The 144,179-nt window shown below is 40.1% G+C and overlaps 1 pseudogene; it reads left to right on the top strand.

The window, feature by feature from the left end:
• The first annotated feature begins 34,029 nt into the window (after positions 1-34,029).
• Krt18-ps6 (keratin 18, pseudogene 6) lies at positions 34,030-113,064 on the top strand (annotated as a pseudogene).
• Positions 113,065-144,179: the final 31,115 nt, after the last annotated feature.

Below are 144,179 nucleotides of genomic sequence, written 5' to 3'. Positions count from 1 at the left end.
AAACAATTCATCATAATGGCAGAAATGGATGTGTAAAACCACACCTCACTTCTCACTGTGGACCTGAGATTAAATACCTTTTGTAGGGAGGAATGTCTAGGAAGGGAAGCTTATTCACTAAGCCCTCTGAGCCTCTAGGTACCTCATTAGCATGGAGAAGTCTGTGTTGGGCCTAAGTGACCATAGCACACATTTCTTTTTCCGTTGTCTTGGTTCGAGATGTTAGAGATGCCTCATCTACATGTGGAAGGGTTTGAGGAATTGCTCCTACATGACTGATGGCCACAAATCTCTCTATTGGGGGGGGGGGGCACTGCGGCTACATGATAGGGAACTGGTTCTGGGAGCTCCTACCATCCCTTGAGGGTCTCTGGAGCTTCTAGCCTTTAGCTCTACCTTACCAGGCTTCCTCTCACTGTTCATTGCCCTGCATGCTTCCTGCCTCAGGCTCCCTGTGTAGCATGGCATACAACAACTCATTCTCTCTCAAAATGGTCCCTGAACACTGCCCTCCAACAAAATGGGCTTTCTTTCCATTGTTGACCTTTCTGAAAAAGAAATTATCGCCTCGCCAAAACTTGCTAAAGAATTGGGGCTTAGCAACAATCCTTGACACTATTAATGATACTCTGTTATGCTTGCAAACAGGAGTCTAACATGGTTGTCCTCTGAGAGGCTCTACCCAGCAGCTGACTCAGCAGATGCAGACATCTACAGCCAAACAGTAGATGGAGCATGGGAACTATTATGCAAAAATATGAAGAGTTATGGGCCCAAAGACAGGAACTCTACAGGAAGACCAACAAAATCAACTAACCTGGACCCGTGGGCTCTCAGGGACTGAACCCAAAACCAAAGAACATACACAGGCTGGAACTAGGCCTCCCTGAACATATATAGCAGATGTGTAGCTTGGTTTGTGGGTCCCGGGCAGCTAGAGTCAGGAATTTGGGTTCAAAAGACTTTTGCCTATCAGTGGGATATGTTCTTGTAGCTGTGCTGCCTTGTCTGGCCTCAGTGGGAGAGGATGCATCCAGCCTTGCAGAGACTTGAAATGCTAGGGTTGAGAGGGTGGGGATCCCCAGGGCAGCCTCCACCTGCTCAGAGGAGAATAGGAGAGAAGAGGAGGAAGGTTTGTGGAAGGGGGTGAGGGGGTAAGGGAGAGTGAGCAATATGAAGTGAATAAGTGAAATGATAGATAGGTAGATAGATGGATGGAAAGAAAGAAAGAAAGAAGATAGATAAATAGATAATAGATAGATAGATAGATAGATAGATAGATAGATAGATAGATAGATAGATAGATAGATAGATAGATTGATTCATGGCCTTTGGTAGATGTGGGCTTGCCTTGACGTTAGGAGGTTCTCACTAGGAAGCTGCACTCCTGAGGGTGTGTTCCACTTACCAGTCTTCTTTGCCCTTCTTTGGTGGTCTTTTCATTCACTTCAAGAATTTCTAAATCTCTTCCCCTACTTTTTTCTTCAGGATGCACCCAATTGTTTCCCTATTCTGGCTCTTTTAGGAGCTTTCATGGAGGTAGCATCTAGTCTGTCATCTTACTCAGAAGGCAGTGAAATTCATGTATCGAGGTTTGTCGTTTTTCTTTGCTTTTCTTTTCTTTCTTTCTTTCCTTTCTTTCAATCTTTCTTTCTTTCTTTCTTTCTTCCTTTCTTTCTTTCTTTCTTTCTTTCTTTCTTTCTTTCTTTCTTTCTTTCTTTCTTTCTTTCTTTCTTTCTTTCTTTCTTTCTTTCTTTTTTTCAGAGCTGGGGACTGAACCCAGGGCCTTGCGCTTCCTAGGCAAGCACTCTACCACTGAGCTAAATCCCCAACCCAAGGTTTGTCATTTTTCTTTTTTTTTTTCTTTTATTAACTTGAGTATTTCTTATATACATTTCGAGTGGTATTCCCTTTCCCAGTTTCCGGGCAAACATCCCCCTCCCCCCTCCCCTTTCTTATCGGTGTTCCCCTCCCCACCCTCCCCCCATTGTCCCCCTCCCCCCAACAGTCTAGTTCACTGGGGGTTCAGTCTTAGCAGGACCCAGGGCTTCCCCTTCCACTGGTGCTCTTACTAGGATATTCATTGCTACCTATGAGGTCAGAGTCCAGGGTCAGTCCATGTATAGTCTTTAGGTAGTGGCTTAGTCCCTGGCAGCTCTGGTTGCTTGGCATTGTAGTACATATGGGGTCTCGAGCCCCTTCAAGCTCTTCCAGTTCTTTCTCTGATTCCTTCAACGGGGGTCCTATTCTCAGTTCAGTGGTTTGCTGCTGGTATTCGCCTCTGTATTTGCTGTATTCTGGCTGTGTCTCTCAGGAGCGATCTACATCCGGCTCCTGTCGGTCTGCACTTCTTTGCTTCATCCATCTTGTCTAATTGGGTGGCTGTATATGCATGGGCCACATGTGGGGCAGACTCTGAATGGTTGTTCCTTCAGTCTCTGTTTTAATCTTTGCCTCTCTCTTCCCTGCCAAGGGTATTCTTGTTCCCCTTTTAAAGAAGGAGTGAACCATTCACATTTTGATCATCTGTCTTGAGTTTCATTTGTTCTAGGCATTTAGGGTAATTCAAGCATTTGGGCTAATAGCCACTTATCAGTGAGTGCATACCATGTATGTCTTTCTGTGTTTGGGTTAGCTCACTCAGGATGATATTTTCCAGTTCCAGCCATTTGCCTACAAATTTCATAAAGTCGTTGTTTTTGATAGCTGAGTAATATTCCATTGTGTAGATGTACCACATTTTCTGTATCCATTCCTCTGTTGAAGGGCATCTGGGTTCTTTCCAGCTTCTGGCTATTATAAATAAGGCTGCAATGAACATAGTGGAGCACGTGTCTTTTTTATATGTTGGGGCATCTTTTGGGTATATGCCCAAGAGAGGTATAGCTGGATCCTCAGGCAGTTCAATGTCCAATTTTCTGAGGATCCTCCAGACTGATTTCCAGAATGGTTGTACCAGTTTGCAATCCCACCAACAATGGAGGAGTGTTCCTCTTTCTCCACATCCTCGCCAGCATCTGTTGTCCCCTGAGTTTTTGATCTTAGCCATTCTCACTGGTGTGAGGTGAAATCTCAGGGTTGTTTTGATTTGCATTTCCCTTATGACTAAAGATGATGAACATTTCTTTAGGTGTTTCTCCGCCATTCGGCATTCCTCAGCTGTGAATTCTTTGTTTAGCTCTGAGCCCCATTTTTTAATAGGGTTATTTGTTTCCCTGTGGTCTAACTTCTTGAGTTCTTTGTATATTTTGGATATAAGGCCTCTACCTGTTGTAGGATTGGTAAAGATCTTTTCCCAATCTGTTGGTTGCCGTTTTGTCCTAACCACAGTGTCCTTTGCCTTACAGAAGCTTTGCAGTTTTATGAGATCCCATTTGTCAATTCTTGATCTTAGAGCATAAGCCATTGGTGTTTTGTTCAGGAAATTTTTTCCAGTGCCCATGTGTTCCAGATGCTTCCCTAGTTTTTCTTCTATTAGTTTGAGTGTGTCTGCTTTGATGTGGAGGTCCTTGATCCACTTGGACTTAAGCTTTGTACAGGGTGATAAGCATGGATCGATCTGCATTCTTCTACATGTTGACCTCCAGTTGAACCAGCACCATTTGCTGAAAATGCTATCTTTTTTCCATTGGATGGTTTTGGCTCCTTTGTCAAAAATCAAGTGACCATATGTGTGTGGGTTCATTTCTGGGTCTTCCATTCTGTTCCATTGGTCTATCTGTCTGTCTCTGTACCAATACCATGCAGGTTTTATCACTATTGCTCTGTAATACTGCTTGAGTTCAGGGATAGTGATTCCCCCTGAAGTCCTTTCATTGTTGAGGATAGCTTTAGCTATCCTGGGTTTTTTGTTATTCCAGATGAATTTGCAAATTGTTCTGTCTAACTCTTTGAAGAATTGGATTGGTATTTTGATGGGGATTGCATTGAATCTGTAGATTGCTTTTGGTAAAATGGCCATTTTTACTAGATTAATCCTGCCAATCCATGAGCATGGGAGATCTTTCCATCTTCTGAGGTCTTCTTCAATTTCCTTCTTCAGTGTCTTGAAGTTCTTATTGTACAGATCTTTTACTTGCTTTGTTAAAGTCACTCCGAGGTACTTTATATTATTTGGGTCTATTATGAAGGGTGTCCTTTCCCTAATTTCTTTCTCGGCTTGTTTCTCTTTTGTATAGAGGAAGGCAACTGATTTATTTGAGTTAATTTTATACCCAGCCACTTTGCTGAAGTTGTTTATCAGCTTTAGTAGTTCTCTGGTGGAACTTTTGGGATCACTTAAATATACTATCATATCATCTGCAAATAGTGATATTTTGACTTCTTCTTTTCCAATCTGTATCCCCTTGACATCCTTTTTTTGTCTGATTGCTCTGGCTAGAACTTCAAGAACTATATTGAATAAGTAGGGAGAGAGTGGGCAGCCTTGTCTAGTCCCTGATTTTAGTGGGATTGCTTCAAGTTTCTCTCCATTTAGTTTAATGTTAGCAACTGGTTTGCTGTATATGGCTTTTACCATGTTCAGGTATGGGCCTTGAATTCCTATTCTTTCCAGGACTTTTATCATGAAGGGGTGTTGAATTTTGTCAAATGCTTTCTCAGCATCTAATGAGATGATCATGTGGTTTTGTTCTTTCAGTTTGTTTGTATAATGGATCACGTTGATGGCTTTCCGTATATTAAACCATCCCTGCATGCCTGGGATGAAGCCTACTTGATCATGGTGGATGATTGTTTTGATGTGCTCTTGGATTCGGTTTGCCAGAATTTTGTTGAGTATTTTTGCGTCGATATTCATAAGGGAAATTGGTCTGAAGTTCTCTTTCTTTGTTGTGTCTTTGTGTGGTTTAGGTATAAGTGTAATTGTGGCTTCGTAGAAGGTATTCGGTAGTGATCCATCTGTTTCAATTTTGTGGAATAGTTTGGATAATATTGGTATGAGGTCTTCTATGAAGGTTTGATAGAATTCTGCACTAAACCCGTCTGGACCTGGGCTCTTTTTGGTTGGGAGACCTTTAATGACTGCTTCTATTTCCTTAGGAGTTATGGGGTTGTTTAACTGGTTTATCTGTTCCTGATTTAACTTCGGTACCTGGTATCTGTCTAGGAAATTGTCCATTTCCTGAAGATTTTCAAGTTTTGTTGAATATAGGTTTTTGTAGTAAGATCTGATGATTTTTTGAATTTCCTCTGAATCTGTTGTTATGTCTCCCTTTTCATTTCTGATTTTGTTAATTTGGACACACTCTCTGTGTCCTCTCATTAGTCTGGCTAAGGGTTTATCTATCTTTTTGATTTTCTCAAAGAACCAACTTTTGGTTCTGTTGATTCTTTCTATGGTCCTTTTTGTTTCTACTTGGTTGATTTCAGCTCTGAGTTTGATTATTTCCTGCCTTCTACTCCTCCTGGGTGTATTTGCTTCTTTTTGTTCTAGATCTTTTAGGTGTGCTGTCAAGCTGCTGACATATGCTCTTTCCTGTTTCTTTCTGCAGGCACTCAGCGCTGTGAGTTTTCCTCTTAGCACAGCTTTCATTGTGTCCCATAAGTTTGGGTATGTTGTACCTTCATTTTCATTAAATTCTAAAAAGTTTTTAATTTCTTTCTTTATTTCTTCCTTGACCAGGTTATCATTGAGTAGAGCATTGTTCAATTTCCAAGTATATGTGGACATTCTTCCTTGATTGTTATTGAAGACCAGTTTTAGGCTGTGGTGGTCCGATAGCATGCATGGGATTATTTCTATCTTTCTGTACCTGTTGAGGCCCGTTTTTTGACCAATTATATGGTCAATTTTGGAGAAAGTACAATGAGGAGCTGAGAAGAAGGTATATCCTTTTGCTTTAGGATAGAATGTTCTATATTATCCGTTAGGTCCATTTGGCTCATGACTTCTCTTAGTCTGTCTACATCTCTGTTTAATTTCTGTTTCCATGGTCTGTCCATTGATGAGAGTGGGGTGTTGAAATCTCCCACTATTATTGTGTGAGGTCCAATGTGTGTTTTGAGCTTTAGTAAGGTTTCTTTTACATATGTAGGTGCCATTGTATTTGGGGCATAGATATTTAGGATTGAGAGTTCATCTTGGTGGATTTTTCCTTTGATGACACTTCATAGTGTCCTTCCTTATCTTTTTTGATGACTTTTAGTTGGAAATTGATTTTATTTGATATTAGAATGGCTACTCCAGCTTGCTTCTTCTGACCATTTGCTTGGAAAGTTGTTTTCCAGCCTTTCACTCTGAGGTAGTGTCTGTCTTTGTCTCTGAGGTGTGTTTCCTGTAGGCAGCAGAATGCAGGGTCCTCGTTGCGTATCCAGTTTGTTAATCTATTTCTTTTTATTGGGGAGTTGAGGCCATTGATGTTGAGAGATATTAAGGAATAGTGGTTGTTGCTTCCTGTTATATTCATATTTGGATGTGAGGTTATGTTTGTGTGCTTTCATTCTCTTTGTTTTGTTGCCAAGACGATTAGTTTCTTGCTTCTTCTAGGGTATAGCTTGCCTCCTTATGTTGGGCTTTACCATTTATTATCCTTTGTAGTGCTGGATTTGTAGAAAGATATTGTGTAAATTTGGTTTTGTCATGGAATATCTTGGTTTCTCCATCTATGTTAATTGAGAGTTTTGCAGGATACAGTAACCTGGGCTGGCATTTGTGTTCTCTTAGGGTCTGTATGACATCAGTCCAGGATCTTCTGGCCTTCATAGTTTCTGGCGAGAAGTCTGGTGTGATTCTGATAGGTCTGCCTTTATATGTTACTTGACCTTTTTCCCTTACTGCTTTTAATATTCTTTCTTTATTTTGTGCATTTGGTGTTTTGACTATTATGTGACGGGAGGTGTTTCTTTTCTGGTCCAATCTATTTGGAGTTCTGTAGGCATCTTGTATGCCTACGGGTATCTCTGTTTTTAGGTTAGGGAAGTTTTCTTCTATGATTTTGTTGAAGATATTTACTGGTCCTTTGAGCTGGGAGTCTTCACTCTCTTCTATACCTATTATCCTTAGGTTTGATCTTCTCATTGAGTCCTGGATTTCCTGTATGTTTTGGACCAGTAGCTTTTTCTGCTTTACATTATCTTTGACAGTTGAGTCAATGATTTCTATGGAATCTTCTGCTCCTGAGATTCTCTCTTCCATCTCTTGAATTCTGTTGGTGAGGCTTGTATCTACAGCTCCTTGTCTCTTCTTTTGGTTTTCTATATCCAGGGTTGTTTCCATGTGTTCTTTCTTGATTGCTTCTATTTCCATTTTTAATTCCTTCAACTGTTTGATTGTGTTTTCCTGGAATTCTTTCAGGGATTTTTGCGATTCCTCTCTGTAGGCTTCTACTTGTTTATTAATGTTTTCCTGTGTTTCCCTAAGTGTGTTCATGTCTTTCTTGAAGTCCTCCAGCATCATGATCAAATATGATTTTGAAACTAGATCTTGCTTTTCTGGTGTGTTTGGATATTCCATGTTTGTTTTGGTGGGAGAATTGGGCTCCGATGAGGGCATGTAGTCTTGGTTTCTGTTGCTTGGGTTCCTGCGCTTGCCTCTCGCCATCAGATTATCTCTAGTGTTACTTTGTTCTGCTATTTCTGACAGTGGCTAGACTGTCCTATAAGCCTGTGTGTCAGGAGTGCTGTAGACCTGTTTTCCTCTCTTTCAGTCAGTTATGGGGACAGAGTGTTCTGCTTTCGGGCGTGTGGTTTTTCCTCTCTACAGGTCTTCAGCTGTTCCTGTGGGCCTGTGTCTTGAGTTCACCAGGCAGCTTTCTTGCAGCAGACAAGTTGGTCTTACCTGTGGTCCCGAGGCTCAAGTTTGCTCGCGGGGTGCTGCCCAAGGGCTCTCTGAGGCGGCAGCAACCAGGAAGACCTGTGCCGCCCCTTCCGGGAGCTTCAGTGCACCAGGGTTCCAGATGGCCTTTGGTGTTTTCCTCTGGCGTCCGAGATGTATGTACAGAGAGCAGTCTCTTCTGGTTTCCCAGGCTTGTCTGCCTCTCTGAAGGTTCAGCTCTCCCTCCCACGGGATTTGGGTGCAGAGAACTGTTTATCAGGTCTGTTTCCCTCAGGTTCCGGTGGTGTCTCAGGCAGGGGTCCTGCCGCTCCTGGGCCCTCCCCTACGGGAACCCAGAGGCCTTATACAGTTTCCTCTTGGGCCAGGGATGTGGGCAGGGGTGGGCAGTGTTGGTGGTCTCTTCCTCTCTGCAGCCTCAGGAGTGCCCACCTGATCAGGCGGTGCGGTCTCTTTCCCACAGGGTCTGGGAGCAGAGAGCTGCTGCGGGCCCGGGATCCGCGGGCGTGGGACCTCCGGCAAACACAGGACGTGCCCGGTCCTAGATGAACTCTGCCTCTGTGTGTCCTGATCTCACCAGGCAGCTCTCTTGCAGCAGACAAGTTGGTCTTACCTGTGGTCCCGAGGCTCAAGTTTGCTTGCGGGGCAGGTTTGTCATTTTTCAATAGCAAAATTTTAGGTGGCCAGTAAAATACCTGTATAGGTCCTTTCTTGCAATCCTAATATAGGTATACTTGAAGAAATTAGAGCATAGAGAGACAAGTCCTCTGCTCAAGTTCAGTTTGGTTTACAGCTTGAATTCAAGTTCATTTTTCTCTACCTAGAGATTATATCTTAATGTTGAGTTGTAAAAAGTTAAAGAAATGATAAATATTTGAGAACTCTATTTCTAAAAAGAGGTATATTCTTATAGAAAGATAATAAAAAATATATTTTATTGAAAGAGAAAAGAATAAATTACAGAGCAATTACTTATACTTAAGTATTACCAATGTGAAAAATTAAAGTTCCTGAATGTAAATCTGCTTATGTAAAATTACAGGCATAGATTACTGCATTAGAAGTTAAAAAGTCGGGGCTGGGGATTTAGCTCAGTGGTAGAGCCCTTACCTAGGAAGCGCAAGGCCCTGGGTTCGGTCTCCAGCTCCGAAAAAAAGAACCAAAAAAAAAAAAAAGAAGTTAAAAAGTCAGATTTTTAGAGGTAAAAGAAGAATTTTCACATTGTTTCCCTAAATGTTTTAAATGTAAACTTCTTTTTAGGGGTGTGTTAGCCATGCTAAGTAAATATCAATAGTATGTAGGTGGAATTCTAATAAAATTAAACAAAGACTACCACTGTCCACAGCAACTTGTTTAGAGTACATCTGAAGACTCGGGTGGGGGGAGGGTGCAGCTCTCTGTGGCCATTTATAAAACATCTACCTGAGACATAGGGATGCAGACTTAGTGTCAGGCATGTGAGGGAGAAAGTACCTCATTATATTTACTGTGTTCTGTTCACTAGCACTGTTTTGTTTTTCAAATGTAGGTTTGGACTATGTAGAAGTTGAAAACAATTGCTTTGTGTGTGATTCATTTTACCATACGATACAGCAGCAATGCCTTATTCCTTTTTATCCATATGACCAAGCCCAGGTCATGGCTACCGTGATCTTCTGCATAAATACTAGAAAGGCTACAGTGATGATGCAGCAGCAGAACTGGGTACCACTGTCAGAAACTGAAATTTGGGAATTCTGATATCATAGATCTCTGTCTCACTCACACTTACAGTACTTCAAACTTGATATTCAATCATCAAAATTCTATATTTTAATCTAAGTGGAATGATGGAGAAAATATAAATAAGCAAACCAAACAACAGCAAAGTTATTCCAAGATCTATTTGTGATAACTCTGTGGATTTATATCAGTTTTAAAGACTACTGAAGTCAGGTAATAGCTCAGTCGCAGAACTTTAGATTAACATTCTAAGCACTATAAGCATGAAATAGCAAAATACAGAACAAGCAGTACAACTGTGACTCACACACTTAAGATTGGAAGCTTAAGGTCAAGATATAGTAGCTATATCAGTGCCAAAGTTAGTGCAGCCCAGAGAAGGCCATGTCAAGCCCTTCGACAGGGTGGAGTCAGCCCCGACCATCACAGAAAACCACTGATGTAAGAAATTTTTCTACCTGTTCACCACTTCCAATACCTGGCTTTCCCTGTGGCTGCAACTAAATGACAGTCACTGTGCAGAAATAGCACACCTCTCCAAGCCTCCATCCCACACAAATCCATTGAGGAAACAGAGACAAGGTTCTGAATTGATCACATGACGGTGGAATGGGGTTAAAATGGCAGTAGGAAACAGGCTTTAAGAGTACCGAGTCGTGGTGGAGGTATCCATATTTTTAAGTATTACAGAAAATACTAAACTTTGCTTTGTGAACAGGATACCATCATTCCAAAAAGCCATGGAAATATTTAAATGGAGACTGGTTTATGAGTTTCATTGGGAAGAGTTTGGATGGCTATGTCATTAGGCAGCTTAAACAATCCTCTCTCTACAGGCTGTGAACTGGTAAGATAAGTATCAGCATGTCCAGCTTACTTTGTTAATGTGGTGCAGAACATGAGTCTGGGTCACGTTGTTCATGGTAACATCAACAACTGTAACGGCTGTGGGGCAATAGGCAGAGTAGTATCTGTGGGACGAGTCAGTAGGAACAGTCACAACCTATTATTCAGTATTTTATAATATAACTAATACGTGCTATTACCTGGAATTAACAGTCACACGGCAGCCCTTTCCTAGCGTAAAACAAGAGTGTACAACAAACAAATGCTTCAAAACAGTATTTTCAGAACTTCATGGTTAAGGTGGCTCTATGTAAAAGGCTTATTCTTGCTTCTAGAACCAACCTTGGAATCCTTAGGTAGATTCAAAGAGTATCTGTGTATATCGGTTTCTTAAGTATACAAAGATGTTACATTCATGTTTTGGATTTTAGCATCTTATATAAGGCCAAGAAATAATTGCATGAGAGATACAAACAAATCCTGCTGATTTCTAAGATCTTCAGGAATCTCATTTGGGGCTGTTGAAGATAAAACTATCCCCAAGCTTTCACACTACACCCGACAACACAAGGAAACCCTTCTACATTGCGACACTGAGATGGACATCAGCAGAGCAGGTGTGACTACACCAAAAGGGAGTTGTGCTCCCGAGGAGCCGATACATAGTGGAAATTAACAGGATACTGAGATTTAAGAAGTCTGACATTTAAAAGAAATTGGCAAAGAATTCTCCCATGGTCTCTATTGCCATGCCTAAGCCATAAACAAGAAACTTGCCATTTTCCCAGATGCACAAGCCCCTAAGCCAGAAATCCCAAATGTCCTGAGGATTATCACTGTATGGAGGATTTGTTTTGAATCCCCAACAGATCTACAGGAACCAGCAGGAGGAAGGCTGCCAGGAGGTCTCTCTTTCTACTAGGCTGCAACTTTGTCTAACAATTAAGTCTTTCCAAAGTCTCTTTAACAAGGATAGTCACAGCTACTGCGGATTGACCACATTCTGCTTTTTCTCTCTTCTGCTATGTTTTAGTGCCAACCCAAACCACTGTGATTTGTTAGAAAGGTAATTTTAATTACATACCAAATACAGAAGAATGCTTAAGCTAGCATTCATTACCTGCTTAGATTCTGTGAATCTCAGCATAATTTGCTTCACTGCCTGTGATAATCTGATAATCAGTAGTAAAAGATTCCATTTTTACTAGCAAAGAGACTGTACCCACCCTGCAGCTAATGTGTTTCTACCTTAAATCTAATGTGGGGGGGTTAGTTCTTCCCACAGCATTTGTTGCCACGTACACTCATGGACATATCTTGACATAGCAGACATTTGTGCAGTTCACACATACACACACACACACACACACACACACAGAGAGAGAGAGAGAGAGAGAGAGAGAGAGAGAGAGAGAGAGAGACACCAAGATACACTAACCACCTGCCTGCCAGCACTCTGCCTAGCACCTTCTATCCCTATGAGAGCTAGCTAGCATGGATAGAGCTTCTCCATGTCCTGTGACCAATGTGTATAGCAACCAGATTCACTGGGTAAACTGACTAGTGGTTTGATGACTTGAGAGACATGACAGATACTGATACCAGAGATCTTACTTCTGCATGACTAACATTCTCATCAGGCTCAGACCTATTCCGCAAACCTCAAAACAGCATCCATATTGGTATTGATGGGTTAAAGAATTCAGCTGGCTTCCCTCTTCCAAAATGCATGTAAGTCTAAAAGTATTTGAAAAAAAAAAAAGAAGGCTGTTGTTTGTAATAAAACTCTATGACAACTGGAGACAAACCACATTGAAAAAGCAGGCAATGAGTCATCTCCAACAGACATGACTTGAGGACAGTTAAACATTTCCAATTACAACTTAGTTCAGTTAGCCCAAGGCAACTGGTTTTTCATCCACTGACTTCTCTGCTGAGGCCTGAAAGGCTACACTAATCTATGGGTAAACAGATATGAATTGACAGAGCAGTTTGAGACTTTATTTAGCAAAATAATAGCAATAGGTTCCCCCTTTGAGGCCTGTGAGCTTGCCAAGACCAGTGCCAAGTGTAAGATTTATTGGTCCGAGATGTCCCGGAGACACCCCAAAACAATACCGCATTGCTCACCAGAATTGGTGGTAAGATCCAGTTGCTATAAACACCATCACATTGGTCACAGAACATGGAGAAACTTCATCTTTGCTAGTTAGCTCTCAGAGTAATGAAAGCTGCTATGTAGAGTGCTTGGGAGTGGGGTGTCATCAGTCTTACCCAGCCATGGACACTGTGAACTGCAGCAGTCACTGCTTGGTGAAGCTATGTCCTTGAGTGTAATAGTGCCACAGATGCTGTGGAGAGAACCAACGCCTTTCTTATAAGATTATAGGAAGAAACACATGCTTGCTCCTGCAAATCTGATATGATTTTCAAAAAGAAAATCACTACTGCTTCATCCCTCTTTTGCTAGAGCAAGAGAAAATGTTCCATCAATAACAAAAAATCATTGTTCCTTTTTAAAAATGTGGGATTTTTGGGGGAACCTTTAGAATATCGAGGTGTACAGAATCCTACCGTAGGGTGAAGCATAAGGAATTCAATCAATGAAATCCAGCTTTATTACTTCCATAAACCAACTAAGAAAAAAATTTAGTTTGACTTGTACTCAACTGTGAAGCCATGACTATTTTGCTGTGATCATTCTTCCTTTCCTTTTTATTAAGTTGTTAAGTGCACATAATTCCCACTAACTAAAGGCAGAAATTTAAAAAAGAAAAGGGAAGGAATGATGTGGGATAACCATGATCCCACAGACAATCATGATCCAAGCAGTTTTCTTTCTGAAAACCATTAATGAGATCACTAAAGCTTCCAAATTACTTCTGACACAAATTGCCATAAACTAGTAGTTTTTTAAAAGTAGAGATATATTCTACAATAGTCCTGTAGTCTGGAGCTTACATTCAGCACAGCAGCAGGGGCTATGGAAAAATCTTCCTTCCAGCTCTGGGGTATCCCAGGATCGCTGACTTGTATCTGTCTTTCTCCACTTCACATGGCTATCACTGTGTGATTTTCTCTTTTGTCTCTCACAAGGCTACCATCTCTGGATAACATCTCCTCGCTATCTTTACCTTCACTTTATCTACAGAGATCCTTACTTCAAATGACATTACACTCTGATACTATAGATAAAGCGATTCTTCTTTGCTGGGTATCATTCAACCCACCAAGGAGACCTACGAACCCAGGCTACACAATAACTGCAATAGACTTGTTCGAACTTCCTTGAAAGTCAATGCTTTCTCTCTTTTTTTTTTTTTCTGGAGCTGGGGACCGAACCCAGGGCCTTGCGCTTGCTAGGCAAGTGCTCTACCACTGAGCTAAATCCCCAACCCCAATGCTTTCTCTTTCACAGATTTTACAAAAGTACATTTCCACAGCTAACAGTACCACCCAAACCTGAGCCCACCAGGCAGCAGAGTATCCTGCTACATAAGAACACTGAACCTTTGGAATTACTTTTCCAAAGTCCCTGAAACAGAGAAGATCATTGGAACTACTGTGCCCGATTGATTAGCTAAGGAGTCTGTAGTTCCAACCCTTGAGACCTCCCTGAGCACTCAAAAACACACTCCCAGGTTCCATACTGACTTCCAATTCTGAAAGTAAGGGAAAGCTGATCAGAGGTTAGGGTGATGAAAAGCCAACAGAAAATTTAAAAAACACAAGCACTGCACCATACAGGATGAAGGGTTCTTACTTACCTGGTCTGTCCATGTGCTCTTCTGGCCTCTAACTAATCAGCAATGGAGGGCAAACAAAAACTGGATAATAAAATCCAGTGTTGAGGAAAGCACAGCTTATCCTATGACATGGCTATGTCCCCGAAGGAAACCAGGGAGAAGGAAAGGAGGAGGAGTGAAGGAAAAGCAAGCAACAGCAGGAGGAAGAGGTATGGGAAGGAAGGAGGGAGGGAAAGACAGAGAACTTACTACTCGCTTGGAAAGGAGGGAGGGAAAGAACTTACCACTCTTCATGGAAAGGAGGGAGGGAAAGAACTTACTACTCGTATGGGTTTTTGTGCCTTTTCTTTAGGTTTGGCTCAGTATTGTTTTGTCATTTCTGTTGTTTGTTTTAATTTTCAGTTTTTTGTTTTTGAATTTTTTGTTTCTTTTTGAGAGAGAGAAAGAGAGAGGACAAGAGAGGAAATTTGAAGTTGGATGGGTAAGATCTGGGATCAATTGTGGGAGGGGAAATATAATCAAAACATGTTTATAAAACTTTTAATTAAGAAATATAAAATTACACTCCCACTTCAATATCCTCCATGTACACACACACACACACACACACACACACACACACACACACACACACACTATACTATTGTTTTTAGCTGAATGGGCAGGAGAAACCCCTTCCCCCTAACAGACTTTTAAATGAAAGAGAGCTTCTGCATACTGAAGTTACTGTGTGATCAAGAGGCCCTATCATAAGCTGTCACACTTGGGAGGTGATGGCAGGGGACCAAGGGTTCAAGGTCATCTTCAGCTGTATGCAAGTCCCACTTGCTCTATGTGGGAGCCTGTCTCAACAGCTTACCAACAGCAAGATCACTAAGCTTCTATCCCTAACAACAGGAATTTGGTCTATATTTGCCAAAAAAAAAATTGAGTACAGCTAAATGATCATTCTAAGTGTGAGTAGGGTAGGGGATTATGAGAGTCTTAAGAGAACTACACTTCCCAGTTCGTATGCTCTAAAAACCCTCATCTGAAGCAGAATATAAGTTACTTGGCAGTATGCTTCATCAAATGCCCAGCACATGATTCAGGGAAAGTGATAGGCTGTCCTCATACAAGTTCAGCACTGTGAAGAGTAATAAAGGACTCACTGGGAAATATAGAGCTCCGATTGAAAAGAAGAAATGTGTGTAAACATTGACTAATACAGAGGTTAAAAACACAGAAACAGAGAGAAGAAGCACAATTCCCCTAGTATGGTGGGGGTGGATGCAGGATTAGATGTTAGGGTAAGAGTTTCTTCTCCTTGCCTAATAACTGAACAAGAATTAATACTCATAGCCTTTCATTAATTGCACCAAGAAAGTGAAAGCATAATCTAAGTCATAACCTTTGGAAAATGATTATATTAAATTGGATTAGATTATGATGGGGTTTCCAGGACTGACTTGTGCTGGATTTATTTGGAAGAAAGAGACCGCACAGATAAAGCAAAATACATGCTCTGCATGGTGTGATGCAGCCTGTTCCATGAAGTTTAGGTTTCTGGTTTCAAATTCAGTCTAAATAAAGCCGTTTTCTTACAAACAGACCATTTTATAAAGCAGTCTGCCTCGGGCATTTTGCTATAGTAACAAATGAACTAGCATAGTTGATAATAGCAAGTAGTCTGGGCTGGATCAAGATGAGTACAGAGCAAGGGTTATAGTCTTTTTGACTTAAGTACCAGATACGAGCTATTTTAAGCTTTCCAGAGCCAGACCTTCTCTACTGCAACTAATAAACTTGGAGGATGAAAGACTCATAGACAATAAATTAATGGATGCAGTTGTATTCCCATAAAATTGTATTCACATAAACAGGATATGCATCATTAATATTCCTTTAGAGGATAAGGGAGAACATTCTCCCCAGAGTTAGAAATCAGTAATTAGCAATTCTATGTTTTAACCATTGTAACAACTTTTTAATCCCTGTGTTCACAGAGAAGCAAGCCCCTCAGTGGAGCATCTCTCCCTGGGTAGTGAACTGAGAAAATAGTTTAAATATTGCCCAAGAATTTCAGTTTCACGGCACTGAAACAACCCAGGAAATAGTCTGTTTGGATTTCAGGCAGCATTAAACAATCATGGACACACAACAAAATTTCCAAAAAGTCTATCTCTGTCTCAGTTGACCATTTGATACAGGAGAATGTTTTCTGGAAATGTCACATTACAGCTTATTGCACAGTTCTGAAATGCAGTCTTAGACCTGCCCTCTAGAATTACATAGAAAGCTGCTGCCTTGGTGTAGTCTTGCAGCCTGTGTTCCAGGGAACATTCTGGGTTCTGCGTCTGGAAACCTGCACTCAAGACAGGACTGAGGAAAGTTAAGAGAATTGTAATAGAACTCCTAGTGATGGCAACATTATCCACAGAACCCAGCCCAAGTCTATTAGTAGCTGGCTCAGTGACACATTTCCTATTTACATATTTGGCTCCCATGAGGTAAACTGAACATCAATGAGTCTTTCTAGTAGATATAGAACCTTGGCTGAAGGCAGAACTCCAGCAAGATCTACTGGATTCTTACAGAGCCTCAAAAAGGATACACCAGTGGTAAAGTGCTGGCTCCTGCTGGCTCAGCATTAGTATTTGTTTTGGTTGAATTTCAGAAAGAAAAGATCATTTAGAATACTGCATGGGGACAGACACCTGTGCAGAAGCTAGTGTGTAGCCAAATGTTCTCTTGAAAATAATGCAGATTAAAAACAATGACTTCATGAAATTCTCCAACAAATAGATAGAACTAAAAAATATCATACTGAGTGAGGTAACCCAGTCACAAAAGAACAGACATAGTATGTACTCACTGATAAGTCGATATTAGAAAAAAAGCTCAGAATACCCATGATACAGCTTATAGACTATACAAAACCCAAGAAGAAGGAAGACCAAAGTGTCAATGCTTCAGTCTTGCTCAGAAGGGGGAGCAAAATAATTATGGGAGCTACAGGGAGAGAGGAATCTGGGAGGGAGAGAGTATGGGGAAGGAAGAAAAGGGCAGGATCAAGTGTGGGAGGAGACGGGAGAAGTACAGAGGATCAGGAAATTGAATGAACATGTGTAGTAGTGGGGAATGGGGAATTGGGGCTAGCCACTAGAAACACCCAGATGCCAGGAAAGTAAGAGGCTCCCAGGACCCAAAGGAGATGACATTAGCTGAAATATCTAACAAAGGGGAGAGAGAACCTGTAAAGACCATATTGAGAGGTTAAGCACAGCTCTCATTGAGGAATGGGGGACACCCACCCATCTCAAAAATATTAACCCAGAATTGGTCCTGTCTGAAGGAAATGAAGGAACAAAGAGTGGAGCAGAGACTGAAGGAGAGGTCACCCAGAGGTCATCCCATCTAGGAATCCATCCCATCTGCAGACACCAAACCCAGACACTATTGCAGATACCAAGAAGTGCTTGCCGACAGGGGCCTGTATAGCTCTCCCCTGAGAGGCTTTGCCAGAGCCTGACCAATACAGATGCAGATTCTCTCAGCCAACCATCTGATTGAGCATGGGGAACCCAATGGAGGTGTTAGGGGAAGAACTGAAGGAGCTGAAGGGGTGGTAACCACATAGAAAAAAAAATCAGCTAACCAGATCCCTGAAGCTCCCAGGGACTAAACTATCAATAAAGAGGTACACATGGAGGGACCAATGGCTCCAGACACATATGTAGCAGAGGATTGCCTAATATGGCACCAATGGGAAGAGAAATCCTTGGTCTTGTGGAGGCTTGATGCTCCAGCATAAGGGAATGCTAGTGTAAGGAAGCAGGAGTGGTTGAGTGGGTGAGGGAGCACTTGCACAGAAGCAGGGGGAGAAGGGTGGGATAGGAGGATTTGTGGAGGGGAAATTGGGAGGGAGGATAACATTTGAAATGTAAATAAATAAAATAAGTAATAAAAAACTTGAAGAAATAACTTAGAAGTGACCATTAACAAATGATAGGTAAAGAAAATGTGATAACAAGACACAGTAGAGTCTTCTTCAGCCATAGAGAAGAATAAAATTATTCCCTTTGACTGAAATTTAATATTAAACAGACTTAGTTATATCAAGAAAACAAACTGCATATTTTCACATGTGTAAATAGGAGGACTATTTGAGAAGCAAAAGGTGACTAATAAATGAGAATAATGGGGAGAATATAGGGCTACATCTGGTCAAAGTATGAGACACTTGAGTAAGAACATCACCAACTGTCACTTTGTACAACGAACATGGGTTGATCTTCATTTTTAAAACAGGGAGACCAGGCAGAACAGACAATGGAGAAGATTGAAATGTTTACCTCCAGGAGCCAAATGAGAATGTTTGTAGAATTCTCATTGTTTTGAGCACATCTCTAACATTTAATAATTCAAACAACAAACTTCAGGTGTCACAGCTTGATCCAGCTAGATTGGTTAATTAAGTCTATTTGGATGGTTACTTGATGGCTTACTCAGTTGGGATTGGAACTCCTGCATGACTCAACACTTGAAAGTTCCTGCCAGAATGAGGCACAGGAGCCCTGCTAAAGTAACCAAATCTGTAGAGGTGATTGTGTTTGTCTCTGTCGTCAGTCCAACTTATGGAGGTCAAGGTTCTTCATGTAGTAGCAGAGAAGTTACATACAATGATAAGGCATTTTCCAAGCCCTTTGACTTCCATCACTGATGTCCTGTCAATCAAAAGTACAAGGCAAAAGTCAAGATTCTATAACTCATCAATAGCCTAGGAGCCTTTTCTGCCATGTAGTGTCCGGTCAAATCTATGAATATGCACTGTGGCTGTTTTGGGCATAGCTGAGGAGACTGGCCATACTATTCAGTCACTACAATGAATGACAGGGAAATAAGTGTAGACTGGCCACACAACTCGATCATTGCCTTCTTAATTATTTTTAACACTTTTTGGGTAAGTCGTACACACTAAAGCACACCTGACATGGTCAGAGGAAAACCTTGTTCTCCTTCCACCATATGGGTCCCAAATTCTGGTCATCAGGCCTTGCAGTAAGGGCCTTTACCCACTGAGCCAGATTACTGCTCCTCTGAAACACTTTCCTATGCTTGGGAACCAGATCATTTCTGAGAGTGAAATGATACATTTTTCTGGAAACAAAATTTAAACTTCTTTCAATGTATGTAAGCTGCATTTTCAAAAAGGTCAAAATCCAACTTAGTTTTTCATGACTTCAGTATACAAACCATTTTCATGAAGTTTTATTTTTTCATTTACTTTATATCAAAAATGAAATCTGTTTCTCTATATTGAATGGTGCCTATAAACGTACCAATTCATATACTGAAGTTTACATTAGTTATTTTTTTCTTTGCCATGACCAAAACCCTTATAAGAAGGAACCCAGGAGGCATCAAAGAGCTCTGCTTAGGAGGGGTGTGTGTGTGTGTGTGTGTGTGTGTGTGTGTGTGTGTGTGTGTGTGTGTGTGTGAAGTTTCTAAGACACATTTTGAAACTGTTCCTGTGAGGGTCTTCCCTCTTCCACTTTTCTCTCCTCTATGAAGTCTGGAACTCTTAGAGGAACTCATTCCCTTTGGAATTTGTGTTCTTCTGAGGTTCAAACACCAAGCTTTGTCAGAACTCCTAAGGCTACCCAGCCCTTCCTGTTTCTTTTATGACAGTAGCCTTTTTTCGTACACACCTTCAGATCTCCCCAGGATTATTTTTACTGCTTTGTTAGTTATTTCAAATGTTTCCCTTAAAAACATCGGCCCTTCAGATGACCAATTAATCTTGGTTTCCCCAGGAGTTTTTGACTCTTGGAAAGCTCTAAATCTGCCTTATTGTGCACTCTTCAAAACGTGACTCTGATATAATTAAGTTGGGTAGTCTTGGTTGTCCACATTACTACATCTGGAATCAACTAAAACCAAACAGCTGGGCATGCCTGTAGGAGACATTCTTGATTGGTTCATTTGAGGTGGGAAGACCATCCTGTTTTGGGGCCACACCTTCTGGTAGCACCTCACACGAAGGGACATTGAAGAAGGAAGCTTGGCTTTTGGCCTGCTTCCTCTCTCTCACACTAGCAAGTTCATTGTTCCTGTTCCTAAGATGTCCCTTCACTGGTGTCAGAATTTACTCCCTTGGTGTACTGGGACTCCAATATAGACTGAAGACTAGCTGAGACATCCAGCCTCATGGGCTGAACAACTGCCTGATTCTTGGTTTTTACATCCGGAGACAACCATTATTGTTAGACTACTTGGACCACAGCCTATATAAATTCTAATAAATCCCACATAAACGTATATATTCATTCCATCAACTTTGTTCCTTTAGAGACCAAAGCTGACTAGCATATGAACTCTTATATAATTAGCACTCCATAATGTAATACTCTGAACAAAATCTCATCTTTCATCTGTTAAACAGTCTACATTTCAATACACAAGTCTTAATATTGCATCCAAATCCATATCAGACTTAATCATGGTGGTGGCAATGCTGAAAGGGAGGCTGCTTAGCAGCCATGGTGAGACTTCTGAAAACAAGATTCTACCAAGCCCTGACACCTCAATAGTGACACATGGCAGTCTCCACCCAGTGCAGGCTATACCATAACCATAAGAAATCTACATTGTAGATATGTGCAGGACTGATCCTCATAGCTATGCTGCCAATAGATTCAGTTTCCACAGATACACTCCTGAGAAGGAGCAAAGTACAGTTATAGCACTCATGTGGTAGTACTCATCAGCTAAGCTGTAGGATCTTTCCTGGGTGGGATCACAGCAAAGCTCAGCTAATTGAAATTAACCTGGCTGAGTTTCGTTCACACCAAGGGACACATTGTACAGGCCTGTTATCTGCCATTCTACATTTGCATCTTCAGGGAGCACGCTCTTGGATATTCTAGGCAGGAGTCAAAAATTATTTCTATAACTAACCTCATAATAGCTCATTTTTGCCTTTTTGAACTATATGGGATCTGTGGGTGGTAAAATTCAGTATTACCGATCTTCAGACTGCTAAATTTTTCAAAATTTTGAACTTTATCTTATTATTAAACTATGTGGGACAGCTCAGATATTTCACAATCACATGATGTCCTTAGTGTCTTGGGAGAAAGGACAGCCTTCCTCTGTATTCATTGCTACTATTTATCTCTCTAAGCCTACACATTCCATTGTTAAATATTTTGTGAAGGTGAGCATACCATTAAAATATTCCTCTGAGCACTTCTAAAACCTCTCATTTAACTTCAGCAGAATGAATACATGATTGGTCTACTTTTTGTCATAGCTCTCCAATGAAGAGGAACAAAATTTCCCAAGCCTTTAGAGAATTTTTCCTGAGTTACACTTTGGAGCCATCACAGTTCCTTGTGAGGGTGATTATCTGTAGTAAGGTATAAAATGCCCACAGACACTTAAAACTTACCCATTTAAGTCAGTGTCCTGTTAAATCGATGTTGACTAGGTCATTGCAAAGTGATCTCATTACACAATCTTTGAAAAATTCATAAAGATTTTGAAGCATTTACTGATCAAATTCCTATCTCTTTCCCCAAATTTTCCTCCAAAGAAAAGTGACCCCCATTTTGACTGCAAGTGGCCATTCTAAAACTGTAATTCCCTGTCAAAATATCTATGCTAAATCATTTTAGATAAAATTGTCAAAGAATTTATCTATTTCACCTTTTCAAAATATAAGAGGAAAGTACCTATTTGTAACATCAGTCCTGCAGACAGGCCTAAGCAAGCCTGAAACACATGTGCATTGGACAGGTGGCTCCTTGGGGACATACTCATCTACGCAGATCTACGTTGATGATCTGGCAGCATAGTCCTACAGCATCTATCAAAGCATCAAACTGGAGCAGGGAATTGTTCCAAATGCCTGTTTGCATGTAAATAGCCTAGAGTTGCTATCAGGAAATCAACTGCTTTCCTGGAAAGACACAACATCTGCATTTGCTGTCTATATCACACAGCAGAGTATGAATTTTGAGCTTGCCTTCTCTTCAGTTGGCACTAAGTTTGAAAAAGCTTCTCTGACTCCTGGCTTATGTGAATTATAAACCATCACCAGAAAATATTTATAAATAGCCAGTCACAAAAATCCTTTGACATCCATCTTACAAATTGCTTAGCCAATGCTGGGGGAGATGGTAACCGAGAGGTGGTAGAGGCTAATGACTCAGTCACACTGGATTGTACATCTATACCTCCATTTGCTTGGTCCAGCAGTGAAACCTTAATACAGAAAAAAAAGAGTAATTCCTATAAAATACATTGTTATGCCAACACTCAATACACAAAGCTCACTTTAACTAGGATTTCCCATTGTTTACTGGTACATAGCTGTCTGAATATACAGCATAATATAGCTTTGTTGATGATATCAATGACCCAGATAATCATTTTGGTTTTATATGACTTTGAATTCATACCTTTTGGATAACACTGGGTCTCTGTGAGTTAAAGGTTGAGTCCCGACATAAGGCACCATTAAAATATGGCAGAACCCTCAGGAAAGTAGATTATCAACGGCATGAAGTGAAAGTACACACTGGAAATCCAACCATGCCTCTTCTTTCTACTCTTTGGTCCTTGCATTCCAAGAGGTGAGTACACACACTTCTTCAAACCCCCACTGCCATTTTGTGCCTCACAGGTCCAAAAACAATGGAACCAGGGGCTGAAATCCATGTCTATAAAGGTATTACTTCTGGTATTTTGTTGCTGTTAAAGAAATCTGACTAACTTGGAGGCCAATCTCTCAGCTTGTGTCCATCTTTCTTTCTGCAGTAAGTGCTGTGTACTCTATGTGGAAAAGGTATTTATTCTTATCAACAAAAGACAAGTCTTGAATAAGAAACATGTATTTGCTTTAATACCCATATGCTTTCTCTCTTATATATGTAAAAATATATGCTGCATGTGGCTGTGCATACTATTCATATACTATTATGTATCGTGTTTATGTTTTTCTAAGCTTTGAAATGATCCTTGAAGATACTGAAGGGGACCAGGAGGGGGCAACATTTGGGATGTAAATAAATAATTAATTTTAAAAAGGATACTGGTTCTACTTGATAAGTGAGGGATTTTTATTGAGGCTTCAGGATTTTTTTTATTTAAGTTTAACTGATTAGGGAAATGTATGCTACAGATTACCAACTAATTACAGAAATACACGTTGGCTTTTATGAATTCTTGTCTATTTTTAATGACTTGTTCCAACTAGACTGAACCTCTATTGTTTCGAGATAACATCCTATTCCTCTTTGTAACAGGTGAGGTCCCACTTTAACTGGATGTACTTTAAAAAAACTATTTTTATAAAATTTCTATCATTTAGCCTGAGATAACACCAGGTAATAGCCTGCATATCCCATAATTGGTAAGAACAACCCTCCTCTGTGCTCCAAAGACACAAGCAAGCAGCATGTCTCCAGTTTGTTCTTTTCTCTTTCTAAATGCTTCACTGGGACCCTACAAATGACATAGACATTTGATAGAGTCACGAGAAGTGGGAATAGAATGTAGTGTCAGGAGCAACAGTCTTGTAACAAACAGCTGAGGCTGCTCCAGTGCCGGAATTAGCTGATCATGATTAGCATGTGTGCTTCTGTAAAGCAACCAATACCATAGTTTTGCTTGAATTCAAAAGGATAAAAGAGACTGTATGTACAAACCTGTAAGTATCTATAATGACATAAAAGGGCTAATGGAATTTAGCTTTAAATGTCTGCCAATATTGAGCTGATAGGCCTAGTTTGAAATTTTGTAAAAGAGTAAAATTAAATCTGTCTGTTGAATGAGATGGCCACACAAGCCTGCCAAGCTGAGTTCAATCCCTGGATCCCACAAAGGAGTGGGAAAGCTGACTCCGGAAGGTTAGTCTCAGACCTCCACACATCCCATGGTAAGTATGCCCACATCCATACATGCACATCATACTACTACTGCTACTACTGCTACTACTGCTACTACTGCTACTACTACTACTACTACTACTACTACTACTACTACTAATAATAATAATAATAATTCAGAGTGAAAATATTTTGCAAGAAACATGCTCAAGCTTAAACTTGGATAGGAGCAGAGTGGCTCAGATTGCCACATGCTAAATAAAGTATAACCCAGAATACCATTAGCCATGTCCCTCTCTATGTCCTATATACAGTAACAATCTGACTCCAACCCTGTAATTTGGTGTACTGTTGGGTGATAGGAGCAAAATAGAACTGGCATTATACCACGGAGACCATGAAGCTCAGCAAGAAATGATGGGAACCCACTGAACCTTTGTGCACAGTGCCAACCGTATTTAGCCTACAGTTGTAATATTGTTATCATTATACAGATGACATGCCTCTATGGCATTCCTTCAGAATTTTCTGGGGAAAATGGATTTCACAGTAGACTGAAGCCATGTTCCATGAAATAAAGGAAAGAACCAGAACAATCTAAAAATTAATACCATGATTTCATTCTTGCTTCCATTTATCAGGGCAGGGTCTTCTGACTCTGGCTTTAGTTTAGTCATTTTTTGGCATTTCTAATATGAAGTATGTTAATGGATAATATCACAGCTTTCTTGATAAAGTAGCTCTGAGTCTAACTGTCCTTCTAGATATCTAGAGTTGTCACTTGCTAGTTTTGTTTCTGCTCTGAATTAACCTACTTAACTTTTGTATTCACTAAAGTTTCTACTGAATAATACAAATGGCCCTTTGTAGTGACAGTTTCTGCACCAGATGTGGAGTCTCTCAAATGCAAACTGATAAGACCCGTTTAAAATGACACGAGCAATCTTCTTGTTTCATTGTTCTCTAAACAATATAGTCTAATATTATTTACATGTTATTGACATTGTATTAGGCATTACAACGGATTTAAATTTTGCAGTAGGATGTGGAAAGGTCAAATGCAAATGCTATTATATGTCATATGAGGGCGTTGAGCACCCACTTATTTTGGAATCCACAGGGCGATAGAAACAATCACAACTGTACCCTCCTCAAGGAGTCACCTCATTAAACAGGATAATAAATGCAAACTGCACTGGCTCAGCCAACTGTATGCATTAAATTAGTATTTAGTGCATTTTTGTTATGTGTATCATCATAATTATTATGTATTTATTCTCTACTTGGGACATTATACAAACACAGCCTGCTCCAGTTTCTCATTTTCGCAGCAGTGTTATTTAGCAGTGTGGCCTTAGAAAGTTTTATAAAATAGTTGTGTGTGTGTGGAAGCAGAACTCTAGCTGTGAATTCTGATCCTTTTTGGAGGCACAGATACTCATTGTCAGATCAGTGTGCATACTATAGAGAAAAACCAGGGAAGCAAATGAGGAGAGTGGCAAGTGATGTTTTTAAGCAGAACTCCTTGCAGATAATAGAGTCTGGGGCTTTCAAGCTCAGGCACAGCAGAGTTATTATCCATGCTCTTCATAGTAATAAAAGAATAGTAAATCATTTAGAAGCTTAACAGGGAACCAAGGATCAAATTCTGTAAGAAGAGCCCTACAGGAGTAAACCACAAGCCAAGCCATGCGGCTTTGCTTTAATTGAACCAGACTCTGAGCAATGGCATCCTAAGCTAGTATAAACTGATAACCAGCTATATATTAGTGGAGTGATATTAGCCTATATCTTAATGTAGCATTCAGAGAAAAGCAAACATGGTTCCAGTTACCTACAAAGCTTTGTGATAATGCTTAGTAAAGGAGGGGAGGGGTGTCAGGGAAACTGTTCTATACTTTCAAGGATTAAACTCAGGCTATAAATGATGCAAAAAATATGTGCTCTGTTGAACTCATACACTTAAGTCATTAAATAAACATGCAAGCAGATACGCATACAGCAAACACTCCCAGGAGAGTTTCAGAGAAGGTGTCACTTTCTCAAATGCATCATCAAGGCGTCTATTTTTTTATAAAAATGATATCAATAAGACAATCAAAGTATACAGGAAAGTGATGTCTATAAACAAGAAAAGGAGCAGCAAACAAAAATCATTTCAGGAGCCTCTAGGCATTGTAAATGGCTGTCAATACACAGGTCCCCCACCTGTATAGAAGACTAGAGTCTGTGATTGGGCAATGAAAAGGGAAGGCAGGGCTGAGAGTTTCAGAGACAGAGGGCAGGAAACAGAGAGGAGAAGGACAGAGAAGATGGATCAAGAAGAGGATGAACCCAATCCACATGGCTTTAAATATCCACAGGTAGCTATGAATATTATAGAAGAGTGTAGAATAATATGGGGCAGCTTGTATCAATATATATTGGCTCTGAGTTCATTGTGCAGGCATTTTGTGGGTTGATAATTTATTGATACAATTCTAACTGAAAAATTACAAGCCTCTAGACTTTTGATTTACTGGGTTATGGGGATTTACGACAGCTAGCCACAGGTGGCAGATGACTGGGAAGGTGAGCTGGGGACCATGGGGCAGGGAGACTCATTACTAGAGTGTAGCCAGTGATAGCCTGGATTGGTTTTTAATATTTCACACGATGTGAAAAAACTTCAAAATAACTATTAAAGTAACAAAGGTTGAAAATGAGGCTTGTTTGCAAAGTAAAGGGAAGCATGATGACAGCCCCTCACCAAGTCAAACTCTCCTGAGATAAAAAGATGAATGGCCTAAACCCAAGTTCTGAATTTAAAGGTAGAAGAGCTAAAATTCATTTACTGTACAGGTTCAAAAAAAACTACAAAGCCCGAGATACATCAGTAGAGATTGTAGAATCTGGAGAATAAAGAAGGAGAAATAAAAATGACACTGACCTCAATAACCACACCGAAAGCACTCAGCATCCTACTACAAACACTCAACAAGCAGAAGATTATCCTTTTTACAGACAATAGCTGACGTCATACTTAATGCTGTGAAGCTGAGCACTTCCTCCCAAGATCAGAAACAAGATTAAAAAATGGTAGCTTTTTCAACATCTCTTCCAATCATTGTACCAGAGAGTCTAGACACACACAGCTAGATCATAAAGCATGAGATAAAAATTGTGAAAAAAATCTATGAGATAATTTTCTGAACTGGGTGTAGTGGCATACTCCTTTAATCAGAAAACTTCGTGATTTCAAGGCCAGCTTTGTCTATAGAGAGTTTCAGGGTTACACAACGACATCCTCTCAAATGAAGAAAAAGCAGCCTTGCATTCAAAGAACATGATTTTGTGTACATGAAATCCCTCTTTAATGACCTAAGCTATATTGCAGAATGCAAGATGAACCTACAAAATTTCATGGTGTTTTCACACAGCTGAAATGAGTACTACAATGATGAAAATGAGAAAATCTTGAATACAAAAACTTACCAAGAATAAAATATGAGTAAATTTTGAAGAAGAAATGCACAACATAGACTGTGGCAGCTTTTGTAGTATAAAATAACAAAACTGTAAAACCATGAAATAGAATTAAAAGCAGTTAGAAAGGTCTAAAACAAAGAAAGTTTTTCCACATAAACCATCAGTTAGGCATTTTTCTTAAATATATAAAAATTATAAAAATATAAGGAAACTCATAGAATGGACATTGTCAAAATTTTAAATATGTTTCAAAAGATGTCATCAAAAAAGTGAAAATAACTGATCGAATGGGAAAAGATCATGCATCTTATAATTGCCTAGCTTCCAAAATGCTCAAACTTCTATTACAACTCTATAATAAGGAATCCAATTTAAACAGGGTAAAGAGATTAGGTAAATTTTCTCCAAAGAAAATATAGATTCCCAAAATCATACCAAAATATTTGTGTTGCTAATAAGAAAATTTACCAAATCCACAGTGAGTTATTGCTTCATACTAGATTTCTTGTACTCAAAAAGAAAGAAGGATGGGTGGAGGGGGGTGGAAGGAAGGGAATAGAGAGGAGGAGAGAAAAAGGAGGAAGAGAACAGGGATAGGAAGATAAGCACTTATGATGTTCTGGTTGTAGACGTATATCAGAAAGAAAAAATGAGGAAGCACGGTGTCTTGGTTAAAGGTTACTATTGCTGTGCTGAAACACCATGACCAAAGCAACTTGAGGAGAAAAGGGTTTATTTGGATTACACTTCCACGTCATACTCCATCACTAATGAAACTCGGGGCAGGAATTCTAGCAGAGCAGGAACCTGAAGACACAAACTGGTGCAGAGGCCGTGGAGGAAAACTGCTTACTGGCTTGCTCCCTGTGGCTTGAACAGCCTACTTTCTTTCTTTCTTTTTTTCCCCATCTTTATTAACTTGAGTATTTCTTATTTACATTTTGATTGTTATTTCCCTTCCTGGTTTCCTGGCCAACATCCCCCTAATCCCTTCCCCTCCCCTTCTATATGGGTGTTCCCCTCCCCTTCCCCCCCCATTATCGCCCTCCTCCCAACAATCACATTCACTGAGGGTTCAATCTTGGCAGGACCAAGGGCTTCCCCTTCCACTGGTGTTCTTACTAGGCTATTCATTGCTACCTATGAGGTTGGAGCCCAGGGTCAGTCCTTGTATATATCTTTGGGTAGTGGCTTAGTCCCTGGAATCTCTGGTTGGTTGGCATTGTTGTTCATATGGGGTCTCAAGGCCCTTCAAGCTCTTTCAGTCCTTTCTCTGATTCCTTCAATGGGGTTCCGTTCTCAGTTCAGTGGTTTACAGCCTACTTTCTTATAGGACCACCAACCCAGGGATAACCTCACACACAATGGGCTGGGCCTCCCACAACAATTAAAAAAATGCTGTATAGGTTTGCCTGCAGCCCAATCAATTGAGGTATTTCCTCAGTTGAGGCTCCCTCTTCTTAGATGATTCTAGACTGTGTCAAGTGTACATAAAATTAGCCAGCACACATGGGCACTAAAAATTACGGATGTGTAGATGTGCATGGTATCATTATTCATAGCAACTCACCCCAATATCATCAATTGCAACTGAAGTAAACAAAGCATGGACTGTTCAGGCAGCAGAGTATTACGTACCTATAAAAAGGAATGTAATGCTGAAACACATGTCAACATGAACAAGTCATTGAATGTTAAACACATAAAGACACATATTTTGATTGATTCCATGTATGTGAAATGTCTCCACTAGATAAAGCTGGAGAATGCCAGTTGTTAGAAGGAGAGAGTAATTAGGATTAAGAGCTAACAAACACGAGGCTTCTTTTTGGAATGACAAAAAAAATTCTAGAAATAGTAATGATAAATGCACCACATTATGAAAATGCCAAGACATACGTACACAATTTAAAAGGAGAACTGCATTCAAAGTCATGCATTTGCAGAAGCTCAGTAGGTTTCCATATGATTTTATAAATGTATTCAGTATTAAGTATCTCTCCCTGTATTCTCACTGTGACGTTGTCCTCCCAACATTCACCAAACTCTTCCTGTAGCGTTGTTCCTCTTTAACCTTTCCATTCCATCTCCCACTTGATTTCCCACCCTTGGTCCCTGACTAATTTCATAAATGTTATGGTTAATTCAAATGAAACAAAAATATCTAAGATTCAAAGCTAATATTTTCAAATGAGAGAAAACATGTGTTTATCCTTTTGGGTCTGAGTTACCTCAGAATAATTGTTTCCAGTTCAATCTATTTACCTGAGAACTTCATGATCTCATATTTTCTAACAGACCAATGATACTGTATCATGTAAAAATGTACCACTTATCTAGGCTGTTTCCATTTCCACAGAACACAAAATGACTGCATGGAGAAAGGAAGATGGCATAAAGAAGAAACTGACTGTGGATAGCTACTAGAGATAGAGGGTCAGTTTTCCCTGTGGGTGTGATCCTCTGTACAAAGTTGGGTGGTTGAAAAGGGGGTACAGATTAGGGAGGACTGGAGGAAGTGGGAAACACTGTCAAAATTCAGTGCATGAAATTCTCAAAGAATAATTTTTAAGTGACAAATTTTGGAGTGCTAAGCTCTAAATAAAATGCCTTTATCAGGCGTCTCTCTTCAAGATTCAGGAATCTATACAGAAGAGCAGGTTAAAAAAAACTTCCGCCAAGTAGCTGAGTATAAAATTCACTCAAACAAATCAGTAGCCTTCCTTTATACCAATAATAAGCAGCTGAGAAAGAAAATAGGGAAACAATGCCCTTCACAATAGCCACTCATAATATAAAACATCTTGGTGTCAAGTAAAAGAACTATATGACAAGAACTTTAAGTCTCTCAAGAAAGAAATTGAAAAAACTCAGAAGATGAAAAGATCTTCCATTCTCATAGATTGGTAAGATTAAAATAGTAAAAGTGGCCATCCTACCAAAACCAATCTATAGATTCAAAGCAATCCCCACCAAAATTTAAGCACAACTTTTCACAGACATGAAAAGAATAATTCTCAACTTCATAAAAACAAAGAAACAAACAAAAAAGGAGGACAGTGAAAACAGTTCTCAATGATAAAAGAACTTCTGGGGGAATCAACATTCCTGACCTCACGGTGTACCACCAAGCAATAGTGATTTAAAAACAAAACAAAACAACAACAAAAAAAACTTCATGTTATTGGTACAGAGATAAACAAGTTGATCAATGAAATAGGATTGAAGACCCAACCACCTATGAACAGTAGATCTTCGACAATGAAGCCAAAGAAATACAGTGGGGAAAAAAAGCATCTTCAACAAACGGTTCTGGTCTAACTGGTGGTCTGAATGTAGAAGAATTCAAATTGATCAATTCTTATTTCCTAGTACTAAGCTCATGTCCAAGTGGATCAAGGACCTCCACATAAAACCTGACACACTGAATCTAGTAGAAGAGAAAGTGGGAAAGAGCCTCAAAAGAAATTTGGCACAGAGAAAAATTTTATGAATAAAACACCAATGGTTCAGACTCCAAGATCAATTGACAAATGGTACCTCATGAAACTGAAAATCTTCTGTAAGGCAAAAGACATTGTCAATAGGACAAAATGGCAACATACAGATTGGGAAAAGATCTTCATTAACCCTACATCTGATAGAAGGCTAATATCCAATATATAAAAATAACTCAAGTAGTTAGATTCTAAAACCAAATTCCAAATTTAAAAATGGGATACAGAGTTAAACAGAAAATTCTCAACAGAGGAATCTTCAAGGGCTTAGAATCACTTAGAGAAACATTCCACATTCTTAACCATCAGGGAAATGCAAATCAAAACAATCTTGAGATTCCACCTTATACCAATCAGAATGGTGAAGCTCAAACACTCAGGTGACAGTAGATGCTAGAGAGGATGTGAAGAAAGAGAAACACTCCTCCATTACCAACTGGTACAACCACTCTGGAAATCAATCTGGTGGCTCTTCAGAGAATTGGAAATGGCTCTACCTAAAGATCCAGCTATACCACTCCTGGGCATATACCCAAAAGATGCTCCATCATACCAATAGGACACATACTTCCCTGTGTTAGCCTTATTTGTATGAAGGTATGAACAACCCAGATGTCCCTCAACAGAAGAACGGATGCAGAAAGTGTAGTTCATTTACACAATGCAGAACTATTCAGCTTTTAAAAATGAGCATATCATGAACTTTGCAGGCAAATGCATGTAAGTAGAAAATATCATCCTGAGTGAGGTAACCCAGACCCAAACAGATAGACATGGTATGTACTCAGTGATAGATGGATATTAGCCAAAATTTCAGATTATCCTTGTTACAACTCACAGATTATAGGAAGCTTAACAAGAAGTAAGGTCCAAGTGTGGATACCTCAAACCCACTTAGAAGAGGAACAAAATAATAACGGGAGGCAGAGGGAGGAAGGGAACTGGGTGGGAGAGGGGAAGGGGGAAGAGAAAAGGAGAGACAGGATCAGGTATGAGGAGAGAAAGGAAGGATGCCCAGAGGGCCAGGAAAATGGATCAAAATATGTAGCAGTGGGGTTAGTAGGCAAAGGGAAACCTCTAGAAATTCCCAGGGACCTGGGATGTGAGATGCTACCTGGACTCAATGGGGATGACATTAACTGAAATGTGCAACAATGTGGAATGGAACTGGAAGAGAGCACCTCCAGTAGATAACCCCCAGTTGAGGCAGAGGGGCACCCGCTCATCTTAAAAAATTTTAACCCAGATTTGTTCCTGTCTAAACAAAAACATAGGGGCAAAAATGGAGCAGGGACTGAAAAAAAAGACCCCAGTGACTGGTCCGACTTGGAATCCATCCCATGAGCGAACACCAAACCTTGACACTATTATCAACACCATATTGTGAGTACAGACAGGAGCTTGGCCTGGCTGTTTTCAAAGAGGCTCTACCAGCAACTAACTTAGACAAATGCAGATACTTAGAGCCAACCATTGCATTGAGGTTGGGGATCAATAGGAAAGAGTTAGAGGAAGGACTAAAGGAGCTGAAGGGGATGGCAACCCCATAGGAAGAACAACAGTGTCAACTAACCCCGAACTTTCAGAGCTCCCAGAGACTAAGCTAAAATCCAAGGAACATATATGAGGTGGTTCATGGTCCCAGGCACACATGTGCAGAGGACTGCTTTGTATGGCCTCAGTGGGACAGGATGTCCCCAGGGAAGCTGGTAGGCGTGAGGTCGGGGTGGGTAGAAAAGCATTCTCTCACAGGTGGGAGAGGAGTAGGGAAGGGGTGAAGAACTAGGGGAGAAGGGACCTAGAAGGGGGATAACTTTCGGAATGTAAATAAATAATATAACTTAATAAAGATTTTTTTTAAGTTTGTGAGAGCCAGAAGTGGTGGATGACTCTCAGGAAGCAGTTTCCCCCAGACACAACAGATCCTGGCACAGCATGTGCAAGACCTGCACAAGTTCACCAAGATAAAACTGCACAAGTTCACCAAGATAAAACTCCCAGCACCCAAAAGGGGAAGTGGGCACAAGGAGCTAACCAAGAAGCTATTTGCAACTGCTACATGCTAGAAGAGGATAAATCTCCCACTCAAGAGTATCTGGATACCCAACTGTGTGTGTGTGTGTGTGTGTGTGTGTGTGTGTGTGTGTGTGTGTGTGTGCGCGCGCGCGTGCGTGCGTGCTTGTCTGCTTTCCTTTGGTTTGGTTTGCTTTCATTTGGTTTGAGCTTGGGATTTTTGTGTGTTGGTTTCTTTTTCTTTTGAGAAAAAGAATGAGAGAAAGAACATGAAATGGTGGGTAAAAAGGGAGGTGAATCTGGATGGAGGAAGAATATTATCAAGCTATATTGTATCAAAATTTTTTAAATAAATAAATAAAATAATTTAAAGTGGCGAATATAATGTTATATGAGCTTTAATTATTTCTCAGTGAAAACTTTAAATTTTTTATATGTGTGTACTGTGTTTACATCATTTCCTCTGTCCCTCCCTCCTTCTCTCCCTCCCTCCTTCTCTCCCTCCCTCCTTTCTTCCTTCCCTCTAAATCAGCAGTTCTCAGCCTGTAGGTTGCAACCATCAGAAAACACATATTTCTAGTGGTCTTAGGAACTGCAACACTGCTCAAAATGGTTTGCTAGACTAACAGTAAAAAATAGTATTCAAAATTACAGTTATGAATTAACAACAAAGTAACTTTATAGCTGGGGGTTACCACAACATGAGCAACTGTATTAATGGGTCATTGCATTATAAAGATTGAGATCTAGTGATCTAAACCCATATAAATAAAAAATATATATCTTAGTATTTTTAAATTTATAGGTCTTTATATCAATACAACCTGCTAAATTTACTTTGTATAATGATACTTCTTAACCTAAACTTTTTAATCATTTCAAATCTTAGTTCAGGACAGTGTTTCCTAGCCATAATGTCAACTGCATGAAAAAATTAGAATGTATTTGAAGGACAATAAAAGTTAATCTATAATTCAATTGTACTGATAGTTGTATGCCTGTCACTACACAAAAAAGCTATTGAGTGGTTTAATGTACACATAACATTTAAACTAAGCTCACAAACAAAGAACACAGAGACTAAAGCGTACACGATGGCTATAGCAGGTAAGAAAGGAAGAGGAAAGCCGGTCACACTCAACTTCATTCAGCGAAGGAAGGGATGCCAGGAGACTGGGTGCAGAGCAGTAAGTGGATGGATGTGACTAGATTTAAGAGATTTCTAATATGTAAAAATCTCCAAAATTTGGAAGCAAACGTGGGGATAAATAACAGCAGTCTGTAAATGAACATGGTATTGGAATAATTTACTCTAATTAGCTCTTCAGAGAATAACTGCCAGATAAGTCTAAATAAATAATGAGAAAGGGCTGCTTTGACTAAGACACAAAGCTATTCTGCAAATGTTCTCTATAAAATGCTACATCTTTCTTGATTGCTCTTGGCAACTGCTCAGAAAATCTCATTTAATTGTTTTATTGTGAGACAAGATGTTTTGCCGTACCTTCTAAAACTTGTGTTCTAAAGTAGAGTTTTTGTCAGGATTTTAGGGTAAAAAAAAAACAACAAAAAACAAACAACGTGGGTGTTCATGATGCTCCATGAAAAACAGAACAACACTTTTATTTCAAAGCCAATGTTAATAAACAGAGGCCTGTATTTCAAGTAATCCTTTGCAAAGAAGAGAGACTGTCATTACTTATCTATAAGCAAGCCTGTCACCTTCAGTCCCATCAGCAAACTCATCATTTTGTGAGTTTCTCACCACAATCTACTGTACAATTTCTGTACACAATCTACCGTGCCTAGTCTTTGTAGCTGAGAGCACTCATTAATCTAATCTGGTTTAGTGTATTTTCAGAATTAGATAGCTAAAAGACAAAATGGTTTGCTAAGCTAACAGTAAAAAATAGTATTCCGAAAGTAACATTCTGGACTTAAAAGTACAGTTGATAAGGATTCTTAACCATTTTACTAGACTGAGGACATCCCTGACTTTGACATCACGGAAGTGAAATCCAGTCTTCTGCTGCTATCACTAGCTGGCATTTTCCTTTGCTTCATACCCAGAAATAGTTACTAATAAGAAAACGAATGTATTTTTCTAACTAATAGTAGTGCGTTAGCAGTAATAGAATATAAGAATTTCTAATGTACTAAGTTCTGCGAAGTGTGTCTAGAACTTTCCGAGTCTGAAAAGGAGGGATCGTCAAAACAGAAAGCTATTGCTGCAACAAACTTAATGTATCTTTCAGAAATACATAAACGGTGGCTAAGAAAATCATGTGTGAGGGAAAACTCAAGGTAAAGTTCATAATATAGTTTTAAAAGGCAAACATTAGGTTTTTACAAATACACTCTGTGGTCTCTGCTCCCAGACCCCGTGGGAGAGAGACCTCACCGCCTGGTCAGGTGGGTACTCCTGAGGCTGCAGAGCAGAAGAGACCACCAACACTGTCCACCCCTGCCCACATCCCTGGCCCAAGAGGAAACTGTATACAGCCTCTGGGTTCCCGTGGGGGAGGGCCCAGGAGCGGCAGGATCCCTGCGCCTGAGACACCACCGGAACCTGAAGGAAAAGACCGGATAAACAGTTCTCTGCACCCAAATCCCATGGGAGGGAGAGCTAAACCTACAGAGAGGCAGACACGCCTGGGAAACCAGAAGAGACTGCACTCTGCACACATCTCTGACCCCAGAGGAAAACACCAAACGCCATCTGGAACCCTGGTGCACGGAGGCTCCAGGAAAGGGTGGCGCAGATCTTCCTGGTTGCTGCCGCCGCGGAGAGCTCGTAGGCAGCACCCCATGAGTAAACTTGAGCCTCGGGACCACAGGTAAGACCAACTTTTCTGCTGCAAGTGACCTGCCTAGTGAACACCAGACACAGGCCCACAGGAACAGCTGAAGACCTGTAGATGGGAAAAACTACATGCCTGAAAGCAGAACACTCTGTCCCCATAACTGGCTGAAGAAAACAGGAAAACAGGTCTACAGCACTCCTGACACACAGGCTTATAGGACAGTCTAGCCACTGTCAGAAATAGCAGAACAAAGTAACACTAGAGATAATCTGATGGCGAGACGCAAGCACAGGAACCCAAGCAACAGAAACCAAGACTACATGGCATTATCAGAGCCCAATTCTCCCACCAAAGCAAACACGGAATATCCAAACACACCAGAAAAGCAAGATCTAGTTTGAAAATCATATTTGATCATGATGCTGGAGGACTTCAAGAAAGACGTGAAGAACTCCCTTAGAGAACAAGTAGAAGCCTACAGAGAGGAATCGCAAAAATCCCTGAAAGAATTCCAGGAAATCATAAATAAACAAGTAGAAGCCCATAGAGAGGAGTCACAAAAATCCCTGAAAGAATTCCAGGAAATCATAGATAAACAAGTAGAAGCCCATAGAGAGGAGTCACAAAAATCCCTGAAAGAATTTCAGGAAAACACAATCAAACAGTTGAAGGAATTAAAAATGGAAATAGAAGCAATCAAGAAAGAACACATGGAAACAACCCTTGATATAGAAAACCAAAAGAAGAGACAAGGAGCTGTAGATACGAGCTTCACCAACAGAATACAAGAGACGGAAGAGAGAATCTCGGGAGCAGAAGATTCCATAGAAATCATTGACTCAACTGTCAAAGATAATGTAAAGCAGAAAAAGCTACTGGTCCAAAACATACAGGAAATCCAGGACTCAATGAGAAGATCAAACCTAAGGATAATAGGTATAGAAGAGAGTGAAGACTCCCAGCTCAAAGGACCAGTAAATATCTTCAACAAAATCATAGAAGAAAACACCCTAACCTAAAAAAAGAGATACCCATAGGCATACAAGAAGCCTACAGAACTCCAAATAGATTGGACCAGAAAAGAAACACCTCCTGTCACATAATAGTCAAAACACCAAACGCACAAAATAAAGAAAGAATATTAAATGCAGTAAGGGAAAAAGGTCAAGTAACATATAAAGGCAGACCTATCAGAATCACACCAGACTTTTTGCCAGAAGCTATGAAAGCCAGAAGATCCTGGACAGATCTCATGCAGACCCTAAGAGAACACAAATGCCAGCCCACGTTACTGTATCCTGCAAAACTCTCAATTAACATAGATGGAGAAACCAAGATATTCCATGACAAAACCAAATTTGCACAATATCTTTCTACAAATCCAGCACTACAAAGGATAATAAATGGTAAAGCCCAACAAAAGGAGGCAAGCTATACCCTAGAAGAAGCAAGAAACTAATCGTCTTGGCAACAAAACAAAGAGAAGAAAAGCACACGAAGATAACCTCACATCCAAATATGAATAAAACAGGAAGCAATAATCACTATTCCTTAATATCTCTCAACATCAATGGCCTCAACTCCCCAATAAAAAGACATAGATTAACAAACTGAATACACAACGAGGACCCTGCATTCTGCTGCCTACAGGAAACACACCTCAGAGACAAAGACAGACACTACCTCAGTGTGAAAGGCTGGAAAACAACTTTCCAAGCAAATGGTCTGAAGAAGCAAGCTGGAGTAGCCATTCTAATACAAATAAAATCAATTTCCAACTAAAAGTCATCAAAAAAGATAAGGAAGGACACTTCATATTCATCAAAGGAAAAATCCACCAAGATGAACTCTCAATCCTAAATATCTATGCCCCAAATACAAGGGCACCTACATATGTAAAAGAAACCTTACTAAACTCAAAACACACATTGCACCTCATACAATAATAGTGGGAGATTTCAACACCCCACTCTCATCAATGGACAGATCATGGAAACAGAAATTAAACAGAGACATAGACAGATTAAGAGAAGTCATGAGACAAATGGACTTAACAGATATTTATAGAACATTCTATCCTAAAGCAAAAGATTATACCTTCTTCTCAGCTCGTCATGGTACTTTCTCCAAAATTGACCATATAATTGGTCAAACAACAGGCCTCAACAGGTACAGAAAGATAGAAGTAATCCCATGCATGCTTTCGGACCACCACGGCCTAAAACTGGTCTTCAATAAAAATAAGGGAAGAATGCTCACATATACGTGGAAATTGAACTATGCTCTACTCAATGATAACCTGGTCAAGGAAGAAAAAAAGAAAGAAATTAAAAACTTTTTAGAATTTAATGAAAATGAAGGTACAACATAACCAAACTTATGGGACACAATGAAAGCTGTGCTAAGAGGAAAACTCATAGCGCTGAGTGCCTGCAGAAAGAAACAGGAAAGAGCATATGTCAGCAGCTTGACAGCACACCTAAAAGCTCTAGAACAAAAAGAAGCAAATACACCCAGGAGGAGTAGAAGGCAGGAAATAATCAAACTCAGAGCTGAAATCAACCAAGTAGAAACAAAAAGGACATAGAAAGAATCAACAGAACCAAAAGTGGGTTCTTTGAGAAAATCAACAAGATAGAGAAACCCTTAGCCAGACTAACGAGAGGACACAGAGAGTGTGTCCAAATTAACAAAATCAGAAAGGAAAAGGGAGACATAACTACAGATTCAGAGAAAATTAAAAAAAATCATCAGATCTTACTATAAAAGCCTATATTCAACAAAACTTGAAAATCTGCAGGAAATGGACAATTTCCTAGATAGATACCAGGTACCAAAGTTAAATCAGGAACAGATAAACCAGTTAAACAACCCCATAACTCCTAAGGAAATAAAAGCAGTCATTAAAGGTCTCCCAACCAAAAAGAGCCCAGGTCCAGATGGGTTTAGTGCAGAATTCTATCAGACCTTCATAGAAGACCTCATACCAATATTATCCAAACTATTCCACAAAATTGAAACAGATGGAGCACTACCGAATTCCTTCTATGAAGCCACAATTACTCTTATACCTAAACCACACAAAGACACAACAAAGAAAGAGAACTTCAGACCAATTTCCCTTATGAATATCGACGCAAAAATACTCAAAAAAATTCTGGGAAACCAAATCCAAGAGCACATCAAAACTATTATCCACCATGATCAAGTAGGCTTCATCCCAGGCATGCAGGGATGGTTTAATATACGGAAAACCATCAACGTGATCCATTATATAAACAAACTGAAAGAACAAAACCACATGATCATTTCATTAGATGCTGAGAAAGCATTTAACAAAATTCAACACCCCTTCATGATAAAAGTCCTGGAAAGAATAGGAATTCAAGGCCCATACCTAAACATAGTAAAAGCCATATACAGCAAACCAGTTGCTAACATTAAACTAAATGGAGAGAAACTTGAAGCAATCCCACTAAAATCAGGGACTAGACAAGGCTGCCCACTCTCTCCCTACTTATTCAATATAGTTCTTGAAGTTCTAGCCAGAGCAATCAGACAACAAAAGGAGGTCAAGGGGATACAGATCAGAAAAGAAGAAGTCAAAATATCACTATTTGCAGATGATATGATAGTATATTTAAGCGATCCCAAAAGTTCCACCAGAGAACTACTAAAGCTGATAAACAACTTCAGCAAAGTGGCTGGGTATAAAATTAACTCAAATAAATCAGTTGCCTTCCTCTATACAAAAGAGAAACAAGCTGAGAAAGAAATTAGGGAAACGACACCCTTCATAATAGACCCAAATAATATAAAGTACCTCGGTGTGACTTTAACAAAGCAAGTAAAAGATCTGTACAATAAGAACTTCAAGACTCTGAAGAAAGAAATTGAAGAAGACCTCAGAAGATGCAAAGATCTCCCATGCCCATGGATTGGCAGGATTAATATAGTAAAAATGGCCATTTTACCAAAAGCGATCTACAGATTCAATGTAATCCCCATCAAAATACCAATCCAATTCTTCAAAGAGTTAGACAGAACAATTTGCAAATTCATCTGGAATAACAAAAAAACCCAGGATAGCTAAAACTATCCTCAACAATAAAAGGACTTCAGGGGGAATCACTATCCCTGAACTCAAGCAGTATTACTGAGCAATAGTGATAAAAACTCCATGGTATTGGTACAGAGACAGACAGATAGACCAATGGAACAGAATGGAAGACCCAGAAATGAACCCACACACCTATGGTCACTTGATTTTTGACAAAGGATCCAAACCATCAAATGGAAAAAGGATAGCATTTTTAGCAAAAGGTGCTGGCTCAACTGGAGGTCAAGATTTAGAAGAATGCAGATCGATCCATACTTATCACCCTGTACAAAACTTAAGTCCAAGTGTATCAAGGACCTCCACGTCAAACCAGATACACTCAAACTAATAGAAGAAAAAGTGGGGAAGCATCTTGAACACATGGGCACTGGAAAAAATTTCCTGAACAAAACACCAATGGCTTATGCTCTAAGATCAAGAATCGACAAATGGGATCTCATAAAACTGCAAAGCTTCTGTAAGGCAAAGGACACTGTGGTTAGGACAAAACGGCAACCAACAGATTGGGAAAAGATCTTTACCAATCCCACAACAGATAGAGGCCTTATATCCAAAATATACAAAGAACTCAAGAAGTTAGACCGCAGGGAGACAAATAACCCAATTAAAAAATGGGGTTCAGAGCTAAACAAAGAATTCACAGCTGAGGAATGCCGAATGGCTGAGAAATACCTAAAGAAATGTTCAACATCTTTAGTCATAAGGGAAATGCAAATCAAAACAACCCTGAGATTTCACCTCAAAAACTCAGGTGACAGCAGATGCTGGCAAGGATGCGGAGAAAGAGGAACACTCCTCCATTGATGGTGGGATTGCAGACTGGTACAACCATTCTGGAAATCAGTCTGGAGGTTCCTCAGAAAATTGGACATTGAACTGCCTGAGGATCCAGCTATACCTCTCTTGGGCATATACCCAAAAGATGCCCCAACCTATAAAAAAGACATGTGCTCCACTCTGTTCATCGCAGCCTTATTTATAATAGCCAGAAGCTGGAAAGAACCCAGATGCCCTTCAACAGAGGAATGAATACAGAAAATGTGGTACATCTACACAATGGAATATTACTCAGCTATCAAAAACAATGACTTTATGAAATTCGTAGGCAAATGGTCGGAACTGGAAAATATCATCCTGAGTGAGGTAACCCAATCACAGAAAAACACACATGGTATGCACTCATTGATAAGTGGCTATTAGCCAAAATGCTTGAATTACCCTAGATGCCTAGAACAAATGAAACTCAAGACGTATGATCAAAATGTGAATGCTTCACTCCTTCTTTAAAAGGGGAACAAGAATACCCTTGGCAGGGAATAGAGAGGCAAAGATTAAAACAGAGACAGAAGGAACACCCATTCCGGGCCTGCCCCACATGTGGCCCATACATATACAGCCATCCAATTAGACAAGATGGATGAAGCAAAGAAGTGCAGGCCGACAGGAGCCGGATGTAGATCTCTCCCGAGAGACACAGACAGAATACAGCAAACACAGAGGCGTATGCCAGCAGCAAACCACTGAATTGAGAATAGGACCCCCAGTGAAGGAATCAGAGAAAGAACTGGAAGAGCTTGAAGGGGCTCAAGAGCCCATATGTACAACAATGCCAAGCAACCAGAGCTTCCAGGGACTAAGCCACTACCTAAAGACTATACGTGGACTGATCCTGGACTCTGACCTCATAGGTAGCAATGAATATCCTGAAATAAAAAGCTCCAAGATATGTAGCAAAGACTTAGTGAATGAAAGATACTGAGGCAAAGTATATATGATTGCTCCCAGGTATGCCACAGCGAGCGCTTCCTTGTGCAGTACAGACATGCGTCCTCCATGCCCTGCTCCAGCTGCATTTCAAGCAGGACAGGGACATTTTTTGCTGCAGGTTGTCATTTTAATATCCTTCCTGAGAAAGAGCTGATACCTGAAGGCAGAGGGTCAATATTTCCAGCGATTTGGTGGAAGAGAAGCACAAAGCATGAACTACACTGTAGGATAAACACAGTGTTGGATGAGTATTCTTGAGCGTACACTGTTTCTGCATCAAACATTCTGTCTGGTACTTTGTATAGTTTACTCCTCACAGCAGAACTATGTTCTCATGTTTTCAATGCCAAAGAACAATGTTTGTTATAACCTCTAGGGCAGATGAGTGCAGAGGCGGAATTTTAGCCTGAGCTTATCTGCCTCTAAATTGGAGGTTTTTTAAACATTATTACATCATGCCTCATCATGAAAAATGGTTTATTTCTTTAAAATGAAAGATGAGATTATTCAGTAGCCACTGAATTATACAATGTACATTTATCTTATGTTATCAAATGTATAGGAAATCTTACTACATATAAATGTGTTTACTCTTGGAATTCATGTTATCTTTCAGATACACAATCTCATTTGAGCTAAATGTTATTTATCTAAGACCCAAAAAGCTTGTAGATTCGTTTGGTAGATGCCACATCTTTGGGGTCCTTACAAACCTTACAAATTCAGTGTTTGGAGAATCATCTTTATAGTTAAGATTTATCAGCTACAGAGAGACTAAGAAGACCAGAAACAAAGACCTTCTTGTGTATTTTTATATTCATGTGTTGTTTTGTTCAAGCTTTACCTGTTTATTTCTTTGCCATATATTTGCTTCTTTCCTAAGTACCTTTTCTGCTTTATTTCTTTCACTTATTACTTTTTGAGAATTCTGAACACGTGCACCTTATAGACATCATTTCTACCCCTGCCACTGTCCCCTGGTTTCTGCTACCTCAATCTCCCTGTCAAATTCATGACTTAAGTTTTTTTAATTATTACTGTTACATGCACATAGACACACATGAATACTATGCTACATTTAATAGATATATTGTATAGATTTTCTGGTTATATATTTTATGTTTATTTTAAATTTCTCAAAAATTTTGAAATTCTTACTAAAATTTTCAATAGCTGTAAAAAAAAGAATTCTAGAATGCACGTGGAAGAAAAACAATGTCTTCTATAAAACAAAACTTCAGTGGGCTGAACTGTGACCAAGTACAGAGTGTGCACTACACAAGTGTGCAGCGGGGAGGTCAGATCCTCGGCCCCTACAATACAGCATCAGCACGGCAGCTCCCCTCTAAACCTACCACTAGATAGTCAAAGACACAGGACCTCCAGGGCAAGTGGGTAGACTAACCAAACTGCTGAATGCTAGACAAGTGAAAGACTCAGCCTCAGCATGCAGGGGGAGAAAAATCAATGAAGACCTTGGACACCAACTTCTGCCTATACCATACATGTGCCACACACACATTTTCTAGTAGAGGAAATTGGATTACAGCAATGAATTGACTTGTTCAGTCTTCTCACACAGTCAGTGATAAAGCCAAAATGATGGCTCCTGACTTGTAGTCATCTTATTTCTTGGAAGTGCTCCTGACAGCGAGAGGCTAGAATGAACCCTAGTCATTTAATTGCCAGTCAAGGTTACATGACCTTATCCAAAGCTGCTTCCTAGTGGCCACCAGGGAGACAACCACTTTGTAGAAACACTGCCTCTCTTCCTACAAAAGGCTATGATGGTGTCACAGGTGGAGCCATTTCCTCTAGGGATTTTTGTTTGTTTACTTATGCTAAAAATGAAATTTTAATAAAAGATGCCTTTGAGGGATAATATGCTGCTTATAAAAAACTTTTTTCCTGTTTATAACCTAAAGAACTCTCCAAAGACATGGAAACCTACCAAAACTGCGCCAAAAAGATTCAAATGCAGTGTGTGCTATACACTCCTGTGAGAGTCTGGGGAAAAGTCGGAGAGGTTTGAAAAAGCAGGATCTGAATAAAATTCAGCTCCTTGATCAAAACACCTACACACAGGATAAATAACACGAGGACAAAGGCTGGCTGCTCCATCCAGCCTGGGCAAACAAGAACACTCCTGACCATAGCATGGTTAAAGAGAGCTGTCATAGTGGAGAGGATAGGACCAATCCCCTGACCTGAGCTCTACCAAACCAAACAAAATGGCAGATGAAACAGCTAAGGACACTTACATAATCATTATTTCTGTGTGGTTTAGTAAAAATAGCACAAGCACTGACCCAGATCATTGGAATGGCTACAAAGTACTTAAAAGTCTTCCCGATGGATTTAAAGAAAACATATATGTGAACATGATGCATGCAAATATAAAACAAAACACACGTGTGCGCACACACACACACACATATATATACACATATATATACATACACACATGCACACCCACATATATACATATATATACATATATATATATATATATGAAATATACACAACAGTACTATAGTTTGAATCTTGAATGTTCCCCCAGAGGCCCAGGAGCTAAAAGTTTATTTTATTTCGCCTGTGGTGCTATTGGGTGTTAGTAGAACCTTTAAGAGGTGGCACACAACCTATGAAAGTTATGCTGTTGGAGTTACCCTTGAGGGGATATTGGGACCCTGACTCTTTCTGCTTTTTGCTGCCACTAAGTAAACAGGTTTCCTATCCCATGAATTTCCACCGTGACACACTGTGACATCAGAGAGCTGAAGCAACAGGGTTCTGTGAAAGCAGACTGAAGCTGTAAGTCAAAGTGAATCTGTCTTCCTCTCAAGTTGTGTGAGGCACTTTTCACAGTGGAACAACTGACTTTAAAAATGTATCCATCTCCAGAGAAGAAACAAGTAGAAAACATGGGCAATAAAAAGGGACAAATGGAAAAAACGTGAAGGGAGACTTCAATAGGGAGGGGAGAAGGAGGGAGGAGGGTTAAATAACACTAAGGATGTTTGGGAAAGCCATAAGAAATTATAATTTAATGTTCACTTAAAATTACATAAATAATGAATGCATCTATACATACAACATACTTACATATATATACAAATATATTCATGCAGCTTAAACGAAGTTATACCATTTGAGGTGACAATGCTCCCCACCAAAGCTATAGAATTTAACAAAACCTCCAATGCCAAGAAAGGGAAACCTCCTTCAAAGTCATTGGTCAGAATAGCACAAGCATCTCCCCAAAAATACAGGATATAGCCATCTCCTCTGGTCACCTCCCAGAAACTGCAGGTATAAGGACAGCACACATGTCAGACAGAGGACTTGGATGAATAGAGCTGGAGCTGACCTGGAAGCCTTCTCCCGGAGAACTAGCTCTCAAAGTACTGGGAGGAGCTATGCAAGCTGCCCAAGGAGAAAAACAACCCATAGTAATAGCAACACACCTGTAATACCTACAAGCAACAGCAATATCCAGAATGACAAGCTATCCTGAAAGGTTCCGAAGAGCCATTATACCCCAGGGGTATGCAGCAGCTGTCTGCTCAACAGGAAGAAATGTAGGATTCACAGAGTAAACCCAGTCCAATAGCCATGGCTAGTGAGGCCAGAGGCCCTAGATAGGTTCTATTAGTGCCACTGCCCTAAACCAGTGTAATTCCTAAGTTCACTCTAAATGTTCCTTCTTATACCTGCAGGCAAGTGTAACTCTGTCCTGTCATCAAGAAGCTTCTTTTTGAAGCACATAGAGAACATCGCAGAAAACCACAACTTGTCAAAATCCAGGGACCAGCTGACCATAGAGTACCTGGTATCAGTTAATGTATTACAACCCCTATCCCTAAGGCTCACGGACATCTTGGAAGAAGGGGTAGAAAAATTGTAAGAGCAAGAGAACCGGGATGTCTTCTGTGAGATTGGGCCTATTATGCAAGACAGGAAAGCAGCACCCTAGGAATTTCAGCAAAGAGGTTGCCTAATCAAAACCTGATTAGCAATAATAGGAACTGACCCACAGACATGAATGAGGCAAATCTCACAAACGCCCACCTCTAGATGAAGAACAACAAACAACTAATGGCTACTAAAAGGCAGAATCAGCCTTCTCCAATGTTAAGCCCTAGGAGAGGTTAATCCCAAGTGGTCAACTCTAAACATATATACATATGCACATATGTACTAAATAAACTCTACAGGATGTATGTATGAATTTGTATTTATGTGCACATATATAACAGGAATTACAGAATAAGAAATCATGAATTTGAGGAGTAAGGGGCGGTGGAAAGTGTTAGAGAGGAGAAAGGGAGGGGAGAAATAATACAAATTTAATATTCATATATGAAAATCTCAAAAGAAACCACATATAGTATACTAACATAATAGTGTTTCTGATTATATAAAGCACTCAGTACATTATTTATGTACGCATTCACTTGGTGCCTAATAAAGGCTGGCTGATTAAGGTTTTTATGCTCTCTTCTCTGCTTCCTTATCTCAACTTGATCTTCCCTCAAATACTCTGAATCCCTTTTGCTATTTTGTGTTTAAAGCACATCTCCATGGGTTAAAGAAGCCATATTCCACCTGCTACTTCAATGCCCCTATTAGCTCTTCACCCTTCCACTGAAGAAGGTAAGCACTGGAGTCAGGAGCTTCTGAGGTTCATTACCTCACCTTGTGAGGCCAACAGCACTGCCATGGGTGTGCTTGGCTGTCCGGCAGTTCCATCGTCTCCTGCAGCCTTATTATCTGAGCAGCCTGCAGCACTTCCTTGTCCCGGGGGTATGTTGTTGCCCAATATTTGGGCCAGATTCCTTCCCCAAAAGATAAGCCGCGATTTGCTCTGACAATGTGTGAAGCTGTGTGTCACTGAACCAAGTCCAACCCTCCTTTGCCTAGGAGTTCACACTGCTGCTTTCTCACCTTCAAAGCTCTTGAATAAGTGCTACAACCCTCTATATCCAATCCTGAAATACCAACAGGGTGATAGTAAAGACTAAATTAGTAAAGCAAGAAGTCTGTGGGCAGAGACTACACTGGAAAGCACTTCGTCAAGAGTTATGTCTGAAAAACACAAACCGAACAAAGTTTCATCCACCTACCCATGCCTGGAAATCCCAGAAAATGCTCGCCCAATGGAGTTAAATATCTCCAATAGCTCTCAGACATTGCACGGCTCTACCCTCTCAGTAAAGCTGATCAGCCTTCTGATCTCAGCCACAGCTTGGGATCACTGGGTTCCCTGGTCATACAGTTCCCCCAAAAGAAATGTGCTATTATTTTAAAGCATGTTGTAGGTTGCACTTGTGTGTGTGTGTGTGTGTGTGTGTGTGTGTGTGTATTTACTTGACAAATAGCCATCTTTCTCATAGTCCATCATTTTAGGCTGCTCAAACAGTATGTGATTTCTCCAATATGTCGCCTCACTTTTAATGCTGTGACTGACACATAATACATGCACATGCATTTGTTGAATAGTACAATTTTAGTAATGACCCAGAAAATGAATCATTTAGATAAATATTTCTAACCTCAACTAGGATAACGCTGAGAATGTGCCAGCACAACAGGTCTCCACTGGGGCAGTGTGTAAGATAGCCAGGGTCTTAGAAAAAGCCAAAATTGTTAGATTGGATCCTAGTCAATTCATGTCTATTAAAGCCCATTTTGCATTCTATACCTATACTAACATGCCTCCAAAGCCCAGGAAAACAGATTGTTCTCTTTGTGCCATGACTACAGTCTTCTTTTCTTCTTTTAGACAATTGGCACACAGCTAGAAAGCATGTCAGTATCTAGCTGCTCTCCAATGTTCCAGGCATCTCATATGTGCCACTTTCAGAAAGGAAAAGGCCCTGTATCTACTTTTGCATATCCCGTAAATCATCTGTCAGTCTAGAACATGTAGCAAGCAGTTCTGTGACCAGTTATCAGCACTTGTCAAATTTTTGCATGCATGCCAGATATATGGGCAACTGCAGAATTTATAGGATGTATGTTGTATTTATGTGATTCTGAAAGAAAACAGTAACTAAAGTCAAATCCTGAACATTGAAAAACAGAATTCTTAGTGCTGCACTAGAAAGTGATGAGACCAAAGTTTGTTTGTTTTGTTTTTGGGGGGAGGGTGGCTCAGTGGGTCAAATGCTTGCCAAGCAAGAATTACAACCCTAGTTTGAATTCCTCAGAGACATGAGCCCTGTGTGGTAGCAAAAATCTGTACTACTACTGCTTTCTGTGAGATGGAAGGTAGAAACAGAACAACCTTCTGTACTCGGGCCAGCTACCCTGGCATACAGAACAGGGATCAATAAGGAGACCCTGTCTCAAACAAGGTGGAAGCTGATGAGCAGCACCCAAGGTTGTGTCATGACCTCCACAGGTATACACATGAACACAGAATGCATTCACAAGCAACTTACACAGGGACACACATTCATGAATATAATTAGTCACTGAAACGTGTTTGCTAACTCTGCAAAAGTAAACTGCCTAGTCTCCAATAGGTCAAGATAAAGGGGAATTTCTTACAGGGAGTCCTCAAAACACACTATGGGGAATCTCTTCAGCTTAAGCATATGAAGCCTCCTAGTGTGTGTGTGTGTGTGTGTGTGTGTGTGTGTGTGTGTGTCTGTGTGTGAGTGTGTCTGTGTGTGTGAGTGTGTGTGTGTCTGTGTGTGAGTGTGTCTGTGTGTGTGTCTGTGTGTGAGTGTGTCTGTGTGTGTGAGTGTGTGTGTGTGTCTGTGTGTGTGTGTCTGTGTGTGTGAGTGTGTGTGTGTCTGTGTGTGAGTGTGTCTGTGTGTGTGTCTGTGTGTGAGTGTGTCTGTGTGTGTGTGAGTGTGTGTGTGTGTCTGTGTGTGAGTGTGTCTGTGTGTGTATGTGTGTGTCTGTTCACAATGGAAGTATAAGAATACAAAGAATGGTACAAGGGACTGCAAGCATCCATTGTTTAAGCTTCAATAATTCTAAGCGAAGCATATCTTGTTTCATTTTTATCTCCATCATTCCTACCAAAAATACATTTTTGAAAAATGTATTGCAGCACTTTATTAATAAATGTGTCAGTCATAAATATAAAACTTTTTAAAAATAAATTTCTTATTTTCACACCTAAAACCATGGTTTCTCGTTATCTTTCAAATTTTTTATTAAAAATAGATTCTTTTCTCTTACAATACATCCTAACCACAGTTTTCCCTCCTTCCACTCCCCCAACCTCCCCCTACTTCCCCATATCCACTTCTCCTCCATTTCCTCTACAGAAAAGAACAATATCTTAGTATTCTTCATAATATTGGCATCTTGATATATCCATTTAGAATTCAGATTTTCCTGTAAAACCTGGGATGGCCTTGTTCTTAAAAGCTGAGTAGTATTTCATTGTGTAAAAGAATCATATTTTCTGTATCCATTCTTCCATTTTGGGACATCTGGGTTGTTTCAAGCTTCTAGGTATCACAAATAAGACTGCTATGAACATAGTGGAACACATGCCCTGTGACATGGAGGGGCATCTTTTGGGTATATGCCCAAGAATGTTATAGCCGAGGTATATCTATTTCCAATTTTCTGAGGAGTATACATATGGATTTCCAGAGTAGTTGTACCACTTTGCAATTCCACCAGCAATGGAGGAGTGTTCCTCTTTCTCCACTTCCTTCCCAACATGTGCTGTCACCTGAGTTTTTGATCCTAGCCATTCTGATTGGTATAAAGTGGAATCTCCTGGTCATTTTGATTTGCATTTTCCTGATAACTAAGGACTATGAACATTTCTTTAAGTGCTTCTCAGCCATTCAAGATTCCTTTGTTGTGAATTCTCTGCTTAGTTTTATATCCCATTTTTTGATTGGGTTGTTTAGTTTCTTGGTGGTGAGCTTCCTGAATATTTTGAATATTAGACCTTTATCAGATATGGGGTTAGTGAAGGGTTGTTGTTTTTTTTTCCCAATCTGTAGGTTGCCAATTTGTCCTATTGACTGTGTCCTTTGCATTACAAAAGCTTTACAGTTTAATGAGGTTTTATTTATCAATTCTTGATCTTAGAGCCGGAGCCATTGGAGTTCTGTTTAGAAAATATTCCCTCCATGCCAATGAATTCAAAGCTCTTTCCTAATTTCTCTTCTATTAGATTCATGTATCTGGTTGTATGTAGAGGTCCTTGATCCACTTAGACTTGAGTTTGTGCAAGGTGACAAATATGGATTTATTTTAATTTTTCTATGTACAGACTGATAGACTAGAAACATTTATTGAAGATGCTTTCTTTTTACATTGTATATTTTTGGCTTCTTTGTCAAAGATCAAATGTCTGTCAGTGTGTGATTTTCTTTCTGGGTCTTCAATTCTATTTCACTGATCAACATGTCTGTCTCTATACCAATACCATGCAGTTTTTATCACTATTGCTCTGTAGTATGGCTTGAGGTCAGGAATAGTGATCTCCCCAGAAGTTCTTTTATTGTTAAAAATTGTTTTTGCTATCCTGTTTTTTTTCCAGATGAATTTGAGAATTTTGAAGAATTGTGTTGGGATTTAGATGGAAATTGTGTTGAATCTGTAGATTGCCTTTGGTAATATGACCATTTTTGCTATTAATTCCGCCAGTCCAGGAACATGGGCGATCTCTCCATTTTCTGAGATATTCTTTGATTTCTTTCTTGAAATACTTGAAGTTATTGTCATACAGATCATTCACTTGTTTGGTTAGAGTTGCCCCAAGATATTTTATATTATTTGTAGCTATTGTGAAGAGTGTCCTTTCCCTAATTTCTTGCTGAGTCTCTTTATCATTTAAATAAAGGAAGGACACTAATTTATTTGAGTTAATTATTTATCTGGCTACTTTACCAGTTGTCTGTCAGTTTAAAAAGTTCTCTGGTAGAATTTCGGGGGTTGCTTATGTATACCATCATATCATATCATATCATATCATATCATATCATATCATATCATATCATATCATCTACAAATAGTGATACCTTGACTTCTTCTCTTCCGATTTGTATCCCCTAGACCTCTTTTTGTTTTCTTATTGCTTTAGCTAGGGCTTCGAGTACTAAATTGAATAGATATGGGGAGAGTGGAAAGCCTTGTCTTGCCCCCCGATTTTAGTGCAATTGCTTCAAGTGTCTCTCCATTTAATTTGATATTGGCTGTTGGTTTGCTGTAAATCGCTTTTATTATGTTTAGATAAAGGCCTTGAATTCCTGATCTCTCCAATACTTTTAACATGAAGGCGTGTTATATTTTGCCAAATGCTTTTCAGCATCTAAGAAGATGATCGTATGATATTTTTCTTTGATTTTGTTTATATAGTGGATTACATTAATGGATTTTCATATATTGAACCAGACTTGCACACCTGGGATGAAGCTTACTTGATTGTGGTAAATGACGGTTTTGATATGTTCTTGGATTCAGCTTGCAAGAATTTTATTGAGTATTTTTCCTTAATATCCATAAGTTCTATTTTTTGTTGGGTCCTTGTGTGGCTTCATAGAATGAATTAGATAGTACTCTTTCTGTTTCTATTTTATGGAATAGTTTGAGGAATATTGTTATTAGGTGTTCTTTGAAGGTCTGGTAGAATTCTGCACTACAGCCATCTGGCCCTGAACTTTCTTTGCTTGGGAGATTTTTAATCAATTCTTCTATTTCCTTAGGAGATATGAATCTGGAAAATCATCCATTTCATCTAGATTTTTTTCAGTTTTGTTGAGTATAGGCTTTTGTAGTAGGATCTGGTTGGTTTTTTGTTTTTTGTTTTTTGTTTTTTGTTTTTTTAATTTCCTCAGTTTCTGTTCTTATGTCTTGCTTTGGATATTCTCTCTAGGTCCTTCAGTTAGTTTGGCTAGGGGTTTAATCTATCTTGTTGATTCTCTCAAAGAACTAGCTTTAGGTTTTGTTGATTCTTTGCATAGTTCTCTTTGTTTCTATTTGGTTGATTTCAGCCCTGAGCTTGATTATTTCCTGCATTCTACTCCTCTTGGGTGTATTTGCTTCTTTTTGTTCTAAAGCTCTCAGTGCTGTTAAGTTGCTAGTGTAGGATCTCTACAATTTCATTACCAGGATACTTAGTGCTATGAATTTTCCTCTTGGAACTGCTTTCATTCTATTCTATAAGTTTGGGTCTGCTGTGTCCTTATTTTAATTGAATTCCAGGAAGACTTTAATTTCTTTCTTTATTTCATCTCTGACCAAGTTGTCATTGACTAGAGAGTTGTTCCATTTCCATAGGTATGTGGGCTTTCTGTTGTTTTGTTGTTATTGAAGATCAGCCTTAGGCCATGGTGATCTGATAAGATGCATGCTATTATTTCAATCTTCTTGTATCAGTTGAGGCCTGTTTTGTGACAGATTATATGGTCAATTTTAGAGAAGGTGCCATGAAGTGCTGAGAAGTGTATTCTTCTGTTTTAGGGTAAAATGTTCTGTAGATATCTGTTAAATCCATTTGGTTCATAACTTCTATTAGTTTCACTGAGTCTCTGTTCATTTTCTGTTTCAATGACCTGTCTGCTAGTGAGAGTGGAATGCTGAAGTCTCCCACTATTACTGGGTAAGGTTCAATATGTGTTTTGGGCTTTAGTAAAGTTTTTTTTCTGAATGTGGATGCCCTTGCAATTGGGGCATAGATGTTCAGAATTAAGAGTTCATCTTCGTAGATTTTTCCTTTGATGACTATGAAGTATCCTTACCTATCTAGCTTGATAACCTTTGGTTGAAAGACTATTTTATTGGATATTAGGATGACAACTCCAGTTTGTTTCTTGGGACCATTGGCTTAGAATACTTTTTTTCCAGCCCTTTACTCTGAGGTAGTGTCTGTCTTTGTTATTGAAGTATGTTTCTTATATGCAGCAAAATGCTGCATCCTGTTTATATATGCAGTCTGTTAGCTTATGTCTTTTTGTAGGTGAGTTGAATCCATTGATATTCAGAGATATTAAAGCCAGATGATTGTTAGCTACTGTTTTGCTTATTTTTGTAGGTAGCATTATGTTCATGTGATTCTCTCCTTTTGGACTTGTTTTAAGATGATTAATATCTTGTTTTTTTACCTTTGGTGTAGGTATCATTCTTGTATTAGAAGTTTCCTTCTAGAGTCCTCTGTAGGGCTAGGTTGATAGCTAGATATTGTTTGAATTTGGTTGGAATTTTGGAATATTTTGTTTTCTCCATTTATATTGATTGATAATTTTGCCTGGGATGGCATTTGTGTTCACTTAGAGTCTGCATGACTTCTATCCATGCTCTTCTGGCTTTTAGTGTCTCTGTTGAGACGTCTGGTGTAATTCTGATAGGTCTGCCTTCATAAGTTACTTGGCCCTTTTTTTTCTTGCAGCTTTTAACATTCTTTCTTCTGTGCATTTAGTGTTTTGATTACTACATGACAAGAGGATTTTATTTTCTGGTTCAATTTATTTGGCGTTCTATAGGCTTCTTGTATATTTATGGGCATCTCTTTCTTTAGGTTGGAGAAGTTTTCTTCTATGATTTTGTTGAAGACATTTCTGGGTCCTTTGAGTTGGGAATGTTTGCTCCTCTCTATTCCTACTATTCTTAGATTTTGTCTTTCCACTGTGTCATGGATTTCCTGGATGTTTTGGGTTAGAAGTTTTTTATGTTTTGAATTTTCTTTGACAGTTGTACCAACATCTGCTAAGGTATCTTCTACACCTGAGATTCTCTTCTATCTCTTTTATTCTGTTGGTGTTGCTTATATCTGTAATTCCTGACCTCTTTCCTAGGTTTGCCTCCATTTGTGTTCTCTTTATTGTTTCTACTTTCACTTTTAGGTCTTGGATAGCTTTGTTCGATTCCTCCACCTGTTTGTGTTTTCCTATATTTCCTTAAGGGATGTATTTGTTTCCTCTTTAAGAGCTTCTATTCATTTACCTGTGTTTTCCTGTGTTTCTTTCAGTGAGTTATTTATATCCTCCTTAAAGGACTGTATGTCTTCATAAGATAGAATTTTAAATCAGCTTCCTGATTTTCAAGTGTGTTGATGTATCCAGGGCTTGCTGTGGTGGAAGAACTGGGTTCTGATGATGCCAAGGCTTCTGTTACTTATGGTCTTATACTTGCCTCGTAGCTCTGGTTATCCCTGGTGTTTGCTGGTTTGGGTGTCTCTGTGTGGAGCCTGCCTCTTGTGTCCTTGGGATGCTTCAGGTCTCCTGGTAGGCCTGTGGCTCTGGTTGTAGCAGACCTGCTGTTGGGCCTTCAGACTATGGGGTCTTTATAGGAGCATGTATGTGGTGGTGTGTTGCCCTGCCTGCAGTGGCTCTTCTGGGAGGCCTTCAGACTATGGGGTCTTCAGAAGAGCGGTCAAGCTGTTGCCGTGTGTTCTCCAGGGAGGCCTTCAGACTGTGGGGTCTGTTGTCCTGTGTGCAGTCTCCAGGAAGGCTTTCAGAGTGTTAGGTCAGTTGCTCTGCATGCAGTGGAGCCCCTGGGAGGTCTTCAGACTGTGGTGTCAGTTGCCCAGTTGCCCTATGTTCAGAGGAACTCCTGGGATGCCTTCAGCCTCTGGTGTCTTCAGGGAAGCAGTCAAGCTAGTGATCTGCCCCTGCAGAAGGCACCAGCCAGAAAAAGTAAGTCATTGTTTAAAATAATACTTGAATCATTTTTCTCCAACTCTGTCTAGATTTAGGCACACATTCATGCTATTTTACCCTTTTATATATTAATTTTATTATCATTATGTAAAGAATATACATAGATTCAAAGTTAAATCTTCTAAATGAGATGTATACTAAATCATCTGTCTTCCAGCATTATCTTCTTTATTCTATTTCCTTTCACCCTTAGAAAAAAATTCTTACAGATTTTGGGATTTCCCTGACTTATGAATTAAAATAAATGTTTATGCTATTTCCCTCTGTAGGTAAAAGGCCAATTTTCCTACTTGATGCTACAGCTGTGTATGGTTAATTTCTAAAATTTTGGTGTTTTATTTTGGTTTCAGTAATCTGCATTTTTCTATTTTATATGATAAATATGCAATGCCCATAATAACAGAAGCCAGTATAGTGAAACTAATTCAATGGAATTACATCAAAAAGAGCACTGACATCTGAGTGAATTGAGATGAGGAAATGTCATTTACTTTCATGTTTTCTGTATCTCCCTACACCGAGCAGGTAAAACGTCTGTAATCTAAACATGAAGTTATTCCTTTAAAGAGTACACTGAGATATTGTTGCTCTGACAACAAAGTCCAAGCTTTATTAGAAAATTCATAAGCATCCAGATCTTGCTCACATCAAACCAACCCTCTTGTTGTCTCCTTTACTATAGTCCAAATATTGCAGAATATAGAGACAGAATTGTTCTCAGTGATTAGAATGCTTTACTTTTTCTTTAAAAGGGGAACAAGAATACCCTTGGGAGGGAATAGGGAGGCAAAGTGTAGAACAGAGGCAGAAGGAACACCCATTCAGAGGCTGCCCCACATGTGGCCCAAACATATACAGCCACCAAACTAGATAAGATGGATGAAGCAAAGAAGTGCAGGCTCGGGTGTGGTTGGTAGCTCGTGGGAACTCGTGATCCCCACAGAGGAACATAAGCTATTTGTGAATTCTTCAGACTATGAATCTGTTAGCAGCCTGTGCAAATAGAAACTTGTTTTGGTAAATTATGAATTACCAGATAAGTACTTGCAGAATAAACAGAATACACAATTAGAACCCCCCCCCAAAAAAAAAGAAGTGCAGGCTCACAGGAACCACATGTAGATCTCTCCTGAGAGACACAGCCAGAATACAGCAAATACATAGGCAAATGCCAGCAGCAAACCACTGAACTGAGAATGGGACCCCCGTTGAAGGAATCTTAGAAAGGACTGAAAGAGCTTGAAGGGGCTTGAGGCCTCATATGAACAACAATGCCAACCAACCAGAGCTTCCAGGGACTAAGCCACTAACCAAAGACTATACATGGACTGACCCTGGGCTCCAACCTCATAGGTAGCAATGAATAGCCTAGTAAGAGCACCAGTGGAAGGGGAAGCCCTTTGTCCTGCCAAGACTGAACCCCCAGTGAATGTGAATTTGGGGGCAGGGTGATAGTGGGGGGAGGATGGGGAGGGGAACACTCATATAGAAGGGGAGGTGGAGGGGTTAGGGGGATGTTGGCCCAGAAACCGGGAAAGGGAATAACAATTGAAATGTAAATAAGAAATACCCAAGTTAATAAAGATGGAGAAAAAAGAAAATGGCAAAGCTCACTGTCTTCTTAGGAGTCTCCGTAGCTCACAGGCCCCTTCCATATTCCTATTCTTCTATTGAAAATGCCTCCTCTTTCTCAAACAGCTCAGGGCCAGGTACCATGAAAATGGGGCACCATGGCCCTAATTGCAGCCTGATATGTTTTCTCTATATTTATCATTCTCTGTCCATGGACATAATACTCCCGTTCTGCAGTACCCAGCAGTAATAGTTTTAAAAATGTTTCCTCCTAATATAGTAATAAGTAGTCATCAAGAAGACAATGAATGCAAACCTATTTCCCATATGCCTAGAACAACATTCTTAACTTTACCTCATCGACTCTTAAATATTTAATACCCTCCATTCCTATAAAAAAGATCAAGGTCCTATGAGTTTAGGTTCACTCTTTACATCCCAACAGTAAGTCAGAGTATTTGCAGAATGGAAGCATGAACACAGGACTGGATAGCTGCCCACTTGTCAAGCATACCCAAGGCCCAACACACACACACACACACACACACACACACACACACACACACACACACACTCACACTCACACTCACACATATACACACACACGCATGGGTGCAATATGTACAAGCACCCACCGCACAAGTACTACTAAATCTGTTGAGATGATTGTTGATGTAAACGATACACCTTAATGGTCATTTCCCTTAGGAGAAAACTATGTTATGATTCAGCTTAGATGTATGAGTCATTAAAAAAAAGGCACCTTGCTAGAAAAACGGGCATGGGAATGAAAATAGGAATAGTTGAGTCTATATAATGTTGCTTGTATGTTTGATTTCATAGCTGACTGTTTGGCACTAGGCAAGCAATTAGTGTGCTCTTCCCCGCACTTCTCCCACTCCTAGATTTATCCAGTTGCTTTGTGAGGCCTCAGTCAATGGTTTTATTTTAACCAGGAAAACTAATCCAAAATGGTAGCACAAAATTACTTATATTATTTCCTATAGGTCACATATCGAGGCATGCATTGCCTGAAATATCATCTTAATAAGAACCTGCATCTCCTAAAATACATTTTCTAAACCAAGTAAAAATCTATAATTCTTTTAAAAGAATAAAATATTCAGAGAACTGGCAAAAATGTTCAGAAAGGACAAGGGATAATTTGTTGTTTTGCCTTTCCATTTACATTCTAAGTGTTTCGGATGGCTACACCGAGTGATTGGATTCATCTGCACTAGAACCCCCTGAGATATTTTTTTTTAAAGTTGAACTAAACTCAATAATCAGTTGAACTCTTAAGCATGAACAGAAATAAATGTAAAGAATGCCCTCTCTGTTATCTGGCCGATGGAGAATGCATTATTGATGTGTTGTGATAAGAGGTGCTTTCTTCTCTGTTCCAATAGTGATTTGTTTTCCACTTCAGTGCCAGGAAATATTGCCACTGAAGGATGTTTTCAGCACAAGGGAATTGGATTCAATTCCACACCCTGCCTTTCCCTCTACCACAACAGCTCTTGGGCTTTGTCAACTAGGTGCCATTTATGTCCGAGTACCCGCTTTTTCATTCAGCAGGGAATCAATGGAACCAAAGTATTTTTCTTTCCCTAATCATACCTTTTGTTCCATACCTTGAATATTCTTCAAATTCCAAGTGATTTGTGGTTCATTCATGTTGCCACCATGCTTCATCTATAAAAAAAAAATAAGCCTTCAACTGTGTCACCATTGAGAAGATAGTCATACTAAAGAACTAACTAACTTGGTTGCTTTTCAAAGGGTCAGCCTGTACTCTGTGTTTTGCACAGAGGTGCATTCCACAGCCCATTTTTCTAAATATACCTGCAAATTACATCTGCACGTCAGGTACTTGCTGTAACATCTTGACAATCTCAAATTCCAAATGAGCAGATTTTACTTAGAATATGAATCAGATGAGAAAAGCTAATTTGTATTTACTGTGACATTTAGGAATGCATGCTACACAGTTATTAGTAATTTTGGGCCCCAGTTACATGTGCTGATGGATCATTTGTCTTCTATTAGCATTCAGTTGGCACTGACTTATCAATACACACTAGTGAGTATGTATTTCTTCTTTGTCTTTCTGTAGCGGGAAGTCTCTGTGTGCCAAGCACTGTTCTAGCCACAGTCTCCAGTCTGACTGGGAAGGTGATGTAGGAGAAACTTGATGATGTTACATTAAAGGATGAACTATTACAAACCGAGCTGAGTGCCCTAGGGAAGAAGAGCATAGGCATATCATATTCTCCACGCTGGAATAAATATCTGAGGCCTAAGGATAAAATAGAGTTAGTGGGTATTGCTCTCTTACACCTCAGGTCTCCAGGCACTTGCTTCTTCAAATCCTGAAACGAGATGAGCAAGATGGCTCAGTGAGCAAAGGCACTTGTGTGCGAGCCTAGTGAATTGAGTTGGATGCCTGGAACCCACATAAAGAGAGAACTAGCTCATATATCCTCTCACCTCCACATGTATGTAGTGATCCATACACACCTGCACATATATGCATGCATCATACACAAGCATACAGAGAAAGTCTTTTTTTTTAATGAAACAAATCCTAAGATCATGACGTAGGGAAGTTCTGTGAGACTCCTTCCTTTTGTGAGACATTTTCTCTAGTACTGCTTGAGGTGACAATTGTGCTAGACCTAACCCTGACTAACTTTAAACATTTAGTGCTCTGCCCACTTAGAAAGGCTTATGCTTCTACTGTTGGCTCTGCAATACACCATAGCTGCAGACATGAAATGACAAATCCATGCGGAAGCAGATGACCACCTACCAGTGCTTTATTTGACAAATGTGATCCAAAGTTTTGGCATGTTCACCATCAAGAGAGGAAAAGAACAGAGGTGACGTAACCCAGAAGTGTCTGGGAATTCAGCTGGATGGAACAGCTATCCTTCCACAGCTCTGCCACATTTCATTATGGCTCACAAGTGAATGTTCTTCATGTCTTCACACACACACACACACACACACACACACACACATACACACACACACATACACACACATGCACACACACATACACACACATACACACACATACACACACATACACACATACACACACACATGCACACACACATACACACACATACACACACATACACACACACACCTTTTATGGAAAATGTACACATTTTATTAGAAATATTAGGCAGATAAAGCAAGGTGCTCAGAGTCGTCTCTGAAAGGTTTAAGCCAGAGTAAAGAAATAGAGTAATTTTTTTGAGACATGTTATTAAATATACATCCTCGAGTCTGATATTACCCTTGGGGAGTAGCTGTTTAGATTTAAGTTTTAATGACCTCATATAGTGGTGCTAGATGACTTTTCATGGGTTATGCATCACCTTGTACACAGGAATAGCCAACCTGCAGCCTATAAGCCCCAAACATCTAAGGTTAGCTATGAATATGCCTCAATGCAAAATTATACTTACTAAAAATATCAATATTGATTGATTGATGGATTGATTGTTGTAATTTGAGTGAGTGGCTCTCAAATGTGAAATTTGAAGATGACAAAGTCACATTGAGGGACTAGAAATTAGACATACACCTGGCAGGCTGGCAGATAGAAAAAGGGCTACAGAGATGATAGCAATTTCCTATTTCTTGCTGATATTCCTGACTTATGCCCTAAAGACCTGGTAGAAGCCAGTAAGAAGCCCTGCCAGTGAACTGGTTCTACAAGTTCAAGGCCAGATCAGTCCATGCTTCCTCAAAAATTGTGGGCCTATCAGCCTCCCTGTCTTTGTTCAAACTGACCAACCCTAAGTTTGAGAACAAAGACCACTCAAAGTCTCTTTGAGAGAGAGAGAGAGAGAGAGAGAGAGAGAGAGAGAGAGAGAGCGAGCAATGATACTTCAGCTCCCTGGGGCCCTCTGCCTCTCTCTCTCTCTCTCTCTCTCTCTCTCTCTCTCTCTCTCTCTCTCTCTCTCCCTTACTGCATGTTTTTTTTCTCATTTCTAATTAGTCTTCCTTCACCAGTTGATCTTGTCCTCTATGTCTGAGGATTTCCCTGCTGCCGCCTGTTGTACTCAGGATTTTTCCTGCCCTTTGAGAAAACAAGTCCAGTCAAGACCTCTAGATGATAGCAGTGCAACCTTGTGAAAATTTTGAACAGGCCTATCAGAATCTCTGAAAACCAGAACTCAACACTTGACCAAGGTCATATGTCAGTAGACACATTCTAAAATCAAACTTACCCAGAGCTCTGGACAGGTCATTGTTTGGAGAGAAAATGTGAGGTTGTATACATGATAAAACCTTGGAGTTTTTGATACTGGAAAAGATCCATAAATAATAACCTGGATAAAAACTGTAGGGTTCTGTGTTCTGGTCACAACATAGTTAGTTGTCTTTGGAGTAGATCAAAGGCCTTCATGCTAATGTGTCCAGTTCTCTAGCTAATAACTGAAGTGGAAACTTAATGGTCTCTTTGGAAAACTCATTGTGTCAAAGAACATTCCGTTGAGACAGACACAAGTGAAAAGATGTTTTGCTAAAGCAAGCACATGAAAGGACACATGATGAGGGATTCTTAGGTAATGACAGACTTGTATTTACCTTACATTGCCTTGTTGAACTCTGCTTGTCATAACTCCATAGAAAAAAATGCACCAGAAAACTTCTGGTAGTGTTCTAGTGGCTTTTTGCCACTTCCTCAGACTCAGGATAATCGACAGAGTAATGTCAACTAATACAGACTCACATGGAGTTTTGCTAACACAGACTCATATGCCGAGGCAAGACACAGAGTGAGGAAAGACTGGTGAATGGCACATGGTTTTTGGAGGGAGTATAAATAGGATTCAGTGGACAGTGACTGAAGCTTTCTGCATAGCTAGCTTTGCAATGCTCCTCTGTGTCTTTGCTGATATTTTCTTAGTTGAGAGGCATAGCAAAGAATTTCTCCTGCCATTCCTGGTGGTCCTGGACCCTCCTGCTGACTCAAGTCAATTTGACTGAGGTATTGCTGTGTCTGCTAGGTGGCGCCACTGCTGCTCACCCATGTTTGTTACCCTGACACTACTGAACTGAACTGCTGGCATAGTCGTAAACTGTTTGTGAGTGGATCGAGCTGCAGTTGCCAAACCTTGCGAACTGAATTGCTGATTTCCTGAAACACAGATGGGATTTGCTCCAAAGAACAATTTCTAAACAGATCCACTTCCCCAGTATTCTACTGTTTATTTTCCACTATCTCTAGTGGATAGTGGGCTAGAAGAGAGGTTAAAGCATTTAAGAACTGTTATTCAAAATAGTTTGAAAAAAACAAAGATTACAGATAACCTTTGACCTAGAATCCAGATAAATGATTTTATGTTTTTCATGAAAGGCATCCATGTGTCTTCTCTATAGATCTCCCACCTCCTTTTTGTTTTTAACCTGATTTCCATAATATACATTGTGTGTCTAAAATATTAATTTGTTGTCTTGATCCTTCTCTCTCTTTGATGGATATTGTGATAAATTGCATTGTCAAATCAACTTGATCTTTGCAGAGAACGGGGATTTATGATAAGGAATCTATGTAAATACACACTAGTTTCTAAGATACTTTCATAACACAGAGAAAAACCATTTAATCCAAACTATAACACATGTAGACTATATAAATCTATATTATTATTACCACTTTATATATATATATATATACATATATATATATATATATGCAGATAGTCAGAATCAATGTCATATTGCTCAGTAAACCAATGAATATTCAGCTTGAAGTTTGTGCACTGTCGTTTTTAAATTTCCTACAAGAAGAGGGTGAAATCCAGTGCTATTCCTCAGCAGTACCATAAAATGATTTGATTAGAAGACTTCCTTTGAGGTTAATCTCCCACTCTCTCAGAGGGGCACGCAGAACTCTGATTCCAGAGGCTTAGCTGCTTTAGTCACAACAAACACCAAAAACTGGGAGGATGGTAACCAGACTGCAACATCACCATCCATTTTTGAACCTAACAAAGACTTAAGAATACAAAGGCAAAAAGAGATATTCCTGCATGATGTAATGAACAATATCAAGGCTGATAAGAGGGGCCCACCTCTCCATGGGCACCAGTTGAGTGTCAGGCACTAAGAAAACACTGTTAAGTCTATTTAGATTACCGTTGGTACAAAGAGAATGTTCTTAATTTTATATTGTAAGCACTTCAAGTTTATGCTCCTGTACTAAGCAAAGACATTGGGGATGGAACAATGTGAGTCCATAGTAATCAGTGGTTAAACTATCCCTTGTGTCTCTGGCTGCCTTGGGCAAAAGAATTGTCAATCTGACAGTCAACTGGACTATCCTTATACCATTGTGCCTTGAATACTACAAAGGTTTCAAGACAACTGTACAAAGACTACAGCTGATTGCTCTGGCACCTGAATAACCCAGCAAGTCTCTTCAAGACATTTTGTTTGAGCATTTTTGCTATCAAAAGTCTTAGTGAACTCTAATACCCATCAATGCCTTGAAAAGAAGATTGGAACTTCCACTGATAGTCTAGCAGAGAGACTGCTGTGATTGGTGCTAAGAGGCAAGACTGTGGGTGGGGCAAATAAATAGTTACGATGCCCCAAAAACAGCTAGAACCAGTGCCAAGAATTTGATCTGTTTGGTCCAAACACCTCTTCTCAGACAACATAAGAAGGATGCTCAACCTCAATGATTCAATATACTTTAACAGAAAACAGTGGAGGGAAAGCCTAGGACAAGAATAACCATTATTATTGAAGTAAAGCAGTCAGTAGGCATATCTGTAAACCGTCAGACAACTAATTGACAGGTGAAGGAACAGTGGTCTGCTCACCTCTGTCCTCAAGAACTCAGGTAGCACTAAGCAGCCCAAACGTCCAGCATTCACTCCTGAGCAGCTCTAGCTTCTAGGGGTCCTGACTTCTAAGTATAGTCCAGCAGAGTCAGATACCCAAGTTGTCCTGCTGACAGTTCTACATGACTAGGGCAGGCGAGGGAGAAGAGAAAATACAGATATAATAAGAGAGTGGAAAATTGAAATTAATGAAGTACAAAGGGTATAAAGGTTACATACCTTTATCATCAGAATTCCAGAAGGCTGTCACCATACAAGTCTGAGCCATTGCACTGGCCAAGCAAGATCTCAATAGCTGAGAGAGCAAGAGGCCTGTAAAGATTACACTTGTTGCCTCCCCCTGTTGACAATCACTGCTATCAAAGAAACAACTGGAGCAGCAAAAGCTAATGGAGACCTGCACTTACTCTTCTTCTTGTCTATCCATGCTTTATTTCCAGTTTGAGCAAAAAATCATGAGCTTTAACATCCAAAAAGCAGAAGTAGCCACAAGGAACAAACACAAACTGAAACAAACTTCACCAGATACAGGCTGCACAGTGTGCAGTCGGACTAGAATTATCAGAATCTCTTGCATGGTTTTCAGAGCTACGTGGATAAAGCAATCAATCTTCTTGCCTTGAGTAAGGCCAGTTTTTTTTATTTACAAATCTGAGGGTGTTACAATGGCACCATACTCAAGGTCTACAACTCTATTTTCATGAGGTCTTAGAGGTTATCTCCTTATGAAATTACATTTTCATAACTGTCACTACATACTTAGATAATAAAAGCTGCTACTAGCCCTGAGCTAGGGTCACCTAACAAAGTGCCTAGATATACAAGCTGCAGCCAGTGGCTGTGGCAAAGTTGAAAGGAAATTTTCCCTATGAAAGGAAATGATAAGGAGGAACTGGGAGCACATGGATGTTATGTTGAGGGGAATGAAGGTAGTGTCAAGAAACCACATTTTGAGCAAGAGACTTTAAAGAACAGAGATGTCTAATGGGGAGTTTTAAAACTGCTTGTTGGATATATCTTGTATAAACATCTTATTCTGCCCACCAGGACTCTTCGGTGATGTCTGAATTGTCCTCCAATGCTTTCCTATTAATAGGTTCTTAGTAGGGAAGCAGTCAAGTACTGAGTTTGATATCTGGGTTGGTGCCCAGCATGGACAGATGCAGAAACTGGGGAGGTGACCCAGCTTAAAGGGTCCAGTCATTTCAGTGGAACATGCCTTCCATCACACTGAGAGCTAAGAGTCTAATGTGGGAGGAGATAAAGACACAAAAAAAGAATAAAGGAAGATGATTGCAAGGAAGGGAGGGGAAAGAGTGAGCAGGGTTCTTTATTTCCTATTGTATGAACAGTTTCAGAACTGAACCAGTCTCTAGTCATAGGTCCTGAATTTCTAAAAAAAAAAAAAAAAAAAAAAAAAAAAAAATGCCGTGCTGTACAGCCACTCTAACCTCAAACTTTCTCTTTGTACACATTTTCTGCTTTTTACTGGCTCTTTTTCAGAGTTTGTGATACTCTTTGAATATCATACAATTACATATAACATTCATAATTGAAAAAGTGCATATAATATGAAACACATGTAAGCAAATTATATGACAGATAAGATTTAACTTTTCCTTTTGCTTTGCTTCCTATAACTTTTTATATTTAGCTCATTTATTTTTTTCTTTATTGAAAATAGACCCTTTGCATAATAGATTAAAGAAAATCAAACATACCAGAATAAAACAAAATGAACAGGAAACCAGAAGAGACTGCACTCTGCACACATCTCTGACTCCAGAGGAAAAAACCAAACGCCATCTGGAACCCTGGTGCACGTAAGCTCCCAGAAAGGGCGGCGCAGATATTCCTGGTTGCTGCCTCCGCAGAGAGCTCGTAGGCAGCACCTCACGAGCAAACTGGAGCCTCAGGACCACAGGTAAGACCAACTTTTCTGCTGCAAGAGAACTGCCTGGTGAACTCAGGACACACAGAGGCAAAATTCCTCTAGGACCTGGCACTTCTGGTGTTTACCAGGAGTCCCAAACCCACGGATCCCGGCTCGCAGCAGCTCTCTGCTCCCAAACCCCGTGGGAGAGAGACCTCACCGCCTGGTCAGGTGGGCACTCCTGAGGCTGCTGAGCAGAAGAGACCACCAACATTGCCCACCCCTGCCCACATCCCTGGACCAAGAGGAAACTGTATACGGCCTCTGGGTTCCCGTAGAGGAGGGCCCAAGAGCAGCAGGACCGCTGTGTCTGAGACACCGCCAGAACCTGAAGAGACCTACCGGATAAACAGTTCTCTGCACCCAAATCCCATAGGAGGGAGAGCTAAACCTTCAGAGAAGCAGATACGCCTGGGAAACCAGAAGAGACTGCACTCTGCACACATCTCTGACGCCAGAGGAAAACACCAAATGCCATCTGGAACCCTGGTGCACGGAGGCTCCAGGAAAGGGCAGCGCAGATCTTCCTGGTTGCTGCTGCCGAGGAGAGCTCGTAGGTAACACCCCACCAGCAAACTTGAGCCTCGGGACCACAGGTAAGACCAACATTACTGCTGCAAGTGACCTGCCTGGTGAACTCCAGACACAGGCCCACAGGAACAGCTGAAGACCTGTAGATAGGAAAAACTAAACGCCCGAAAGCAGAACACACTGTCCCCATAACTGGCTGAAAGAAAACAGGAAAACAGGTCTACAGCACTTCTGACACACAGGCTTATAGGACAGTCTAGCCACTGTCAGAAATAGCAGAACAAAGTAACACTACAGATAATCTGATGGCAAGAGGCAAGCGCAGGAACCCAAGCAACAGAAACCAAGACTACATGCCATCATCGGAGCCCAATTCTCCCACCAAAGCAAACACAGAATATCCAAACACACCTGAAAAGCAAGATCTAGTTAGAAAATCATATTTGATCATGATACTGGAGGACTTCAAGAAAGACGTGAAGAACTCCCTTAGAGAAACACAGGAAAACATTAATAAACAAGTAGAAGCCTACAGAGAGGAATCGCAAAAATCCCTGAAAGAATTCCAGGAAAACACAATCAAACAGTTGAAGGAATTAAAAATGGAAATAGAAGCAATCAAGAAAGAACACATGGAAACAACCCTGGATATAGAAAACCAAAAGAAGAGACAAGGAGCTGTAAATACGAGCTTCACCAACAGAATACAAGAGATGGAAGAGAGAATCTCGGGAGCAGAAGATTCCATAGAAATCATTGACTCAACTGTCAAAGATAATGTAAAACGGAAAAAGCTACTGATCCAAAACATACAGGAAATCCAGGACTCAATGAGAAGATCAAACCTAAGGATAATAGGTATAGAAGAGAGTGAAGACTCCCAGCTCAAAGGACCAGTAAATATCTTCAACAAAATCATAGAAGAAAACTTCCCTAACCTAAAAAAAGAGATACCCATAGGCATACAAGAAGCCTACAGAACTCCAAATAGATTGGACCAGAAAAGAAACACCTCCCATCACATAATAGTCAAAACACCAAACGCACAAAATAAAGAAAGAATATTAAAAGCAGTAAGGGAAAAATGTCAAGTAACATATAAAGGCAGACCTATCAGAATCACACCAGACTTTTCGCCAGAAACTATGAAGGCCAGAAGATCCTGGACAGATGTCATACAGACCCTAAGAGAACACAAATGCCAGCCCAGGTTACTGTATCCTGCAAAACTCTCAATTAACATAGATGGAGAAACCAAGATATTCCATGACAAAACCAAATGTACACAATATCTTTCTACAAATCCAGCACTACAAAGGATAATAAATGGTAAAGCCCAACAAAAGGAGGCAAGCTATACCCTAGAAGAAGCAAGAAACTAATCGTCTTGGCAACAAAACAAAGAGAAGAAAAGCACACAAACATAACCTTATATCCAAATATGAATATAACAGGAAGCAATAATCACTATTCCTTAATATCTCTCAACATCAATGGCCTCAACTCCCCAATAAGACATAGATTAACAAACTGGATATGCAACGAGGGCGCTGCATTCTGCTGCCTACAGGAAACACACCTCAGAGACAAAGACAGACACTACCTCAGAGAGAAAGACTGGAAAACAACTTTCCAAGCAAATGGTCTGAAGAAGCAAGCTGGAGTAGCCATTCTAATATCAAATAAACTCAATTTTCAACTAAAATTCATCAAAAAAGATAAGGAAGGACACTTCATATTCATCAAAGGAAAAATCCACCAAGATGAACTCTCAATCCCAAATATCTATGCCCCAAATACAAGGGCACCTACATACGTAAGAGAAACCTTACTAAACTCAAAACACACATTGCACCTCACACAATAATGGTAGGAGATTTCAACACCCCACTCTCATCAATGGACAGATCATGGAAACAGAAATTAAACAGAGAAGTAAACAGACTAAGAGAAGTCGTGAGCCAAATGGACTTAACAGATATTTATAGAACATTCTATCCTAAAGCAAAAGGATATACCTTCTTCTCAGCTCCTCATGGTACTTTCTCCAAAATTGACCATATAATTGCTCAAAAAACGGGTCTCAACAGGTACAGAAAGATAGAAATAATCCCATGCATGCTATCAGACCACCAAGGCCTAAAACTGGTCTTCAATGACAATAAGGGAAGAATGCCCACATATACGTGGAACGTGAACAATGCTCTACTCAATGATAACCTGGTCAAGGAAGAAATAAAGAAAGAAATTAAAAACTTTTTAGAATTTAATGAAAATGAAGGTACAACATAACCAAACTTGTGGGACACAATGAAAGCCGTGCTAAGAGGAAAACTCATACCTCTGAGTGCCTGCAGACAGAAACAGGAAAGAGCATATGTCAGCAGCTTGACAGCACACCTAAAAGCGCTAGAACAAAAAGAAGCAAATACACTCAGGAGGAGTAGAAGGCAGGAAATAACCAACTCAGAGCTGATTTCAACCAAGTAGAAACAAAAAGGACCATAGAAATAATCAAAAGAACCAAAAGTTGGTTCTTTGAGAAAATCAACAAGATAGATAAACCCTTAGCCAGACTAACGAGAGGACACAGAGAGTGCGCCAAATTAACAAAATCAGAAATGAAAAGGGAGACATAACTAGAGATTCCGAGGAAATTCAAAAAATCATCAGATCTTACTATAAAAGCCAATATTCAACAAAACTTGAAAATCTGCAGGAAATGGACAATTTCCTAGACAGATACCAGGTACCAAGGTTAAATCAGGAACAAATAAACCAGTTAAACAACCCCATAATTCCTAAGGAAATAGAAGCAGTCATTAAAGGTCTCCCAACCAAAAAGAGCCCAGGTCCAGACAGGTTTAGTGCAGAATTCTATCAGACCTTCATAGAAGACCTCATACCAATATTATCCAAACTATTCCACAAAATTGAAACAGATGGAGCACTACCGAATTCCTTCTATGAAGCCACAATTATTCTTATACCTAAACCACACAAAGACCCAACAAAGAAAGAGGACTTCAGACCAATTTCCCTTATGAATATCGATGCAAAAATACTCAATAAAATTCTGGCAAACCGAATCCAAGAGCACATCAAAACAATCATCCACCATGATCAAGTAGGCTTCATCCCAGGCATGCAGGGATGGTTTAATATATGGAAAAACATCAACGTGATCCATCATAAACAAACTGAAAGAACAAAACCACATGATAATTTCATTAGATGCTGAGAAAGCATTTGACAAAATTCAACACCCCTTCATGATAAAAGTCCTGGAAAGAAAAGGAATTCAAGGCCCATACCTAAACATAGTAAAAGCCATATACAGCAAAACAGTTGCTAACGTTAAACGAAATGGAGAGAAACTTGAAGCAATCCCACTAAAATCAGGGACTAGACAAGGCTGCCCAGTCTCTCCCTACTTATTCAATATAGTTCTTGAAGTTCTAGCCAGAGTAATCAGACAACAAAAGGAGGTCAAGGGGATACAGATCGGAAAAGAAGAAGTCAAAATATCACTATTTTCAGATGATATGATAGTATATTTAAGTGATCCCAAAAGTTCAACCAGAGAACTACTAAAGCTGATAAACAACTTCAGCAAAGTGGCTGGGTATAAAATTAACTCAAATAAATCAGTAGCCTTCCTTTACACAAAAGAGAAACAAGCCAAGAAAGAAATTAGGTAAACGACACCATTCATAATAGACCCAAATACTATAAAGTACCTCGGTGTGACTTTAACTAAGCAAGTAAAAGATCTGTACAATAAGAACTTCAAGACTCTGAAGAAAGAAATTGAAGAAGTCCTCAGAATATGGAAAGATCTCCCATGCTCATGGATTGGCAGGATTAATATAGTAAAAATGGCCATTTTACCAAAAGTGATCTACAGATTCAATGCAATCCCCATCAAAATACCAATCCAATTCTTCAGAGAGTTAGACAGAACAATTTTAAATTCATCTGGAATAACAAAAAACCCAGGATAGCTAAAACTATCCTCAACAACAAAAGGACATCAGGGGGAATCACTATCCCTGAACTAAGCAGTATTATAGAGCAATAGTGATAAAAACTGCATGGTATTGGGACAGAGACAGACAGATCGACCAATGGAACAGATTTGAAGACCCAGAAATGAACCCACACAACTATGGGTACTTGATTTTTGACAAAGGAGCCAAAATCATCAAATGGAAAAAAGATAGCATTTTCAGCAAATGGTGCTGGTTCAACTGGAGGTCAAGATGTAGAAGAATGCAGATCAATCCATGCTTATCACCCTGTACAAAGCTTAAGTCCAAGTGGATCAATGACCTCCACATCAAACCAGATACACTCAAACTAATAGAAGAAAAACTAGGGCAGCATCTCAAACACATGGGCACTGGAAAAAATTTCCTGAACAAAACACCAATGGCTTATGCTCTAAGATCAAGAATCGACAAATGGGGTCTTCCTGGTTGCTGCCGCTGCAGAGAGCCCCTGGACAGCACCCCACGAGCAAACCTGAGCCTCGGGACCACAGGTAAGACCAAATTTTCTGCTGCAAGAAAGCTGCCTGGTGAGCTTGGGACACACGGAAGCAGAATTTCTCTAGAACCGGGCACGTTCTGTGTTTACCGGAAGTCCCACACCCGCGGATCCCGGCCCGCAGCAGCTCTCTGCTCCCAGACCCGGTGAGAGAGAGACCCAACCGCCTGGTCAGGTGGGCACTCCTGAGGCTGCAGAGCGGAAGAGACCACCAACACTGCTCACCCCTGCCCACATCCCTGGCCCAAGAGGAAACTGTATAAGGCCTCTGGGCTCCCGTGGGGGAGGGCCCAGGAGCGGCAGGACCCCTGCCACAGACACCGCCGGACCCTGAAGGAAACAGACCGGATAAACAGTTCTCTGCACCCAAATCCCGTGGGAGGGAGAGCTAAACCTTCAGAGAGGCAGACAGGCCTGGGAAACCAGAAGAGACTGCTCCCTGCACACACATCTCGGACGCCAGAGGAAAAAGCCAAAGACCATCTGGAACCCTGGTGCACTGAAGCTCCCGGAAGGGGCGGCACAGGTCTTCCTGGTTGCTGCCGCTGCAGAGAGCCCCTGGGCAGCACCCCACGAGCGAACTTGAGCCTCGGGAACACAGGTAAGACCAAATTTTCTGCTGCAAGAAAGCTGCCTGGTGAGCTTGGGACACACGGAAGCAGAATTTCTCTAGAACCGGGCACGTTCTGTGTTTACCGGAAGTCCCACACCCACGGATCCCGGCCCGCAGCAGCTCTCTGCTCCCAGACCCGGTGAGAGAGAGACCCAACCGCCTGGTCAGGTGGGCACTCCTGAGGCTGCAGAGCGGAAGAGACCACCAACACTGCTCACCCCTGCCCACATCCCTGGCCCAAGAGGAAACTGTATAAAGCCTCTGGGCTCCCGTGGGGGAGGGCCCAGGAGCGGCAGGACCCCTGCCGGAGACACCGCCGGAACCTGAAGGAAACAGACCGGATAAACAGTTCTCTGCACCCAAATCCCGTGGGAGGGAGAGCTAAACCTTCAGAGAGGCAGACAGGCCTGGGAAACCAGAAGAGACTGCTCCCTGCACACACATCTCGGACGCCAGAGGAAAAAGCAGAGACCATCTGGAACCTTGGTGCACTGAAGCTCCCGGAAGGGGCGGCACAGGTCTTCCTGGTTGCTGCCGCTGCAGAGAGCCCCTGGACAGCACCCCACGAGCAAACCTGAGCCTCGGGACCACAGGTAAGACCAAATTTTCTGCTGCAAGAAAGCTGCCTGGTGAACTCAAGACACAGGCCCACAGGAACAGCTGAAGACCTGTAGAGAGGAAAAACTACACGCCCGCCCAAAAGCAGACCACTCTGTCCCCATAACTGACTGAAAGAGAGGAAAACAGGTCTACAGCACTCCTGACACACAGGCTTATAGGACAGTCTAGCCACTGTCAGAAATAGCAGAACAAAGTAACACTAGAGATAATCTGATGGCGAGAGGCAAGCGCAGGAACCCAAGCAACAGAAACCAAGACTACATGCCATCATCGGAGCCCAATGCTCCCACCAAAACAAACATGGAATATCCAAACACACCAGAAAAGCAAGATCTAGTTTCAAAATCATATTTGATCATGATGCTGGAGGACTTCAGGAAAGACCTGAACACACTTAGGGAAGCACAGGAAAACATTAATAAACAAGTAAAAGCCTACAGAGAGGAATCGCAAAAATCCCTGAAAGAATTCCAGGAAAACACAATCAAACAGTTGAAGGAATTAAAAATGGAAATAGAAGCAATCAAGAAAGAACACATGGAAACAACCCTGGATATAGAAAACCAAAAGAAGAGACAAGGAGCTGTAGATACAAGCTTCACCAACAGAATACAAGAGATGGAAGAGAGAATCTCAGGAGCAGAAGATTCCATAGAAATCATTGACTCAACTGTCAAAGATAATGTAAAGCGGAAAAAGCTACTGGTCCAAAACATACAGGAAATCCAGGACTCAATGAGAAGATCAAACCTAAGGATAATAGGTATAGAAGAGAGTGAAGACTCCCAGCTCAAAGGACCAGTAAATATCTTCAACAAAATCATAGAAGAAAACTTCCCTAACCTAAAAAAAGAGATACCCATAGACATACAGGAAGCCTACAGAACTCCAAATAGATTGGACCAGAAAAGAAACACCTCCCGTCACATAATTGTCAAAACACCAAACGCACAAAATAAAGAAAGAATATTAAAAGCAGTAAGGGAAAAAGGTCAAGTAACATATAAAGGGAGACCTATCAGAATCACACCAGACTTCTCGCCAGAAACTATGAAGGCCAGAAGATCCTGGACTGATGTTATACAGACCCTAAGAGAACACAAATGCCAGCCCAGATTACTGTATCCAGCAAAACTCTCAATTAACATTGATGGAGAAACCAAGATATTCCATGACAAAACCAAATTTACACAATATCTTTCTACAAATCCAGCACTACAAAGGATAATAAATGGTAAAGCCCAACATAAGGAGGCAAGCTATACCCTAGAAGAAGCAAGAAACTAATCGTCTTGGCAACAAAACAAAGAGAATGAAAGCACACAAACATAACCTCACATCAAATATGAATATAACGGGAAGCAATAATCACTATTCCTTAATATCTCTCAATATCAATGGCCTCAACTCCCCAATAAAAAGACATAGATTAACAAACTGGATACGCAACGAGGACCCTGCATTCTGCTGCCTACAGGAAACACACCTCAGAGACAAAGACAGACACTACCTCAGAGTGAAAGGCTGGAAAACAACTTTCCAAGCAAATGGTCAGAAGAAGCAAGCTGGAGTAGACATTCTAATATCAAATAAAATCAATTTCCAACTAAAAGTCATCAAAAAAGATAAGGAAGGACACTTCATATTCATCAAAGGAAAAATCAACCAAGATGAACTCTCAATCCTAAATATCTATGCCCAAAATACAAGGGCACCTACATATGTAAAAGAAACCTTACTAAAGCTCAAAACACACATTGCACCTCACACAATAATAGTGGGAGATTTCAACACCCCACTCTCATCAATGGACAGATCATGGAAACAGAAATTAAACAGTGATGTAGACAGACTAAGAGAAGTCATGAGCCAAATGGACTTAACGGATATTTATAGAACATTCTATCCTAAAGCAAAAGGATATACCTTCTTCTCAGCTCCTCATGGTACTTTCTCCAAAATTGACCATATAATTGGTCAAAAAACGGGCCTCAACAGGTACAGAAAGATAGAAATAATCCCATGCGTGCTATCGGACCACCACGGCCTAAAACTGGTCTTCAATAACAATAAGGGAAGAATGCCCACATATACGTGGAAATTGAACAATGCTCTACTCAATGATAACCTGGTCAAGGAAGAAATAAAGAATGAAATTAAAAACTTTTTAGAATTTAATGAAAATGAAGATACAACATACTCAAACTTATGGGACACAATGAAAGCTGTGCTAAGAGGAAAACTCATAGCGCTGAGTGCCTGCAGAAAGAAACAGGAAAGAGCATATGTCAGCAGCTTGACAGCACACCTAAAAGCTCTAGAACAAAAAGAAGCAAATACACCCAGGAGGAGTAGAAGGCAGGAAATAATCAAACTCAGAGCTGAAATCAACCAAGTAGAAACAAAAAGGACCATAGAAAGAATCAACAGAACCAAAAGTTGGTTCTTTGAGAAAATCAACAAGATAGATAAACCCTTAGCCAGACTAACGAGAGGACACAAGAGTGTGTCCAAATTAACAAAATCAGAAATGAAAAGGGAGACATAACTACAGATTCGGAGGAAATTCAAAAAATCATCAGATCTTACTATAAAAACCTATATTCAACAAAATTTGAAAATCTTCAGGAAATGGACAATTTCCTAGACAGATACCAGGTATCGAAGTTAAATCAGGAACAGATAAACCAGTTAAACAACCCCATAACTCCTAAGGAAATAGAAGCAGTCATTAAAGGTCTCCCAACCAAAAAGAGCCCAGGTCCAGACGGGTTTAGTGCAGAATTCTATCAAAACTTCATAGAAGACCTCATACCAATATTATCCAAACTATTCCACAAAATTGAAACAGATGGAGCCCTACCGAATTCCTTCTATGAAGCCACAATTACTCTTATACCTAAACCACACAAAGACACAACAAAGAAAGAGAACTTCAGACCAATTTCCCTTATGAATATCGACGCAAAAATACTCAATAAAATTCTGGCAAACCGAATTCAAGAGCACATCAAAACAATCATCCACCATGATCAAGTAGGCTTCATCCCAGGCATGCAGGGATGGTTTAATATACGGAAAACCATCAACGTGATCCATTATATAAACAAACTGAAAGAACAAAACCACATGATCATTTCATTAGATGCTGAGAAAGCATTTGACAAAATTCAACACCCCTTCATGATAAAAGTCCTGGAAAGAATTGGAATTCAAGGCCCATACCTAAACATAGTAAAAGCCATATACAGCAAACCAGTTGCTAACATTAAACTAAATGGAGAGAAACTTGAAGCAATCCCACTAAAATCAGGGACTAGACAAGGCTGCCCACTCTCTCCCTACTTATTCAATATAGTTCTTGAAGTTCTAGCCAGAGCAATCAGACAACAAAAGGAGATCAAAGGGATACAGATCGGAAAAGAAGAGGTCAAAATATCACTATTTGCAGATGACATGATAGTATATTTAAGTGATCCCAAAAGTTCCACCAGAGAACTACTAAAGCTGATAAACAACTTCAGCAAAGTGGCTGGGTATAAAATTAACTCAAATAAATCAGTTGCCTTCCTCTATACAAAAGAGAAACAAGCCGAGAAAGAAATTAGGGAAACGACACCCTTCATAATAGACCAAAATAATATAAAGTACCTCGGTATGACTTTAACCAAGCAAGTAAAAGATCTGTACAATAAGAACTTCAAGACACTGAGGAAAGAAATTGAAGAAGACCTCAGAAGATGGAAAGATCTCCCATGCTCATGGATTGGCAGGATTAATCTAGTAAAAATGGCCATTTTACCAAAAGCAATCTACAGATTCAATGCAATCCCCATCAAAATACCAATCCAATTCTTCAAAGAGTTAGACAGAACAATTTGCAAATTCATCTGGAATAACAAAAAACCCAGGATAGCTAAAGCTATCCTCAACAATAAAAGGACTTCAGGGGGAATCACTATCCCTGAACTCAAGCAGTATTACAGAGCAATAGTGATAAAAACTGCATGGTATTGGTACAGAGACAGACAGATAGACCAATGGAATAGAATTGAAGACCCAGAAATGAACCCACACACCTATGGTCACTTGATTTTTGACAAAGGAGCCAAAACCATCCAATGGAAAAAAGATAGTATTTTCAGCAAATGGTGCTGGTTCAACTGGAGGGCAACATGTAGAAGAATGCAGATCGATCCATCCTTATCACCCTGTACAAAGCTTAAGTCCAAGTGGATCAAGGACCTCCACATCAAACCAGACACACTCAAACTAATAGAAGAAAAACTAGGGAAGCATCTGGAACACATGGGCACTGGAAAAAATTTCCTGAACAAAACACCAATGGCTTATGCTCTAAGATCAAGAATCGACAAATGGGATCTCATAAAACTGCAAAGCTTCTGTAAGGCAAAGGACACTGTGGTTAGGACAAAACGGCAACCAACAGATTGGGAAAAGATCTTTACCAATCCTACAACAGATAGAGGCCTTATTTCCAAAATATAAAAAGAACTCAAGAAGTTAGACCGCAGGGAAACAAATAACCCTATTAAAAAATGGGGTTCAGAGCTAAACAAAGAATTCACAGCTGAGGAATGCCGAATGGCTGAGAAACACCTAAAGAAATGTTCAACATCTTTAGTCATAAGGGAAATGCAAATCAAAACAACCCTGAGATTTCACCTCACACCAGTGAGAATGGCTAAGATCAAAAACTCAGGTGACAGCAGATGCTGGCGAGGATGTGGAGAAAGAGGAACACTCCTCCATTGTTGGTGGGATTGCAGACTGGTAAAACCATTCTGGAAATCAGTCTGGAGGTTCCTCAGAAAATTGGACATTGAACTGCCTGATGATCCAGCTATACCTCTCTTGGGCATATACCCAAAAGATGCCTCAACATATAAAAGAGACACGTGCTCCACTATGTTCATCGCAGCCTTATTTATAATAGCCAGAAGCTGGAAAGAACCCAGATGCCCTTCAACAGAGGAATGGATACAGAAAATGTGGTACATCTACACAATGGAATATTACTCAGCTATCAAAAACAACGAGTTTATGAAATTCGTAGGCAAATGGTTGGAACTGGAAAATATCATCCTGAGTGAGCTAACCCAATCACAGAAAGACATACATGGTATGCACTCATTGATAAGTGGCTATTAGCCCAAATGCTTGAATTACCCTAGATCCCTAGAACAAACGAAACTCAAGACGGATGATCAAAATGTGAATGCTTCACTCCTTCTTTAAATGAGGAAAAAGAATACCCTTGGCAGGGAAGGGAGAGGCAAAGATTAAAACAGAGACTGAAGGAACACCCATTCAGAGCCTGCCCCACATGTGGCCCATACATATACAGCCACCCAATTAGACAAGATGGATGAAGCAAAGAAGTGCAGACTGACAGGAGCCGGATGTAGATCACTCCTGAGAGACACAGCCAGAATACAGCAAATATAGAGGCGAATGCCAGCAGCAAACCACTGAACTGAGAATAGGTCCCCTATTGAAGGAATCAGAGAAAGAACTGGAAGAGCTTGAAGGGGCTCGAGACCCCAAAAGTACAACAATGCCAAGCAACCAGAGCTTCCAGGGACTAAGCCACTACCTAAAGACTATACATGGACTGACCCTGGACTCTGACCCCATAGGTAGCAATGAATATCCTAGTAAGAGCACCAGTGGAAGGGGAAGCCCTGGGTCCTGCTAAGACTGAACCCACAGTGAACTAGTCTATGTGGAGAGGGCGGCAATGGCGGGAGGGTTGGGAGGGGAACACCCATAAGGAAGGGGAGGGGGGAGGGGGATGTTTGCCCGGAAACCGGGAAAGGGAATAACACTCGAAATGTATATAAGAAATACTCAAGTTAATAAAAAAAAAAAAAAAAAGAATCGACAAATGGGATCTCATAAAACTGCAAAGCTTCTGTAAGGCAAAGGACACTGTGGTTAGGACAAAACGGCAACCAACAGATTGGGAAAAGATCTTTACCAATCCTACAACAGATAGAGGGCTTATATCCAAAATATACAAAGAACTCACGAAGTTAGACTGCAGGGAGACCAATAACCCTATTAAAAATGGGATTCAGAGCTAAACAAAGAATTCACAGCTGAGGAATGCCGAATGGCTGAGAAACACCTAAAGAAATGTTCAACATCTTTAGTCATAGGGGAAATGCAAATTAAAACAACCCTGAGATTTCACCTCACACCAGTGAGAATGGCTAAGATCAAAAGCTCAGGTGACAGCAGATGCTGGCGAGGATGCGAAGAAAGAGGAACACTCCTCCATTGTTGGTGGGATTGCAGACTCTTACAACCATTCTGGAAATCAGTCTGGAGGTTCCTCAGAAAATTGGACATTGAACTACCTGAGGACTAAGCTATACCTGTCTTGGACATATACCCAAAAGATGCCCCAACTTATAACAAAGACACATGTTCCACTATGTTCATAGCAGCCTTATTTATAATAGCCAGAAGCTGGAAAGAACCCAGATGCCCTTGAACAGAGGAATGGATACAGAAAATGTGGTACCTCTACACAATGGAATATTACTCAGCTATCAAAAACAATGACTTTATGAAATTCGTAGGCAAATGGTTGGAACTGGAAAATATCATCCTGAGTGAGCTAACCCAATCACAGAAAAACACACATGGTATGCACTCATTGATAAGTGGCTATTAGCCCAAATGCTTGAATTACCCTAGGTGCCTAGAACAAATGAAACTCAAGACAGATGATCAAAATGTGAATGCTTCATTCCTTCTTTAAAAGGGGAACAAGAATACCCTTGGCAGGGAATAGAGAGGCAAAGATTAAAACAGACACAGAAGGAACACTCATTCAGAGCCTGCCCCACATGTGGCCCATGCATATACGGCCATCCAATTAGACAAGATGGATGAAGCAAAGAAGTGCAGGCCGACAGGAGCCGGATGTAGATTGCTCCTGAGAGACACAGCCAGAATACAGCAAACACAGAGGCGAATGCCAGCAGCAAACCACTGAACTGAGAATAGGACCCCCTTTGAAGGAATCAGAGAAAGAACTGGAAGAACTTGAAGGGGCTCGAGACCCCATATGTACAACAATGCCAAGCAACCAGAGCTTCCAGGGACTAATCCACTACCTAAAGACTATACATGGACTGACCCTGGACTCTGACCTCATAGGTAGCATTGAATATCCTAGTAAGAGCACCAGTGGAAGGGGAAGCTCTCGGTCCTGCTAAGACTGAACCCCCAGTGAACTAGATTGTTGGAGGGAGTGCGGCAATGGGGGGAGGATGGGGAGGGGAACACCCATAAAGAAGGGGAGGAGGGGGGGGATGTTTGCCCGGAAACCGGGAAAGGGAATAACACTTGAAATGTATATAAGAAATACTCAAGTTAATAAATAAAAAATAAAAAAAATAAAAAAAAACAAAATGAACAAACGGAAGGGAAAGGAGCCCCAGAAAATCACAAGAAACACATATAGATACAGAGACTACCCTTTTGCACACTCAGGAATCCCATAAAAACACTAAACTGGAAGCCACAGTATATACACAAAGAGCCAATAGGCTAAAAAAGAGGAAAATATATGTGCACATATTTTTAAATATGATAATTTTTATTCCCTGACACATTATGAGACGAGGAATCTGCAAAGACGCTGCTGAGCTCATTTCGTGTTAGCCATCTGCTGCTAGGCATGCCATGCCCTTAAGAGCAGTTTGTTTGCCAGCGAGACTCTCTTGGGGAGAGAAATTTTCATTTGCCAGTGAATATCAATCAGATCTAGCTTCTGAGTTACTGATGGGGCATGTGTCGTCTTCTCCTTTCAGTCCTAGCATGTCATCTGGTGCAGATTCTGTGATTGCTACCTCAGTCTCTGTGTCAATCCTGTCGTTTAGAGTATCTCGTTTCTTTGGTGTCCTCCATCCCTCTGGCCCTTACACTCTGTCCACCTCCTCTTCTGCTGGGATCCCTGATCTCTGAATGGAGGGGTTTGAGGGAGAAGGGTCATTTAGGTCTGAGTGTTCCAAGGTCTCTCGCTCTCTGCATAATGTCTGACAGTGGGTCTCTGTATTTGTTCCCATTTGCTGTAGGCAGAAGCTTCTCTGATGATGGCTGAGTAAGGCCTTGATCTACGAGGATAGAGGAATATCATTAGGAGCCATTTTATTACATTTATTTCTTTAAACCAGTAGTATTTGCTTTTATTATCAGTCTCTGGGCTATCTATTCTCAGGTTCTTGGTCATACAAGCAATGTCAGATATGGGGTCCATCTTGTGGGATGGTGCATATGTTAAATTTTATCATTATCTTTTAAATCACATAACTGTCTATAGACCTATGAGTTATAAATCGTTTTTAATCAAAATATTAGATAGAATATCACTAGAGTTATTTTATTGTTATATTGGTTTTTAAGAATAGTGGTATTGATGATTGATGCAGATGATTGAGCAAAGAAAGAAAGACACTGTGGGATGAAAATGTTTCTCAAGCAGCAGGGGGATCAGCCTCTCAAAGTATGAACTGTGAACCCCTTTTACAGAGCCTCTGTGTTGTTACACAAGAGGCATCTTTAGCAAATCAATATCTGTGTACCAAAACTTCTTATCTGATTTAGGGGTTTTCTTAAAAGAACCATCACCTAAAGTAATTGTCAGCCATACAGACTTATTGATTTGCCAGGCATTTCTCAAGACTAAGTTTGGCAACTAAATAACTAAATTAGACTCTGAGAATCCTTCAAAAGAACCACCCCATAAAATCTCAGATAACAATCTCTGATAAAGGCTACTTTAAAGCCTAGGAGCCATAACTCCGGAATTCATGACTGATACAATGGTTCTCCTTAAATGATGTCTCAGGTTCCTGGTCACCCAAGTAGTATCTGATATGGGTCCCATCTCATAGAGTGGGTATTAAGTCAAATCAGATATTATTTGATTACTTTGTATCACCATTACACTCCCACGCCATGCAGGCAGGACATCATTGTAGATTAAAGAGTTTGTAGTTCTGTTGGTGTTTACATTTCTCCTTTAGCAGCATACAGATACCTTCTGGTTCCAAAGATGCTAGAACATAGGCGTGAAGGTTCTATATAAGTATCAACACAACTTCTGCATGTTAAATGAGATATGTAGATGTTGTCTTCATCAAAAGGGCCTTATTATCAGTTTATGGAGAGCAATCTATATTTTTGGCAACCCCTAGTGAGCCTGATTTGTTTGGGAATTTCCATGGGACTTTTTTAGCTAAAATTCAACAAATCTATTGCCATTACTGGAGGCTTAATTTGAGAACTCCAGTTGGGGTTCTGTGTCTCCCAATATTTGATAATTTCATTTAGAGTGCCTTCATATGGTTTTAGGAAGCTTCTACTGTATAAAGTAATGGACTGGAGGAGATGGATCGATGTCCTGAGGGAAATAGAATAGATAGTTATGAGTGGGTTGGGGAGACTGGAATGGGAGGATCAAATGGGGAAGAAGGTAAGAGGGGGACAGGTAAACTAAGAGTCATTTGCGAGGTAGCATGGATGTCTGGAAGCCTAGTGTCAACTTTCAATCCTCTTCCTCTTCTCCAGGGCTTTAGTTAAAGGTATGTGTCACCACATACAGCTAGCTCTTGCATGTTCGTCTATAGCCCGTCTGTTCAGTAGTCTTCATTTCTTAATGTCATCCCACTTTCAAGACTCTGCTGATTTCAGAAAGAAGACTGCATTCACCAGCTTTCCATCCCTGTGATGAAATGACTGGGCTGATCAGCTTACACATACACACATGAAACAAGGCTCACAATTCAAGGTTCCAGTTCATGATCTGTTGGTCTCATTGCTTCAGACTTCTAGCAAAGTAGGACATCACGGTGGTAGCACGTAACAGATTGAGATATTTACCTACACAGCCAAGAAGCAAAAAGAAAGTTGACAGTTCAGGGACCCATAATCCTCTTTGAGGGACCTAAGAAACTCCCAGAAGACTCCCACCTCCTAATGCTTCAAATATCTACATCCCGGAGGCCAAGCCCTCAACACACGGACCTTTGGGGTCATTCAACATGTAAACTGTATTACAGAGGTAACTAATGGCTCCCACCCAAACTTCCCAGAAAGACTATTCTAGCCTCCTAGTCAAAAGTTCCAGTCCATTAATCTAACATTTCTTTCTACCTTCTAGAACAGTCTGGCCTGCTTCATTTGATGTAGGCAGTCTCCCTTTACACTTCTTTTTTGTTCCTCATTTTGGACAGCCAAACCCACGTAGGAGGGACTCCAAATTTTTCTCACTCCATCTGCATACCTTCATTTGTCTCTGTGTCTGCCTCATCTTATGCAGTTGGTGTGTCCCTTATAAATCTAGGTAGTATGGGAACATAATCAGCTGCTTATAGATGTCAATCACTGACAATTAAAGATGATGTAGCTTTGATATTTCCTGAAGTAGACCTACGTAACTTGTCTTTAGGAAGTAGTTCTCTGGGTATGCGGCTCAGTGGTAGATTTTGCTCATCATAAATGAGGCCATCGGTTCAATCCATCGCACAGTTATTTAAAAATTAAAATCATTTCTAATATCAAGTGTCCCTCTTGGGGGCATAACAATTATAACAATTGTCATCTAAAAAGTTCACTACCAAAAACTGCAACGGGATTTAAATTATTTTAATCCTTGGAAAGATTGTTTTCTTTGTAAAGTCCTGGGTATTAAATCCAATGCCTCATGCATGCCAGACAAGTTCTGTCAGTAAGCTACAGCCTCAGCCAATAATGTTTAAATCATGTAACATTTTGATGGACTGGACAGTGTTCACAGCTGCTCTTGGCTGCATGCAGCCTGTGAGCCACAACTGAGACTGGCCTTGAGAAATTTCTCCTGAAAAAAGTTCTCCTAAAACATCCCCTCAGGATGACCTAAAGCTGCACTCGGATGCTGTAAAGCCAGCATGGTCTTCTACATCTTTCCTGTAGTGCTGCTGTCTATGCCTTCACGGTATGTGGAATGATACATAACAGGAAATACCCATGACCTCACTTTATCCCCCAGCGCTCGTCTGCACTGTCTATGTTCTAGTCTGATTTTGTTTCTGAGGTGAGGAATAGATTTGATGGGGATATTACAGAAGCTGGGGACACATATGGGGTTTCTGTTTCTCAACCAAGGTCTTCTTCAAACAGACTTCAAGGTGACAAATGTGTTTAGCAGGATTCTACACACACATAAATGACTGTCTCTCGCTGATGAGAGACAGGGATTCCATCCTTCCAAAAATCCATATGGAAATGAAAACGTACTTTGGTGTATAAAGTATCTTATTTATCCTGTACATACTACCCATTTAGAAATTATTTAAAAAATTATTAAAATTATTTAAAAATTTTTCTATTCTGATGACCAGCATTAATCTTCAGAACTATACACTGACTTCCTTGAAAATGCCTCAAAGTGCTCCTCTGAACAAAATCAACCCTAAAAAGGAGTAGATACTGCTGAGTGCTGTGTTCAATTCCTGCCTCAGGAAAACTTCTTACAGTTCTACATCATTTGAACATGATGGATGAAAATGAGCAAAGGAGGGAAGGAGACTAGAAAGACTGAGATAAACAGAAAAAAAACAGCAAGCGAGATATATGAAGCCAGATGTTTCCAGAGAAACAAAATGATGTCCGAAAGAGTGCAGAGCAGATTGACAGAAATATATCAGGCCAGCAGGAAGCCGGGAAGCCGCCTCCATCCGTGCCTAAACCCCACCTCGTCTGGGATGTCTTACAGCTATTCCCTCACTTCCTTATCTCCCTTTAAGAGGGACTCAGAGTGGCAGGAGAGCAATGAGGAAGGGCTCCTCTCAGTAACAGAATAACAAGTAGACAAAAGGGAAAAATAACAGGAAAGTGGGGGAAATCCCTGGCAAGAAGAAAAGGGAGAAAGAAGACAAGCATGAGGGTGTGGGTTTCAGGATGGCTACCTCTGGGAGGCCATTTTCCCACTCTGGAGTGATGCTGATGGGAACAGCATATGCATGGGCTGTACCTCACCTACACAGCATCTGGAGAGCTTGAAGGTCGCACCCCCATAACTATAGCATCAGCCACATGAGACACCTGAGTGCCTCAACCTTGTTTCCCTTTAGTGCTTAAGTGATTGTGGCTTGCATTCAGGAATGCAATGTCTATGTCTACAATTCTCAAGTGGCACAATATTCTGCAACTGATATGCAAACATTTCCTTAAAACAATGAATAATATAGTAAGTAATAAAACATTTAAAACCTATCTTGAAACTAAGAAAGAGAAGCAACACAAACATCACGCCATATTAATACTTCTTGACTACACAGTGGGCAGATGGTTCTCTTCTCTCAGTACTTCAGGATGCTTAGATTTTCACTTATAAAATAATGGCATAAATAAATAAAGAGATGCAATTACTTTGTCAATTAAAATTCTAAATGATGTTTTTAAACTTGGGCTTTAAGACGTGGAGAATAAAGCAGCAGCAAAGAGTAAAGGCCAGCCCCCTTCCTCCTCACCTGCTCCTCTTCCCTGTTGCTACTTCTGCTCCTGGCTGGGATCCTTAGCAGTCCACAGAACCACCTTGCCTGCAGCTTCTCTCTTGTCTCGTTTTCCCATGCTCCTGTCCTTTCACCCCACACTAACTCCAACATGGACTAGAGTGGCTTCTTCCCCCATTCACATAATTGTCCACTGTAGGCGGTTCACTACACTCCCTCAGCAAAGGTTATGGAGGAGCTTTCTTTTGTGCATCTCTAAAGCAGAAATGAAAACTGAATGCAGTCATCCCTTAGTGCTGACAGGAGCTTTGTCCCAGGCCACTATGGATACTAAGCTTTTCAGATAAAATGGTGAAATATTTACATGTAACCTACACACACCCTCCCGTGCCTTCTAAAGTCTCTCCCTTACTTTTAACAACACTAGATACAACGTAAGTGTTACATAAATAGTTACTATGTTAGACTGTTTAGGCTATAATAGCAAGAGAAAGTTTGCATTATAAGTATTCCATTATAAACACAGTTTTTCCCAAATAGTTTTATTCTGACAGTGGCTAAATCTAGAGATACAAAACACTGGTGTGTTTTGAAACCTGAGGTTACTGAAACTCAGTTTGCCCTTGTGGCTTTTAAATGAGTGACATAGTCCAGCATTTTGTTTGTACAGGTCCCTCACTACCAGAGAGAAAGAAGGGCAAAGCTTTTGGAAGTCCCTACCAGCCCCCATAGGAGAAGATCCCAGCCCCTTGTTCATTTTTTCCTGGTCATTTCCTCTCCACACTCAGCCACTCAGTCAGTGCAGTTGGCTCCTTCTCAGAAGCCACTTTCCTCCTGACGCTACACTACACGCATTCTGAATTCAACTCCATTCCTTATGCAAAGCCTGCAGTTGGCTCTGCATTCTGCCCTCCGCCTCTAAATCACGGATCTGCGCATATGTTAGGGAGGCTGTGCCCGCAGCTGCTACATATCTATTAATTCATTTGGTTAAGTGAAAATTCATTTGCCCCTTGAGAGCAATTATGCTGGCAGAGGGCAGAAGCACAGTTGAAGTGCTTGTTTTAAAGCAATTTTTTAAACTCTTGCTACTCTGAACTGTAACTTCACCGAAGAGCCCTATTTAAAATGTGACAGGCACACAGGGGCAATTTGTATGGAAACGGTCTGCCAAGTCTGCCACAGGAAAGCAGTCCTCCTGAAAACAAGTTGGAAGAATCTGACTGTCTTAAATTTTCCTGGGTGACTGGCCTGAAAAAGGACGACTGAGAAGATGGGAGGAAGTCTGCCTCCTCTCTGCTTTCCAGACCGGTTATCTGCTCAACTTCATCTGCATTCCTCCCTCAGCGGACCTGGATCTCACGCCCCCTGAAATACCCTGCTTTGTTTCTTTCTCGGGGAGGATCCAGGAGCTTCTCAGCTCCTTCTTACTGGAGTCTTTGCTTTCTCTGCGTTATCCCCAGTCCCCATATCAGATGAATCATTTCTGCCACTTGACCCTGTCCATGACGTTTCTCTCAACTCAGCTCTCACAAGGTGTTTCTTCTTGCAGCATTGCAGAAGTTTCACCTTTCTGCCTTGGAAAGGACCAGTGTCTCTCTCTCTCTCTCTCTCTCTCTCTCTCTCTCTCTCTCTCTCTCTCTCTCTCTCTCTCTCCAGCTTTTGGAAACTGTATTATCAGAAAAAGGCACTGAAATATTAGTGGTCTAAAATCACCCAAAGGATTCCTCATTGTCAGCAAAATTGTCACAGAGCCTTCCATTTAAGATACAATAAAAAATTCAGGACAATGAGAAAAAGAAAATGTTTAAAAAGTCTAAATTTCCCATACCCATTCCATGAAGCTCAGGAGGTATTCAAACAACAGCAGCACATGCACTCCTGGATAAGGACATGACCTTCAGACACATGGCCATCTGATCCTAAAGCCACCAAAGCTATCTAAGCAGCCAGTAAGACCCGTCCTAAAGTGATACAGCTGCCTACATTCTCTGGTTACCTCATTTGGGTCACGTGTTATTATCAGAAACTTATCTTACCAGATTTGGGACACTCTGGAATAAATTTCATCATAACTTGGGTAGAATTATAAAAGCAGGTGAGTATTTCTAAATGTTAGCTTTTTAGTCTATGATTTGCCAAAGCCAAGTGTTCTCCTTCATGGCTGTAATTTAATCTATCTACAGGACATTTATGTCTCACTGTATTTCTCCAGCAGTCTGTTTATCCATCTACCCTGATGGACTCAACGGCTCTCCAGGAACGGCTCTCATAGCACATGGTGGTACCACTGTAGAAATGAAGGGGGTTATTCTTTAAAGAACCTTTCTCCCTTTCCAAGTCCTTACAAGCACAACCATGTAGTGAACCTCTGTGGCCGATCCTGACTTGGCAGCTTTTCATCCTGGGTTAATCAGACTTCTTCCTTTGAAGTTGTATGGCAGAAGGTTGGACGATGCAGGCTTTTCCTCTTTGGAGGAAAGAGTTGAAAAATCATGGATTCAGTGGCACTAGCTCCCCTGTGCCAAGTTCATGTCTCCAGCTCACCCATGAAAGAGAAAATGAATGCAACGCAGTCAAGATAAAGGTGGGTGAGTATCATCAAGAGCACTGAGGAGCGTCAGGAATTCTCAAAAGGGCCACGGTGACACCTCCCCAGAGTTCTGCTACAAGACTGTCACAGTGACAGCTCCCCAGAGTTCAGCTATAAGGCTATGTTGGTGATTGGTTTTGTTATCCTGGTGTTTGTTGTTACTTTATGAACTACATTTACTCCTCCAGGAAATCTTGTTTTGCTTCAACAGATTCAAGCAATTTTCTATTACAACAAAGTCAGAGGATCACTAACCAATAACCTATAATTTAATTAGTTTATCAGTTACTCAGTGATGTGATGACTGTGCCAGAGTTTGTGTCAGGCCTTAGAGAAGGGGGGTTAACAGCATGTATCACACTATCAAAATATCAGTGCCTGGAGGAAAATGGGCAGAAACTCCCTGTCCTTGGTTGCACTGCTGCTGTCCAATGCAATCGTTAGAGGCTCTAGAAGGACTCACTATGGGAATAAATGGTATTTGGTGATATTCTCTTCCTTGACTTCAAAGCCTTTCAACAAACTATGTCAACTATCAGGACTATCTACCTGAGGGTCTATGCAACAGAAACATACTCAACAGTCATCACATCAGAGCAAAAACATCCCAGAAGGCTTAAGTCATTTCCCTTTTCATTGGGCTTTATAAATAAGCTTCTTTACTGAATAAGAATGAGCTAGCAGAAGATAACTAGGGAAAATGAAGAATGGCAAAAATACTTAGTTGGCATGACTTCATTTCCTAAAAATATATTAATTAGCTTTATTTATGTTTTTGTTTAGTTTTTTTTTTGTGACAGGGTCTCCCTCAGGGGACACTGAGATTTCTGATTCTCTTGTCTGGCCCTTCCAAAGTGCTAGAACCATAGATAATCACCAAACTAGCAGCTTAATTAATTAATTAGTATCTGCTTAAGAGCCCACAGATACCCAAAGGCCTAATCCTCCAATTGTGGGTTGATCACCAAAGTTCAGGATGTGAAAATGTATAAAGTCACACGTTTTTACCCAAAGAATAGCATGAGATTGCATGCCAGTGTTTACATGAAAAAAGTATGCAAGTTTTCTGTTTATGAGGAGCATGACTGTTCCCACTCTGAGGAGTACAAGGTCCAGTACAATTGTGTCCTGGATTCACCTAGAGAGTGTCACAAAATGCTAGTCTTTGAATAGTGTGTGTATATGTGTGTGTGTGTGTGTGTGTGTGTGTGTGTGTGTGTGTGTGTGTGTACGCTATTGTGTATGTGTTGAGAGCTATCATTGCAAGGAATCACCCAGAAAGGAAAAGCACATAGTGAAACGGACAGACATGAAGCTCTGTTTGCTCAGGTTTAAGAGGCCACAAAGCCTTCTCAGAGAAGATATATTTCAATAGAAACAGACAGCCAGTCAGGTGGTAATGGGGGATAATGGAAGATGAGAGTCACAAGTAAGAAGAACAGGAAATGAATATATAGGAAAGTACCCTGAAAGAGAACCTAGTATGCTAAAAAAAAATCAAAAACAAAATGAAGGCCTTACAGAAGAGATAAAACAGAAGGTGATAAGCTAGGAATAGAAAACAAAGACTGAAACAAACTTGACATTCTGATACATAATTCATTCATAAAGAAATAGAATGGCAATATGAGGTCTGCTATAGGATACTGAAAATAACTATGAATGACATAGAAAGAGCAACCTTCCTCTTGTTTCTGTATGCATCAGAATGTCTCCTAGGGCCAGGCCTATCATAGGATCCACCTAGTAACAGATAGTCAATGTGCGTATATCGCTGCACTGATGACCGATCCTTCCCTATTCAAAAGTTACCATTCCTCATCATTGTTTGATATATGTATCCTCTCCAGTTCATCAAAGCAACTGCACCATCTCGTCAACCTTCACTCACCGCCCCAGGAGGACATGACAAGGTAAATTATATTAGGGAAAATTGAAAGCACTTAAAATTTGAAGGACTTGCCAAAAACTCAGTGTGATAAGCTAAGAAAAATGCCAAGTTCCAAGATGGCTTTTATCCCATGATTCGGAGACTCCAGTTCATCTGTAAGGTGACATTGCTGAGAGGAACCGGTAGCCTGGAGCATCTCCACTGAGCAGGGTTCACCGAGCTTCAAGCCAACCTGAACTTAGGAAAAAAGTAAGAGGGGAACAAAATTGCTTTCTGCTCAGGGAAACTCGTCCAATTTCAATTTCAGGGGAAATAGTTAAGTTTTGAACTGAGCTGTAAGGGGAGGAGAGACCAATCTGTCTCCTGAAGGATGCAGATTTGGAAATCCCCATTGGTAATAAGAATATTGAGCTGCTTTCTATTTGCCCTCACAGGTGAGATTTTCGAGCCTGTTTGTCTGAAGCTAAAGCACTTTGATTTGATTCCACCTCGTAGTTTTCACCAGCTCAGCAACTGCACATTGAGGTTCCCTCATTTATTCAGTTTTGGATCAGCCTGCTGTATTTCCCAGGACACTGCCAAACTCTTATATGGCCAGATATGATTTTTCTCCCACTCTGATCTTTCCTATCACCTGATCACTAGAGCAATTTAACTTCTTAGTTATAGCACTGACGTCAAACAAAATAAACTCAGAAAATGCAGGAAATCCTTTGAAATGCATTGAATGTATTCAATGCACCCCAAATCACCTTCAGACTATAAACTGACCCCAAATTGCCTATAGACTATAGATCCAAGTTTCTACATTTCCAATGTATTCCACTTGGGGTCTACTTTTTTGGAAGTTCTAAATTGGCCTCTCCCCTATTTCAAAACTATCTTTCCTATCACCCTGCTTCGGTTTCCATTATTAGAGAGAATTATATGGCTATAAAAGGTCTTTGCTTTTCCTGAGTCTTCTGCAAAGTACACTATCCCTGAAGGATTAATATTTGATGCTCTTTCTCTCAGCTAATAGTATTCAGGATTATCTTTCAATTGATTGAAATCTAAACCAAAATAGAATATTAGGACTGTGGGTGTTCAATAGCCAAAGTCAGCAAAGAGCAAGGAAAAGAATACATCAGTGATGATATGTCCCTGAAGAAAGGGGCAAATGAGATACTCAGAAGAGAGATACACCAGACGGTGTCACAGAGATCATGCTGCATGGTTAGCTCTGGGAGTGTATCCCATTTCTGTTGTGAGGTAAGAGCACCAGAGACCACCATGCAGATATTCTTAAACGAAAAAATAAAGTCTTTATTGCTAGCCAGTGGCTGTGTGGGGCACTTGCCCAAATTATGCTTCCCTGAAACTTTCAGCTCTATTTTATTTATGCAGAAAACCCACATCCTGGTTGTCACAGTTTCATCAGCAAGAACCAAAACTACAGAAGCCAGAAAGCAAGGTTAGAACATTTTTTTCTGGAACTCTGGACTAGGTCTTTGATGGGTGTGATGGTTTGCATATGCTAGGCCCAGAAGACAGGCATACAGATCTCTAAATTCAAGGTCAATCTACAAAGCAAGCTCCAGGACAGCCAAGCTTAGGTGGTGAAGAGGAAGCTTAGTTAGACAGCCAAGCTTATGTTAGAAAAGAGGAATCTAGTGATAATTTAGTAGAACAAGGAGGCCATGTTCCAACTCCTGCAAACAGCAGAACTCAGCAGCTTCAGCCATGTGTTTCTGGCTTTATATTAAAGAAGAGAAGGAGACTACTAGGACAATTGATGCTGGTTAGCTGGAGTTAAGAAAGAGATCAGAGGGGTTGGGGATTTAGCTCAGTGGTAGACTGCTTGCCTGGCAAGCACAAGGCCCTGGGTTCGGTCCCCAGCTCTGAAAAAAAAAAAAAGGAAAAAAGAAAAGAAAGAGATCAGCATCACTGGAGTGAAATCTTCTGGGAAGTGTTTTCTGAGAGCACAAAGAAGCTGTGTTCCATTCACAGCCAAGGTTGTACCTCATGCTACAGCTGTACTTGGTAATGTGTAAGAGTTACCCAGGTGGAGCTGGTTTTAAAGGCATGAAGCAGTTGTGAAGAGTAGCTGAGGTTGGGCACTGTGAGAGGCCATGGAAGGCCATTGGTGAAGGTGCAGCCTCAGTAGCAATTGATGGCCCAGGACTGAAGAGGTCATGCAAAGGAGTTGAGGCTTGGCACCATGAAGAGAGCCTGTGAGAGGCCACTGGTGAAGCCTAGTTGCAATGGAAGATCCAGTGTATTGAAGATGCCAGTACCATGGGATGATCACCAAGAATAGCTGAGGCAGTGGAGTGGATCAACCTGAGTGCTACAAAGGGCAGAACTAGAGAAATGAAGCCAGCCCTCTGGAAGTAGGGTTTTATTGCTGTAAACAGACACCATGATCAATCCAAGTTTTATAAAGGACAACATTATTTGGGACTGGCTTACATGTTCAGGGGTTCAGTCCATTATCATCAAAGCCGGAGCAGGCAGGCATGGTTCAGGAGGAGCTGAGTTCTACATATTCACCCAAAGGAAGCCAGGAACAGACTGAGGATCCCCAGGCAGCTAGGAGGAGGGTCTCCAAGCTTACCCTTACAGTGACACACTTCCTCTAACAGGCCATACTTTCTAATAATGCCACTCCTGGGCCAAACATATGCAAACCATCACAGTGGGTCAGGTCTGTGTTCCCATTTTGGCCAGTGTTGGGGCCTACATTCTGAGTTTTAAGGTCAGAATGGTGCTTCTAACATGTAATCATCTGCCATACATCTATCCTGGAACTGTGAATTACACAGATTTTACCTGGGCTTCCTAATCTTTCAGATAGAAATAGTATCTACCTCCAGACTATCCCCAAATTAAGAAGATTAAAAATGGTATGTGTAATCTTAAATGTGGCCAAGCACTGAGTATCAGCTAGCTGAACTTAGTAAAGTGAATTGCCTTACCCTTGGCGACTTTGAGTTTTGTGTGAGATATCCGTGGAATATTTATTGCACAGCACACAGCCCTGATGTGTGATTGTAAGGTTTAGCTTTTTCTGCTTCAATCCCCATCAGCATCCCTAGCATCTATCTAATGGCCATTTTCCCTAGAAACAAACACACATTGAAGACTGACCTTGGCTCTATTTTATTACTCTGTTTCAAATTTCAAGTGGCCATTCCTGTCCTTTCAGCCCTTGCCTTAACCATTGTTGCCCATTGTTCCACCAAATTTAATAGCTAAACAAATAATAAAGCAGAACTCTGTGATAGTGTGAAAACTGGGTTGTGAGACTGTAGAGCTGCTCTCTTTAAACAATAGGTCTGAGTAGGGAGATTGAAATATCTGTTGTAAGGAAGGAACTCAACCCTCAGATGACAGCTACTCACAAAAGCTGTGTTAGAGGAGCCCCACTATGGCAGCTGTATAATAAGGTCTGAGGAAGGTGGCCCCCTCTCCTCTAGAACCTAAATAGCCTCAAGCCAAGAATCAAAATCAAAATTGCCAGCATATGGTTTTTTCTTCCATCAAATGATGTTCAATTTGGTCTGTGATGATGTTTTTTAAATCTCATTTAATATAAATTCTGTTTTATATGAGCTAACAGATGGGCCTGAAAGCTACCAAGCAAAATGGCTATATAGTGTTATAAGTCACATTAGCAGGAAGATAGATTCCATGACTCTTTATAGATTGAGGAGCAGTTAAAAATATTAAAAAATTAGGTTACTAGTTAGTTGTATTTGGAGTGAAAAAAAGCATAACTTACAGGTTCAGGACCTAGGTAATTTTAAGACAGGAAGTAAGTAGACATTGGATAGAAAACAACATTTCAAATATACTCTCTGCACAGTTTTCTCATTTGTAAAATGAGATTCATTCTGAGTCTACTATGGAGTAGGGCTTTCACCCCATGTGCAATATCTGTATAACCCACGCCAGTGCCTGCCCTGAAGACTGAATGTAGATGGAGAACCTAAAGTTCTACACTAGCCCAATTTCTCAAAGGAAAAATAAAGAATTGAGTGTGCCTGTGTGTGGTTTATTGTGATGTATCGATCCACATTCGCAAGGTCCAATATCCCATCATCTATCATCTGTAAGATAGACACTCACAAACACAGCTCAAGGCTGTTGACACCAGGTTAAGTCTGAGGTTTTAGATCCAGAAATGCTGAGGGCAAAGAACTACCAGAAGCTCTAGCAGATAGGCAGAGAGAGGAAGGAAACAACACTCCTCCAGCATTTCCAGTGTATTGGAAGAACATTGTAGAAGGCCACCTGATCCTTCAGTGCCCTTACTCAAATTCTAAAATTCTAACTTCTCATGAAGACATTCCTAGACACCCCCCCAAAAATATATTATATATTATATATCAGTCAGGCTGGCACATAAAATGTTTGTCTCTGGTTTGATAGCATGAGAGATCATTAATGTAGCTACATATAACTTGACATCTATATGCTCTGAGAAGTGTGCAGCAAATGATTTTGCCATTGTATGAACAATGTAGAGTGCATTCACATAAACAAATATGGCTGTGATGTTTGCAGACAATAAAATAATTACAGAAGTACTGTCCTATGTGCAGCCCAGATATCATTGTGTGGCACAGGACTGAATCTGTAATAAGTCCAGAGTAAAGGAGGTCATGTTTGTTTGAAAATATCTTTGAAACTCACTAGGTAGCCCAGGCTGGTCTTGAACTAAGTACTAGGATTACAGGCATAAATCACTATGCCCTTTCATGTGTGTGTGTGTGTGTGTGTGTGTGTGTGTGTGTGTGTTTACACACTCATGTGTGCACATTATATGTGTGCACATATAATATATATGTGTACATGCTTGTGAAGCAGAGGTTGACTTCCGGTATCTTGCTTAGACACTCTTTGTTTTTTTAAAAAATGTCTTTCACTTTTTAAAACTTACTTTTGTTCTTTAACAAAATGATACATGCATATAATACATTGTGGTTACTTTCTTCAAAAACTCCATTTTCTTCTCTCCATCCATATCAGCCGCCTCTCTACAGTCCTCTTCTCAAATTCATGGCTTTTGGTTTGGTCTTGTCACTCATCCCATTTAACCCAACCCATTTTTTTGTGACCTTCATGGAACTATCTGTTAGACCCTAGTACATCATCAGTGGGTACATAATGAAGGCAGTGACTTTCCCTCCCTGAATTAGTTCAGAAGTGAGTAGAGCCCCCAGCCCCTTTCCATCCAACCCTGATTATTGACACACCAGTTCTCATGAGGACCCAGTGCAAGTACCAATATCCACTGAGATACCGAAACTTAGACTGCTGTCTTTCCCAGCAGAAGGCATTCTCAGCCCTGCTCTAGCTTCCAGATTTTCTTTCCATTGCCCCTTCGGCAAAGTGTCCTAGTTTGCTTTCTGTAGATGTGACCAAAAGCAACTTGGAGAGAAAAAACATTATTTGGTTTCCACAACATAGTATTTGTGGGGGACAGGAACTGAAGCAAAAACCTGGAGGCAGGAACTGAATCAGAGCAGGGGGCAGCCCCACTTACTGCTTACTGAGATTGCTTTGTTTGTTTGCTTTGAGATTTGTTGTTGTTTCGATTTTTGTTTGGGTTTTGCAGTTTTGAAACAAGATTTCTCTAGTCCTGGCTGCTCTGCAGCTGATTACCTAGACAAGGCTGGTCTTGAACTCACAGAGGTCTGCCCACCTCTGCCTTCTGAGGGCTGGGATTAAAGTCATGCACCAGGCCTGACTCACTTGCTTTTTTAAAACAACCCAGTAGCCTGCTCAGGGTAGCACAGTGCACAGTGGGCCAGACCCTCCCACATCATTAATCAAGAAAATGCCCCAAACATAATGCCACAGACCAATCTGTGGAAAGCCTTTTCTGAGTTGAGATTCCTCTTCCAAGATGACCCTTGCTTGGATCAAGTTGATGACAAATCTAACCTGCATACTGAACCTTAGAAGGTTGGAGTACATGTGTAATGCAGGGAAGAGCGCTCTCACTTCCCTTGTGCTTGATACCTTGCCCACCTGTGGAGCCCATGCATTAGCGATTATTCACTGGAAAGAAAGACTTCTTTCTGATTAGGAATATAAACAAATGTTTGCCAGACAGCCTGACAATGTGTCAATTCAATTAAACTATAAAATAAGTTAACCCTAGAGCCTGGCACTTCCCCTACCGTGTAGATTTCTAGGACAGGACCTGGAGTCTCTCCTGTGGTATGGGCCCTGCAAATCAGAAAGCATTTAGTCGCCTACACAACTGTATTGCTTCTTGGTGCACTCATGTGCACATCTCACCTGGCAGGGTAGTCTCATAGTTCATAGGGGCTGGCTAAGACTACCAACAAAGTTGACAATTACTTTGTTCTCTCGGCAGCCTGCAAAGCACTTTCCAGCACCCTGAGTGCTAGTTGGAGGACAGGAAGCTTCAGCCCAACTCTAGCTTGGTTTATTGTACATTCCCCAACCTCCCTGTGGCACTGGGAATTATAGGCACTGCTGAATCTAGCTTTTCTAATGGGGGCTAGAGAACAGAAGTTAAGCTTGCTGTAAGCATTGTGCTTGAGTCGTAAGCATTTTACCAACCAAAGAATTTCCCTAGCTCCTGCCTGAGGTTTTATTTTATTTTATTTTTTGTTGCATATTTTATGTATTTGTATGTCAAATGTTATCCCCTTTACCGGTTGCCCCATCTCCCATCCCCCTGTGTACTGGCTAGTTTTGTGTGTCAACTTGACACAAGCTGGAGTTATCACAGAAAAGGAGCCTTAGTTGTGAAAATGCCTTCAAGAGACCCAGTTGTAAGGCATTTTCTCAACTAGTAGTCAAGGCGGGAGGACCCAGCCCATTGTAGGTGGTGCCGTACCAGGGCTGATGGTCTTGGGTTCTTTAAGAAAGCAAGCTGAGCAAGCCAGTAAGAAACGTCCCACCATGGCCCTTGCATCAGCTCCTGCTTCCTGACTGGCTTGAGTTCCAGTCCTGACTTCCTTAGGTGATAAAACAGCAATGTGGAAGTAAGCTGAATAAACCCTTTCCTCCCCAACTTGCTTCTTGGTCATGATGTTTGTGCGAGGATAGAAATTCTGACTAACACACCCTGCTTCTTTGAAGATTCTCCCACTCCCACCCACCTCTCCCAATTCAACACCCTGGAATTCCCTAAAACTGGGGGAATGAGCCTTCAAAGGGCCAAGGGCTTCTCCTATTGATGCCAGACAATGCCATCCTCTGCTACATGAGAGGCTAGAGCCATGGGTCCCTCCATGTGTAATCATTGCTTGGTGGTTCAGGCCCTCTGAGCTCTGGGGGGGGGGAGGTCTGGTTGGTTGATATTGTTGTTCTTCCTATGGGGTTGCAAATCCCTTCAGCTCCTTCAGTCCTTTCTCTAACTCCTCCATTGGGGTCCCTGTGCTGAGTGTGATGGTTAGCTGCAAGCATCTGTATCAGTAAAGCTCTGGCAGAGCCTCTCAGGAAACAGCAATATCAGGCTCCTGTCAGCAAGAACTTCTTAGCATCAACAAAATTGACTGGGTTTGGTGGCTCCATATGGTATGGATGCCAAGGTGGGGTAGTCTCTGGATGACCTTTCCTTCAGTCCTGCTCCATTCTTTGTTCCTGTATTCCCTCATATGAATAATTTCTTCCCACTTCTAAGAAGTACTGAAGCATCCACATTTTGGTCTTCCTACTTCTTGAACTTTATATGGTCTGTGAGTTGTTTCTAGGGTATTCGAGCTTTTGGGCTAATATCCACTTATCAGTGAGTGCATACCATGTGTGTATTTTGTGATTGGGTTACCTCACCCAGGATGATATTTTCTAGTTCCATCCATTTGCCTAAGAATTTTACATAGTCATTATTTTTAATAGCTGAGTAGTACTCCATTGTGTAATTATACCACATTTTCTGTATTCATTCCTCTGTTGAAGGACATCTGGGTTCTTTCCAGCTTCTGACTATTATAAATAAGGCTGCTATGAACATAGTGGAGCATGTGTCTTTGTTATATGTTGGGGCATCTTTTGGGTATATGCCCAAGAGAGGTATAGCTGAGTCCTCAGGTAGTTCAATGTCCAATTTTCTGAGGAACCTCCAGACTGATTTCCAGAATGGTTGTACCAGTCTGCAATCCCACCAACAAAGGAGGAGTGTTCCTCTTTCTCCACATCCTCGTCAGTGTCTGTTGTCACCTGAGGTTTTTACCTTAGCCATTTTCACTGGTGCGAGAGGGAATCTCAGGGTTATTTTGATTTGCGTTTCCCTAAGGTTGAGTAGGGATGTTAAACATTTTTAAGGTGATTCTCAGGCATTCTGTATTTCCCAGTTAGGAATTCTTTGTTTAGTTCAGTACCCTATTTTTAATAGGATTATTTGATTTTCTGGAGTCAACCATCTTGAGTTATTTGTATATATTAGATATTAGCCCTCTATCAGATGTAGGATTGGTAAAGATTTTTTCCCAATTTGTTCGTTGCCATTTTGTCCTATTGACAGTGTCCTTTGCCTTACAGAAGCTTTGAAATTTTATGAGGTCTCATTTTTCAATTCTTGATCTTAGAACATAAGCCACTGGTGTTGTGTTCAGGAAAATTTCCCTGTGCCTATGTGTTCGAGGCTCTTTCCCACTTTCTCTTTATTAGTTTGAGTGTATCTGGTTTTAGGTGGAGGTCCTTGATCCACGTGTACTTGAGCTTAGTACAAAGAGATAAGAATGATTAATTTGCATTCATGTAGATGCTGACCTCAGTTGAACCACCATCATTTATTGAAAATGCTGTCCTTTTTCCATTGGATGGTTATGCCTCCTTTGTCAAAGATCAAGTGACCATAGGTGTGCAGATTCATTTCTGGGTATTCAATTCTATTCCATTGATCCACCTGCCTGTGTCTGTACCAATACCATGCAGCAATTGCTCTGTAATACAGCTTGAGGTGAGGGATAGTGATTCCCCCAGAAGTTCTTTCATTGTTGAGTATAGTTTTCGCTATCCTGGGTGTTTTGTTATTCCAAATGAATTTGCAAATTCTCCTTCTACCTCTATGAAGAATTGAGTTGGAAATTTGATGGGAATTGCATTGAATCTGAAGATTGCTTTGGGCAAGATGGCCATTTTTACTATATTAATCCTGCCAATACATGAACATGGGAGATCTTTCCATCTTCCGAGATTTTCTTCAATTTCTTTCTTCAGATACTTGAAGTTCTTGTCATACAGATCTTTTACTTGCTTGGTTAGAGTCACATATTTAATGTTATTTGTGACTATTGTGAAGGCTGTCATTTTCTTAATTTCTTTCTCAGACTGTTTATCCTTTGAGTAGAGGAAGGCTACTGATTTGTTTGAGTTAATTTTATACACAGTCACTTTGCTAAAGATGATTATCAGGTTAATGAGTTCTCTGGTAGAATTTTTGGGATCATTTAAGTATACTATAATGTCATCTGCAAATAGTGATATTGTCTAATTGCTCTGTCTAGGATTTCAGATACTATATTGAATAGGTAGGGAGAAAGTGGGTAGCCTTGTCTAGTCTCTGATTGTAGTGGGATTGCTTCAAGCTTCTCTCCATTTAGTTTGATATTAGTTACTGGTTTGCTGTATATTGCTTTTACTATGTTTAGGTATGGTCCTTGAATTCCTGATCTTTCCAATACTTTTATAATGAAGGGCAATTGAATTTGTCAAGTGTTTTCTCAGCAACTAATGAAATGATCATGTGGGTTTTTTCTTTGAGTTTGTTCACATAGTGGACTACGTTGATGGATTTCTGTATACTGAACCATCCCTGCATTCCTGGATTGAAGCCGATTGATCATGGTGGGTGATTGTTTTGATGTGTTCTTGGATTCTGTTTGCAAGAAGCTTATTGAATACTTTTGTGTTGATATTAATAAGGGAAATTGGTCCGAAGTTCTCCTTCTTTGTTGGGTCTTTGTGTGGTTTAAGTATAAGTCTAACTGTGGCTTCAAAGAATGAATTGGGTAGTGTTCCTCCTGTTACTATTTTGTGGAATAGTTTGAAAAGTGTTGGTATTAGGTCTTCTTTGAAGGTCTGATAGAATTCTGCACTAAACCCATCTGGTCCTCAGATTTTTTAGTTTGAGAGAATTTTAATGACTGCTTCTATTTCTTTAGGGGTTGTGGTACCTGGTATCTATCTAGAATATTGTCCATTTCATCCAGATGTTCCAGTTTTGTTGAGTATAGGATTTTGTAGTAATATCTGATAATTTTTGAATGTCCTCATTTTCTGTTTTGTCTCCTTTTTCATTTCTGATATTAGTAATTTGGAAACTCTCTCTGTGCCCTCTGGCTAGTCTGGCTAAGTGTTTATCTATTTTATTTACTCAAAGAACCAGCTCCTGGTTTTGTTGATTCTTTGTATGGTTCTTTTTGTTTCTACTTGATTGATTTCAGCCATGAGTTTGATTATTTCCTACATTCTACTCCTGTTGAGTGTGTTTGCTTCGTTTTGTTCTAGAGCTGTCAGGAGCACTGTCAACCTAATAGTGCATGCTCTTTCCAGTTTCTTTTTGGAGGCACTCAGAGCTGGGAGTTTTTCTCTTAGCATGGCTTTCATTGTGTCCCATATGTTTGGTTATGTTGTGCCTTCATTTTCATTGAATTCCAAAAAGGCTTTAATTTCTTTATTTCTTCCTTGTTATTTTCTTATTTCTTCAAGTTATCAATGAGTAGAATGCTGTTCAGCCTCCATGTGTATGTGTTGTTTTTCTTTTTATTGAAGACCAGCCTCAGGCCATGGTGATCTGACAGGATGCAAGTGATTATGTCAATTTTCTGGTATTTGTTGAGGCCTGTTTTGTGACCAAGTCACAATATGGTCAATTTTGGAGAGGTAAAATGAGGTGCTGAGAAGAAGGCATATGTTTTGTTTTAGGATGAAATGTTCTATAGATATCTGTTAAATCCATTTGGTTCATAACCCGTTAGTTGCACTGTGATTCTTTTTAGTTTCTGTTTGCATGATTTATCCATTGATCAGAGTGGGGTGTTGAAATCTCCCACTACTACTGGGTGATGTGCAATGTGTGGTTTGAGCTTTAGTAAAGTTTCTTTTATAAATGTGGGTGATCTTGCATTTGGAGCATAGATGTTCAGAATTGAGAGTTTAGCTTGGTAGACTTTTTTGCTTTGATGGGTATGAAGCATCCTTCGTCATCTTTATTGAGAACTTTTGGTTGAAAGTCAATTTTATTTGATAATAGGATGGCTACTCCAGCTTGTTTCTTGGGACCATTTGCTTAGAAAATGTTTTGCAGACTTTTATTCTGAGTTCCTGTCTATCTTTGTCGCTTATGTGTGTTTTCTGTAAGCAGCAAAATGCTGGGTCCTCTGTATGGATCCAATCTCTTAGTCTGTCTTTTTCTTGGGGAATTGAGTCCATTGATGTTAAGAGATATTAAGAAATAGTGGAGAGGAGCAGACACACCTGGGACGCCAGAAGAGACTACACTCTGCCCACATTTCTGACTCCAGAGGAAAACACCCAATACTATCTGGGACCCCAGTGCACAGGTGCTCCAGGAAATGCAGCACAGTCCCTCGTGGTTGCTGCCCTCACAGAGAACTCAAAAGCAGCCCTCCATGAGCAACTTGAGCGGCCAGACCACAGGTAAGACCAACTTTTCTGCTCCAAGCGACCTGCTTGGTGGACCCAGGACAGAGGCCCATAGGAACAGCTAAAGACCAGTAGACAGGAAAGAATACACACCCGAAAGAAGAACACTCTGTTCCTATAACTGGCTGAAAGAAAACAGGAAAACAGGCCTATGGCACTCCTGACACAAGGGCCTATAGGATGGTCTAGCCACTGTCAGAAATAGCAGAACAAGGTAACACCATAGACAACCTGATGGCAAGAGGCAAGCACAGGAACCCAAGCAACAGAAACCAAGACTACATGGCATCATCAAAGCCCAAGTCTCCCACCAAAGCAAATACGGAATATCCAAACACACCAGAATAGCAAGATCTAGATTTAAATCACATTTGATCATGATGCTGGAGGACTTCAAGAAAGACATGAAGAACTCCCTTAGAGAAACACAGGAAAACATAAATAAACAAGTAGAAGCCTACAGAGAGGAATCACAAAAATCCCTGAAAGAATTACAGGAAAGCACAATCAAACAGGTGAAGGAATTAAAAATGGAATAGAAGCAATAAAGCACAAAGGGAGACAATCCTGGATGTGGAAAACCAAAGGAAGAGACAAGGAGCCGTAGATACAAGCATCACCAACAGATACAAGAGATGCAAGAGAGAATCCCAGGAGCAGAAGATTCCATAAAAATCATCAACACAATGATCAAAGATAATATAAAACGGAAAAAGCTACTGGTCCAAACATACAGGAAATCCAAGAATCAAAGAGGAGATGAAACCTAAGGATAATAGGTATAGAAGAGAGTGAAGACTCCCAGATCAAAGGACTAGTAAATATCTTCAACAAAATAAAAGAAGAAAACTTCCGTAACCTAAAGAAAGAGAGGCCCATAAACACACAAGAAGCCTACAGAACTTCAAATAGATTGGACCACAAAAGGAACTCCTCCTGTCACATAATAGTCAAAACACCAAATGCACAAAATAAGAAAGAATATTAAAATAAGTAAGGGAAAAAGGCCAAGTAACATATAAAGGCAGACCTATCAGAATCAAACCAGATTTCTCACCAGAGACTATGAAAGCCAGAAGATACTAGACAGATGTCATACAGACACTAAGAGAACACAAATGCCAGCCCAGGTTACTGTATCCTGCAAAACTCTCAATTAACATAGATGGAGAAACCAGGATGTTCCATGACAAACCAAATATATACAATATCTTTCTAAAAATCCAGTGCTACAAAGGATAATAAATGGTAAAGCCCAACATAAGGAGACAAGCTACACCCTAGAAAAAGCAAGAAACTAATCATCCTGGCAACAAAACAAAGAGAAGAAAAGTACACAAACATCTCACATCCAAATATGAATATAACAGGAAGCAATAATCACTATTCCTTAATACCTCTAAAAAACAATGGTCACAACTCTCCAATAAAAAGACATAGATTAACAAACTGGATATGCAATGAGGACCCTGCATTCTGCTGCCTACAGGAAACACACCTCAGAGACAAAGACAGACACTACCTCAGAATGAAAGGCTGGAAAACACCTTTCCAAGCAAATGGTCAGAAGAAACAAGCTGGAGTAGCCATTCTAATATCGAATAAAATCAATTTTCAACTAAAAGGCACAAAAAGGTAAGGAAGGATACTTCATATTCATCAAAGGAAAAATCCACCAAGATGAACTCTCAATCCTAAATATCTATGCTGCAAATACAAGGGCACTTACATACGTAATAGGAACCTTACTAAAGCTCAAAGCACACATTCCACCTCACACAATAATAGTAGGAGATTTCAACACCCCACTCTCATCAATGGACAGATCATGGAAACAGAAATTAAACAGAGATATAGACAAAGAGAAGTCATGAACCAAATGGACTTAACAGATATTTATAGAACATTCTACCCTTTAAAAAAAAAGGATATACCTTCTTCTCACCACCTCATGGTACTTTCTCCAAAATTGCCCATATAGTTGGGCATAAAACAGGCCTCAACAGATTCAGAAAGATAGAAATAATCCCATGCGTCCTATCAGACCACCACAGGCTAAAGCTGGTATTCAATAAGAATGAGGGAAGAACGCCAACCTATACATGGAAGTTGAACAATGCTTTACTCAATGATAACCTGGTCAAGGAAGAAAGAAAGAAAGAAATTAAAGACTTCTTAGAATTTAATGAAAATGAAGGTACAACATACCCAAACTTATGGGACTCAGTGAAAGCTGTGCTAAGAGGAAAACTCATAGCTCTGAGTGCCTACAGAAAGAAACAGGAGAGAGCATATATCAGCAGCTTGACAGCACACCTAAAAGCTCGAGAACAAGAAGAAGCAAATACACCCAGAAGGAGTAGAAGGCAGCAAATAAACTCAGAGCTGAAATCAGCCAAGTAAAAACAAAAGGACCATAGAAAGAACCAACAGAACCAAAAGTTGGTTCTTTGAGAAAGTTAACAAGATAGATAAACCCTTAGCCAGACTAACGAGAGGACACAGAGAATGTGTCCAAATTAACAAAATCAGAAATGAAAAAGGAGACATAATTGCAGAATCAGAGGAAATTCAAAGAATCATCAGATCCTACTATAAAAGCCTATGTTCAAAAAAACTTGAAAATCTTCAGGAAATGGACAATTTCCTAGACAGATACCAGGTACTGAAGTTAAATCAGGAAGAGATAAACCATTTTAACAACCCCATAACTCCTAATGAAATAGAAGCAGTCATTGAAGGTCTCCCAACCAAAAAGAGCCAAGGTCCAAATGGGTTCAGTGTAGAATTCTATCAGACCTTCATAGAAGACCTCGTACCAATACTATCCAAACTATTCCACAAAATTGAAACAGATGGAGCGCTACCAAATTCCTTCTATGAAGACACAATTACTCTTATACCTAAACCACAGAAAGACCCAACAAAGAAAGAGAACTTCACACCAATTTCCCTTATGAATATTGATGCAAAAATACTCAATAAAATTCTGGCAAACCAAATCCAAGAGCAATCAAAACAATCATCCACCATGATCAAATAGGCTTTATCCCAGGCATGCAGGGATGATTTAATATAGGGAAAACCATCAACGTAACTCATTATATAAAGAAACTGAAAGAACGAACCCACATGATCGTGTCATTACATGCTGAGAAAGCATTTGACAAAATTCACCACCCCTTCATGATAAAAGTCCTGAAAAGAATAGGAATTCAAGGCCTATACCTAAACATAGTAAAAGCCATATACAGCAAACCAGTAGCTAACATTAAACTAAATGGAGAGAAACTTGAAACAATCCTACTAAAATCAGGGACTAACAAGGCTGCCCACTCTCTCCCTACTTATTCAATATAGTTCTTGAAGTTCTAGCCACAGCAATCAGACAACAAAAGGAGATCAAGGGAATACAGATTGGAAAAGAAGAAGTCAAAATACCACTATTTGCAGACGATATGATAATATATTTGAGTGATCCCAAAATTTCCACCAGAGAACTACCAAACCTGATAAACACCTTCAGCAAAGTGGCTGGGTATAAAATTAACTCAAATACATCAGTAGCCTTCCTCTACACAAAAGAGAAACAAGCCCAGAAAGAAATTAGGGAAATGACACCCTTCATAATAGTCCCAAATAATATAAAATACCTCAGTGTGACTTTAACCAAGCAAGTAAAAGATCTGTATGATAAGAACTTCAAGCCTCTGAAGAAAGAAATTGAAGAAGACCTCAGAAGATGGAAAGAGCTCCAATGCTCAAGGATTGGCAGGAGTAACATGGTAAAACTGGCCATTTTAACAAAAGTGATCTGCAGATTCAATGCAATCTCCATCAAAATACCAATCCAACTCTTCAGAGAGTTGGACAGAACAATTTGCAAATTCATCTGGAATAACAAAAAAACCCATGATAGCTAAAACTATCCTCAACAGTAAAAGGACTTATAGCAGAATCACAATCCCTGAACTCAAGCAGTATTACAGAGCAATAGTGATAAAAACTGCATGGTATTGGTACAGAGACAGACAGATAGACCAATGGAATAGAATTGAAGACCCAGAAATGAACCGGGAAAGGGAATAACACTTGAAATGTATATAAGAAATACTCAAGTTAATACTTCAGCAAAACATATTATCATTGTGTGGAGCATAAGTATCTGAATAATTTAATATAATTTAATATTTAAAGCTTTTGCTAGACAACAGTAATTTTTCCAGTAAAAATAATAAATGGCTACAATGCAGCATGGCAAAAGGATCAATATTTGAATGTCTTTACACACAAGTGTTCAACACATTTGTCCTTTAAGATTGCTTTGTTTCTCTGAAGAATTTTCTCTGAAGTTTCCCCTGGGAACTCATTTAAAGTTGCTTCCAGGCCTCTTTCAGTGGGCTTTGGCTTGTAGAGTGGCACTTTATGTAAATTCTGTTACAAAGTTACTGGTTTCCAACATGATTTTTTTTTTATTAACTTGAGTATTTCTTATATACATTTCAAGTGTTATTCCCTTTCCCCGTTCCGGGCAAACATCCCCCTCCCCCTCCCCTTCCTTATGGGTGTTCCCCTCCCAACCCTCCCCCCATTGCCGCCCTCCCCCCATAGTCTAGTTCACTGGGGGTTCAGTCTTAGCAGGACCCAGGGCTTCCCCTTCCACTGGTGCTCTTACTAGGATATTCATTGCTACCTATGGGGTCAGAGTCCAGGGTCAGTCCATGTATAGTCTTTAGGTAGTGGCTTAGTCCCTGGAAGCTCTGGTTGCTTGACATTGTTGTACATATGGGGTCTCGAGCCCCTTCCAGCTCTTCAAGTTCTTTCTTTGATTCCTTCAACGGGGGACCTATTCTCAGTTCAGTGGTTTGCTCCTGGAATTCGCCTCTGTGTTTGCTGTATTCTGGCTGTGTCTCTCAGGAGCGATCTACATCTGGCTCCTGTCGGTCTGCACTTCTTTGCTTCATCCATCTTGTCTAATTGGGTGGCTGTATATGTATGGGCCACATGTGGGGCAGGCTCTGAATGGGTGTTCCTTCAGTCTCTGTTTTAATCTTTGCCTCTCCCTTCCCTGCCAAGGGTATTCTTTTTCCTCATTTAAAGAAGGAGTGAAGCATTCACATTTTGATCATCCGTCTTGAGTTTCGTTTGTTCTAGGGATCTAGGGTAATTCAAGCATTTGGGCTAATAGGCACTTATCAATGAGTGCATACCATGTATGTCTTTCTGTGATTGGGTTAGCTCACTCAGGATGATATTTTCCAATAACAACCATTTGCCTACGAATTTCATAAACTCTTTGTTTTTGATAGCTGAGTAATATTCCATTGTGTAGATGTACCACATTTTCTGTATCCATTCCTCTGTTGAAGGGCATCTGGGTTCTTTCCATTTTCTGGCTATTATAAATAAGGCTGCGATGAACATAGTGGAGCACGTGTCTCTTTTATATGTTGAGGCATCTTTTGGGTATATGCCCGAGAGAGGTATAGCTGGATCCTCAGGCAGTTCAATGTCCAATTTTCTGAGGAACCTCCATACTGATTTCCAGAATGGTTTTACCAGTCTGCAATCCCACCAACAATGGAGGAGTGTTCCTCTTTCTCCACATCCTCGCCAGCATCTGCTGTCACCTGAGTTTTTGATCTTAGCCATTCTCACTGGTGTGAGGTGAAATCTCAGGGTTGTTTTGATTTGCATTTCCCTTATGGCTAAAGATGTTGAACATTTCTTCAGGTGTTTCTCAGCCATTCGGCATTCCTCAGCTGTGAATTCTTTGTTTAGCTCTGAACCCCATTTTTAATAGGGTTATTTGTTTCCCTGCGGTCTAACTTCTTGAGTTCTTTGTATATTTTGGATATAAGGCCTCTATCTGTTGTAGGATTGGTAAAGATCTTTCCCTAATCTGTTGGTTGCCGTTTTGTCCTAACCACAGTGTCCTCTGCCTTACAGAAGCTTTGCAGTTTTATGAGATCCCATTTGTCGATTCTTGATCTTAGAGCATAAGCCATTGGTGTTTTGTTCAGGAAATTTTTTCCAGTGCCCATGTGTTCTAGATGCTTCCCTAGTTTTTCTTCTATTAGTTTGAGTGTATCTGGTTTGATGTGGAGGTCCTTGATCCACTTGGACTTAAGCTTTGTACAGGGTGATAAGGATGGATCGATCTGCATTCTTCTACATGTTGCCCTCCAGTTGAACCAGCACCATTTGCTGAAAATGCTATCTTTTTTCCATTGGATGGTTTTGGCTCCTTTGTCAAAAATCAAGTGACCATAGGTGTGTGGGTTCATTTCTGGGTCTTCAATTCTATTCCATTGGTCTATCTGTCTGTCTCTGTACCAATACCATGCAGTTTTTATCACTATTGCTCTGTAATACTGCTTGAGTTCAGGGATAGTGATTCCCCCTGAAGTCCTTTTATTGTTGAGGATAGCTTTAGCTATCCTGGGTTTTTTGTTATTCCAGATGAATTTGCAAATTGTTCTGTCTAACTCTTTGAAGAAATGGATTGGTATTTTGATGGGGATTGCGTTGAATCTGTAGATTGCTTTTGGTAAAATGGCCATTTTTACTATATTAATCCTGCCAATCCATGAGCATGGGAGATCTTTCCATCTTCTGAGGTCTTCTTCAATTTCTTTCCTCAGTGTCTTGAAGTTCTTATTGTACAGATCTTTTACTTGCTTGGTTAAAGTCACACCGAAGTACTTTATATTATTTGGGTCTATTATGAAGGGTGTCGTTTCTCTAATTTCTTTCTCGGCTTGTTTCTCTTTTGTATAGAGGAAGGCAACTGATTTATTTGAGTTAATTTTATACCCAGCCACTTTGCTGAAGTTGTTTATCAGCTTTAGTAGTTCTCTGGTGGAACTTTTGGGATCACTTAAATATACTATCATGTCATCTGCAAGTAGTGATATTTTGACTTCTTCTTTTCCGATCTGTACCCCCTTGACCTCCTTTTGTTGTCCGATTGCTCTGGCTAGAACTTCAAGAACTATATTGAATAAGTAGGAGAGAGTGGGCAGCCTTGTCTAGTCCCTGATTTTAGTGGGATTGCTTCAAGTTTCTCTCCATTTAGTTTAATGTTAGCAACTGGTTTGCTGTATATGGCTTTTACTATGTTTAGGTATGGGCCTTGAATTTCTATTCTTTCCAGGACTTTTATCATGAAGGGGTGTTGAATTTTGTCAAATGCTTTCTCAGCATCTAATGAAATGATCATGTGGTTCTGTTCTTTCAGTTTGTTTATATAATGGATCACGTTGATGGTTTTCCGTATATTAAACCATCCCTGCATGCCTGGGATGAAGCCTACTTGATCATGGTGGATGATTGTTTTGATGTGCTCTTGAATTCGGTTTGCCAGAATTTTATTGAGTATTTTTGCGTCGATATTCATAAGGGAAATTGGTCTGAAGTTCTCTTTCTTTGTTGTGTCTTTGTGTGGTTTAGGTATAAGAGTAATTGTGGCTTCATAGAAGGAATTCGGTAGGGCTCCATCTGTTTCAATTTTGTGGAATAGTTTGGATAATATTGGTATGAGGTCTTCTATGAAGTTTTGATAGAATTCTGCACTAAACCCGTCTGGACCTGGGCTCTTTTTGGTTGGGAGACCTTTAATGACTGCTTCTATTTCCTTAGGAGTTATGGGGTTGTTTAACTGGTTTATCTGTTCCTGATTTAACTTCGGTACCTGGTATCTGTCTAGGAAATTGTCCATTTCCTGCAGATTTTCAAGTTTTGTTGAATATAGGTTTTTATACTAAGATCTGATGATTTTTTGAATTTCCTCTGAATCTGTAGTTATGTCTCCCTTTTCATTTCTGATTTTGTTAATTTGGACGCACTCTCTGTGCCCTCTCGTTAGTCTGGCTAAGGGTTTATCTATCTTGTTGATTTTCTCAAAGCATAAACTTTTGGTTCTGTTGATTCTTCCTATGGTCCTTTTTGTTTCTACTTGGTTAATTTCAGCTCTGAGTTTGATTATTTCCTGCCTTCTACTCCTCCTGGGTGTATTTGCTTCTTTTTGTTCTAGAGCTTTTAGGTGTGCTGTCAAGCTGCTGACATATGCTCTTTCCTGTTTCTTTCTGCAGGCACTCAGCGCTATGAGTTTTCCTCTTAGCACAGCTTTCATTGTGTCCCATAAGTTTGGGTATGTTGTACCTTCATTTTCATTAAATTCTAAAAAGTTTTTAATTTCTTTCTTTATTTCTTCCTTGACCAGGTTATCATTGAGTAGAGCATTGTTCAATTTCCACGTATATGTGGGCATTCTTCCCTTATTGTTATTGAAGACCAGTTTTAGGCCGTGGTGGTCCGATAGCACGCATGGGATAATTTCTATCTTTCTGTACCTGTTGAGGCCGGTTTTTTGAGCAATTATATGGTCAATTTTGGAGAAAGTACCATGAGGAGCTGAGAAGAAGGTATATCCTTTTGCTTTAGGATAGAATGTTCTATAAATATCCCTTAAGTCCATTTGGCTCATGACTTCTCTTAGTCTGTCGACATCACTGTTTAATTTCTGTTTCCATGATCTGTCCATTGATGAGAGTGGGGTGTTGAAATCTCCCACTATTATTGTGTGAGGTGCAATGTGTGTTTTGAGCTGTAGTAAGGTTTCTTTTACGTATGTAGGTGCCCTTGTATTTGGGGCATAGATATTTAGGATTGAGAGTTCATCTTGGTGGATTTTTCCTTTGATGAATATGAAGTGTCCTTCCTTATCTTTTTTGATGACTTTTAGTTGGAAATTGATTTTATTTGATATTAGAATGTCTACTCCAGCTTGCTTCTTCTGACCATTTGCTTGGAAAGTTGTTTTCCAGCCTTTCACTCTGAGGTAGTGTCTGTCTTTGTCTCTGAGGTGTGTTTCCTGTAGGCAGCAGAATGCAGGGTCCTCGTTGCATATCCAGTTTGTTAATCTATGTCTTTTTATTGGGGAGTTGAGGCCATTGATATTGAGAGATACTAAGGAATAGTGATTATTGCTTCCCGTTATATTCATATTTGGATTTGAGGTTATTTTTGTGTGCTTTCATTCTCTTTGTTTTGTTGCCAAGACGATTAGTTTCTTGCTTCTTCTAGGGTATAGCTTGCCTCCTTTTGATGGGCTTTACCATTTATTATCCTTTGTAGTGCTGGATTTGTAGAAAGATATTGTGTACATTTGGTTTTGTCATGGAATATCTTGGTTTCTCCATCAATGTTAATTGAGAGTTTTGCTGGATACAGTAACCTGGGCTGACATTTGTGTTCTCTTAGGGTCTGTATGACATCAGTCCAGGATCTTCTGGCCTTCATAGTTTCTGGCGAGAAGTCTGGTGTGATTCTGATAGGTCTGCCTTTATATGTTACTTGACCTTTTTCCCTTACTGCTTTTAATATTCTTTCTTTATTTTGTGCGTTTGGTGTTTTGACTATTATGTGATGGGAGGTGTTTCTTTTCTGGTCCAATCTATTTGGAGTTCTGTAGGCTTCTTGTATGTCTATGGGTATCTCTTTTTTTAGGTTAGGGAAGTTTTCTTCTATGATTTTGTTGAAGATATTTACTGGTCCTTTGAGCTGGGAGTCTTCACTCTCTTCTATACCTATTATCCTTAGGTTTCATCTTCTCATTGAGTCCTGGATTTCCTGTATGTTTTGGACCAGTAGCTTTTTCCGCTTTACATTATCTTTGACAGTTGAATCAATGATTTCTATGGAATCTTCTGCTCCTGAGATTCTCTCTTCCATCTCTTGTATTCTGTTGGTGAAGCTTGTATCTACAGCTCCTTGTTTCTTCTTTTGGTTTTCTATATCCAGGGTTGTTTCCATGTGTTCTTTCTTGATTGCTTCTATTTCCATTTTTAATTCCTTCAACTGTTTGATTGTGTTTTCCTGGAATTCTTTCAGGGATTTTTGTGTCTCCTCTATATGGGCTTCTACTTGTTTATTTATGTTTTCCTGGAATTCTTTCAGGCATTTTTGCGATTCCTCTCTGTAGGCTTCTACTTGTTCTCTAAGGGAGTTCTTCACGTCTTTCTTGAAGTCCTCCAGCATCATGATCAAAAATGATTTTGAAACTAGATCTTGCTTTTCTGGTGTGTTTGGATATTCCATGTTTGTTTTGATGGGAGAATTGGGCTCCGATGGTGCCATGTAGTCTTGGTTTCTGTTGCTTGGGTTCCTGCGCTTGCCTCTCGCCATCAGATTATCTCTAGTGTTACTTTGTTCTGCTATTTCTGACAGTGGCTAGACTGTCCTATAAGCCTGTGTGTCAGGAGTGCTGTAGACCTGTTTTCCTCTCTTTCAGTCAGTTATGGGGACAGAGTGGTCTGCTTTTGGGCGGGCGTGTAGTTTTTCCTCTCTACGGGTCTTCAGCTGTTCCTGTGGGCCTGTGTCTTGAGTTCACCAGGCAGCTTTCTTGCAGCAGAAAATTTGGTCTTACCTGTGGTTCCGAGGCTCAAGTTCGCTCGCGGGGTGCTGCCCACCGGCTCTCTGCAGTGGCAGCAACCAGGAAGACCTGTGCCGCCCCTTCCGGGAGCTTCAGTGCACCAGGGTTCCAGATGGTCTTTGGCTTTTTCCTCTGGCGTCCGAGATGTGTGTGCAGAGAGCAGTCTCTTCTGTTTTCCCAGGCTTGTCTGCCTCTCTGAAGGTTTAGCTCTCCCTCCCACGGGATTTGGGTGCAGAGAACTGTTTATCCGGTGGTCTGTTTCCTTCAGGTTCCGGCGGTGTCTCAGGCAGGGGTCCTGCCGCTCCTGGGCCCTCCCCCACGGGAGCCCAGAGGCCTTATACAGTTTCCTCTTGGGCCAGGGATGTGGGCAGGGGTGAGCAGTGTTGGTGGTCTCTTCCACTCTGCAGCCTCAGGAGTGCCCACCTGACCAGGTGGTTGGGTCTCTCTCTCACGGGGTCTGGGCCCAACATGATTTTTTAACACAGGCACAGTAATTTGATCAAAAGACATCTTGGATGATATATGTGGTATAAAAAGCTTTAAAAATTTAAGTAGCAATGAATATTAAAATAATACAAGAGTGAACAAAATCCCTTCCAGAAATTCTGGTGCATTTAAACCTAACGCTGACCCTCCTACACACACTTCCAGCCAATTGCAGGGTGCTTCACCAGCTGGCTGAAGTGGTACAAACAGCATAAAATTATATTGCTCCTATTTGAAACCCAGAGGCTTTTTCTTAATGTTTTTTTTTTAATTGGGAAGATCTATAGTTTACACTTTAAATTTGACCAACCAATTAAGAGTTTGCTATTTTCTGTTATATAATTTTCAGTTATGTCGGTCAACTCTGCACTAAGGGCCACTGGACTATGGTGCAAGCACTTCTTCAGTATAAAGAACCATAAAGTGAAATTACCCAAAGGGACCAAGCTGGAGCAGGGAGACACATGCATGTCTGCAGAGGTCAGCCTGCTGTAGACTGAGGCATCAATAGGTCACAGGCACTTCTCTGCTCCTTGGCCTTCATAGTATTCACTCTCCTTGCCAAGACCTCAAAGCTACCGGCAAGGGAAATATTACCTTTATCATGTGTTTTCTTGAGCTCTCTGTCACCAGCCACCAGAATAGACCTGTCATCCTTGTATGTATTCTCAGACTAAATCAATATGAGCTGAAAACAAGACAGAGCAGTAAAATGTTTAGTGGTGTGGCATCCCAGTGACCAGGGACAGAAAATCCTGAGCTTTTTAGCTTTAACTTCTCGCTCTTCTATCCAGCAATCATACTTCTTGGAAATAATTTATTTGCTCCAGGAACACCTATTCCCCAAGGCAAATGGCTTTATGACTTTTTAATTATTGCTAAGTTAGTAAAATGCCAAGGGGAAAACACTAAATGTTTGACTAATCTTTTTATAGACATAATCTGTTTTGTGCCATGAGCACCTCAAGTCATGAGTCTTACCTGCTTGCCATTACATCTTGGCTCTTCTGAGTTGCCAGATGGGTCTAGGCCTAATCCTTAGAGAGCCTTGGGCTGCTTAGCCAGCCGTCCTGTCACAACTTTAATAGCCTTACCCACAGCACTGCCTCATTCTTATCTACACCACCTCTCCAGTCCCAGTATTCAAAAAGGAAAGTGAACGCCAGCAGTGTTGAATTGGTCTTTACCTTGACTGACAGCAGGTACTGGGGAGATGGGCACAGATTACTGCACAGAAGAGCCTGGGTGGATGTGCTGTCTATGTTTTCTAAATCAAATCACATCATTTGTGTCAAATAAAAATTGTATATTTTGACAGCAGAACTCCTGTCCTGGTCTCTCTCTCTGCTCTCCTCTGCAGACAAGCTGAGCTTCACCACCCGCTACAGCACCTTCTCCACCAACTACTGGTTCCTGGGCTCTGTGCTTACTCCCGGCCAGCAGGTCTGGCCTGTCACCAATGCAGCCAGCATCTATGCAGGTGCTGGGGGCTCCAGACCCCAGATACCATCCATCTGGGGTGGCTCTGTGGGGTCCGCAGGCCTGGCAGGAATGAGTGGAATCCAGACTAAGAAGGAGACTACGCAAGACCTGAACCAGCTACCTAGACAAGATGAAGAGCCTAGAGACCGAGAACAGGAGAAAAGGGAGCCCCAGGGGTCAGAGACTGGGGCCACTACTTCAAGACCATCGAAGATCTGAGGGCTCAGATCTTTGCAAATTCTGTGGACAATGCCCACATAGTCCTGCAGATCGACAATGCCAGTCTTGCCGCTGATGACTGATGACTTTAAAGTCAAGTATGAGATAAAACTTGCCATATGCCAGTCTGCGAAGAGTGGCATCCATGGACTCTGCAAGGTGGCAGATGACACAAGGTTGCAGGTGGAGACAAAGGTTGTGGAAGGAAGTCCCAGGTCTGGAAGTCCAGATTGCCAGTTCTGGGTAGACTATGGAAGTGAATGCCCCCAAATCTCAGGACCTCAGCAAGATCATATCGGACATCCCCGCCCAGTATGAAGAGCTGGCTCAGAAGAACCGAGAAGAACTGGGCAAGTACTGCTCTCAACAGATTGAGGAGAGTATCACAGTAGCCATCACCAAGTCTGCCGAAATCAGCGGCACTGAGATCATACTCAAGGAGCTGAGACGCATCCTCCAGACCTTCGAGATTGACCTGGATTCCTTGAAAAACCAGGATATCAACTTGGAGAACAACCTTGGGGACGTGGAGGCTGGACACAAGGCTAGATGGAGCAGCTCAATGGGGTCCTTCTGCACCTAAAGTCAGAGCTGGCACAAACTCGGGCAGAAGGACAGCACCAGACCCAGGAATATGAAGCCCTGCTGAACATCAAGGTCAAGCTTCAGATGGAGATTGCCACCTACTGCTGCTTGCTGGAGGATGGGGAAAATTTCAGACTCAGTGATGCCTTGGACTCCAGCAACTCCATGCAAACTGTGCAGAGGACAACTACCCGTAAAGTCATGGATAGGAAAGTGGTATGAGGATCTGACACCAGAGTTCTAAGGTACTGAGGCTGAGAAAGACGGAACCCCTGGGGACTGAGGGATCAATAAAATTTGAGAGCTCAAAAGAATAGAATTGTATGAGACACACCTGGGAAGCCAGAAGAGATTACACTCTGCCCACATTTCTGACTCCAGAGGAAAACACCTAACGCCATCTGGGACCCCAGTGCACCAAGGCTCCAGGAAAAGGCAGCACTGGCCCTCCTGGTCTCCACCCTCACCAAGGGCTCAAAAGCAACCCCGCACTAGCAACTTGAGCCGCTGGACCACAGGTAAGACCAATTTATATGCTCCAAGAGACCTGCCTGGTGGACTCAGAACACACAGGGGAAAATTCCTCTGGGAACAGAAATTTCCGGTGTTTAGCTAGAGCCCCAACCTCACTGATACTGGGCCACAGCTCACTGCTCCCAAACACCTTGGGAGAGAGAGCTCACCGCCCGGACAGGTGGGCACTCCTGAGACTGCAGAGCGGGAAAGACCACCAATACTGCCCGCCCCTACACACATATCCCTGGCCCAAGAGAAAACTATATAGGGCCTTTGGGAACCAGAAGATAGGGGCACATAAAGAGCAGATCTCCCGCAGTCCAGACACCAACCAGACCTGAAGGGAACTGGTCAACAGTTCTCTGCACCCAAATCCCCTGGGAGGGAGAGCTAAACCATCAGAGGGGTAGACATGCCAGGGAAGCCAGAAGAGACTACACTCTGCCCACATTTCTGACTCCAGAGGAAAACACCTAACTCCATCTGGGACCCTGGTGCACCGGGGGGGGGGGGGCGTGGGGGGGGCCGGCAGGAAAAGGCAGCGCAGGCCCTCCTGGTTGCCGCCCTCACAGAAATACAAAAGCAACCCCACAAGCAACTTGAGCTGCAGGACCACAGGTAAGAAAGACTTTTGTGCTCCAAGCAACCTGCCTGGTAGACTCAGGACACAGGCCCACAGGAACAGCTGAAGACCAATAGACAGGAAAGACTACACGCCCGAAAGCAGAAAACTCTGTATCCATAACTGACTGAAAGAAAACAGGAAAACAGGTCTACAACACTCCTGACACAAGGGCCTGCAGGATGTTCTAGCCACTGTCAGAAATAGTAGAACAAGGAAACACCAGAGACAAACTGATGGCTAGAAGCAAGTGCAGGAATGCAAGCAACGGAAACCAAGACTACATGGGATCATCGGAGCCCAATTCTCCCACCAAAGTAAACACTGAATATCCAAACACACCAGAAAAGCAAGATCTAGATTTAAAAATCATATTTGGTCTTGATGCTGGAGGATTTCAAGGAAGACATGAAGAACTCCCTTAGAGAAACACAGGAAAACAAAAATAAACAAGTAGAAACCTATAGAGAGGAATCACAAAAATTCCTGAAAGAATTTCAGGAAAACACAATCAAACAGATAAAGGAATTAAACATGGAAATAGAAGCTATACAGAAAGGACACAGGGAAACAACCCTGGATATAGAAAACCAAAGGAAGAGACAAGGAGTTGTAGATACAAGCATCCCCAACAGAATACAAGAGATAAAACAGAGAATCCCAGAAACAGAAGAGTCCATAGAAATCACTGAAACAACGATCAAAGATAATGTAAAACGGAAAAAACTACTGGTCCAAAACATACAGGAAATCCAGGACTCAATGAGAAGATAAAACCTAAGGATAATAGGTATAGAAGAGAGTGAAGACTCCCAGCTCAAAGGACCAGTAAATATCTTCAACAAAATCATAGAAGAAAACTTCCCTAACCTAAAAAAAGAGATACCCATAGGCATACAAGAAGCCTACAGAACTCCAAATAGATTGGACCAGAAAAGAAACACCTCCCATCACATAATAGTCAAAACACCAAACGCACAAAATAAAGAAAGAATATTAAAAGCAGTAAGGGAAAAAGGTCAAGTAAAATATAAAGGCAGACCTATCAGAATCACACCAGACTTTTCGCCAGAAACTATGAAGGCCAGAAGACCCTGGACAGATGTCATACAGACCCTAAGAGAACACAAATGCCAGCCCAGGTTACTGTATCCTGCAAAACTCAATTAACATAGATGGAGAAACCAAGATATTCCATGACAAAACCAAATGTACACAATATCTTTCTACAAATCCAGCGCTACAAAACATAATAAATGGTAAAGCCCAACATAAGGAGACAAGCTACACCCTAGAAAAAGCAAGAAACTAATCATGTTGGCAAGAAAACAAAGAGAAGAAAACACACAAACATAACATCACATCCAAATATAAATTTAACAGGAAGCAACAATGACTATTCCTTAATCTCTCTCCACATCAATGGTCTCAACTCTGCTATAAAAAGACATAGATTAACAAAATGGATACACAATGAGGACACTGCATTCTGCTGCCTAGAGGAAACACACCTCAGAGACAAAGACAGACACTACCTCAGAGTGAAAGGCTGGAAAACAACTTTCCAAGCAAATGGTCTGAAGAAGCAAGCTGGAGTAGACATTCTAATATCAAATAAAATCAATTTCCAACTAAAAGTCATCAAAAAAGATAAGGAAGGACACTTCATATTCATCAAAGGAAAAATCCACCAAGATGAACTCTCAATCCTACATATCTATGCTCCAAATACAAGGGCACCTGCATACATAAAAGGATCCCTACTAATGCTCAAAGGACACATGACACCTCACACAATAATAGTAGGAGATTTCAACACCCCACTCTCATCAATGGACAGATCATGGAAACAGAAATTAAACAGAGACATAGACAGACTAAGAGAAATCATGAACCAAATGCACTTAACAGATATTTATAGCACATTCTATCCTAAAACAAAAGGATATACCTTCTTCTCACCACCTCATGGTACTTTCTCCAAAATTGACCATATAATTGGTGATAAAACAGGCCTCAACAGATAAAGAAAGATAGAAATAATCCCATGTGTCCTATCAGACCACCAAAGGCTAAAGCTGGTCTTCAATAACAATAAGAGAAGAACGCCCACATATACATGGAAGTTGAACAATGCTCTGCTCAATGATAACCTGGTCAAGGAAGAAAGAAAGAAAGAAATTAAAGCCTTAGAATTTAATGAAAATGAAGGTACAACATACTCAAACTTATGGGACACAATGAAAGCTTTGCTAAGAAGAAAACACATATATCTGAGTGCCTGCAGAAAGAAACAGGAGAGAGCATATATCAGCAGCTTGACAGCACACCTAAAAGCTCTAGAACAAAAAGAAGCAAATACACCCAAGAGAAGTAGACGGCAGGAAATAATCAAACTCAGAGCTGAAATCAACCAAGTAGAAACAGAAAGGCCACAGAAAGAATCAACAGAAGCAAAAGTTGGTTCTTCGAGAAAATCAACAAGATAGATGAACCCTTAGCCAGACTAACAAGAGGACACAGAGAGTGTGTACAAATGAACAAAATCAGACGTGAAAAGTGAGACATAACTACAGAATCAGAAGAAATTCAAAAAATCATCATATCCTACTACAAAAGCCTATATTCAACAAAACTTGAAAATCTGCAGGAAATGAACAATTTCCTAGACTGATACCAGGTACCAAAGGTAAATCAGAAACAGATAAACCATTTAAACAACCTCATAACTCCTAACGAAATAGAAGCAGTCATTAAAGGTCTCCCAACCAAAAAGAGCCCAGGTCGAGATGGGTTCAGTACAGAATTCTATCAAACCTTCATAGAGGACCTCATAACAATACTATCCAAAAATTTGAAACAGATGGAGCGCTTCCGAATTCCTTCTATGAAGCCACAATTAGTCTTATACCTAAACCACACAAAGACCCAACAAAGAAAGAGAACTTCAGACCAATTTCCCTTATGAATGTCGACATAAAAATACTCAATAAAATTCTGGCAAACTAAATACAAGAGCAAATGAAAACAATCATCCACAATGATCAAGTAGGCTTCATCCCACGCATGCAGGGATGGTTTAATATAGGGAAAACCATCAACGTAATCCATTATATAAACAAACTGAAAGAACAAAACCACATGATCATTTCATTAGATGCTGAGAAAGCATTTGCCAAAATTCAACACCCCTTCATGGTAAAAGTCCTGGAAAGAATAGGAATGCAAAGCCTATACCTAAACATAGTAAAAGCCATGTACAGCAAACCAGTAGCTAACAGTAAACTAAATGGAGAGAAACTTGAAACAATCACAGTAAAATCAGGTCATAGACAAGGCTGCCCACTCTCTCCATACTTATTCTACAGTTCTTGAAGTTCTAGCCAGAGCAATCAGACAGTATTAGGAGATCAAGTGGATACAGATTGGAAAAGAAGAAGTCAAAATATCACTATTTGCAAATGATATGATAGTATATTTAAGTGATCCCAAAAGTTCCACCAGAGAACTACTCAACCTGATAAACACCTTCAGCAAAGTGTTTGGGTATAAAATTAACTCAAATAAATCAGTAGCCTTCCTCTACACAAAAGAGAAACAAGCCCAGAAAGAAATTAGGGAAGCGACACCCTTCATAATAGTCCCAGATAATATAAAATACCTCGGTGTGATTTTAACCAAGCAAGTAAAAGATCTGTACAATAAGAACCTGAAGCCTCTGAAGTAAGAAATTGAAGAGGTCCTCAGAAGATGGAACGATCTCCAATGCTCATGGATTGGCAGGATTAACATAGTAAAACTGGCCATTTTACCAAAAGCGATCTGCACATTCAATGCAATCCCCATCAAAATACCAATCCAATTCTTCAGAGAGTTAGACAGAACAATTTGCAAATTCATCTGGAATAACAAAAAACCCATGATAGCTAAAATTATCCTCAACAATAAAAGGACTTACGGGGGAATCACTATCCCTGAACTCAAGCAGTATTACAGAGCAATAGTGATAAAAACTGCATGGTATTGGTAAAGAGACAGACAGATAGACCAGTGGAATAGAATTGAAGACCCAGAAATGAACCCACACACTTATGGTCACTTGATTTTTGACAAAGGTGCCAAAACCATCCAATGGAAAAAAGATAGCATTTTCAGCAAATGGTGCTGGTTCAACTGGAGGTCAGCAAGTAAAAGAATGCAGATCAATCCATGCTTATCACCCTGTAGAAATCTTAGGTCCAAGTGGATCAAGGACCTCCACATCAAACCAGATACACTCAAACTAATAGAAGAAAAGGTGGGGAAACATCTCCAACACATGGGCACTGGAGAAAATTTCCTGATCATAACACCAATGGCCTACACTCTAAGATCAAGAATCGACAAATGGGATCTCATAAAACTACCAAGCTTCTGTAAGGCAAAGGACACTGTGGTTAGGACAAAACGGCAACCAACAGATTTGGAAAAGATCTTTACCAATCCTACAACAGATAGAGGGCTTATATCCAAAATATACAAAGAACTCAAGAAGTTAGACCGCAGGGAGACAAATAACCCTATTAAAAAATGGGGCTCAGAGCTAAACAAAGAATTCGCAGCTGAGGAATGCCAAATGGCGGAGAAACACCTAAAGAAATGTTCAACATCTTTAGTCATAAGGGAAATGCAAATCAAAACAACCCTGAGATTTAACCTCACACCAGTGAGAATGGCTAAGATCAAAAACTCAGGGGACAACAGATGCTGGCGAGGATGTGGAGAAAGAGGAACACTCCTCCATTGTTGGTGGGATTGCAAACTGGTATAACCATTCTGGAAATCAGTCTGGAGGATCCTCAGAAAATTGGACATTGAACTGCCTGAGGATCCAGCTATACCTCTCTTGGGCATATACCCAAAAGATGCCCCAACATATAAAAAAGACACGTGCTCCACTATGTTCATTGCAGCCTTATTTATAATAGCCAGAAGCTGGAAAGAACCCAGATGCCCTTCAACAGAGGAATGGATACAGAAAATGTGGTACATCTACACAATGGAATATTACTCAGCTATCAAAAACAACGAGTTTATGAAATTCGTAGGCAAATGGCTGGAACTGGAAAATATCATCCTGAGTGAGCTAACCCAAACACAGAAAGACATACATGGTATGCACTCATTGATAAGTGGCTATTAGCCCAAATGCTTGAATTACCCTAAATGCCTAGAACAAATGAAACTCAAGACAGATGATCAAAATGTGAATGGTTCACTCCTTCTTTAAAAGGGGAACAAGAATACCCTTGGCAGGGAAGAGAGAGGCAAAGATTAAAACAGAGACTGAAGGAACACCCATTCAGAGTCTGCCCCACATGTGGCCCATGCATATACAGCCATCCAATTAGACAAGATGGATGAAGCAAAGAAGTGCAGACTGACAGGAGCTGGATGTAGATCGCTCCTGAGAGACACAGCCAGAATACAGCAAATACAGAGGCGAATACCAGCAGCAAACCACTGAACTGAGAATAGGTCCCCCGTTGAAGGAATCAGAGAAAGAACTGGAAGAGCTTGAAGGGGCTCGAGACCCCATATGTACAACAATGCCAAGCAACCAGAGCTTCCAGGGACTAAGCCACTACCTAAAGACTATACATGGACTGACCCTGGACTCTGACCTCATAGGTAGCAATGAATATCCTAGTAAGAGCACCAGTGGAAGGGGAAGCCCTGGGTCCTGCTAAGACTGAACCCCCAGTGAACTAGACTGTTGGGGGGAGGGGGACAATGGGGGGAGGGTGGGGAGGGGAACACCGATAAGAAAGGGGATGGGGGAGGGGGATGTTTGCCCAGAAACTGGGAAAGGGAATAACACTCGAAATGTATATAAGAAATACTCAAGTTAATAAAAAAAAAAAAAGAAAGAAAATGTGTTACCTCTACATAATGGAATATTACTCAGCTATCAAAAACAATGACTTAATGAAATTCATAGGCAAATGGATGGAACTGGTAAATATCATTCCAAGTGAGGTAACCCAATCATAGAAAAACATACATGGTATGCACTCATTGAGAAGTGGCTTTTTAGCCCAAATGCTTGAGTTATCCTAGATGCACAGAACACAGGAAACTCAAGAAGGATGACCAAATTGGGTATGTTCCTCTCCTTCTTTAAAAGGGCAACAAGAATACCCTTGGCAGAGAATAGGGAGGCAAAGTTTAGAACAGAGGCAGAAGGAACACCCATTCAGAGCCTGCCCCACATGTGGCCCATACATATACAGCCACCAAACTAGATTAGATGGATGAAGCAAAGAAGTGCAGGCCGACAGGAACCAGATATAGATCTCTCCTGAGAGACACACCCAGAATACAGCAAATACATAGGGGAATGCCAGCTGTAAACCACTGAACTGGAAACGGACCCCCTTTTAAGGAATCAGAGAAAGGACTGAAAGAGCTTGAAGGAGCTTGAGACCCCATATGAACAACAATGCCAACCAACCAGAGCTTCCAGGGACTAAGGTAGTGACCCAAAGACTATACATGAACTGACCTTGGCTCCAACCTCATAGGTAGCAATGAGTAGCCTAGAAAGAGCACCAGTGGAAGGGGAAGTCCTTGGTCCTGCCAAGACTGAACCCCCAGTGAACATGATTGTTGGGGGGAGGGCGGTAATGGGGGGAGGACGGGGAAGGGAAGCCCATATAGAAGGGGAGGGTGATGGGTTAGGGGGATGTTGGCTGGAAACGGGGAAGGGGAATAACAATAGAAATGTAAATAAGAAATACTCAAGTTAATAAAGATAAAAAAAAATTAATCCAAAACAGGAGTAAATTCAGACAAAATTAATCACAAAATTGAAAAGAAAATAAACAAAATAACAAAAGAAAATAGAATTGTATATTTTGAGGGTGAAATCATCTGAAAAACATGAATATCAAGTCCTAGTTTGTCACATCTGAAAAACAATTGTCTTCATTAAACGAAAAAAAAAAAAAAAAACCATTAGGAGAGACAGGAGAGAAGGCGAGAAGCCATGGCAGGTGATGTTAAGATTCTACTCTGTTTATTTACAGGTTGTTATTAATGTTCCTAAGGGATGGATGGTACCGGGATTTGTATGTTTAAGTGGGCAATTATATCTTATGAATTGGATCTACGATTATTGTGTTGTGTGTTCTTTTATGTGAGGGTTTGAGTGTAGGAAAGTGTGCGTCTGGGATGTTTTTCCATCAAGATATCTAGCAGATATCTTGGAGCAGTGAGGTTCTGGACCTAGAGCGGGTAAAAGACAAACAAAACCATTTTTTTTTTATATTTTTACAACAATAGATGGCAAACTAATGTGATGGGCAAGAATCCACTAGTAATCCTAAGAGTTGAGAGAAAGTTTTGATTTTAAGAAGCCAGCGCCATCGTAAGTCATGTGATATCTCAAGGGCGGGAATTCAAACAAAGAAACAGGGAAGTAGCCTGGGCTGGCAGGCTGTCTGTCGGTCCCCTGCTGTGTGATAAGTAATGGCAGCTCAGAGAGTTAGAGATTAAAAGCTGCCTTTTAAAGAAAGTTGTTTAGAAAGTCTTTCAGGACAATCATATTCTTTTTAATGTGGGCTCCATGGGAATTTTGGGTTGAAAACCTAGTTAGACAAGCTACTTCTTAATTACAGGTATTATTAAAAGGTGATTGAGTTTGTTTTTAGAAAGAAGAAAGTAAAGAGATTACCTGAATCAGGTGGGGATTTTCACCCACAGTTCATAACTTAGATATGGAAAAATTAGTCACTACCTACAAGTAGAGAGTTGTGATCAATGTCTGTAACACCAGGGAGAGTGAATGCAGACATATATTATAGAAGTTATTAAGGTTAAAGAAAAATCTGTGGCTCCGGGTAGAGAGCTTAACAGATGGATATATTTTGGGCTAAAGTCCTGAGTTTTAAGTTGCTTATTGGTTTTAGAATTGATAGGTGTTTAAGTTCGTCTTAAGGAGAGTAAAGAGATTACCCGAATCACGTGGTAATATTCATCTATGGTTCGGAACTTAGGGAAAAATTGGTCACTAACTCCAAATAGAGAGTTGTGATAAATGTCTGTAACACCGGGAAGAGTGAATGCAGACATATATTATAGAAGTTATTAAGGTTAAATAAAAATCTGTGGCTCCAGGTAGAGAGCTTAACAGATTGAGATATTTTGGGCAAAAGTCCTGGTTTGATATGTTGCTTATTGATAGTGGAATTGATAGAAAGTATTTGGTTTGTCTTATGAATTACCGTGCTAAAGGCCACATGGCTCGTTGATGCTGGCTAGCAAGGGTTTGTGGTTACTTTTGATATTTACCACAACAAAAAGCTCAGATTCTCTTAACGTGGGCTCCACGAGAACTTTGGGATAATTTCCTCATATAACAGAGTACAAAAGCCTATCAGGCTCATTGTTTAGCTTACTTCCTTCTTAAAAAATTGTTTAGTCTTCATGATGGGTGTGACTTTGAGTTTTATGGTTATATTATTACTCTGGCAGAGAGTGCAAGATACAAGCTTTTCTGGTTTCAGACTAAGGAACACAGTATTTTAGGAGAAAGATTCTGTCTTTGTGTTTTTAAAAAGTGTGATTAGATTCTGGAAAACTCACAGAGTCATACTGATCAGATTTGATAGAGATAGATCGCCTGAAAAATTTATCCAGGAGAATCAAACAAAAAGATATCTTGATTCTAAACTTTTGTCTTGAGAGTTGTATTTTACAGAGTGTGCCTATTTGGATTCCTGGTCTCAAGGACTTTCAGCTGGATCCAGTCAGGACACATTGGCTACAGCATTTGCTTCATTCTTCCTACCCCCTACCCCTAAGGATATCTCAACGCCCATGTCCAGCTTGAAGAAGTTATAGAGGAGTCGTCGCCCCAAATCCCTGGACTTTGGGGGGCTGAAAGTGATTATTCTAAAGTTGTTTTTATGAAGAATTTAGAAATGGTTGTAATTTAACAGGGAGGAATTAGCTAGATCTGTTTATACAGTTGTAATCTCATTTATTAACTAAGCTAAAATCCTATCTTTGCTTTGAATTTGTTAAAAGTTTAAAAGTACAAGGTTTAGAGCCAGTCCTTCTAATGATGTCATTAAAACATCTGTGAGTTAAGGGCCAACTAGCAAATTCACATCTCTGACTTTGTGAGCGTACTTTCAAGACAATATTAAGATATAAAGACAACAGTCCAGATTGTCTTAGATAGATGGTTTTCAAAAATGTCAGAAATCCACAAAATTTGAGATTTAAAGTTATTTATTTTTTGTTGGGACATATCTGTTCCTAACAGTTCCCCTCTGATGGATTTAACAAAGAATTTGAACATCTCTACCGCCAGGTGAGGCAATACTTTGTGGCTAGGCAGCCACTGGACAAAACTGCCTGTTTCATCTGCAGACTAATACTGCCCAGAAAATGTCAAATTATGCAGAATAGTTGACTGATAAACTCTGCCAAGACAGCGTGATCAGCCCTTCAAAATCTGCATTTCAAGAGTCTGTCAGTTTATTTTGGGCCAGAAGCCTGAAGACTTGCCCTCACATGTTGCTAACAGGGGACTATGCTAATGGGATTTGTCTCTACAACCTCTCAGTTCTGGAAGCCGTGTTAGGCTTCCTTTGTATATAGATATTTGGTCATTCTCAGATTTCTGATGGGGTTGAAGACTGATTATAGTCTCATAGCCTATCAGGCTGTTTAACTCTGAAAATACATGTTTTATTAGATAGTTATCAGATAGTATACAAGCTAGCCAAGATATAATATAGATTTTAAGCCTTTCTTAAGCTGGAATGGATAACTAAATGTTCTGTTTAATTGATATAGTGAAGGACTGGGTGTTGAGTATATCATATGCTTTATAAATTGTAGAATGGTAATAATTGTACACAATTTATATATAAGTGAAAAGGCTTTTTAACTGGACAAAAAGGGGGAAATGTTGTGATTTGCCCTGAAGTTATCTGTATTTTGATGCTAATTCCACTGCCCCAAGGACAGCTGCCTAGTCACTTACTCAGGAATCAGGTGACTTCACCAGAAACTTCTCTCCATTAAATTTGTAAAGTACAGGTGAGGGGCAGGTACAGGATAGAAGGAGGCCTGTCATTGTAGGAGAAGGAAGGATGGGTGGGAGAAAAGTTTGAAGGAAGAGGAGGAGACTAGAATAGAAAGGGAGAGACAGGAGAGGAGAGGGTGAGAAGCCATGGCAGGTGATGTTAAGATCCTGCTCTGTGTATTTACAGGTTGTTATTAATTTTCCTAAGGGAAGGATGGTACCGGGCTTTGTATGTTTAAGCGGGCAATTATATCTTACAAATTGGATCTAAAAATATTAGCTTCATCTACATATTTGTGCCAATTAGTAAGTACAGGGCAAGAATTCCCTCTTCCACAGCCCACACAACACTCTACAATTTCCAAAGCTGAGCGCCATTTCTTCTCTATAAAGTCCTTTCCCCTTTGCACAAAAGAAGATATTTCCAATCTCCTAAGAAAAAACAAGAAGACCTCTATTTCTGGTCTTTGGAACTTGAGTGGAAAAACACTCCCTGCATATTGAACATAGAAGGCTTGTTCTACAATGCCAATCAACCAGAGCTTCCAGGGACTAAGCCACTACCTAAAGACTATACATGGACTGACCCTGGACTCTGACCTCATAGGTAGCAATGAATATTCTAGTAAGATCACCAGTGGAAGGGGAAGCCCTTGGTCCTGCTAAGACTGAACCCCCAGTGAACGTGATTGTTGGGGGGAGGGCAGTAATGGGGGGAGGGTGGGGAGGGGAACACCCATAAAGAAGGGGAGGGGGAGGGATTAGGGGGATGTTTGCCTGGAAACCGGGAAAGGGAATAACACTCGAAATGTAAATAAGAAACACTCAAGTTAATAAAAAAAAAAAAAAAGAAAAAAAAAAGAAGGCTTGTTCTATAAATCATATCTTCCAGAAGGGTAATGCATGTAAAGACTTGGTTTTGTACCATTCCGATTTATGCTCAACACCTGCGTGAGTTTGCTTCTGGTTGGCTGTTTCTGTTCTTGCAAGGGCATTGGGTCAACTTCTATCTGCCCTTACAGCACTGGAGGCAACTCCTGATAATAAAAAAAAATAACAGAAAATAAGAAAAGTCACAATATCTGAGAGCCCAGTCTCCTCAGATGTGATTTGAATCTTGAAGACAGAACATTGAAGTCAGAAAAAGGCTTCAGTAAGGGTGTCTGAGAAATCAAAAGGTCTTGTAATCAGAGGGATTATGCTACCTATTCATTTTTAAGAAATCCTGCTTAAAATGGAATTGAGAAAGATATCGGGGCACATGGAGGTTGCAGAGCCCTCTGGCAATATCTTCTGTGCTTAAAAAATGCTCTTTTGAATTAAAATCATGTTTAGTACCTACTAATCTGCAAGAGAACCAAACAATCAAATCCTACTTGCCCCTTACTGGTTTACTCACAGGCTTGCCTCATAAAACAAAAATGGGAAGATACTCCTGAACACTGACTTTGGATCCAACAGTCTCCCAGACAGCACTCTCCTGATCTGCAGACGCATGGGTATCTAGAAACTCTTGCAAGGGCATTGGAGAGTCAACTTCTATCGAGCCTCACAGCACTGGAGGCAACTCTTATAATAAAAAACTCTGGGTATCTAGAAACTCTCTGGGGTCCTGATCTCCCCATTCCCAGCTTCTCAAGCCCAGTTTGTACTTCAAAGGAACCTGAACTCTTCTGTACTATTGTCTTTATTTTGAATGGTAAGTGGTGTGTTTTCAAAATAATCAAAAACTGTAGTACTAATTCTCAAGGTGAACTTGGACCACTGAACAGTAGTTTTAAACTCTTTGACCTGCAAACTTGAGTAACAAGCTGTTTACAGTTTTTGATGATTGTAGAGGTTTAAAGGCCTCTTTATGAATTTCCTAATATTCTTAATATTTAATATGAAATTTTTTAATAATTAGAATAGAATTTCATATTTAAAAGTAGAATGTTTTTGAAGGGCATCATAACTATTTTATGTGTCTTCATATGTATACAGGGAACCTTCTATGTCTCTGGATTCTACATCTATGAATTCAAGCTACTCATAATTGAAAATAATTGCTTATGTTTAGAACATGTAGACTTTTCCTTCCATTCCCTAAAAGATGCACTGCATGGACTATTTAGAGGTATATGCATTGCATTATATGTTATAGGTAATCTGAGACATGTACAGGCTATATGCTATACCACTTCCTGTTTAGCTTTACTTAGTTCATCAGTACAGTAGAGGTGTCATGATTAAAATTAATAATGAAGAACCTTAAATATTCTGAACATGTAGCCATTTAAAATAGGCAGCATTTTTCAATAGCCATTGTGCAGTTAAATTGTGCAGTCTGTGCTTAAACCCTGCCTGGGTAATCCTGGGCAGCCACTGCTTAGTCTTTCTGAGCCTTAGTTTCCCATTTACAAAATGAGGTAGACACAACTACATCTTCCCAGATGGTGAGGAGGATTAGATAATGGCTCTCATCAAATGGCTGAGGCCTGAATTTGTAATGCAGTTACTATGACTGCAATCTGCAAGATCCTATTACTTGAGTTGAGAAACCAGATATTGCATAGCAGAGAGAGAAAAAAATGCCAAAATAAATAGTAGTTGGGTGTGAATTGTTATCCTTAGAGGGAACAACAAGAAAGATTAGTATCTCAAGACACCCAGAAGTCAGCTGCTGTGGGCAAGGTGAAGACCAGGTTCACAATGTGTACTTAGCACAATAAGACTTTGAGTTTAATCTCTAGCACACATACAATACCAACAGTAAGCTGAAATAAATTAAATACAAAGACAACAGTTTAATTAGAAGAAAATATAAAAGTATTTATTACAGTTTCTGTGTTGTAAAAATTTGTTAAAATATTACCAAATTCAACAATGTTCACATTAAGAAATCTTATTTAAAAAATAAGTTGAAAAGATAGGCACAAAATATGAAAGCACACTTGTAGCATGTTGAGCAGACAAAAGAATAACATCTGGAAGGAAAGGACACCTATGAGTTATGAAGAAATAAAGATAAGTACCTAATAAAAATGAGCACAAGACATGAACAGGTATCTGCTAGATATCCTTCAAGAGACAATAGAAAAGGAAAATACTCTTGAGATAGGCTCAAGGTAGATAAGGCAATGCAAGTTAAAATCACAAAGGTATACCATTTCACAGCCACCAAGGAAATGAGGTACCAGCACAGGGGAAGAAGAGAAGAAGCAGGCAGAAGCACAGATGCCCTACATGGGGATATACAGGAGGAAACATTTAGTAAAATATCAGGCTCTGCCAAGTAGTGATAAAAATACATGACCCTGCAATCCAGAAGGACCATTCTTAAGAATATGCCTCAAGACATCACTTGGAGTCTTTTAGAAACCCCAGTGCCCTGGCTGCACCAACATTAGTTAAATGAGGATCTAGCTTTATGATGCAATTATCAGTGGTTTTTAATGCACTCAGTTAAGTCTAATGCACAGACAAGCTTTCAAACCAGTGGCATTCTCTGGTCCGCCCCTGCCTGTGGTCTCTTTTGTGGGTACCAAAGTGGAGTAGGTCCAGAATTAATGGAGCACTCAGCACACACAAAACATGAGGAGTGAATCCTGTATAGAGCAGTGTATACAGAAAAGAGTTCTCATGTTCACATGTCATCTGCTTTGTCTCATAAAAAAGAAATTTCTCAACAGCACTTGGACCCAGGACATAGTCACAACCTGTTTTGCAAACACCAGATGGGTAATGCTGCCCAAAGTGGGTGGTCGGAATGGCATTTCTGAGCTGAGGGACAATGGATAGAGAAATCAGGCAGGCTTCCAGGAATGATGGTTTCAGTTAGATGTCTAAACCAAATACTTCCAGTAGTTCAGGACCAACCATGAAGAATGGAATAAGTGATGTGGCTGTGTACACCCACTTAGCAAGTAAGACTTCCTTCTCATAATCTTCAGTCGATTAAAAAAAATTATTGATTGTGAAATCCAATTGCAATGATAGGGTATCTTCAACCAAAAATGTTTCAACAGAAGAGAAGGAAGACATGTTCAATTTTTAAGCGTAACCTTTAGTTATTGAGGAGCTTTGATCCTTTGAGTGTTTTTTTTTCATCTATGTGGCTGTTATTTCTTTTTTTTCTATCTTTATTGAACTGGGTATATCTTCTTTACATTTCAAATGTTATTCCCTTTCCCGGTTTCCAGGCCAACATTCGCGTCTCCCCTCCCCCTCTACTTTTATGTGGGTTTTCCCCTCCCAATCCTCCCCGAATTACTGCCCTCCCCCAAACAATCCCGTTCACTAGGGGTCCAGCCTAGGCAGGACCAAGGGCTTCCCCTTCCACTGGTGCCCTTACTAGGCTATTCATTGCTACCTTTGCACTTAGAGCCCATGTTCAGTCAGTGTATAGTGTTTGGGTAGTGGCTTAGTCCCTGGAAGCTCTGGTTGGTTGGCATTGTTGTTCATATGGGGTCTCAAGCTCCTTCAGGTCTTTCAGTCCTTTCTCTGATTCCTTAAACAGGGGTCCCATTCTCAGTTCAGGGGTTTACTGCTGGCATTCACATATGTATTTGCCTTATACTAGCTGTGGCTCTCAGGAGAGATCTATATCCGGTTCCTGTCAGCCTGCACTTCTTTGCTTCATCCATCTAATCTAGTTTGATGGCTGTATATGTATGTGTCACATGTGAGGCTGGCTCTGAATGGGTGTTCCTTCTGCCTCTGTTCTAAACTTCGCCTCCCTATTCCCTGTCAAGGGTTCTCTTGTTCCCCTGTTAAAGAAGGAGGGAGAGAACACACCTCCAAATACAAGGGCACCTACATACATAATAGAAACCTTACTAAAGCTCAAAGCACACGACACCTCAGACAATAATAGTAGGAGATTTCAGCACCCCACTCTCATCAATGGACAGATCATGGAAACAGAAATTAAACAGAGACATAGACAGACTAAGAGAAATCATGAACCAAACGGACTTAACAGATATTTATAGAATATTCTATCCTAAAACAAAAGGATAAACCTTCTTCTCACCACCTCATGGAACTTTCTCCAAAATTGACCATATAATTGGTGATAAAACACGCCTCAACAGATACAGAAAGATAAAAATAATCCCATGCGTCCTCTCAGAACACCACGGACTAAAGCTGGTCTTCAATAACAATAAGGGAAGAATGCCCACATATACATGGAAGTTGAACAATGCTCTACTCAATGATAACCTGGTCAAGGGAGAAATAAAGAAAAAAATTAAAGACTTCTTAGAATTAATGAAAATGAAGGTACAACATAACCAAACTTATGCTACACAATGAAAGCTGTGCTAAGAGGAAAACTCATAGCTCTGAGCGCCTGCAGAAAGAAACAAGAGAGACCATATATCAGGAGCTTGACAGCACACCTAAAAGTTCTAGAACAAAATGAAGCAAATACACCCAGGAGGAGTAGAAGGAAGGAAATAATCAAACTCAGAGCTGAAATCAACCAAGTAGAAACAAAAAGGACCATAGAAAGAATCAAGAGAACCAAAAGTGGGTTCTTTGAGAATATCAACAAGATAGATAAACCCTTAGGCAGACTAATGAGAGGACACAGAGAGTGTACAAAAATTAACAAAATCAGAAATGAAAAGGGAGACATAATTACAGAGAAAATTCAAAAAATCATCAGATCCTACTACAAAAGCCTATATTCAACAAAACTTGAAAATCTGCAGGAAATGGACAATTTCCTAAACAGATACCAGGTACCAAAGTTAAATCAGGAACAGATAAACAATTTAAACAACCCCATAACTCCTAACGAAATAGAAGCAGTCATTAAAGGTCTGCCAACTAAAAGGTCCCAGGTCCAGATGGGTTCAGTACAGAATTCTATCAGACCTTCATAGAAGACCTCATACCAATACTATACAAACTATTCCACAAAATTGAAACAGATGGAGCACTACCGAATTCCTTCTATGAAGCCACAATTACTCTTATACCTAAACCACACAAAGACCCAACAAAGAAAGAGAACTTTAGACCAATTTCCCTTATGAAGGTCTACACAAAAATACTCAATAAAATTCTGACAAACAAAATCCAAGAGCACATCAAAGCAATCATCCACCCTGATCAAGTAGGCTTCATCCCAGACATGCAGGGATGGTTTAATATACGGAAAACCATCAATGTAATCCATTATATGAACAAACTGAAAGAACGAACCACATGATCATTTCATTACATGCTGAGAAAGCATTTGACAAAATTCACCACCCCTTCATGATAAAAGTCCTGGAAAGAATAGGAATTCAAGGCCCAACCAAAACATAGTAAAAGCCACATACAGCAAACCAGTAGCTAACATTAAACTAAATGGAGAGAAACTTGAAGCAATCACACTAAAATTGGGGCATAGACAAGGCTGCCCACTCTCTCCATACTTATTCAATATAGTTCTTGAAGTTCTACCCACAGCAATCAAACAACAAAAGGAGATCAAGGGGATATACATTGGAAAAAAAGAAGTCAAAATATCACTATTTGCAGATGTTATGATAGCATATTTAAGTGATCCCAAAAGTTCCACCAGAGAACTACTAAACCTGATAAACACCTTCAGCAAAGTGGCTGGGTATAAAATTAACTCAAATACATCAGTAGCCTTCCTCTACACAAAAGAGAAAGAAGCCGAGAAAGAAATTAGGGAAACGACACCCTTCATAATAGTCCCAAATAATAAAGTACCTCGGTGTGACTTTAACCAAGCATGTAAAAGATCTGTACAATAAGAACTTCAAGACTCTGAAGAAAGAAATTGAAGAAGACCTCAGAAGATGGAAAGATCTCCCATGCCCATGGATTGGCAGGATTAACATAGTAAAAATGGCCATTTTGCCAAAAGTGATCTACAGATTCAATGCAATCCCCATAAAAATACCAATCCAATTCTTCAGAGAGTTAGACAGAACAATTTGCAAATTCATCTGGAATAACAAAAAACCCATGATAACTAAAACTATCCTCAACAATAAAAGGACTTCTGGGGCAATCACTATCCCTGAACTTAAGCACTGTCATAGATCAAAAGTGATAATAACTGCATGGTATTGGTACAGAAACAGACAGATAGACCAGTGGAATAGAATTGAAGACCCAGAAATGAACCCACACACCTATGGTCACTTGATTTTTGACAAAGGAGCCAAAACCATCCAATGGACAAAAATTAACATTTTCAGCAAATGGTGCTGGTTCAACTGGAGGTCAGTATATAGCAGTCATTGTTTCTGATTCCATTGTGTAGATGTACCATATTTTCTGTATCCATTCCCTTGTTGAGGGCATCTGGGTTCTTTCCAGCTTCTGGCTATTATAAATAAGGCTGCTATGAACATAGTGGAGCATGTGTCTTTGTTATATGTTGGGCCATCTTTTGGGTATATGCTCAAGAGAGATATAGCTATAGGAAAATTTACTGAACAAAACTCCAATGGCTTATGCTCTAAGATCAAGAATTGAGTTCCTTCAGATCCAGATGGTGTCTGGACTGCAGGGGACCTGCAGCTTGAGCGCCCCTATCTTCCTGTTCCCAGAGGCCGTATACAGTTTCCTCTTGGGCCAAGGATGTGGGCAAAGGTGTGCAGTATTGGAGGTCTCTCCCACCCTTCAGTCTCAGGAGTGCCCACCTTTCTGGGCGGTGAGCTCGGTGTTTGGGAGCAGGGAGCTGTGGGCCAGGATCAGCGAGGTTTGGGCCCCAGCTGCACATATCTCTAATTCTTACACCTAGGTGGAGGAGGCTTTAGGGCCAGAAATTCAAGCTTATTCGCTGCTACTTGGTAAACTGAAGGCCACCATAGGATACATGAAACTCAATCTCAAAAAAATCAGATATACTAATTCTGAGGATGTAAGAACTAAAAGAACATCAAAATAGAGTCATACATAACATAATTAATACACTCAGGTAGAAAATTCCCCAAATGGAGGAATGTAGGTGGCTATTCATATTTAGCAAAATTTGTAACAGCAAACCGACAAATATCCCCACATCATATTACAGTTAATACACTAAGTATAAGGAACAAAGAAAAGTACAAAAGCACAACGTTGCACATAAATGAAACCCTTTAAAATTACAGAAAATTTCTTATCAGAAACACAAAAGCCAGGACAGCATGGAACAATAATATTCCATAGCAATAACTGTCAACCCAAATTACTGTGTCCATCATAACTGAAAGACAAAAGAAATTCATTAAGAACTTGAGTAAAGTAATTCATAACAACTAAGTCAGTACTATAGGAGATTTTGGAAGGGATTCTATATGCTAGAAAGAAAGAAAAACATTTATTAGAATACAGAATAGAAAAACAAAACAAAACAAACAAACAAAACATGGTAAAACATCAGATAAGCAATTAGAAGTATAAAAACCACAAGACTTTTTTTTTATCAGCAAAATGACAGGAACTTGCCAAAGAACAGACTCAACTTGGAGAAAAGTTCCTGAGAGGAAGGGTGGGGTTGAGGGTAGGGGGAGAAAAAAATAATTCAAAGTGGGTACAAGCTGACAACCTGTGTTCTGCTTGAGGCAGCTTTCTCTGAAGATCTCAAGCTCATCCATATAGCTCAGCTTTTACACAGGAAGCCCAGCCTTTTACTTACATACTAATTCAGTCATTTATTCCAGGTTCCCTTTTTTTTTCTTTTCTTTTCTATTTTTCGGAGCTGGGGACCGAACCCAGGACCTTGCGCTTGCTAGGCAAGTGCTCTACCACTGAGCTAAATCCCCAACCCCTCCAGGTTCCCTTTTAATTGTCCACAGATCAGCATTCCAAGATCCCAGCACCTTGATTCTTAGATACAAAAATACCTTAATGATGTAACTTAGAGCCTTGGGAAAATAAATCAAACAAAACAAAATCAGTAGACAGAAATAAATCATAAAGATCAGGATAGAAATGAAAGTGAAAGAATACACTGAATCAATAAAATAAAGAGGAGTTGCTGCTTAGAAAGGATAACCAAGATTAACAAACTTTTAACCAAACTATTCAAAATAAATACAGATAATTAGTAAGATTGGAGGTGAAAAATGAGATGTAACACATTTCAATAAAATTAAGATACCATTAAAGTATATCTTAAAAACCTGTATCCCAATCAGTTGAAAAATATAAAATATTGGCTATTCTAGCAACATATGAGCCACAAATTCTAATATTGTATCCACAACTTTTATAAAAGTATAACAAACAATAACATTGAAGCAGTAATCTGTAAAAATAATTTTAAATCTCTAGACTCAGATGGATTCATTGGTAAATTCTACCAGACCATTGAAGAAGAAATAACAGCAATGTTCCTCAACTTCATAAAGTAAAATGGAAGAAATATTACCAAACTCTTGATATAAAACTAGTATTATCCTGATACTAAGAACACCCAAAGTTACAAAAATAACAATAACAAATTATAGGCAAATCTTTCAAGTGAACATAGATCCAAAAATTCTCAGTAAAATCATTACCACCTGGGTTCAGGAATATATGAAAAAAGTCACTCACCAGGATCAACTTGTCTTCATTCTAAAGATTCAAGGATTGCTCAACGTACTTAAGGCAATAAATGCAGCATATCACATAACAGATTCAGGGACAGAAACCACATAATCAGTTTAATGGACAGAAAAGTTTGTTTGGTTGGTTGGTTTTTATAAAATTTAATATCTTTGTGATAAAAAAGTCTCTGAATAAATTAGGAGTAGAAAGTATATATCTTAGTATAATAAAATCTATATGCAAGAAACCTAGATTCATATTATCCTAAAAGGGAGACCAAAACTTTTCTAGGAAAATCAGGAACAAGACTACTATTTCTCTCTTATACAATATAGTGCCTGAAGTCTAGCTAGAGCTAACAGTTAAAGGAAACAAAATGGGAACCATGAGAAGATATCAAAAAGTCAAACATAGAAGTGTATTATCTCACAGACATGATGATCATAAATGTAAATGGTCCTGAAGACTTCACCAGAAAACTCCGAAAACTCATAAGTATAGCAAACTAATAGAGCACAAAAATTAATATATAAAAATCACTAACCTTCTTATATACCAATAATGAGCACACAAAGAAAGCTATCAGGAAGATAACAACATTAACTGCAGCTTCAGGAAATATCATGGAGTAAATTTAATCATGAAAGCAAAAGATTTCTACAGTGAATATTTTTATACACTGAAAAAATCATAACAGGCAGATAGAGACTCTATGCTCATGATCAACAAAATTAATAATGGAAAAATCACTGTGCTGTCAAAGAAATGCCGTATCCAACATAATCCCTATCAAAATTCCAAAGACATCCCTCGCGGAAATAGAATAAACAATTCTAAAATTCATAAAGTAGCAGCATTGTGCACAATGACTCTATGCCAATAATTGGCTTTCCCATTCTCAAGTGAGCTAAACTCACTGTCTATCACCCTTAGTCTGACGTGACTCTGGAATATGGCTTAGAAAGACAGCTTTCGACAGGGAGAAAAGAACTCAGGGTCAGTGGGTCAAATGTCCGCTACAAAGGATGAGGGCTGAATTTGAGTTCCCAGTATTCACATGAAAGCCAAACATGGTGGCACACTCCTGTAATCATAGTGCTCTGGGTTGCAGAGACAAATGCTTCATAAACTCACTGCCACCCAACCTAGCCAGCAGATGAGGTTAGTGTGAGTGAGTCCCTGTCTCAGAGAACTAGGTAAAGAGCAATAGGGTCCTTAAACACTTGCACACACATGAACACACACACACACACACACACACACACACACACACACACACTTTAAGCAACATGGGTCAAAATTACCTGTGACCTCTATAACTCTATTACCATGTCCAATCATTGCAATAGTGTTACAAAACCACACAAGTCATTTATACAAACATGCCTCAAATTGTACTACTAGCCCTTCCTGTAATGCAATTTCCCCTGAGTTCTTACTAGATGTGGATTGGAGGATCAGGTGCAATTAATCTTCAGGTGCCTTTAGGTGCCCTGCCCTGGTTGGGATTATGTTATGTAGATCAGGGAGATAGCTTCTGCAGCTGTACTCCAGGGACTAAGTTCTGACTCTGCTGGCCTCAGTAAATGAAACTGAAGAAATCACTTTAACTGTGTGCCTCCATTTTCTCATACCACTATGGAACCATTTATAATTTCACATACAGTTAAGAATACATTTAAGAGTCATATGTATGTATAATGTTTCATGTTATTATGTATAGTCTTAAGAAACATGGCTAGCACACATTGAGTGTCCCATGAACTATATCTTATTATAAACAATTCATGGGATGTGTTAGAATGGCTTTCATAATTATCTAAACCCAGTTAGAATCCTCGAACCACTTTATTTCCTTATTAACCAATATTTCCAAGAGTAAATTTGCTATTGCTGAGTCTTAGCTTCCTCAGGTCGGCCTTAAGAAAATATAAGTCACCTTCTCTCATTTGCCAGAAAACAGCAGATGTCGATAAGCAAGTATATTATTTTGCATACAACTCACAACTAACTGTAAGTCATAGATAACTCACGCTCACCCCTCCATGTAGTGGTAAATATTAAAAAATGAATCTACCATCCCACGCTAGTGCTGACTCCAGTGGGCCACATGGCAGGTATTTTCATCTTAAAGAGCAAAGTGTCTCAAGCCAACTTGCCAAGCTCGCAATCTTCATCCCATGCTGCTGCCAGCTACTCTGAGCCTGGCAGGATCCAGCTAGTTCCCAAGGCCAGTTCCACACAGAGACTGCCTAACTCACGGCTCTCATACTGTGGACCCAGGTGAATGTCCACTCCAGTGATGCCTCTCCATTACCCCTCATGCCACATTAGTCTGTCCCCACCTTCCAGGACACTGCCTACTGGGTTAAAGTTCATATACCTGTATGTACATCTTCCAACCAGAATATGTCTTCTTTGGGGTCAGGATTGTATTTAATTTATATCCAGACTTGAGTGCCATCAACAGTGCCTGACACTGAGTAGAGAGTTGCATAGAAGGTGATGAATTGGTAAGTGAGTGGGAGGAAAGATGGGTAGGAAATTAGAGGAGTTCTGAAGCTGTCTTGTTGTGGATGGATGAAACACGGGGAGATAGCAATTTCCTGTATGAATCCTGTGGTTTCACAGTGGTATTGGAGGGTTTTAACAGCACATTACTGGGCAAATGGTGCACAATACCATTAGCTTGTGAATAGTGAGCCCTTTTCTCCTTGCTGCATATACAGACAGATTATAGAAATGACTGCTTGGAATATAGTTGATGTCTTACTTAAGAGATATACATTAGGATTATTGAGAGATTATAACACTCTTAGGAAGGAGTCCTTGGTCTTGTCTGAGCTGGTTCCAGCCTTGCTTTTGTCTCCTTTCTTCCATACTCTCCACTATCCCCTGAGACCTGAGCCATCTAAGAATGCAGGGTAGAGACCCTGTCACTGTCTTCATCCCATTTCTGTAAACCCACATAGTTCTGCTGCCTTTTGTTCATTTGTTTTCCATTTTACAGATAAAGAAAATGAGGATCACAAAGATTAAGTAATTTGCTATCATCAGAGCTGGGAAGAAGAGTCAGGAAATTACCCTGGGTTGTCTAAGCCTCAGAGTAAGTGTTCTTGAGCCCATATGTCAGTGGGTACATCAATGGATTCTTAAACATCACACAGCTGCATTGACATGACCTGTTTAAAAACAAGAATGAATAAAAAGTTGCATGTTATTAGTTGTTTTCATTTTTCGATTATCATGGGAGTGTACTACATATTGACATGCATACACAGTCAAATTGTGTAGGCTCATTTATAATTCATGTTTTTCCAAGGCTAGAATAAAGCCTGGAGTTCACAACAGGATCATGTTAACAGTAATGATTATTCTTTAATTAGCTTTCTGCCTCTTTCTTTACAGAAATGACACCAGCTGCCAAGCTTCTTCTTGGTCTGTTTGTTTCATGAATCCTTTGAAATGTCACACATGTTATAGTATTTGAAATTCTATTCACCTGGGTTCTGAGAATTTCAGATAAGGCTCAATAAGGCACCTCAGTTGTCATTAGTATGACAACAATGTTATTCTCTTAAGTCATCAAAGCTATCATTTATAGTCAAATATAAAACAAGAGAATGCCTGTTGCCCCTTTATATATCCTGAGAAACCTGCTCTAGTTTCATTCTCTGTCACTGTGATAAAACACTCTAGCCAAAACTGATTTAGAAGAGGGGTGGAATTATTTCAGCTTGCAAGTTATAGTCTGTTACTGAGTGAAGTCATGGCAGGAACTTGAACATTCCATAAAGGAATGTTCCTCATTCCTTGCTCATAGACCAGTGTTAAGCTAGCTTTTTTATACAGGCCAGGGTCTCCTGCTTAGAAAACAGGACTGGTGACAGTAAGCTGGGTCCTCCTAAGCCAATTAATAATTAGGACAATCCCCCACAGACATGCCAGCAAGTCGAGTTGATCTTTGAATATTCTCTCTCAGAAGACTCTAGGCTGCATTAAGTTGACACATAAAGCTAATTAGGACAGAATCCTAGACTCTAAAGTACTTTTAGGTTTCTGAATGTCACCAAAATTTTAGCAAAAACAGTACTTTCTGTTTATGTCTAGAAATCCAATCATCAGGTCATTGGTCTGTCCTTAGTGTGGGGTCCCACTCTTCCTTCCACACCCTCACACTCCTCAACACACACTGTCTCTCCTGTGAAGGGGAGTTGGAGGATATAGGTAAACAAGAAAATACCAGATTCTGAGATAGTGGCTTCTTGACTTAGAAAACATTGCAAGGAGAAAGGCACAGGAGCATGTATTTAAAGAGGATCAGTAGGGGAAAGGAGAGGACCCATGAGACCCAGAGGACCCTATAACATGTCCAAGCCAGGGCATATGTGGTAGATTCCCAGAGTTGGGGCTATTCGCATCCCAAAGGGATAAAACTGTTATTTTTCTTTATCTTCAGCTTTGTCTTCTGTATTTCCAGGGCATTCAACTCTGTCCATCCCAGAGTAGACAGACTCAAGGCTTACATCTGATCCTGAACCTCTCTGGGATTCTGGCATGCTCTGACAATTTCTTAAGGTAACAAGACTGACCACCTTGCATATTTATACGTCTTTTGCAAACAAGGGCTTTCTGTATTTTATATTAGAAACTTGGCTGGTAACCTAGGAAACAGGCAGTGCTAGCATTACTAACTGTCCTCATTAGATGAGGGAATGTAGACAGACATCAGGGAGTACAGACAAAACATGACCCAACCCCACCCCTAAAAAAGGCTGGTTCTGACCTCCTTCAGCATGGTCAGAGAGACCTGGCTAGCCACTCAAATGACAGCTTTCAACTTCAGAAGTCCTTTAACCAGCAACTCAATTAAAACAAAATGTTCCTTTTTTAACTTTGAGAAAGAGAAATGTTTCCCAACACAATTCCTAGGGGTTTCAGAGCAATCTGCAACACAGACCTGATGATCATGGGAGGAGGCCATAAAGGAGGGCTTCAGACAATACCTAATAGAAGGGGCCATTTCCATCTACCTGAGACTGTTTAGGGCTCTGTTGGAGGGACATAATTTATAAGATCATAGGAACGTTCCTAGAATCTATAGCTTTATGGATGGCATTAAGATAGTGTTTCTCCCCAAAAACAATAAAATCAGGAAAAGGCCTTTTAGGCAATGGTTAAGAATATTTAGAATCTTTTAAATATTTCTTAAAATTTTCACCATGTAAGAATATGTAAAATGTCTCCACCCCAAAAAATGAGAGAAATGAGAAAGACTAAGCCATTACAAGGACCACACAGGGTTCCTGAACAGGAATACTGATCCAGAAAGAGAAAGAAAGGCAGGTGAAGAGAGGGCTTCTTTGAACTGTGAGAAAGATGAAATCCACCCATGGTGGTCTCACTCCCTGGAGAGTGGCTTTTGTACTTGGAGACATATGCCCTCTTAAGCAGTAGTCCTTTGGACCTTGCCAAGGACTAACAAAACTCTTTTCAAGGAAGAAACTTTAGGAAAGATAGGAAACAATCTGTGTTTAGGACTGGTGTAGAATTTACAGGAATGCAAACAAACCAAATACAAATCCTTTGTTTTGGAGGCCCAGGCTTCTAGGCCCACTTCTCCAGGAAGGCCATGCTAGGGACCAAACTGTACCCAACTCAACTCATATATTGAACCCTTAGTCCACATTATGACTGTATCTGGAGAGAAATCCTTTAAAATGGTGATTCAGGTTAGAAGACAACAGAAACTTGAGGTCCTAATGCTACACAGGTGGTATCCAAAGGGAGTTTTTCTCTCTCTCTCTCTCTCTCTCTCTCTCTCTCTCTCTCTCTCTCTCACTCTCTCTCTCTCTCTCTCTCTCTCTCTCTCTCTCTCTCTCTCTCTCCCTACCCCTCTCTCCTCTCCCTTCTCCTTTTTTATTCTCCCTCTTGATTTTCTTGGTGTACCAGCTCCTCCGCTGCAGCCACCAAACACAAACTTAGATGTGGTGTCAACTCACTCGTCTCATGTGTAGTTTCTTAGATGTGGTGTCAACTCACTCGTCTCATGTGTAGTTTCTTAGATGTGGTGTCACACTCACTCGTCTCATGTGTAGTTTCTGTGGGTTTTTTGTTTGTTTTTGTTTGGTTTTGGAGACTCAAGGATAAACAAGTAGACTTGGGATTCCTGGAAGTAAGTGTGAATGGAATGAATTGCACAAAACTCCCAAATAATTTATAAAAAACATTACGTTTGGGAGAAATTTATCCTATTTTCAATACCTGCCAGAAAGCCAGTTAGCCTGCAAATCTTTTCTTCTCCTCTCTTCCTCCAGATCCAATCCCCCAGTCCCCAGTTCTGCAACAGACTATCCATGGCAGCCTTTACTGCTTCCCTGCTCTCATCTCCTGAAGATCTTACAGATCTTCTCTATCTAATCTCCTTCTCCCACTCCTTTTTGTTCCAGCCCCCAACTTCAGCAGACACTCTCTGCTAACCTAGAGATTACTTTTTCCAGAGAAGTAGTAGGCTGTCTGTTGATCTTCCCCTGTCCTTCTGTTTCTTTAGATCCAAGTCCCTAAACTAGCACTATAACAGACCTCTCTTCAGTGTCTCACCCTATTCCAAAAAGACAAAATAACGTTCTACTCTTTTCCCTCCTGTGAACCTTTTCAGACCACTAGCCTATCCCCTAATACCTAAACACATTTTATGTGCAACTCCCAGTGACCACAACTATTAGGTTCAATGAAAGTTTCTTACCAAGCAACGCATCCATCACACTTCCCAAAAATAAATAAATAGATAAATAAATAAATAAATAAATACCAAGGAACAAAACACCAACCCAACAAAGTTAAACCCAGAAATCACCACCTAGAACTATAATCACCCTAAACTCAGATGCCAGCATAAAACATAAGAACATCCATCAATGTGTCCACTAGAGTCAAGCTATCTTGTCACAACAGCCCATACCTGTTCCAACATAGCTGAAGCACAAGAAAAAGATGCTAAAGCTAAATACATTAAGATAATAGAGATCCTTAAAGAGGAAATAAATAAATCCCTTAAAGACATGCAGGAAAACACAAGCACTGGGATGAAATAAATCAATCTTTTAAATCCAAGAAAACACAAGCAGTGGAAGAAAATGAATAAATTATTGAAGACATGAAAATGAAAATAGAATCAATAAAGAAAACACAGAATGTAGGAGTTCTGGAAATGAAAAGTTTAGGAATTTGAGCAGTAACTATACAAATAGAATACAAGAGATGGAGTAGAGAAACTTGGGCACTATAGATACTATGGAAATAATAAATACATCCACCGAAGGAAAAGTTTAGTCTAAAAAAGTCCTGATCCCCTTCAAAAAAATTTGCACAAACTCTAAGACACTATGAAAAGACCAAACATAAGAATAATAAGGATAGAGGAAGGTGAAGATTTTCAGCTCAAAGGCCCAGAAAAAATTTTGAACAAAGTCACAGAAGAAAAATTTTCTAACCTAAAAAAGGAAATGTCTGTAAATATACATGAATCATAGAGAACACCAGGTAGGTTGGACAAGAAAAGGAAAAGGGAAAAGAACAAGTAACATATAAAGGCAGACCTATTGGAATTATATCTGACTTCTCAAAAGAGACTCTAAAAACCAGAACAGCCTGGATAAATGTCTTTCAGACCCTAAGAAACCACATATGTCAGCCCAATCTACTACACCCAGCAAAACTTTCAATCAACATGAATGGAGAAAACAAAATACTCCATGACAAAATCAAATTTAAATACCATCTACAAATGGGGCTAGAAGGAAAGCTCCATCCTAATGAGGTTAACTACATCTATGAAACACAGGGGATAAATAATCTCAGAGCAGGAAAATCAGAAGAAGGGAGGCACACACACACACACACACACACACACACACACACACACCATTACCACCATCATTACCATCATTAATAACAACAATAAAATACCAGGAATCAGACATCTCTGGTTATTGATATGTCCCAACATCAGTAGTCTCATTCCCCAAAAAAAACATAGACTACAGAATAAACAAGATCCAGTCATCTGGTGCATTAAAAAACAAACAAACAAACAAACAAACAAAAAACTTCATCATCAAGAATATACAATACCTCAGGGTAAAGGGTTGAAAAAAGTTATTCCAAGTAAAAGAACCTAAGACCCAAGCTAGTATAGTGATTTTAATATCTAACAAAATATACTTTAAACAGAAACTAATCAAAAGAAATGGAAAAAGATGTTACATACCCATCAAAGGAAAAATTCACCAAGATGACATTTCTACTCTTCACATCTATGCCCCAAACACAAGGGCACCCACATTTGTAAAGGAAACACGTATTGACCCTCACACACTGATGGAAACTTCAATACCACACTCTCACCAATGAACAGGTTATCCAGACCAAAACTACACAGAGAAATGTTGGAACAAACAGACATTATAAACCAACAGAACAGAAAGTTTCACCAATCACAAAAGAATATACCATATTCTCAACCTCACAGAACTTTCTCCAAAACTGGCCACTTACTCAGACACAGGCCAATCAGATACAAGAAAATTGAAATAACTCCCAGGAACCAATCAGACAACCACAGATTTAAAGCTAGATATGAAGAACAGAAACAACAGAAAACTTACAAACTCATGGAAACTGTGCAACTCTTTTCTTAATAAAATGGTCCATATAGATGTCCCTGGTCTGTCCCACTGCATAAAGACATGTTGATGTTGGTGCCATGTGCTGCTTTTTAGGGCTATAAGGAAAATCCATAGCACTAAGTGGTTTCATAAAGAAATTGGAAAGATTCCATATAAGCAACTTAATAGCACACCTGAAAGCTCTCAAACAGGGAGAAGCAAGCACTCCCAACAGGAATAGAAGGCAGGAAATAGTCAAATTCAGAGGTGTAATCAATCAGGTAGAAACAAAGAATAAACAAAACCAAGAGCAGGTTCTTTGATAAAATCAAAAAGGTAAACTTTTAGTCAAACTAACTAAAGGGTACAGAGACAGTATCCAAATTAACAAAAATATGAAATGAAAAGTGAGAGATAACAACAGAAACTGAGAAAATTAACAAAATCATCAGAACCTACTACAAAAGCAGGTACTCGACAAAACAGGAAAGTCTACATGAAATGGATGATTTTTCTAGATAGGTACCACATACCAAGGTACCTAATCAAGATTAAATCAAGATTAGGTAAAGTAACTAAACAATCCCATAACCCCTAAGGAAATAGAAATAGTCATCAAAAATATCCCAGAAGGAAAGAAAGAAAGGAAGAAAGAAAGAAAGAAAGAAAGAAAGAAAGAAAGAAAGAAAGAAAGAAAGAAAGAGAGGAAGAGAGAGAGAGAAAGAAAAGAAAGAAAGAAAGAAAGAAAGAAAGAAAGAAAGAAAGAAAGAAAGGAGGGAAGGAAGGAAGGAAGAAAGAAAGAAAGAAAGAAAGAAAGAAAGAAAGAAAGAAAGAAAGAAAGAAACAGACAAGCCCAGGGCCAGATGATTTTAATGCAGAATTCTACCAGATCTTCAAAGAAGAGCTAATACCAATAGTCCTTAACTAGAAACAGAAAAAACACTACCTAATTCATCTATGAAACCACAGTTACTCTGATACCTAAACCACACACAGACCCATCAAAGAAAGAACTTCAGACCAATCTCACTTATGAATATCAATGCAAAAATAATAAAATTCTTACAAACTGAAACCAAGAACACATCAAAACCATCATTCAGCATGATCAAGTAGGCTTCATCCCAGGGATGCAGGAATGGATCAATATATAAAAAACAACCATCAAAGTAATACACTATATAAACAAAATCAAGGGAAAAGTCATATGATAATCTCATAGTCTTTGACAAAATACAAAATCCCTTCATGTTAAAAGTCTTGGAGAGATCAGAAATTCATGGCACATACCTAAACATATTAAAAGCAATATATAACAAAACAACAGCCAATATCAAATTAGATGGAAAAAAATTAGAAACAATCTCACTAAAATCTGGGAAATGACAAGGTTGCCGTCTCTCTCCCTATCTATTCAATACAGTACTCGAAGTTCTAGCCAGAGCAGTTAGACAACAAAAGGATATCAAGGGGATACAAATTTGAAAGGAAGAAGTCAAAGTATCACTATTTGCAGATGAGATACTAGTATACTTAAGCAACTCCCAAAATACACCAGCAAAGTCCTATAGCAAATAAATGACTTCTGCAAAGTAGCAGGATATGAAATTAAAAAAATCAATAGCCTCCCTCTTCACAAAGGATAAATAAATGGTCTAAGAAATTAGGGAAACAACACCATTCACAATAGTCACAAAAATTATAAAATACTGGTGTAACTCTTACCAAACAAGTGAAAGATCTGTATGACAGTAATTTCAAATCCCTGGGGGGAAAATTGAAGAGAACCTCAGATGATGCAAAGATCTCCTGTGCTCATGGATTGGTAGGATTAACATAATGAAAATGGCCATCTTACCTAAAGCAATCTATGGATTCAATGCAATCCCCATCAAAATTACAACACAATTCTTCACAGACATGGAAAGAACAATTCTCAACTTTATATGGA

This window comes from Rattus norvegicus, chromosome 17, assembly GCF_036323735.1.
Source record: "Rattus norvegicus strain BN/NHsdMcwi chromosome 17, GRCr8, whole genome shotgun sequence".
NCBI lineage: Eukaryota > Metazoa > Chordata > Mammalia > Rodentia > Muridae > Rattus > Rattus norvegicus.
Note: the sequence above shows the minus strand (reverse complement) of the source record. Positions and strands in the feature narration are given on the sequence as shown.